General features: G+C 39.9%; 4 protein-coding genes across 11 annotated transcripts; 1 reads left to right on the top strand and 3 right to left on the bottom strand.

Moving 5' to 3' along the window:
* Nucleotides 1-16,226: 16,226 nt before the first annotated feature.
* On the bottom strand, nucleotides 16,227-23,894 carry PDP1 (pyruvate dehydrogenase phosphatase catalytic subunit 1). Of its 2 annotated transcripts, none has more exons than XM_039706030.1 (2): nucleotides 23,738-23,894; nucleotides 16,227-20,202 (listed from the first exon to the last, which is right to left on the bottom strand). In XM_039706030.1, the coding sequence occupies exon 2, from the start codon at nucleotides 20,156-20,158 to the stop codon at nucleotides 18,551-18,553; it is 1,608 nt and encodes a 535-aa protein (XP_039561964.1). In that variant the 5' UTR covers nucleotides 20,159-20,202; nucleotides 23,738-23,894; the 3' UTR covers nucleotides 16,227-18,550. The 2 variants fall into 2 exon arrangements, with proteins under 2 accessions (XP_039561964.1, XP_039561963.1); XM_039706029.1 differs by lacking the exon at nucleotides 23,738-23,894 and adding an exon at nucleotides 23,262-23,667.
* Nucleotides 23,895-48,083: 24,189 nt separating this feature from the next.
* On the bottom strand, nucleotides 48,084-80,773 carry TMEM67 (transmembrane protein 67). The gene is made up of 28 exons (XM_039706296.1): nucleotides 80,623-80,773; nucleotides 78,640-78,728; nucleotides 77,115-77,208; nucleotides 75,510-75,609; nucleotides 74,994-75,063; nucleotides 74,812-74,886; nucleotides 73,547-73,609; nucleotides 71,114-71,268; nucleotides 70,885-70,993; nucleotides 69,180-69,266; nucleotides 67,120-67,185; nucleotides 63,828-63,984; nucleotides 63,341-63,464; nucleotides 62,415-62,520; nucleotides 60,473-60,529; nucleotides 60,279-60,377; nucleotides 59,699-59,797; nucleotides 59,275-59,361; nucleotides 58,452-58,551; nucleotides 58,211-58,350; nucleotides 56,680-56,820; nucleotides 56,149-56,229; nucleotides 54,793-54,909; nucleotides 53,463-53,579; nucleotides 53,276-53,380; nucleotides 52,820-52,922; nucleotides 51,723-51,865; nucleotides 48,084-51,276 (listed from the first exon to the last, which is right to left on the bottom strand). Exons 2-28 carry the CDS (start codon nucleotides 78,694-78,696, stop codon nucleotides 51,196-51,198), a joined length of 2,733 nt encoding a protein of 910 aa, XP_039562230.1. The 5' UTR covers nucleotides 78,697-78,728; nucleotides 80,623-80,773; the 3' UTR covers nucleotides 48,084-51,195.
* Nucleotides 80,774-82,045: 1,272 nt separating this feature from the next.
* On the top strand, nucleotides 82,046-88,200 carry RBM12B (RNA binding motif protein 12B). 4 transcript variants are annotated; one of them, XM_039706021.1, is made up of 3 exons: nucleotides 82,046-82,161; nucleotides 84,941-84,986; nucleotides 85,668-88,200. In XM_039706021.1, exon 3 carries the CDS (start codon nucleotides 85,696-85,698, stop codon nucleotides 87,793-87,795), a length of 2,100 nt encoding a protein of 699 aa, XP_039561955.1. In that variant the 5' UTR covers nucleotides 82,046-82,161; nucleotides 84,941-84,986; nucleotides 85,668-85,695; the 3' UTR covers nucleotides 87,796-88,200. The 4 variants fall into 4 exon arrangements, with proteins under 4 accessions (XP_039561955.1, XP_039561957.1, XP_039561958.1 ...); XM_039706023.1 differs by having other exon boundaries at nucleotides 82,086-82,165; XM_039706024.1 differs by lacking the exon at nucleotides 84,941-84,986 and having other exon boundaries at nucleotides 82,087-82,161.
* Nucleotides 88,012-113,212, bottom strand: CIBAR1 (CBY1 interacting BAR domain containing 1). 4 transcript variants are annotated; one of them, XR_005627164.1, is made up of 11 exons: nucleotides 113,055-113,212; nucleotides 111,012-111,246; nucleotides 108,482-108,550; nucleotides 103,231-103,332; nucleotides 101,312-101,317; nucleotides 99,537-99,641; nucleotides 98,902-99,015; nucleotides 96,851-96,970; nucleotides 92,796-92,897; nucleotides 90,757-92,231; nucleotides 88,012-88,539 (listed from the first exon to the last, which is right to left on the bottom strand). XR_005627164.1 is itself a non-coding variant. In XM_039706025.1 (10 exons), exons 1-10 carry the CDS (start codon nucleotides 113,084-113,086, stop codon nucleotides 92,211-92,213), a joined length of 906 nt encoding a protein of 301 aa, XP_039561959.1. In that variant the 5' UTR covers nucleotides 113,087-113,212; the 3' UTR covers nucleotides 88,570-92,210. The 4 variants fall into 4 exon arrangements, 3 of the variants coding, with proteins under 3 accessions (XP_039561959.1, XP_039561961.1, XP_039561962.1); XM_039706025.1 differs by lacking the exon at nucleotides 88,012-88,539 and having other exon boundaries at nucleotides 88,570-92,231; XM_039706027.1 differs by lacking the exons at nucleotides 88,012-88,539; nucleotides 113,055-113,212 and adding an exon at nucleotides 112,826-112,974 and having other exon boundaries at nucleotides 88,570-92,231.
* Between the last annotated feature and the right edge of the window lie 30,967 nt (nucleotides 113,213-144,179).

Here is a 144,179-nt window from a genome sequence, read left to right as displayed (position 1 = left end):
GAAGGGAAATGGAGAGAAACATGAGTTGTTCTAAGGATTGGGGAGATTTGCCATCCATTTCTAGACCAGAGGAGGGTAACTGAGGGTCCAATAATGGGAGAGAATATGAGGAACATCTAACCATGCAATCAAAAAGTTAAAAATGTGAAAGTACCAACACAGACCCTGATTCCTGAGCAAATAGCTACACCAAAGCATCACATTGTGGCTCAGAAGAGCTGTTGTCATCTTGCCATGGCAGGGCAAGAATTGTCTCAAACTTATTTTTCCCATTGCACTGACAAAACTAGAAACATCTCAGAGGAACTCAGAGAACATGACTTCTCTGTATAATTATATAGACATATAAAGACATCTGAACGGTTTAAAAGCTATAGAAAAACATTTTATTTAGAGACAGGGTAAAATTATGACACCATCAAAATGCCAGGCATTATGGGTCACTGACTTCACCCATGAGTCAAGATCTTATCAGCTATCTTCAGTTGAAAATATATAATTATCTCAACTATGCTTTACCACTGAAAGCCTGCAAAAGAGTAACTTCAGATTGGACCTATAATTTTTCCTTTTGATGATCAAAACACTTGTTTCAATTTGGCTTTAATTTTACTGAAAATTTAAATTTTAAAATGAGTTTTAAAAAAAAATCTAACTGAAAAGTTGAAATAGGATGTTTGAACAACTTCTAGGCATTTAAAAGAGGTTTTAAATTTATTGAAAATGTAATTTTTCAATACAGAGTTTTCCTTTTGATGATCAAAACACTTGTTTCAATTTGGCTTTAATTTTACTGAAACTTAATTTAAATTTTGAAATGCATTTTTAAAAAAAATCTGACTGAAAAGTTGAAGTAGAATATTTGAATAACTTTAGTAATTATAAAAGAGGTTTTAAATTTATTGAAATTGTCATTTTTCAATACAGAGATTGAAAAATTAGCACTTTCTAGTGAAAAATCATTATGCTGGTCAGCTTCTGAGTAACTCTACCACTGTCACATTGTGCCTCTCACTATGAGATGTTGCCAGTAGGACTTGAGGGTAACGGTCCTGCTGATGATTTCAGCCTGTTTAGATAATGAACCCAGGTAAAATCTCTGCCAAAATGACTGGGCAGGCAGCTTTTTCCAAGATGTGTTGGCAACTGGGCAGGACTCCTACCCTACTGTGGCTGACAGGACAGGTGAGTCACCCACTGCACCTCACTGCTCATGCACTGCTGAGCCAGGCAGGCACCAGGACTGCCACGTGCACACCTGGATGTGCCCATTAGGTTCCATCTGAAGATAAAAATTTTTTTTCCAGTGAGAATAATCATTCACTGAACTATGTTCCTGGGGTTGTGGCAGAGTCCCTGTAACTGGAGGTTTTGAAGGGTGATTGAACAGGGTGGTTGCTAATCTCACCTACACTCCCTTTCCCATAAAAGGTTGGACTAGGTGATCTTCTGAGGTCCCTTCCATCCTGGACTGTTCTATGATTCTATGATTTATATGCCCACACGCCCATTAGGATATGAATAATAAGTACAACTTATTCCAGTAAATGTTGGGTCCCTAATTTTTTGTCACTTTTCTATGAAATAGCTCTTCACACAGGAATGAAGAACACTGCTCTCCAAGACTTGAGGTGAGTCCCAGGAGAAATCTGGAAGTGAGAGTTTTACTGAGTTTGGCAGATGAGGGCTGTTCCTCTTGTCCTACCCAGCACAGCTTTCAGATGCTGTCAGGGGATGTGACAAGAGCACTGTGAAAATGATCTAAAGCCCAGAGTACTCCCAGGGTCACGGAGAGTCTGCTCAGTACTCCTGTGTGATGCTGAGAGCCTGTGGGGCAGAGGGGATGTGACAAGAGCACTGTGAAAATGATCTAAAGCCCAGAGTACTCCCAGGGTCACCGAGAGTCTGCTCAGTACTCCTGTGTGGCTGAGAGCCTGTGGGGCAACAGCTCTGTGAGAAAGGAGATGTGAGAGATGTGAGAAAGGATTCATTCTGACTCTGTAAAATAAGCCATTACAGATTCTGTTGGAAGGATGGGCCACATTCACTAAAATGTGAATGATTGTAAATTAATGAAATTCAGTACAATACAAGGCTTCAGAAAATACCAACAAAACACAGTGTCAACACACTGGAATAGGCCAATCCTGGAACAGGCCTTTTAACATTTTAATACTATTATCCTTAAACTTCTGGAAACAAATGATGATTGAAACAATAGGAAAATATTCCTGGTTATTAAATAATGAGGGAATCCTCACTAACAGCATCTGCAGACATCCACTTCAGTAACAATTGATAATGTTTAAGTTTCAAAATAATACCCAGGCTACACTGGTGAACTGACTTCTCTTACTCAGGGTTTGAGCCAAGTTGTGGCACACCAAAGAAGGCTAACAGTAGCTTCAGCAGACAGGTGTGATTCCAGTATAACATCCATTCCAAATGTATAGTTAAAAACAGAAGAAAAGAATTCTTGAGAGGACTCTTGCCTGTATGAGTGATAATTTTAAATTATTAAGGCTATATTGGTGCCACACCAAAGGACTCTCAGGCATATTAGTGTACCAAGCAAATGGGGTTTTTTGAGGTATAAAAATGGCCTGTTTGAAACAAATTTTCTACTTCAAAACTTGCAATTTTCATTTCGGCATATCTTGCATCCTTCTTCTGCTTTTAATTTTTCTCATTGATTATGTTATTCTTTTATTCTTTATTTTGTTTCACTACATTTTTTTGTCCCTTGGAACTGCTTTAACTACAGAGAAAGAAAACATCCTAGCTGCTATATTTATTAGGGTCTCCCCACTATAAATGAAAAATTAATTTAGAATTTGTTTTGAACTTGTAATGTAGCAAGAAGGGTGGAAGAACTAATCAGAACTATCAGACCTGCCAGCCCCTTGTGAAATCTGCTGCATGTCTAAGCTGCTAGGAGGTAGAAAATGAAAATAAAATTAAGAGCCCAGCCATTAGAGGCACAAGCCTTGGTTCCTGTGTCTTTGCAAAATGGCCATATTATATTATATTATATTCAATACTGAGTAATAAGGTTTCCAATAATTCCCTGTAAAAAGATGCTTTTAAACATAACAAAGAGTTCATCTTTTAAAGATCATCCATTTAAGTAACGAGACCACAGGCCAAATAATGGAAGGAGGGACTTGAGAAGACATGGCTGCTGTGCCCTGTGAGGAAAATCTCCGGGCACAAAGTACTCTATTTGCTGCTCTGTGAAATGGAAATATTTGAGAATTCCAGTTGAAACCAAGGAAAATGCCTGGAGACAAAACCCCAACTATTTTTGCACTCTTTGATGTCAGCTGAAAAGCAAAGGCCAAGCAGACTCAATCTGCAAAGCTGAGCTGAATCTGGAGAGAGGCATTCCTGACTCATGAGTCACTTGGCTATGCCAGCCAGGGCACATCCACACTCAGGCTTGCAACAAGCATTGTGGCAGATGTAGGAAATAACAAGCACAATGCTCTTCAGATGGTGATTTCCAGCATGGAGTCACAGGGAGTAAATTCAAACATTGCAAACATTTTTCCAAAATTCAAAGCAGAATGTGAGTGCTCCAACTGCCCCCTGACTTCAGCAGCTCAGCCCTTCCTTCCAGGAGCCAAGGACCTGGAGGGCATGCACACATCATGCAGCTTTTGTTTCAGCAAATGATGGGGGTGTTTTGTTGCCATTGAGAGGCCAAGTTTAGGAGCAGAAGGTTTACAGATACAACACCAAAACAAAGCGCTTCTTACACTGTTGTACCTCTCTGGCCTTACATTTCGTCCCTATCACTATATTAAACAAATTATCTGGTTTTCTTACAGGTGAACCTGATTCCCATAGGGTTCCAAGAGGAGGACTGAGTTTTGCTAACCATATGTAGCAACACAATAATTTCTAGATAGCTCAGTCCAGAAGTCCATTTAGTGCAAAACACTAGGATAATGTGATTTACCAGAGGATCTACCCAGTTATAATAATCTCAATAAATATCCTTTCCAAAGTCAGCTTCTATCACAGGGGAGTAGTATTTCTTTCTAGGCTAAGATCTGGGTTACAGAAGCTCCAACAAATTCTAGCACTAACAGTTCTGTTATGTATAGGACAATGACAGAAATAGTATATCATAAATGTCAGGATCAAGTTCTCATAAAATATAGGACTAATCATAGGGACACAATTAAAGAAAAAAACCCCACCTTGCCATGAAGTGGCTGTTCATCTTCTACATGGTGAGATGGGCAGGCAGGTCATCATTTCCTGCTTAGCCACTCAAATACCAATTTCTCTCCTAAATCAGTCCTGTCAGTTCAAGCATTTTTCAGTTCTTTATCTTGTTAGTTCTTCTGAAACTGTTCAAGCTAATTTCTTCTTCCTTTGAGAAGAATGCATATCGAATTTTAAAAGGTGTCTTTCTTCCAGTCTTTCAAGAAGATAAATTTGCATTAATTACAATACAGTGACATTAGAGTCTTCAGGAAAGGCTTGTTGGGATTATTGACTGGACCAGGAATACAACTGCCAATAAATTCACACATCATATTTATATATTTACTAAATCATTCTTCTCACATTCCATTATCCTCTATCTTCTATACCAGCTCCAAAGCCAACATAATAGTTTTTTGAGAAAGTTACAGGAAATCTAAAGTTTGCAGTCAAAAATAACTTGTCACTAAAACAATGTACTTCCTAGGGTGCTTAAAATAGCTTTCACCTTTAAAGGTATGGAAGTCATTCTAATTTCCAAATGCATTTATAAAATCCTTCAAGTACTTCAGCTGTTTATGATATCATTATCTCTGTGACAATGACACAGACACAAAGATAATGGATTAATTTCTTCTCAACAAGACTGTTGACAGGTTGATGGTAAGAAACCCTTTCTTTTATAGTTCCTACTTTTATTTCCTTTCATGACTGTTCAATGTATGCTTTCCGTATTACAAAAAGCAAACAAATTGGCTTATTTTCTTAAATACCTGTACAGAAAAAGCTTCACCTACCTGTATAGGATTTTATGTCTTCACACAGTAGCATTCATCATAGATAATGATTCAGTCAGATCACTTAGGTTTTTTAATTATTACTTTCTTAGTGTATTTCTATTGTTATAACTCTAATCAAAATAACTTTAATCACAACAGCACTATGTTCATCTTCATGTCCCAAAGACCTACACTGTTACATCCCATGAGAAATTCAAATTACTGGTTTGGTGACTCACCTGGTTGCTCTGGTGGCACTTCAGGACTCAGCAGGGTGAAGCTACAGCATGAGGAAAGGGACATGATGTGTCCCTAGGCTGTGTTCCTGCTGCCAAGGAAGCTCACAGTGGCTGGCAAATGTACAGACAAAGCTGCAGTGCATGGAGCTGCAAAGCCAGCGCTTGTGACTGCTCACACTTCCAGGCACAGATGCACATCTGCTCACAGCTGTACTTTGAAAGACACAGAAATGTCATTGCTTGTGTCTTGTCTAAAGTGAAAATCTGACAAAGAGCCAAGCAAAGGAGGACTGTGGAAGCTATTCCCTGTATTGGATCTTGTCTAATCACCTGCATATCGCTTTCATAGACGTTCTGTAACCAATCCCTGATGCACATGTTTGCTAGAGAATAAAAACAATGCATAGACATACAATTTTGCTTCCTCTTCTTCTTCTAGCTTCGAAGTGAAAAGAAAACAGTATTAAAGTGAAGCAAAGTTGAATGACTGCCTTTTCCTCCCCTCTTTTCCAAGTGAGTGTGGATGTTGCACTTGCCATTTGCCAAAGCTGAGAGCTACACAAACATCCCACCAGGACCAGAATCATCCTTCACTGCTTTTCCTGCCCAGGCAATCTCAATGCTAAGTACAAAGAGAAGTAGTGCTTCCTAAAGACACCATTAAAAAAGCAGTTAGTATAAAAGAAAGGGAGACTTTCCCTCAATGCTAAGTACAAAGAGAAGTAGTGCTTCCTAAAGACACCATTAAAAATCAGTTAGTATAAAAGAAAGGGAGACTTTTTCCCTAATTTCTGTAAAGAATGTCAGTTTCCTTTTAAGAGTTTGCCTTTCACAAATAACCAATTTTAAATTACTGAAAATTCAAAAGGATTATATTGAGAAAATCTCAGTTTTTACTTCAGGTGGACCTAATTTTATTTTGACTTTTCATAACTAGATGGGGAACATATTTTGTGATTGGAAATATAGATAACATAGAACATCAAAGAAAAATTGCATATAAGAGCTATCTATAAATTCTATTATGGTAAAATATTAAATTTTCAAACTTGAATGGACAGTTCAACTTCAACAGGATCCTTCATTTCCACATAATCTTAGGATATGATATTTAAAGGTTGAGAACGCAGCACATTATTCCAGTTTTACTAAGACAATATTTGACTGAAAAATCACCACTAAATAAAACTGCAGGCAGATCAGGTCAGGACCATTTTGCATTAGTTCGGGACAAAGGGAAGTGTTTCCTCTCAGGGTCCTTGCCCTTGCCAAGCCTGACGGTGTTGGCAGCAGAAGCTCCAGTTAAAGTAAAATTAATTTTACATTAGTTGAAGAGTGGTGGTATTTGCTGGTATCACCTTGCAGCTCATAAGCTGCTGCTGTGAATAAAAGACTGGCTGGGCTCCTCCGGAGAGCATCTTCCTCCACACCGCCTTGGCCTGGCTCTGCAGAAACACCTCCAGAGCTGGTAACCATCTCCCAGCCCTCGGGCTGGCACCCGAACCCCGGTGTGAAGGGCTGGCACACGACTGAAAGGCTTTTTGGGTATTAAACTCAATGATTTGCTGTGCCTAAACCCAGGCAGCTGCAGGACCGGCCGGCCTCTGCCCAGCCCTGTGCTACGAACATCACCCACAAGGAGGAGCCCCACTTACAAATAATTCATTTGAGAAAATACCAGAGTTCTGCCTTGCCGTACCCAGGCTAAAGAGATTAGCGAAGAACCACTCACTGATAAAAGAAACAGTGGCGCTCTTTTCAACTAAACTCCCATCAGAAGGAAGATTCGCCAAATAGGGGATGTTTGCCTAATTACATTATCCCAGCTTTTCCCAATTACAAGGAGAACAGATGTTTTGTGACTCCAAAGAGAAGGAACATCAAAGACCAGCTGCCTACAACAAGAGCCTACAAAATATTTTTTTTCCCCTTACACTCGATTAGTTATGATGCCAAGCACGTTTTGCCCAGGCAGGAAAGTGTGATTAAGTGAAACTGCTTCCCTGGGAACTACAGCATGATGGAGAAAGAAACACAGTAAAAGTTAGTAGAAAGATTTACACTATAAAGTTACTGCATGAATGTGCAACAGCAGTTTTCATTTTGAATTTACTGTGCTTATTTCAGAATAACCCACAAAGCTTACTTTAACTGAGCATTGTCTTTGTCAATAGCCCAATTACTATCTTACAGCTACATCAATCTGGAGAAGAGTAAAAAGAGCAAATGTGCAGAGTGGTGCAGTTGTGACTTCCCTTGCTCGATTTGTGTCAATAGCCCAATTACTATCTTACAGCTACATCAATCTGGAGAAGAGTAAGAAGAGTAAATGTACAAACAGTGGTGCAGTTGTGACTTCGCTTGCTCGATTTTCAGGTGTCCTGAGCCTTCTGAAAGCAGTTTGAAGCCAAAAGGGTGCGTGTGCACTCTGAGCCTGCATGGACATGGACTTTTGAAACTAATTCAAAGCCTGAGGTTTGCAAATTAAGTGACTGTGTTTCAAAACTTCATCTTAAGCAACTTGCCTACAGTTACCCAGTCATGCCTGGTAGAATATGGAACAAAATCCATACCGGTCAAAGATCAATAAAATGCTGCCAGATACCTCAAAAGCACAAGCAATGGTTTATCTTGATTTCACTTGAAGAAGAATTTAATTCAAGATTTCTTTCATGTAGGTGGGTTTTAGCTCAGTTTTCAGCTCACTCATTTTAAAAGCAGTGTGGTTCTTCCTTCCTGTTTGTACATTTATTTTACATACTCAGAAGTCACAGTAAGGTAAGCAGTTTCTCTCTTTTTTTATCTGTCTGCTGCTATCTTGATTACTTTTCAGTTTAAGTTGTTGCCTACTTTGCAAAATAAAATCACCTGAGCTGTTAAGATTTCAGAAAAAAAAAATCTCATTAATATTTTTTCCTGCATGATTCAGAAACAAGTACCTTCAACAGATTGTTTTAATAAAATTGATTAAATGCTGTACCTATGCATTCTAACAAAACTCTGTCCTGCTATGATACTGGCTGGAAGGTCAATCCAGAAGGACCCAAGCAATCTGGGGGTTACTGGAGTGAGCAGTTGCTAACAAATATGATTACAGAGCTAATGGGGGCAAAACATTCTGCTGGACTCCACACTTAAAACCACGGAATACAACCAAGGAAGAACTCATCAGGGATGTGAAGGTGGCAGGCAGCTTTTGCTGCAGTGGCCATGAAATGGTGGTGGCTCCCACAAAAAGGAAACAAGGAAAATAGCAGGATCGACCCTGGAGTTCAGGAGAGCAGGTTGTGGCCTCTTCAGGTGTCTACTTGGAGAAATCCTGCGCAGTGCACCCATAGAGAGAAGAGGGGACCAGAAGAGTCAGCTGAGTTTCAAGTATCACCTCCTCCAGCTTCAGAATGATCCATCTCAATTTTCAGGAAATCAGTCAAAGGCAGGAGGCAGCTACAAATATGAGCAAGGAGACTGACAAGGCTCAAATAGAAAAAGGAAGTGTTCTACAAGAGGTAGAAGCAAGGATGGGTAAACTACCAGGAATACAGAAATGCTGTCCAAGCACACAGGGACAGGGTTAGAAAAGGCAAAACCCATCTGGAGCTGAGCCTGGTACAGAATTGTGGACAGCAGCAAAGACATCTACAAGTATACCACCTGCAAAAGCAAGACAAGGGAAAATGTGGGCCTGCTGCCCACAATTTGGGGTAGAGGACAAATGGGGTAGGGGACCTGGTAACACGAAATCTGAGGTACCTGTGTTTACTGGTAACCTCATGCTCTCAAATCCTTGAGAAAGTTTGGAGCAAGAGGAAGAAGTTAAGAAACATTTAATTAAAACAAACATTTAATTAAAAACAAAGGCATATTAAAGTCCATGGGGCCTTATGGGGTGTATCCACGCCTCCTGATAGTGCTGACTGATGGTGTTGAGGCTATTCTCAATTATCTGTGAAAGATTATGGTGATCAGGGAAAGTTCCTCAATTGCAGAAAAAAGTGAATGTCACTCCTGTCTTGAAGTAGGACACACGGAACTACAGGCTCGTCCCCCTTATCTCTGTCCTCTGGAGAGTGATGGAGCAAGCATTCCTGCAGAGCACCTCCAAATAATCGAAGGACAGGGTTACTGGGAGCAGCCAGTGTGGACTTCATAACCACAGAGCCCTGTAATACAGGGCAGGCATTGCTAGCAATGGGCCATAAGCTTTGCACTGAATTCGCAAGGCCTCAGGATAGAGTCTTCCAATTTGCTTTATCCAAATTTCTCTTGACCTCCCTGAAGCCTTACTTAAATTGGTTAGATGCGACAGCAATTTTGCTAACTGACCAGGAAGTTAAACAGGAGAGTTGAGCTGGATGATGCCCAGAGGTTTCTGGCAACCCCCTCTATTCTGTGAAAATAGTCTAATGAAATTAACCTAGAATTTACCTCCCATTTAAGAAATGTACAGAGCATTTTTAAAATTCTTTGACTTAAGACAATTTCAAACCACAATTTCTCCTTATTCTGACCCTCTCTTTTTTGACTCGAGTGAAGGAATGATAAGTAGAGCTGGTGCAACATGTTTGGAAGGAGCTTAGAGATACAGAATGTCTTATTCAAGTTCTTAATTAAAAAAAAAATTGTTTAGTTTAACCGAAATGTTAAGAAAAAAGGTAACTAGCAAATAATGGATATTTCGTATTGCTCTTCACTGCTTCTTTGACAAGTAATTCAGCAAATTCATTGGTTTAAATCCTTGGTATTTAAGCATATGAAAATACACATTTTGACTCCAAGATGTCTTTTGCAGCCATTGTAACTTATGCTGCTTCTTAGTTTTTTCTTACATCTGCAAAGACCTGTTTCTTGAGTAGGTCTATTGATTTTTTTAAAATCAAGAGTAGATCACAACTGGCATCAATTTGCTCAAACATTATCTCTGTCCTTATAATTAACCACCAGCTTTTCATATCTTTACCTTTCTTTCACAAGAAAACCTGGAACTTACAATGGAAATTGTTTGTTCTAGGTGTGTTAGGCTTTTTGTTGGTTTTGTTTTTTCAGCTGGAACAGGATATTTTACTTTATATTTTACAAACTTTCATCCAGACCAATAATGCTATTATTGTCATGGTATATATAGGATTGCACATTAAATTATTAAGCTTAAGATGTGTTTCTTTTTACTTTGGCTTTTGTTTTCCTGTTATGTTTTGCTGTCAGGTGTGGATGTATTACTATCCCTGATAGTCAAATGCTCTAGAATGCAAGTTTTGCTTAGTTCAGCCAATGATTGATCAATTTGCTATTGCAAAGCCAAAATGTATGTTGCAGTTACGTTCCTGGCAGGTCCTGCCCAAACCATCACTAGTGACATTATTCGCTGTTCTACTAAATTCTCACCAGTGGAATGTTCTGGGTACTGAATTTTTTCAGAAGAAGTTTCTGGAAATGAAACACCCCTAAAAGTCCGATTTTTATCCGATAATAAAAATTTTAGTTATCTGCCTATGAAGCTGCCAGGCATCATGTGATGCTCCCAGTTTTGCAAACAATTCAGTCATCTGATTATTTACTCTCCTGCTGGTAGGAGTTGACCCAGTTGTCTCTGATGGACTGGCAGGATCTCCAAACGCCTTGAGGAAATGCTTTCCATTTGAGGAATGCACATGGACACCATTTGCATACTTGCAGCACTGTCCTTGGGGGAGGGTGATTTAAGATAGACAAAATGAACTCTCTGTCTTCAGGATAGCAGCATTCGCTTGAGGTATGGAGAACAAGAAAAACCTGTTGAACAAGGGAATGCCACAATCATTAGCATTCATTTGGGCAGAAACTGGTGGAATGCAGGAGAGCAAAACTTTTGGTTTGGCATTTTAACAACTGTGAGCTGTGTATGTAGTTGCTTTTCACTACATTCTAAGCCAAACTTAACTTTTCATGGTCTACAAAGACAGCCCCAGGACTCAAAAACCTCGGAAAAAAAACCACACAGGCATCATTCAAATTAGAATGACTGAAAAAGAGTGACAGAAAAAAAATGAAGTGACAAGTTCTCCTCAGCTTCGATTTTTTTTCCTGTACTTAGTTTTTTCTGACCTTTTCTTTCATCCTCACTCATACCATTCTTTCTGTCTCCTGTACTGAGGTGCCATTGCAATGTAAAAATCAGGAAAGCACTATTTTGTAATGTGCACTGCCCTTGTATTTTAAAATTCCCTGCACCCATACATTTGACTGGGTCTCTGTTTTCATATTTGCACAGAAGCAGTAAACATTTAAAATTAAAACAACAGCAGCGGTTCTTTGTTCAGCTTTTGTTGATTTTTGTTTGTTTTGTTTTTTGGCCTGACTGGGTCTCTGTTTTCATATTTGCACAGAAGCAGTAAACATTTAAACATTAAAACAACAGCAGCTGTTCTTTGTTCAGCTTTTGTTGGTTTTTGTTTGTTTTATTTTGTTTTTTGGCCTTTTTTTGTTTGTTTTTTGGGGTATTTTTTTGTTTTGATCTTCAGCTTAGACATTCAGTCATTTCTGATCTCTTGATCTGCTGTTTGTTTTCCTGAGCAGGACCATTTCATCAAGCATAACTGATGCAAGACCTTTCTCTTCGTAGCCATCTCTAACATCATTGTGGTTTACTTTTGCAATTATTTTATGACACACACCTACATTTTCTTTCAGGTGTACAATTTCACCTTTAAAGACACATTATATAACAGGTTTTTTCTCCCTCGCATTTTCCTACTTTATCCTGAATATTTTTTTAGGCTTCACACTCTTGTATTTGTGTACTTTTGAAACACTCCACATTTCGTTGCTTATCTGAATCTGTCTCCTAAATTCCTATTCCCATTTTGGTCACTGCTTCACAGCTTTTTATGTCTCTTCATTCGCTAGACAGAGCTTGTGTCACTTTTTTTCTTTTCGCACTCTTCCTGCAGGTACCCTGGGAACACTTGATCTCATATCAAAGGGACTTTTATGATTCTCTGACTTCAGAACTGAGCTTTTAATATCACTGCTGTGATATGCTTCAAATGCTCCTGTAAGCTGCAGCACTGAGAAATAAGACCCATAACACTCCAATATTTCTGTTTTAATAGAGGTTAGCAAATACAGCAGACATCAGAGTTGTCTTTTACCAATTTAGTCATGATATGACTGAATATCACTGTCTGGACCCTTGCCACAGCTCAGGCAATTTTAATTCCCAAAATTTTGTATAATACAGTGGCTTTAAAATGCAGTACACCAGCTTAAATGCTTGCCATCTACCAACCTGGAGAGCCTATGTTATTTTTGGCCCCTAATCTTGTATGACCTTTTCATCGCCTTTTGCTGTCAGTTGGGATTTTCACAACAGCTCCTCCCATATTCTTCACTAAGTAGTAGGAGTAGAGAGGAGTCTTAGCTGTAAGAAGTGTCTCATACACATTGATTCCATAGAATATAGATTGTTTTCAACTGTTTGAACGTGATTTGGCATGAAGTTATATAAACATGGCCCAAATGTAAAAAATCCCCAAATACTAAAAATACAAAGTGCCTGTCAAAAATCTACATGAATTTTATGCTTATCTTTCTGACATTAAGCTAGACAGCTTCTCAGACTCTTTAGTGTCAGTGTCTGCTAAGCAGTGAATGATACTTTAGTGCTCATTTCCAGATCAGCCTCAGAAGACAGACACAGGACTGCCTTGCATTGCCACACTACAGTGCTGCCAAGCCACATGCTGGAAGACATTTCTGCCTTCTGTACTATCAGCTCTAAGTTCAGGATCTGTTTTTTCCTTAATTATTAATATTTCAGCCTTTTACAAGCTGGACTATTTTTGATAAAAAGACATTGTCTCCTCAGTTTTGAGTATTTTACTTCTTTTTCATATAAAGGGGGACTATGTAAAGACCTGGATCATCTTTTCTGTAGAGATGGTCTGAGGATTGAGCTTTGTAAAAGGAGGACTAGAAGAACATAGGTTCCTCTGATCTGGAAGCTTTACAGAGTCCTACTCAAGCAAGCAAGAATGAGTGCTGAACACTGTTCCAAGTGCAGGCTTCAGAGGTTATGCCAAGGAAATTGTATATTGCTCACTTAATTGTTGAACACTGGCAGGACTCTGGAGCAGGGGAGATAAAGAGTCCTTGGTGTAACAGCAACACCTCACAGTGCACAGCAGTGACATCCTACACACCATCTGTGTAGGTCAACACAAAAAATGACACTGGAGCTTGAGCTGCACTTCCACATACTTAACAATCAGAGCAAGAACAAGCTCTTAGAAAATCCTGAAGTAATTATGCAAAAGTGGCAGATGCAAAAACTTCAGGACTACCGTACCTTTGAGGACCTAGGAAAAACGTTTAAGATTTGCCTCCAGAAAACACCTAAATGGACCTACCTACGTGTGGACAAGGTGACTAAGCTTCTGTTGGGCTCAGTGGAATTGAATGTAGGCATGGTGTGGGCTGAATTGCTACTGAGACCCCACAGCATGTGTTGAACACAGCTCCACCACCTCTAACAGGGCCTTCAACGCTCATGATGCAGCACACATACAGAAGTACCCAAGTCAGGCGCCTTAAGAAAAAGCTGGTAAGGAATCCATCCATAAGCAACAGTACTTGTACATACACAGGAATACACCAAGTTTTGCAGGGACATTTGAGCTACTGTCAGAGTGGCAGCATGCTGTACAAATGAATACACTTTGCTTTTTTTAGCAGGAGTAATAAATCCCTATTAAACACTGCTGTGCTATGGCTAAGTCTCCTGTACAGCAGCCAGGTTTTGTTAAGATTTACTTTTTGCCCCTGTAGAAGAAACTGCTACCAGGGAAGGAACATTCATTCCTCTCCCAGCTGCCTAAACCTGGGAACACTAATTTATTAGCTATTTAAATCACCTTGCACAAAATGCTGGAAAATATTCCTGTTATTAGCCCAGCAGTTGCACTACCACAGTGGGCAAAGCAGTACTAGGGATGAGCAACAGGAAAGGTTACAGAATTAATGACTATAGACTATACAGCAATTTTAACAGACTCATTTCATTAATACAGAGCTTTTGAATGAAACTATGCTTAATGCATGGCAGTGTGTCAGCTCATGGGTGCTTTTCTGTTAACATCAATGATTTCCCTATTTATTGGGCTTTTCTGCCTTGCAGCCTCATGCGACATGAACATGAGCCAATTAGCCAGTGCTAACTGAATTATTTTTGAATTAAGATGTGAGGCAATACATTAAAGGCTACCCTAAGTACACATTTTGGATATTAAAACAGACCAGTTTGTTCATGATGCTGTAAAATAGTTTGGTATGCACAAGTTTTATTAAAGAGGATTTTCTATTAGGAAATCTAATAGAAAGTCTATAATGGAAGCACAATTTTTCCTATTCAGATAAAGACTCACCATGAGGATAGTGAACAGCCTGCTGCATAAAACATCCCCTAAAACCTGTAAGACTGATTACTTACTTATCCAGACTAGGAGCCAGAACAGATACATACTTTGCAGGGGTTTTTTTTGTTTTGTTTTTTTTTTCTTCAACACAGAAAGAGACTATATAGAAAGAACAATCCTAAAAACAACCTTGTACTAGGTGGTCCTTATTTTTTCAGCTAGAGAACTTTCAGTCTACTGCTTTTATTTGTTAAGTTCTAAAAAAACCAAAAATCTATTCTTTTTAATTGCCACAAACAAAACAAAGCACCTGCTTATCATGGTATATACTGAATTGTGCCTGTATTTTCTTATGTTTAAATTTCATGTAATCCTGGAAAGTGTCATGACTGATTAGGTGGGTCATCTCCAAGAAATGCAGTTTCAGAAGACTTGCACACTGATCAATACATGAGATAAGTTGCTTGGGGTTTTTCAACCCCTCAGACCTGGCAGAACAGATAGGAACAGATGCATCTCAGAATGCTTTTCATTTTGCCACACAATGCTCCTGCCAGCCTATACTTACTTTGTGATCCAAAGTCAGATTATCCTTTCCCCCTACCCAGAAATTTATAATTAATACTCACAAGCAGCAAATAAAACAGCAGGTGTAACCAGCATTGCAACAACAGGCTTATCTATTGCATTGCAAGTACAACCACCCCCAGCATGTCAGTGGCTTGAGCAATAATGAAACCTGTCAAGGAAGTTTTTGAATACAGATCTATGTAAGCTTCAATTAGAAACAACACCCTTTGTACAACTGACATGGGTTGTGCTTCAGCATTCAAATGGATGGGATGCAAATACAATGCACATACCACAGAACACAAGGAAACAGAATTAACAGAGCCTTAAGCTGGAAGTACAGATAACATATCTCCCACTCCTCTCTTATATGGTATTACTGTTGAACTGATACAAAACTAGAACAGTTTTGAAGATTAAGGTAAATCTTGTGTTGACTGTCATGATTCAGCCATCCTCCATGGTTGAACCACATATCTGCAGCTGTGGAATCCTTATTTGAAGAAGTAATCCCAGCATGACCCTTACAAGCACAATATCTGTACTTTCCACAACGCAACAATTCTGGAAGACAAGGCATATGTGTCCTCAGCCTGTGGCACAAGAGCTGTTTCTGTTTAGCTAACCAGCAGCTCATTCTTGCCCCAATTTAATCTGCACATACTTTAGACTGCTTATGAAATGCTGTATTGCTTGATGCACAGTACAGTACTGAGCTTTAAGATTCCAAATGCTGCTGCTTCCTCAGCAGCACTGCCCCTGAGGGTATTCATGAGGTGCTGGGAGCTGAGACACACAGCCATACTGATGGAAGGAGCTGAGCATTGCTGCCTGGGGGAGGCAGCAGCAGCATGCCTGATGCAGGGTGACATTGAGCCTCACAGTGGCATTGAAGTGCTCTGAAGTTCAATTCTCTGTTTCCATTTATACTTTGCTTTCCTTGGCCAACTGAGTATTCATAACAGGGATCACACTGAAGAACAAAGTCCTAGTAGAACAGATATCACATTCCACATCAACTCAATACACAGGGATTTCTGCATAATTGATCATTTTATTGGAATCTGTTAAAAGATGTTTGTTCAGATCACCTGTTCAGCAGGCAGTTATGCTGCTTCTGTTTACTGCATACATACTGAGCAAGTCTCCAAGCAATACATAAATATTGTCTGACCCCATACTTAAGTATCTTTACTACAAAAAGCAGCTTCTCCTCAATAAAAGTTGTATCCATGGGACCAATGTGCATTTCTTCTAGCTATGACTTGTACCAAATCCATATCAACAATCGTAGGTTAAATACATCAATGCATGTTAATAGAGCTTTAACAGTAAAAAAAAAAAAGTAAGAAAGTTAAATACTGCAACAGCTGAGATACATACTGCATTTGAATGATAGAACATAGTCTATTGACCTAGTTAATGACACAGTCACCAAAACACAACATACAGAAGCAATGTCAACTGCCAGTACTTGTCTAAGCATTTCAGAGTTTCCCTTTTCCCTTCAAATAAAGAAGGGTTGTGTACATCTCAAATGTGAACTTAGGCATCATTAACCTTACAGCAATATCGATGCTGATAATTAAGGTCAGGTAGAGACATACTAAAGCTGCAGGCCACTGAGTACACACAGCATTTGTGAGTTTGAGGAGCCAATGTTTACTATAGCACAGGTTCATTGTCCAAACTAAGTGCACCCTATGGACAGTACAGTAGCATTAATTGGCAAGACATATTTAGTACAAAATGCCACTTTAGAAACTTAGCATATTTCAGTTAAGTGTTGATTTAACTAGCTATGATGACGGCTAGCAAGGTATTTTAACTGAAACACCTTGGTAAAGTGAAATAAGCTGACCTATCATTGTTCTCTAGAACTCAGGAATAAAGTTAGATGTGTTCTCTCAGTCATCAAGGACTAGTATTTCAGCAGGCATTTCAGGTTTTAACCTAAGGGCAGGTTAAATAAGTCTGTACACAATGCAACATACCTCAAATAGATGCAATTATGACCAATTAGCTGTCAGTCTCTACTTTTACCATTACAAGCCCAACAATTTTGGCACACAAGTACAGCCAATCTTAAGTCCAAATTCAACCATTCCAAGTCAGAGAGACCCATTTCAGAGACTGCTCTGCAACACTATTCTGGACTGCAAAAACATGCATACACCAGCTGCCCAGAAACACAGAACTAAAAGAAGTTGCTAGAACTAGCCACTGAACATACACATGCATGCCAGTCAGCTTCCCAATTAAAATGCTATTTACAAGCCATACTTCAAATTTTTTGTAATTTGTAGTTTTTCACCCAACTTATACATATGAGTTCAAGTGAAGGACATGTATTGTGACCTTTTGAAATATCCAAAGTGAAAATGAGTGCAAGTTACAAAGCTACATAAGAGGTTAGCAATGATTTCCTGATCTTTTCAGGTGAAAAATTATTTAGTAGACAAGCAATCCCAGGGAGAGGTGGAGTCCGTGAAGAACATAACCTTTAGGAAAGCAAACACAGCCTTAACCAACATACTGACTTTTCAAAAAGTCTGAAAAGTTTCTTCATACCGAGAACTGAAGTCCTCCATGAAGTTATCTGCTATCTTGCTGCATGCTGTAATGTGTTATTGCCCTAGAAGTTGTGCAGAAAACCACAGCCAAGTACTAATGCACAAGAAATTTAGAAATTACCGTGCATAAGATATGATTAAACTGTAGCAGAATCTCAGGTATTGATTATGGCTTAGACCTGCCTTGAAAGTCAACACTTAGACAAATATCCTCACGTGAATGACATTGTCCATATGAAAGTGAGACAACTTTGTTACACTGAAGACTTACTTGGTTCAAGTGACCTTCTGCTTAGAAGAAAACAATAGACAATATATTCACAGATAACCATTACAAGAATTAGCCCTGTAAAAAATTCAACAATACTTTTTACTTATCTTTTCCTTAAGTGTATATATTTGCAGATATTTTATAAGCAAGCTGGTTCTTGAACAGACAGATCTTTGATAGTTATTTCTTTATCCTACTTCCTCCCTCATCCAAATTTGACAAATTCAAGACACTGTTTTAGCAGCATGCATGAAATCAATAGTGCAAAGTTGTAATAAAAATCTCTTTTCCCAAGATAGGACATCCTCTTCAAGTTTTGTATTGGGTCAATAGCACTTCCCATGTTTTTATATCTCTAGGGAAAGGCAGGAACAATAGATATGCTGAATCTAACAAATGAAAATTGTTTGCCAAAGGCTTTTTAAAATTATATTTTTGGGTGGATTTTTTTTTTTAATTTGCTGCTCATACTGGCCCTTATTACAACTTCAGTAACTAGTTCACTGCACTAAATTCACAATTCCTCATTTTGATATGCACCTATAACATGTGAATTGAACTGCACCACAATAATTGTAATGTCATCTCTATACATTCGAGCCAGCTCTTCTGGAAGACTAAGCATCTTGGACAGTCGCTCATGATCCACAGTCCCAAACTCATTGTTACCCACAGCATGACGTATCAGGTGAGTTGCTGCATTCTGATCTTCGAATACTGAAGAGATTCTTGCTCTCCTTTCTGTTAACAGACCATGCATCTGTCCCAAAGTTACCTTATAGCCACCAACAGCTATTGGCTGTTGGTGGTGAACACCAGTGAGATACTCCCCCACAATTCTAGCCACATCTTGCCTGTGCATGGTCTCCCACAGCCCATCCGTGGCCAAAACCAGGAATTTATCCTGTGGCCGTAACCTGTGATGTATGACTTCTGGCTCAGCTGTGAGGTATGGGGGAGTGTAATAGTTTGGAGGAATAAACTTTGTATATTCATTGTCATTCAGCTGATCTGGGCCTGATTCCACTACTCTCTTCTGCAGTTCAATACTCCATTTAAACTTCACATCACCAAAAGCTCTGAAAGGCATCAAGAGACCCAAGAGACGATCTTGTTTCACAAGACTTTTCTCTTCAGACTTTGGATGCTCCATTTTCACACGTTCCACTTCATGTTCATTCTGTGCGTTGTGGTCATAGGACAAATTAACTGCAGACCAAGATCCATCTTCTTCCTGAACGCCGAGCATTGCTCTGCTGTCACCTGTGTTAGCAACGTGCAAGTCGACACCATCCACGTGGGCTACACAGGCAGTTGAGCCAGAAAATGCTACTCGCAGTACTAGGTAGTTGAGAAAAGAATTTGGATCTCCTACTTGAGCTTCCAAAGAAATATCATTATCAAGCCTCTTAAAGGCATTAATTAAAGCTTCTCTCACATCAGTAGTCTCTCCACTGTTGAGATCAATCAGCTCCTGCCAGTAAGTTCTTAGGCTGTTGAAGTAAAGCTTGGAAGCCTCTTTGCTAAAATAATCGTTGGGATGCTTGTGCCACTGTAAAATGGGCAAAAGAGCTCTGCCATTCTCCACAGCATTTTCTATTTCAAGTAAAGTTTCATGAGGTAACAAAGAGACAGCAATGTAGTAAAACAGTCTTTCACTGACAGCTTGAGCACAAGCACAGCCTGCATGGCCATCAAACACACCCAGAAGCATCCCTCTTGTCTGTAAACAAGTGGCAGCACTCCTCCGGTCCTCTATCGGAGCATTAGCAGGCAACTGGTTGCTGTCGAAGCCAAGAACAGAACTTACATTTTTACCATCAAATTCTGGGACTTTGAAACTGTATTCATTTGCCTTCAGGATGCTGTTGACCTGTGGAGGGGTGAGGTAAAACCTCTGTGGCGTAGAAGCATAATCCCTTGCGTGAATAAAGTGATTAAAGTGCTCCTTTGGCCTGTAAAGTGCTGCAAATTTCTTCTGTGGTGCATATCTGAAGTGACTGTGAGCAAAATGAGATGACAAACAACACAGATGTTTATGGTGGCAGTAGCACGCAGTACTGCCTATCCTGCTAATCTCACAGTTACGGATCAATGGGAACAGATGAGCTGGTGCTGGCATGGCATCAGACAACAATGGCAGCCTGGAGCTTCGGACTGGAATTGCTGAAAGACAAGAGAACAACTATGCTTAGCGGGACAGCTAAGAGATTTTTTTCTCCCCAGAATTCTGTGTTAAGATGTTTACAGCTCCTAACCAAGTTGTTTATTATGTGGCATTCATAGCTTCAAAGACCTTGATAAAGAAAGGCACTGCAAGGTGCTCGTTTACAGACACTACCTAGGGCTGTAACAAAAAAACTAAACCATACTTCACCACAGGTATTTTAGCTCTTATACCCACTCAGGAGGCAGGCAGGAAGTGAAAGCATCACCCAGACAGTCAATGAACCTTCAAACAACTCAGCACAATAGTTAGCACGGAGCACTCTACAGAATTGCCACAGGACTATCACAGCTATTTGCTTTCCTGGTGATTTCACAGCTGACAGAGACAGATGTGGCACACAAGGAAGAAAACTCTTTCTGTATGGCTGAAGAAGAGAAAGCACCCAACAGGCAGACTTAAGAAACAACTGAGATGACATACAATGGAGATTGTTTAGACAGCAGAAGCAAGAAGTAGGTGATAGAACTGATTTTCTTGATGCAATCAGAAGTCAGTAGCAGGTTTTGCTTCTTTCCCCCCCTTTCACATGTAAAACTTCAAACTTGTGTTACATATACAAAACAGCCACAGCAATCTATGCAGCAATTTTCTAGTTTAACATGCACGTACAAGAGGTAGAAAGGAAATACAGCTTTCCAGTAGGTATTCCACCCCAGTACATTTTAAGATTATAAAACACCTTGAAAAGCTACTCAATTGAAGGCCTATATGCAAATTGTTTGCTTCCATGACTGGAACAGAACCTTGCACAATACTCTACAGCTAGTTCATTGTTAAGATAAACCACCAGTATCTGAACATATATTCCACTGCTACTTGCCACACCTAAAAGCTTTCCTTATTTTTCACTTCCCTGAAGAAAGAGTATGCTAGCATACTCTTTCTTGTCTCCATCTACATACCAAATCACAACATTAGTGAGAGTGCCTCTCAAAAGCCTTATTCACTGTGCCTCATTATCAGGAAGTCTTTTACAATGTAATACTTGAGAGACAACTCCAGCGTGGAGATGGAGTTGAACTGTGCCTTGTGTGAAGAACACACATTTAAGGCAAATTCAATTTTCTCTTTTATGATCAAGTTTCATCACAAAAGCTTTTTCTCAGAAGAGGCCATTAGAAGGCTTACTGCAGTCATAAGCACTAATCTATTAGCACAGCTAGATGTCACATTGTTTTACTGAAGAAATGGATATTGCTGTGTAATGCAAGGTGCTTCAGTCTGTAAATGGATTTTTTTTTTAGCCAAGCAGGCATACCAGTACTTCAGAGGAGACCCAACCCCAATAAAATATGCAACAAGCCCCAACAGTCTAAAGGATCAAGCAATATAGGACAAAATTAATTTTGCAATTTCTGTAGGCTTTCTATAGCTTCAGCCATGATTCTGATCACCTGGGCCAGCTGAGAAATGTCTGGAAACATAGGAAGCTTCACCCCATTCTCCTTGTTTCAAGAAAGGGAAGCAAGCCATATTTTCCTCCAAGCTTACTTGCTCTTTTTAAATAAACCAGAGTAGAGCCCGTTTCTCTGTTACAAGGCATCTAAGTGCTGAAAACAGAGCACAATTCATGTTCCTGTCACTCCACTGATTCCCCAGTACTAACGAGTGACTGCTGTACATCCACAAAAACTCTCCTGAGTCTCCCACTGACATCTGAAGATTGAAGTTTTCTGTTGTGCAGGTACCAGGAAGAGCTCAGGCTGCAGTCCAGACGCCCAGGAGCAGTGAATTGGCTGAAGCTTCCAGATGCATACTGAATTTGTGGTAGCCATTTGCTTCTCCAGTCGAGGCTTCACATGCACACAGCATGACAGCAATAGTCTGCACAGCAATAGTCTGCAACTCCAAATATAGATTTTAAATTCTATTCACTGCCTTCTAATTATATAGGAGCTATTTTGGTAACACTTATGTATATTTCTTCACGTGACATTTTAAAGCAACAATTTTGCTTCAGGTTCTATGGATGTGCCTGGCCTACAGCAGCACCTCAGCCTCAGCACTGCTCTCCCATCAGACTCCACCTGGATCAAGCTGTCCTCACTGCTCAGCATTTAAGTTCAGTGCTGACCCACAGTGGTGCCTCAACCGCTCAGTTTTTCTGCTTCATGATGAAGCAAAAATACAAATGCATTGCTGCTGTAACAGTTCTGCAGTGCAATCAGAGGATATTTTTCTGATTTTTAATCATTGTCTTACCAAATGAAATCCAAGAGGAAGTAGTAAGAAGTTGGCCTCACATTTTCCATGGCTCATATCATTTACAGTAGGTCTATGCCAGCTTAAGAGATCACTCTGTTTCACATACCAGCTTCAATAATTCCAAGTTGACTAAGTAAATGCCTAATTCCAAGTGTCCAAACCTGAACTGAAATTAAAGTCTCTCCCACTTACCCTTACAACACAGCTGCCCCAAACATTCCAGCTACCCTTTAAATAATTAAGATCCCAAGATCACCATGGCTGATCAAAAGACAGCAGAGAGGAAAAAGAAGTCATACAGTTCAATCAAGATTTGTCAAGATATTACAATCAATCCAGTGTAAATACCTCTCCAAGCCCAGAGCAGGGTACAAGCACTATTTTTCAAGCTGTAAATACAATATAACCAATAACAAGTCAGATGGTCACCTTAAGGGGTTTTGTAGTGGTACAGTAAAAAAACAGAAAAATGGTCCACCTTTCTTCAATAAAGGCTCATTATAGCCATACTGTTAGGGCTATTGGCACTGCACAGACAGGCTCCTCCAAAACACTGTGCCAAAGACACCCATGGTTCAGGTAAAAACACTCAGGTGCCTCTCCTACACCTGACAGACCTGAATGAGCCAGCTGGAGAAGACGGGGAGGAGGAATAAGAAGCATTCAACACAGGCAGCACCGTTAATCCTTCCCTCCGGCAATAGTCCTCAGATACAGCCCAGCCTGGCAGCCCCTTCCCCGGGTCCCATCCGACCCCCGAGCCCGTCGCTCCGCGAAGGGAGATACATACCGATCCGCCTGGGCCCAGGACACACACACATTCTCCTGTCACAACATGAAGCCGCCAACATCCACAAAGCAGAAGCCCGGGGGGCGGGGGGAGAAGCAAGGCAGAGAGTTTGTTAGAGAAGACGTAGAGCTCCGGCACGGAGGTGGGACGGCAGACAGGAGGAGACAAGCACACACAGCCCTTCTGCGGGCGCACGGCGCCGCTGCTGCCGCTCTCCCAGCGATGGGACCGAGGCAGCTCCGCAGGGGCCGCCCGAACCCGCGGCCCGGGCACCGAGCCCCGCCGGCCCCGCTCTCCCTTCCGGCAGGGCGACGGGCAGGGCCCGCTGTGGCTGCGCGCCGCCGCGGCGGAGACCGCTGTCCGCTCAGGCGCTGCGCGGCCCCGTCATGGCCGCCCCTCCCCAGCCGCCCGCACTTACCCTTCACGACCACCTCCTCCTCCTCCTCCTCCTCCCTCCGCCCGTCCCGGGCACAGACCTGGGCCTTTCCCGGGCGGCTCAGGGAGACGGGTGGAAGGACCGTGCGGCACAGGAAGGGAAGCGGGTGGAAGGACAGGACCGCGCCGCCCCGAACGCGCCCGCCGCCCCCAAACCCCCCGACAGCCGCCGCCTCACGCCCGCCGCCGCCGCGCCTTTATAAAGGGCCCTGCGGCGCGCGGCGCGCTGCCCATTGGCTGCCGAGGAGGGCAAGGCGGGCACGTGACGCGGAGGCTGAGGGAGCGCGCGAGGGGTGGAGGAGAAGGAGGGGGCGGTGCGTGCGCGCGCACCGCGCAGGGGCGGGAGGGCGGCGGCGCGCGCGGTGTCCGGGCCCCGCCCCCGGGGCCCGTGAGGGCGGGGAGCGCGCGCGGGGCGCTCGGGGAGCGGGAGCGGGAGCGGGAACGGCGATGGCGATGGAAACGGGGCGGTTTGCCCTGGAATGTCCCGGAAGTGCCTTTAACAAGTATGAGGCACGTTAGCTCAGCAAGAGACCGCTAAAGTCCGTCCCCTAAGCCGGGGACCTCTCTGCCCTGGGAAAGCCCCTCACACTCCTTTGGTCAGAGGTCAGTCACACAACTTCTGACTGTTGTGGAGACCCAGTACGGGAAAATGTGTGCATTTTGTAGCGTGTATTGCCATTTACTCTGAATTCCTTTTAAAGAGTGGTGCTTTTTGGGGTTTGTTCCCCCCTTGAAATGTTCGAGTTGACTTGCAGTCACAAAGCTCGGTAACTCCGCAAGACACCACTGAAGCTTGTACTGAAACATGGGGGGCTATGTTTGGGTTTGTGGGATCTTTTTCTTTATTTTTTTTCCTTTTCGTTTTTTTTTTGTTTTTGTTTTGTTTGGGTTTTTTTTGTTGTTGTTGTTGTTTTTTGTTTTTTTGGGGGGGGGGGGTTGTTTTTTGGTTTTTGTTTGTTTGTTTAATTAATTTGCCCCGTGATGGTTTGTCCTCTCCAGAATCCCTCGGGGCCGAGCAGCTGCCGTGCAATGACGAAGGGCCCTCTCTGCCCTGGCAGCGCCACATTGCTGCCCTCACTACCAGCGAGGAATGGTTTGAGGGCAGTGGCTACGAAGAAGGAGGAGCCCTTCCCCAGAAGGGCGACATGTGTGTTCCTGCTGGTGCAGCAGCAGCCTCCCCTCCCTCCTTTCCCTCCCCTCTCTTAGTTACTGTCCTGTCCCTGTTCCACATCTCTAGGGCAACCTTCAATTTTGCATGTTCTTCTGAGGTACTCTGATCCAGGCTTACTCTTCATGTACATTTCTGAATATGGAAAGTATCTAAGTTCCACAGTATTTTGATTTCTTTGATTATCTCTCTGTTTACAGATGCCTGTGCTCTCATGCCTTACTATTTTTCAGGGTGCCTGGGATGCCCACTTTGCTGTGTGTTGTTGGCAGCAGATGTTACCAAGCCTTGGGGTGTTGCAATTAGCATTCCCTCAGCAGCTGAAATAAAACATACATTTTTGACTATACTTAGGTTTCTACTCAGTTGGTAGGATATGAACAGCTGTGCACCAAAACCATGAGAAGAAACAAAGGAAAATCTGCACTTAGTGCCCAGAAGACTCAAGAGCTCTGCTTGAAATGTAAGAGTATGGAAAGTACTGCCCTGTGACCCTCTGTGTGAAAACCAGCTAGAAAGATAAAATGAAGGCATCCTTAGAAATACAAGTCTTTCATGGTAGTAGTTGAAAACACAGAGTATTAGAATTTTAATTTACTGGTGTTCTGGGTGACTTTTGAGACATGGTATGCCATTCTGGATAAACATTCTTCTCTTTGAGGCTTATTTTAAAAGTGAAAAAAAAAGGTATCTGACAGACACCATTACACATTGAAAACTTCATTAAACAGCATGAAAACCAAATTATTTGTATTCCTTTTTAATGACAGCATATGGCTAAAAATAGATTGCCAGCATGTGCTGAAATAACAACCATTTACATAATTTTCTACTTGCAGCAAGAGTGACTGTAAGGCCCCCAAGTTTAGAAATTTTCTTGCAGACTGTGTAAAGGTGCACTACCAAGCCACCTTCTTAGCTTGGCAGAAGGAAGGAGGCTGTGGGAAGACAGACCTCTCTCTGCCTGGGTGAGTTTGAGTCACTGTTCTAGGAGCAGATACACAGAAATGGATTGGGACCAAGTCACCACCGACCACCCAATACTCCTCTAAGTGAGGAGCTTGTAGAGTGGCTCATGTATGACTTTCACAGAGAATGTTGCTGTCTAGAGTTGCCTACCTAGAAAAAAAAATCCAGAAAATAGTTAGTATTTAGCACTTTTGGTCTTCAGAACATCTTGTGCTCATTAGTTCAATTCTCTGTAATTTGCTGTGAAATTGAAAGGTTAGTGATAAACAGCTCCCTGTTTATTGATTTAATTATCCTTTTTTTCCTGATTTAAGGCCAGGAGAGGAGCTGCTTTTAGTGCTGGTCTTGGAATCTGTAGCTCCCTGTCTCACAGTATCCTATTGGTATATCTGAACATTAGACAAAATTTGAATTTTAAAATAATGAGTGAGAAAAGATATGTGGTCTTAGCAGCCACATATAAATCCCACCAATTAGAGATAAAATGCTCAAATTTGGCTGGCATTTTGCTCCATGAGCTAATGTGAGTTTGCTGGTGTGCTGCCAGAAGTTGGATGTTGCAATTTAACTGGAAAGTTAGATTTTCCTTCTCTTCATCATGCTGCTGCCAAGACTTTTTTGTGCAACTTTGAGCAACTTTGAGTCCATTTTTGCTGATTCTAAAGAACAAAAAATATTCTAATGAATAAAAACATATTGTTCCACATTTAACATTTTACACCAGAGAGTGATGGAAAAGCAATTATTACTTGTAACTACTTCAAGGTATGCAAAGTCTCCCTGTTTCCCTGGATGAAAGAATTATCAACAGAGTGTAACAAGAGACATCAGTTCTTGTTTTAATGTGCCTGTCGCCAGCAGTGGCTAATTCTGCACTGCAGAACCAACAGGCAGCTATGCATTACCACTGCAGCTAAAGTGCTGCAGTACTTACCCTAATGCACTTTTCCAGAGAAACCCATTTCCAGAGAAACCCCTTTCCAGAAACTCTTACAGATCGTCAAAATCCATTTTCGTTTGAAATCAAGTGTTTGCAATAACCTTCTAGTTTAAATAGGTTCTTGTGCCTGATGTATAAATATTTTATTGATTCATTTTTATTGACTCATTTTTACTGAAAGCCAGTTCAGGAGCACAGGATAATATTTCACCTGTTTTTATATCCCTTGACTGCTTATGACACCCTTGCACACAATGTTACAGAAATGCCCTGTTGCTCCTGTGCTTGTTGAAAAGAGCAGTTGCTCATAAAACCTGTCTTAAAACTGAGTGCACGGATCAAACACTTCCACTTGGCAGGCTGCCATACCGACCTGGAGCAGGAAAAAAGGGCAGAAGAATCATGTAAGTTTTGGGAGCAGAAAGAAAAGCCTAACAAGGGAGAAAATAAGGGAGACAAAAAAGCCAGGTATGGAATAAACAAGAAGGAATGGACAGGACTGAACTGTGTTCTTTCCTGTCCTGACAGCATTACAGAAGCAATGACAGCAATCTAAGTTTGCCGTTCCACAGAGCAGCAATTTATTTTTAGCAGAAATCAGGAGCATTATGTGGCAAAAATGAATGTGTTAGCAGAGCCCAGAGCAGATGGAGTACCTGCAGACAGCGGTGGCCGTGCTCTTCAGGCTGCTTCAAAGGGAGAGGCTGGTTGTACGTGCAAGTGTTCAGTGCCCTCGCAGGGAGTGGCTGCCGTGGGTGGTGCATCTGTCCTGCCTCAGCACGGCTGGGTTCCTGAGGACAGCCAACGTTTCTGGAGTTTTACAATGAGCCCTGCAAAAGGTGATTTTTAAAGAGCGTTTCAGAGTATCAACTTCAGAGTAAGCCAGCAGCACTGAGCCACATGATTGCTCTCTTCCCTGCCCTTTCTAAAGGCAATCCAATGGCGAATCACAGACGATTGCTTTCAATGGGTATTTTGCTGTCACTGTGGGATTCATGGATAGTTTAATTTATTTTGTCTCCTCTGGAGGCCCTTTGTATCTTAACTCTTAATTCCTTTCTGAATTGAAGCAATGGGTCTGACTCATTGAGCAGTTCAGATCCAACTTCCTAGACTCAGAGTGTAATTGAGGTCAGACAGGACCTGCTGAAAGCAGGGCCACCTTCAAAGCTAGATCAGGTTGTTCAGGGACTTGGTCAGTCCTGTTTTGGACATCTTTGAGGACTGAGGTTCTTCAGTCTGCCTGGGCCCCAGCTCCAGTACTTCACCACTTACATTTTGAAGATTTTTAATTTTTAGTTAATCAGAATCTTCCATGTTAAGCTTGTATCTGTTGCCTCTTGCCCCTCAGGACTTGTTTGTACCATCCTATATTTTGATTCCCATCTCATTAGCAGAGAATTAAATGCATTTTTTTCATTTTGTAGTAGTTGTGCACTAGTTTGCACTCTTCACCTGTGCTGGTTTTTCAGAATCTGGTGTCCATTTTGGGGAATACAGCATTCTGACAGCTTGATGAAGTGAAGGAAATTCTGTAGAAAAATAATTTTTTGGCCAGCTTCAAGAATCCTAGTTAGGACATTCTCAGTGTCTGACTATGAGGAAGTAGTTTCAGGATATCATGAAGTTTGACCCACCAATTACTGTGTTTCTGAAGGGTCTGATCCCTTTTCCAGCTGTAGTTCATCATGTGCATTTTTCATATTTCTTTGTTACAGTCATTTTCAAAAGTAACTACATTTGCAGTTATAATGGCTGTCATGCAAATGATTCAATAGACTTCAGGGGAAATAGTGAAGATTAAAATTGGGAGGGGAATCTGCTCGCATTTTTCCATGCAGAGAATACTTATACTTTTCAACAGATGAAATATTGTTTCCCTAATGCTGCTGGAACAATGATATCCTGGGTTCATTTTATCGGATATAATGCCCTGAAATAAAAGATTGCTCAGATGCTGGTAATTGAATACAGCCTTTTGTCTTTACTTGAGGTCACTGGAGTCAAGAGATGGAAGCTGATGGTTGGTCTGTAGAAACAGCTGGCTTGATTTGAGATCTTTCTATGCAAATGTGAATGTTAAATTAGTAATTTCTCCAGCAACCAATGCCAACTACTAGAAGTATGGGTGTTATTGTCTTAGTATGAGGGGGTACTTTGAAGTGAAAAGTAGTTATGGAAGATATAATTAGAAATTTCAATTTAGAACCAAGAGTAGTCTCTGAACCAATTTCTTAGGTGTCTTGGGGCCCAGGGTTAGATCACTTGTAACAAGGAAGTTTAGAAAGAATACTGAAGCAACCTCCTTCTCATTCCTCTTTGTCTTTCTCAGTTTATCCTTACCTAAATGCTGGGAAAATAAGACCTTGTACCCCTTGGGGTTTGTATTTGACCAAAAAAATAAGCATTTGTGGGGTTTTTTTTCTGTAGAAAAAGGATGAGTTAGTTAGGTTACTGGTTTCCTTAGCTAATAAATAGACTTATTATCTCAAGTGACCCCATCTACAAAAATATTTACCATTTGCTTTATACTATATGTTTAATTTATATTTTTAACAACAAACCAAACATGTGTTTGTTCTAACCTCTTCCCTTCCCTGACTAGATCCTGTATTCTGTTCTTCCAGGCAGGTGTCTCAGGCAGAAGGTTACAGAGTCTCATTTGCTGCCTCTGAGCCAGGAGTGGTGGATTCCTGTGTGAGTGACCAGTCCTCACTGCACGGTAAGGCATTGCCCTCACCTCAGCTGACCTGCAGCCAGACAGTAACAGGACTCCCTGGAAAAAGAGGCAGTGTGGAATGAATGTGACAATTGTACCAGCCTGTTACAGTTAAAAGCTTTAGCCATTAGGCTGTTATATGGTAAGATAGGAACAGGCAGAAGGAGCAACACTGTGTCTTACAAGTGGATCTGGAGCTTTGTTTATGGTATTCAGGAACTGCAGGCAGCCAATTCCCTTTGAGAGATCCTAGCCATTTCAGCAGAGCAAAGCTGTGCTCCTGTGCCAGGCTTTTAATCAAAAGAGAAGGCCTGACTGTGATCATTTCCAGCAGGCCTGCTTTAGGGGTGCCTTTCTTCTCCTGAGGAATTTTTATAAGGTCATTTAGAGATCCCCATTCTAATTTTGCCCTGCATTGGCACTGGGGTGCTTCCCTTGAATCTGGATTCCAGCCCAGGGCTGGATTTAGCTTGCAAGTCTGAATAACCTGCATATTCAGTTGCACAGGTCAATGATGCCCCTGTGGCAGAGGCCAGGGAGGTGGTGCAAGATCACAAGTTCCCCCAGAGATGGGCTGTACCTCTGAGGAACCTCCATGAAGATCTAGGAGCATTGGGAGGGCACTCAGGAAGCACAAGATGACTGCTACCCTGCTGCTTCTCTGGAGCTCAGGACGCATGTTTCCTGCAAACCTTTGGGGCTTACAAGTTAGCAGTGCATGCAACTTATTCCTTCCTCATGGTCATTGTACTCACTGTGTTTCAAATGCCCTGGAACAAGTCCAGATTGCAAGCTAAGTGTTTTAGAGCAGTATTTTAAGAAGAAGGATTATTTTTTCTATTAGTGTTGACTTTAAACACTGGAGAAAACACCAGCTACATGAGGCTGTTTCTTTGAAACTTCTTTGAACTTTGGATGCATCTCTGCAGCCTGCAGCCTTGTGTAACTGCAGAGGTTTGTTCAATTTGTCTGGATGTTATATAAGCTGTCTTTTATTTTCCTTTTGCTTGTGATCATGTTATGTAGGCTGCCTTCTTAAATTTCAGGAACCCTAAGGCAGCCTGAGTCATATGTATGAGGCTCTTTTTTGCACTGTTGTGTAAGGTAGTGAATTGCAAAGGTCATGGGAATGAGTTATTTAAAAACTGAAACATGCTGGGCTCTATCCAGCTCAGAATAGATGAGCCCAGAAAGGCATTTGCGTTTTAAATTACAGTTTGGGTTATCAAGGACTGATTCACCTAACTCACTATTTCAGTTTCCTTAGCAAACTGCTGGAGCACACAATATTTTTGTTTCTTTTAAATGTGTTGCTGATATAACCATGCATTCCCATGAGACAATGAATAAAATATTTACTTTCAATACTAGAAAACAAATGCATTCACAAATATTGTCATCATAGGCACAATCTTCACACTCATTCATTTTTGGTGCTCACAGCAATTAATCTCCCTTACCATTTGATCCCAATGGAAGATTCATGTTCAAAGTGAACAGAGGGCTTTGATCTACCCAGTGAACAACTGGATTGTGATGTGCCACTGTGCCCTTGTGTAAACTGGCTCACTCATAGCAATGCCATGCAGGTTAAAGGTACAAGAACAGATAACCCTGGAGTCTCTAGGGCAGATCACTCTGTTTCTGTTCACTCTGTCTACTGTCGGTCTAAGCCATCCAACTGTACCCTCATTTATAGAAAGACCTTTCTTGCTTCCTATTTCATGTCCCCTCTGAGGCACTCCAAGTCACCACCCATAAAAAAGTGTATCCAGCCATACTTTAACGTGAAAGTGCTCTGAACTCTCCCAAAAGCACTTTTCAACTTGGATAATTTCACAGCGTAGTTCAGGGCATGACTCCACCAACTGCTCAGCACACAGAGAAGGGCAGGCAGCAGTCTCTGGCAGCAGGGAAGGGCATTGCAGCGGGCCAGGGGAGCAGGAGGGAATACAAACCCACACCCTGGGAGTGATTTTTGTTCTCTCCATCAGCCTGTAGAGCTATCCCAGCATCATTTTGGCCATTTGCAAAATTCATGTGTGCAATTGTAATTTACTTCCCTTTTCATGCACCAAAATGTAATCAACTTGTGATCAACTCTTGATGAAAATAGTAAGAAAAAGTTATGTGCTGAGAGAAAAAGTACATTAAATTGGTTTGGCATGAGGAAGCAGTTAAATTACTCTGGTTACTGAAACCCAAACCAGTACAACCCCCCTCCCCCAAATACTGCACCAATATAGCAAAATTAAGTAATAGCATGTCCCCATATAGGCTTGCAATGCAGTGTACTGGTAAATGATACAGACAGAAACTGGTTTACCCAGGAATTGTGGAGTCATACATGTGCATGTAGGAGAGGGGGAAAAAAAACAATTAAGAAAAAGGGCTAGAAATGCAAAGAGCACACTAAACTGAGTTCAGGGACATGATACTGAAGGGAAGGAGAACACTGGGGCAAAGGACTTCCTGGAAAGGGCTTGAATGTAAACACAGGTGAGCTCTTGCTGTTTGCCCGCATTTTGCTGTGTTCAGAAAAACAAGAACTTTTTAAATACAGAAATTGTACATGTGAGTCTATTGCATTATACCCAGCATCATTACTCAAGGTGATTGCTACGAACAGGTAAAAGAAAAGCTGGAATAAGGGAGGACAGGGTCTATGAAGTGTGAGGGTTTAAAGATGTTAACAAAAACAACATTCCAATTATTTTCCCGTATTCAAGTAATTCTGGTTTGTATTTGCATATATCAGTGGGTAAAATATGAGTCACAGGGTGGGGTTTTTTTCTTGCATGTTACTAATGGACACCTTGCCCTGAGTCAAAAAGCAGTGCCTTAGGTTAATCCAGGAAACACTTCTTGAATCTGCCATCATGTGAAGACTGGAAACAAGCTCACTTTCTCCAGAAAAGAGCTATAAAACCAAGCAAGAGAAATTGCAAACAGAAAGTCTGTTCACTTGTCTAACACTGCTCTTAACCTCTTGGACTATCTTGGGTCGAGCAGCTGGAAGACAGCATGTTCTGTGGGCAGACAGCTCCTGGCAGGCAGTCAGTACAGCTGCGAACACCACACTCTGTGCCAAACATGAGTCTGTAATTTCTCTCCAATGGTCAGCTTTTTGAGGATAGCATTTAGTCATTTCCTGGGAAGACAAAGGGTGCCCATCAGAGCTAATGATACTTGCTCATGTGCTGCCATGTGGGAGGTGGCTATAAAGCACACTTGGAAAATGAGCACAACTGATTCAAAATCACAGCAACGGTGTTGATGCAGGAATTTGCTGCCAGGCAGTTCTCAGAATCCCTGCACCCTTTGTCAGACAAGGAGGCATTCTCTTCTGACTTACTTTTCTCAGCCATCTGAATAGGAGAGCAAATGCGCCTCAGGAGAAATAAGAAGTGTGTTAGTTTTCATTAACTTTTAATTTGAAGTCTGCATAACTGAATGAAACCACTGTAGTAATCTGGAAAGGGTATCTGAAAGCCCTGTTGAATCAGAGATAATTCCTCCCTTCTCTCTGAAAAGTACATATTTAAAAGGTGCTTTGTTTGGAGGCACAGTATCCCTGCCAGTATTTGCAAAGAACTCAAACAGTGGGAGCAGCTCTAGAAAGTCATTTCAGGCTGCTGCAGCATTCCCAGGGCTGTAGTAAAGGTCAGTGTGTGTGTGTCCTTCAGCCATGTGGAGTTTTGATTAGCAAATCTGCGTCGTTGACAACTCTGGACTGTTTCCAGACAGCGAAAATCAGGGCTCCCACATGTACAAGAAGTGCACTCCCTGTGCCCAGCTTGTGCTCAAAGGCATGGGACTTGCTGCACAGTGTTCAGCCTGTAACACATACTGCAGCAAGGCTCACAGCCAAACATTCCAATCATGTCATAAAGAAAAGTTTTAAAATGTTGCTTTGCTGATAGGTCTTTCTTTAAAAAAAAAAAAAAATTTAAAAAATGTTTCAAAGAAAGCTTAAGGGGAAAGGGACTATAGCATAACTGAGTCTCTTCCCACACTGTACCATTTTCCATAGTTGTTCCTTACGGCCATCTTTACAGCACTCACAGTGCAGACCATCATGTTTTCATGATTTCTTGCAATTGTAATTCTGCCAGTGCCTTGCCACCTGTACCTTTTGTTTTGTTACTGTGGCCAAACCTGTTTGGTCTTGCTACCAAGGCCAAATCAGATGTAGTGTGATATTGGGAAGCCAGATGTCCCTGACCCTGCTGGGTTTCAGTGATAACTCTTGCCAGAAATGTGCCCATCCCTGTGAACTAGAAATGCCTTCTTTGTTGCATCCAAGCACCACTAACCAAACTTGTGTGACCATGGATCAGCTTAAGTGTTTGTCAAACACATGTATGGTGCAGTTGCTCTACATGATGCACTGATATAGTGAACATTAAAATAAATACACCATTCAGAGCATTCTCTGGCTTCTCTTGGATATCAATAAATAGCAAGCAAAGGATTGTTCACTGGCTGTCTCAAACCAAACACCTCTATTAAGAAAGGTTTGTTTGAAAATTATTCTTTTTCATCCTTTTGCTTTATCTTCTGTCAGTTACCAGAAGAATACAGAGAATACAGAAAAATGCTGTATGAAGCAGAGATAAGCAGGCTTGTACCACATACCAGGGAGCAGCTGGTGAGTGAGGCACTCCCTGACAGCGCAGAACATCAGGGGAGCTGGATGTGGAGAGGAAATGGGCTATATTGATCCATTTCTTCTGTTTTGTTTTGTTTTCTATTAATACCACACTACTCCTTTATTTGAGCTTACATATGGGGAGCACTGGGAACTGTGACAATGCAGCAAGCTGAGGCTGCTGATGCCACTGAAGGTGGGAGGGGAAAACACACATATAAGTGAGAGAAGAATTTGGCCCAGTGTCCCTTTTTGACTTTATATAACCCAGGAAAAGTAAAATACTGTTGCTGACAGTACCAGCTTTTGACAGTAATTGCATAGTAACAGGACTTTGTATTAGAATTTATGTTAATACTTAATTTTGTAGGTTTTTTCTTTTTGCCTGTTCTCTTTAAATGTATCTCCCTTAATGCTCGGCTACTCTGAAAAACCAAGTCCCTGTAGTCAACATGAACAGGCAATGAAGACATAATGTCAAATGATTTCTTCAAATACAAATTTCTTATAAAGTTTTGGTTTTTTGCTTTTTGGTGTTTTTTTTTTAAGTTCGTGTCTTTGTAATGTTTGTAAGCTGGTGAGGTAGTGATTTATTCAAGCTTGCTAAGTGCGCTATTGTTCTACAGTCTCAGTTAAATACTGTGAATGAAGATTGCCATAGTTACAGCTGAGTTCAGAAACTGGCACTATTGTATTGTAATTCTGGTTTCTTACCTTGCCTCTCTTGCTCTGGTACAGTGAGAGACACATTTCCATCTCTGTAATTAATTGTGGTGTGAAAGATCCTGCACATTTATTAAGTTCTGTTTTGTCGGGCCAGGGTTTTTTGAGCCTTTAGAAGAGAACTTAATACATCCAAGAATAGCTTGGCTATTACCTTTGGAGGCAAATAATGAGCAGGATGGCTTTTGCTGCGGTGTTGGAAACAAAACTGTTTAATAAAAGGAAAAACAATAAACAGAAAATCCGATCTAGGTACAGAGGTCTGCTCTTGGTAAAACACCTTCACAAAAGCCTCGTGACTTCTTTTGTCTTCTCTTTTTCTACCTGATGGCCCAGGCGGGATCTTTTGGCTCTCATCCAATTAGGTGACCCCGAGGTTTTACTGAAGTCTCTGGGGTCCTATAAGGTGTCTTTTCACCTGATCGTTGGGAGAAACTTCTGGGCCTCCTTCCTTTTTTGGAGGACAAAGGCTAGTTTGTCCCTCTCTCATTGGGGGCATCCCCCTACACTCCTTCACACATTCATTTAAAAGTTCTTGAGAAAATGTGAGATGAGGGACATTTTCCATTTGTTTTTGTTTGTCTTGTTTTCCCCAAAACCAGTGAGCGACATGAATGCCTTCTGTGCATATCTTCAGCCTAGTCCTTAAAATTCAGTTTGGCATTTTAATTCATTGCAAAAATATACACCACCAAGTAAACAGGTACACCAGCAGCTTCCTTTCATATAGGATGCATTCCCCGTAAAGACCTGCTGTATGTTGGCATTTATTTTGACAAAAAACAGAAATCCCAACATGACTGCAGCTGGCAGGTCTTAACACTGACTTCTGCGTGGTTTGGATAGGTCTCAGGATGGTGGCTGGTAAGCAGGAATTGTCAAGGACTTCATGTAATATCCTCTGAAAATCAAATGCCTTCTCCCCTAGCTGAGGAACAACAGGGTATGTCTTACTGTCAGAACAACTTGTCTGCATGAGCTGCTTTCCAACACATCAGAAATGACACATGAATAATTGGCAGTGATTCAGGCGTTTTGTCGGCTCCGGAGTCATTACAAGGCAGGCTGGGAGCTGGGTCGCACCGCCCTGCAGGTGAGTTCGCCAGAGCTGGCACATCTGGCTCTGCCGGTGCTCGCCGGAGACAGCGACGCGTCCCCTGCCCACGGCGGGGGGGGACAGCGACACAGCAGCGACAGTGCATCCTCACCTGCAGCCCAGCCCCCTTCCTTGTGCGGGCTGCCATGCTTCACAGACCCTTTGCCAGGAAAATACAACTTCCAAAGCTGGAAATTGATGACTATTCTCTTTTTTTTGCCATTTATTTTTTTTTTCTTTCTCTTTTTTTTTTCCTTTTTTTTTCTTTTTTTCCCCCTGCGTTGTGTGCTGCTGGTTCAGTGAATTGATTCTGCCCATAGAGCAGGCGGGGGGGGGTGGCTGGGCTGGGGCGAGGGGAGCCATTGACCTGGGTCGAAGCAAAGGGGAGCAAGGAAAGCAGGTCTGCGTGTCCTCTTGGCTCTTTTCCATCATCCAGCTGTGCCTTTTGAGCTTAAAAGTATATGTTATCATAGGATTTGTTAAACAATCAGCATTTCCTCTTTAATACAGTAGTGAGACTAGGTATGCTTTATTCTCCCGAGATGGTGGGTGGGAGGGAACACTCACAGTACAAGATGGGGTAGGGCCAACTTTTGTCCCGTGAATATTTTCCTGTAATTTTTCCCCAGACAGGATTATGCATGTATGTGCCTTACAGTCAGGATCGCCATGTAATTTGGCACAAGCCACCACGAACTGACATGAACAGAGCTTTGTTTTGAATATTTGATACAATACTGGTAGAACTTTAAGGAAAAACAGCATTCACCATGCTTTCCTATTGTAATTGAGCTCTCTGAAGTTATATGCCCAGCTCATCTGCATAGTGGACATAATGAAATATGCATTTCATACCCATAGTGAAATAAATCTTCAGTTTGCTTGCCACCTGTGATTGTGATGCCACATGCTTGGCTGAGCACTGCTCCTGATGGATCACTGTGCAAGGATGCCTTACACTGGGGGCTGAGCTCCTTGGTGAGTCACTGCAGTAGAATGCACGGTGGAAAAGGCTCATTTCCACAGCTACTCAGAGGTAAAATATTTCTGGATTCATGCCTGGTTTGTGCTAGGAATATTAAGGATGGTTTTGTTTTTCTGATAAAGTTCCATTAAGAGAGTGAGTGGTATTGCTCCAGTTAGCACTGAATTCTCTCAAACTGCAGCTGAGTTTTCCATTCCAAAACAGTTATGTGGCTGTGTCTGAAACATGCCTTGAAACAGTATGGTTGGTTTCTGGTGTTGAACACACAGGACTGCATTTACTCTCTTTCATCTTTGCTTTATCTTTAGTCCCCAATGGCAAACTAGCATTGAGCCCTCATCTGAAACATGGACTGTAGCAAATTATAATTTTTCAAGCTTTGATGCAGTAATTAGAAGACGAAAAATCATGTGTTGTTTTTTTTTAAGCTCTGTTGAAATGATCATAGTTCTTCAAAATTATGAGTAGAATTAAAGCTGTGGTTTTAATCAAAGACAAAGCACTGGAAGGAGTGCCCAAATATTCGTGTGGTGGAAATCTGGTGAGGCCCAGAGTGAAGTAGTGCTGGAGATGGAGGTCAGTCAGTAAAGGCATGTTCTGTGCACAGGTCTTTGTGCAGGGTTTTGATCAGCTCTCATGACAACTGGATGTGAGTGACTGAGTGCAGAACTTGCTCTGCCAGCAGCAAACACAGCAAAAGCAGACAACCAAAGAGAAAGTGGTGAAGGACTGAGCAGTCTTTTGTCTCTGAACTCAGTAAACCTATGCCATCTGGATGGGGAAAGGACAGGCCAGTCCTCAAATCAAAGTGTTTGTCTCTCCACTTATTGAATCCTAAACTCTTCTTAACATTTTATTTTTTGCATTTGTTCTGTTTCTAAGGGGATGGCCACCTGGTTTCAGAGGGCAGCACTGTCATCTGAGCTGCCTGTGGTTCTGATGTTTTTTGACCATAAAAAGCACCATGCTGAGCACGATGAGGATTTCTGCTTGTTTCTGCTGAAGATACAATACTACAACCTTGAGGCAGGTGCTTTTAATGCACAAGGTGATCTGGTAATCAAGTAATTGTAAGAAAAATAGAGTGATGCATAAGACCATGATTTATTTGACATCAGAATATTTGACATTATTTCATAATCTCTGCTGTAGGCACAAAGCCTTGGTGGTGACAATGGGAAAACCTCTTCTCTCCCCATTATCCTTCCTCATGTTCTCTTCTCTTGTTGTTCCCTATGTCACTCACTGCTTTTACTTCCCTCAAGCAAAAGAAATGGGATGTATTTAGTGCCTTTCCTCAAAATCTTGTGGAACTATGGGACACCTTCTCTGCTCTCAGCTTGGGTCTCACACCCTTTGCAGCTGGTGCTTCTTTATGCCCACCAGGACCATGTGAGGCTGAACCAGAGCTCTGGAAGAATGTGTGGATATCTGATATGGTTGTTAATGAGTTCAGGCTGGTCCTTGTAACTAAGCAGATGGTTAGCCACAGGTACCAATCCAGAAACAGCAATGGAAGCGCTTCAAGTCGTGAGGGAGGTTTTAAGTGTGTGCCTTGTGCCTTTGGGGTGTGGGAAGTGTGTCTCAGAGCTAGGCACCTGCCTAGCTCTGAGAGACAAAATGCCCTGAATGTCAACTTTAGTGTGAGCCCTGGGGACCAGTTTTCTCTGAGCAGAGCATTGGAAAGGCATCCAAACAGCTCTGCATGGGTAAGACAGTGAGGACTGTGGACTTGTCACCTTGCATGAAAAGCCCTTGGACTGCACAGAGTAGCCTTTGCTCCCTCCAGCAGCATTAAATGACCCACCCAAGTGGACATCCAGTCTCACCCTGGTGGTGGAAGGAAACATTATCCAGAAGAGACTATTATAGCAGAGCAGTGCATCCCTTATTTGCCCTATCTCTGGATCTCATACAGGCCATTTCACTCTGTCATACATAAAGGAAGCAACACCTGTTATTAAAACACCTTGGAAATCATTGGCAAATAGCCCTTATAAACATCAAACAGAGGGGAGATAAGCACTTGGATAACACAACAATTGTGTGCCCTCAATACCATGAAGGCAGCCCTGAGGGAAATGTATTTTCCCATAAGAAATATTCAGGAAAACCTGCAGATACCACAAGAAGTGAGAGGAAAGGATGGAGACTTAGAAAGCACAAGCATTCTCCTTTCTCAGGGGTGGGAGGACGGTGGTGGGTCTGTTCCTCACAGACAACAAAGGAAAAGTTCAATTTCAAAATGAAGTTTTGATAGTATGAAACCTGAATGGAGACCCTGGGGTTTTAATTGGTTCGGGGTTTGGTGTTCCTATAAACTTCCTTTAGTCCAGGAATTTCATTCTGTGTTATCCAAGTCTTTGTCAATGTGTCCAGGCTTCTTGTTCCCTGAGCATTGGAACCTTTATGACCTTGGTGGGATAGGATGTCCTCCAGGATGCCAGGTTCTATCCTGTTCTGAAGGAACCTATAAGCCCTATTTGTGCTAGGCCTTTCCAGTCTTCTCATCCCTGGAAAATAAAAAGTCTGAAATATTAGCAGCCCTGTGAAGCTGTGGATGTGTAAGTCCTTGGCAACTGTGCAGCTCAAGAAATCTGAAAGGAATGAGGCAGGTCCTGAAAAGAATCTGTTTCTTTTTTTTTTCCCCAGAAGTTTATTAGAAACTGCTCTGCTAGCAACTGTGCAGCTCAAGAAATCTGAAAGGAATGAGGCAGGTCCTGAAAAGAATCTGTTTCTTTTTTTCCCAGAAAATTTATTAGAAACTACTCTGCTGGTTCAAAGCCTGCTGAATTTGATGAACTGGCATTTTCTGATAAAAACCTGTTGTTTTGACAAAATTTCCCGCCAGATGTAGGGCATCCATTATTCCCTGGTGGAGCAGCAGTGACCAGTGGGAGACAGGCCAGCACACTCTGAGCCACCCTGTCCAGGGAGCACAGCCCTGCTCCTTCTGTGCCTGGCCGGGTCCCCGGGCTGCCTTCACGCCAGGCCGGCAGCAGGGAGAGAGGAGCAGCATTACAGGCAGCCCTGGGCAGCAGCACAGAGAGAGGAGCAGCGTTACAAGCAGCCCTGGGCAGCAGCACAGGGAGAGGAGCAGCGTTACAGGCAGCCCTGGGCAGCAGCACAGAGAGAGGAGCAGCCTTACAGGCAGCCCTGGGCAGCAGCACAGGGAGAGAGGAGCAGCGTTACAGGCAGCCCAGGGCAGCAGCAGGGATAGAGGAGCAGCGTTACAGGCAGCCCAGGGCAGCACAGGGATAGAGGAGCAGCGTTACAGGCAGCCCTGGGCAGCAGCAGGGATAGAGGAGCAGCGTTACAGGCAGCCCAGGGCAGCACAGGGATAGAGGAGCAGTGTTACAGGCAGGCAGGTCACTCACATCCCTGCAGCCAGTGCCTGGAAGGGCCTGGCCCTCCCCTCCTTTCTCTGTTGACGAAATGTGGCTACCAGAGCTCTGTCTCTCCAGAGCGGTTTCTAATTTGTTTATTCATGTTGACAAAAGCCCATTTTTACTTCTGTCAGCAGAGGTGATGTGGCTGTAAATGAACAGGCTGCTCTGTGTCCCTCATTATCACCAAAATTGCCAGCTAAGCACTAACTTCTGGACCCTCTGTGGCTGAAACACAGAGCAGAGCAGCAAAACAAGTGGTGTATTTACATTTCACTGTGCTGGGGGTGAGAAAAAAATGTACTTTTAACCCCTGAATTGACTGAGTTCATGACCAGGGAATGTACGTGTATGCAGGTGCCCATAGTTTCATGGAAATGTATTTCTGATCATAATTGATCTAAAATAACTGGGGATTTGGTAAGGTGTAGCTATTTTGCCTCAATTCACACTTCCTGAATAAAAGCCATAAGATATGGATGGGGATGACAACAAGCTGATAACCCTGAAGTGGGTTGCATGTTGCTTCATATAACAGTATATATAACATATACATAAAAGAATGTTAACTCAGATTATTGTAGGCACAACTTTACAATATGACCATTAACTTGAGATAATTACAGGGAGATTGTTTTAATTAAGACTATACTTTCACATTTGTGCCTCTCCCTTACTGAGATCCTATTCCTATGCTGTTTTGATACATTTTATGCTTTTGTTGGGCACTTAAACAACTGGACTGGTTCAGTGGGGAGATTCTCACAAGCAGAAGTGGAAGTCTGTTCCTTTGGCTTTGGTCCCGTGGCAGCCAGCAGAAAGAGAGTCTGACACACAGCCTTTGCATGGGTGGTCAGGGGAAGTCACAGTTTTCTTCACTTTGAGGAGGCCTCAGCATTGAAACCCTGCTGGCAGCACTGGGATCGCTGTTGGGAAGGCAGTGTTTAGGCTAGAACTTGTCCTTGTACAAGAGCAGGCTGCACAGAGCGGGCCTGAGCCAGGGACATCCAAGTGTTTGGCAGATATTTGATGGCAAAGAGGTCATACAATATTTTGCAAAGTATTTGGGAGTATTCTGGAGTGTTTCAATCACCATTCTCTGTGGGCATCCCCAACATAAATTAAATTGCCACATCAAACGTTCGGTATTCAACCCAGGTATTTTTGAAAACAATCAGCTAATTTCATCAAAAGGCATTTCTCCTATGTTCCCAGATGTTTTTACCTTCTTTGGCTCAGTTCTCTCTATCCCAGGAAACAAAATAATGTTCTGTATTGTTCCTGGATGAAGAATTTCCCTGGCCCAAGTGTGGTCCTGTAGTTCCTTTCTGTCCAAGAAAAAGCTGGGCTTTGTCTGGCCAGACTTCTGCCAGCAATTGAGTGTAGGTGGACAGGATGGTGGGAGCAGAGCTGCCCGGTGGTCAGCCCTGGCCGTGAAGAGACTGCAAGGGGGTGGCACTGCCTGCTGTGCGACACAAGGGCAGGGACACTGGAGTGTTGCAGGGTGGTGGCAGTCAGAGATGTGGTGTTTGGAATAGGCAGGTGCATAAGGTGAGGAAGTGCCCTTAGAGAGGATGAACGAGTGGATTTTTGAGCTGAGAAGGGAACTGGAGTTTGGGGCGACAGCCAAGCAACTCCCGGCAACGTGTCCGGGACCAGCGCGACATCTGCTCCTTGTCCCTGGGCCAGCTGCCGGAGCCTCTGCGGCTCCTCGTTCGCAGCTGCGAGGAGTTCCTGCCGGGCAGAGCTGGGCTGGGGCAGAGCGGCTGCTCCGCAGGGCCCTGGGCCCCAAGGCGGCGCTGCCCGGCCAGAAGGCGCCCGGGGCGGCGGGGGAGGCGGGGGCTGCGGCTGCGCTGCGAGCGGCAGCTGCGGAGGGAGGGGTGCCAGGAAACGCCCTTCCTCCTTCAGCCTCCGCGGCTTGCACAAGCGTGCCTTTTGTCCCGCAGCTTACGCGCTCCCAAAGGTGGCCCTGCACACATCACCCTTTCAGCTCTCTTCCGCGTTTTTGGAGTGCAGCCCCCTCACCGAGGAGCCAGCCCAACCCCAGCAGGGCTCCAGCATTGGCAGAGCCTTCCAAAATCACTGCTGTGAAGCTGCATCTCATTTAAACCTGCACGCTCAGGTAGAGGCAGAAGGGGAATTACCAGCTGCTTTAATTTGTGCCTTTCCAGAACCCTCCTTTTTTTCCTATGGTGGGCCAGTGCAGCCTTCCAGCAGAACTAATGAGCACAGATGGCTGCCTGGGGAGTGCTAACCCCTGCCACTGCCCCCAGAAAGAACCTTCACTGAGTGGCCTCCTTTTCTCTCCAGGTTGTGAAAGGATTTTAAACTTTTCCAACAGGTTACCATCAAGACAATATTCTTAAATCAGCACTGCTCTGGGACTGAGCAAACAAGAAGGAGGTTGTCTGAAACATTTCTATTCCAGGTTTGACTTGAGTAAAACCTTTCTATGTGTGTGTAAACCCAGAGGAAAATTGTGTTTAACAGTGTAGTTTGTTGGGAGCATGAATACCTTCTCCTGCTCCTAAAAATAATTATCTTGGGAGCAAACTGTGCAAGAGCTTGTGCTATGACACAGCAAGGGTGATCCGGCCACCAGTGGAATTTCAGCATGTGCTTGGTGGGGTTCTTTGGAAAAAACATTTCCAGATAAAGCAAATGGGAAGGACCCTTTCCTTTAGCTAAATCACTCCTTGGCAACAAAGGAGACATAGACCTGCAGCATCCCCAGAGTTTGGACAGGGATATGACCTTTGGAGCATTTTATCATTGCTTACAGCCCTCCTTTAAACTCTGAAGCAATGACTTGGGGCCAGGAAGGTCACTGGTCCCTACCGACTCTTGGGGTAATGCTTACAAACACGTGGGGGCCACGTACCTTTAACCTGCCAGCGTGGCCACCCTGCTGGGAACCATCGGGTTTGCTTGCAGAGGTGGTTTGCAGGAAGAAAGTGCACTCTGAGGTTACCCAGACCCTACAAGACGTTGCTCTCCCCACCTTGCTGGTGGCTCCAGTCCTCCCACAAAGGTTAATTTGGTGCATATAGCCTTCTGTACCATGGATCTCCTGTGCCTTTGTCATCTGGAAAAGCTGGAAGATGGCAATTTCCTGGACTGTAGGCACTTTTCTCAAGAAATGCCTTTTTCATGTATTTGCTGGGACAAGGGAATCTGGCAATTCTTGGCTAAGGTCTGAATACATAACCATACGAGAAGGTGTCATCACTGGTGATTGTCTCTGCTGCCCTGGCTCAGGCCCCTCACTGTAGTCCCAGCTCAGCCCTGCTGGGTGCTTGGGTGTGCGGGTTGCCAGCAGCCAGGGATGGGGCGGTGCTGTGTGCTCAGCATTCACGTTTACTGCACGCTCTCCTTGTGGCAAAGGGGCTGCAGAGGAAGAGAACACAGGAACGGGCTGCCTTGTTCTTGTGCAGTGCCAAAAACAGCTGAAAGAGCTCATGGTCCTGGGCTGGTGCTGTGCTTTGCTCTCATGTCTCTGGGCAAAACTGAGGCCTGCTGCCCCAGGCACCTGTGCCCAGGCCTGGCTCTTCCACTTTTTCCTCCTCTCACCTGTGCCACCAGCATCATCCTGGCCCTGCAGGACAGCAGACCCTGCCAGGGTTCCTTTCTCACCAACAGCCCTCTGAGCCACTTGCCCAGCTAGATCCATTTCAGTGCCACTGCACAGGTAATATCAGGGGCTGAGGCTGAACCCAGCTGTGAGCTGGGTTCTAGAGGTGTTTATTTCCAAGCACAAGCATCTTGCAGGTGTCTATGATGCCATCCTTGAGCCGAGAGACTGACGAGAGGTATGAAGAGCAGCCAGGCTTTTACTCTCCTGCATACACACAGGCAGACAATGTGAAAACATCCTCCTCCTCTAATTATATACTGTGGCTTCCAGTACAGCTTTTATAACCATGGATGGCATGGCAATCACTGGGGGGCGGTGAAACTTTTTAATTCTCTATATTTTGCCCTTACTTACTGCATCTATTTCAAGCTCTCCCAGGTAAAGCAGGAGGCAGAAGTCATTCCCCAGAGCAGATAAACTCCTTTCTGTTCTCCCATCTAGATACATTTAAATGTCTACTACTTAATTGCATTAAGAATCCCAGCCCTTCCCTGGCAATGGTTGCTGGGAAGGCAGCGGTTCCCTTGATGACAAGGGATGGGGAATCAGTGTGACTGTGCCAGCGGAACTAAGAGCCCTGAGTGGCCACCAAAGGAGGTTCCATAACCTCATGGTCTCTTCTGGCTTCATGTCTGCTGAGCATGGGCAATGAATATTATTATTACAAAGAAGTGTGTCATCAAACCATTTCTCTGCATTTATTCAGGCTGTCAGAAATAAAGCACTGGAGAGCAATGCTAGCTCTACACAGCTAGAGAGATTGAGGAAATTGTGGTTTGCTTACAGCATTTGGGGTGAGGAAGCAGAACTTCCTCACTGAAAGCAGACAACCTTTCCTTACAACCTGTGTAACAGGGGTGGCACAGTTGCACAGCTGCAAACCAGACAGCATTGCTGTGGGATCCTGCTCTTCCTGCTGACAGACCAGATGGTCCTGATCCACAGGTCTCAGACCCAGCACTTTCCCTCACCATGCTCACAAATCCCTGAGAGCCATCACAGCATCTGCAGCCTTCAGAGGAATTCAGTTGTGTTCCCTTCCAAAGAGCACAGTGCTGGGGTTTCTGCAGATGCAATGACAGGGTGTCACCTAAGAGAAATTATATGCAGTAAGATCAGTGTTAGCCACTGCTGAGCTGCAGCTGCCTGTGCAAGCCAGGCAGCCATATTCTCTCTGTCTCTCTCTGTCTCTCTCTCTCTTTTTTTTTTTTTTTTTTTTTAACTGTAACCATGTCTACACAGATGAATTTGTCAGGCTTTGCCTCCATCCTTATGAGAAGGTGTACCTCCCTGTCCCTGTGGATTTAGGATGATGTGGGGAGAACCCAGTGTCTCATCAAGTTCTCCACTGAGCTTTTGGTTGCCTCAAATTTTGGGTCATAATACTCATTGCATTGTAATTGTAAAAAAAAGAAAACATTGCAAATAGGAAATGCAGCTTTTTCCTTTCCTATCTCAAACTGTTGAAAAAACAGAAACTAGTTTCTGACTGTATGTTTTTAGGAGAAATGAACACCTGAGGGGTCCCTTTCCTGGCGTCATTGCTGCTCTGACCTTCCAGGATAGTCCAATAAATACCAAGCTTTCAGCACAGCTGTTATTAAACACAAAGATTTCAGCTTAACTCCTGCAGTCCCCTAGCCAATGTTTCTGGGGCTTGGCTCTCTGCAGGTCCAGGTGAGCCTGAAAAGGAGAAGGGTGGGGCAGCAGCCTGGGGATGTGCCCCAAAGCCAGTGCCAGATCCATCCTCCAAGAGGCTGCGGAGGAGGGATGCTGCCCCAACAGCTCCATGGAGTGTGCAGAGAATTCAGGGGGAAGTGCAGCACGTGAAAGTGTGAAATTTATTCATCCCAGGTTGGCTGCCAGTGGCAGGGCATGGATGGGAAGGGGAATCAGGCTCTGGGAGGTACTGAGCTGTTTGCTTGCGAGGTCACTCGGTGCAGCTCTTGTCCCAGAGATCAGGCAAAGCCAAAAGCAAATAACACAATTCAGCATTTGCAGGAAGAACTGGAGACTTATTTCTTGTATGATTTGAAGGGGATTATTTTCCTGCAGCTGCAAACCAGGTTGAGAAGATTATGGTGACCATGGGGTTACAGGTAATTTTATCCATTCCTGTTTCCTCCATACTGCATGGACCTTTCTGCTACCCTGACACACAGACCTGTAAAATGCAAATTTGATAATTCCATAATAAAAGGCACTTATATAAAAAAACCCCAACCACTGAAATAAACCATCTAGATCTGTCTCAATTGCTGCATGTTTTCTAGGAATAACTGCTTTAGTGCTATGGCAAGTACATTTCCTTCTCTCTGCTCAGATTCAGCCTCTGGTTTGATTCCAGGAACACCACAGGTTGTGAGGAGATTGACAGGTGTGGGCTCAGCTTTCACAGATTAACAAAAGAACAATTCTGAACATTCAAAGGGAAGTTCTCCATGTCAGCTAATCCAGTGCTGCCTCCTGACCTCTGCAGAGCTGTTCCACAGATGAGCTTTGAACATCAAACATTCCCTCATTAGCCCCAAGGGCTGCCTCACCTCTCCCGCTCCCAGGCTTGGAGCGACTCCTGCTGTGACTGAAGTCACAGGGAAAACCAAAGGGGTGACAAGTCTCAAGTAGCATCAGTAGGTCGGTAAAGCAGCTGGAACAGAGTGGGATACAGCTGGCCAGGCCTTGAGACCATCACAGCTCACTGAAGCTCTACCAAGGTAAAATGTAACTCAGCTTGCAGAGAGGCAAATGCATCTCCCATGGAATTCCCTGGGGATTGTCCCACAGGCTCTAGGATCCCTAGCCCAACCTGTGTGTGTTCTGGGATGGTGATGGTATATAGGCAATAGAAGAAGCAAAGCTGGAGGAAGCCAGTGCGGAGGGAGGAAGGAAGGAAGGAAGGAAGGAAGGAAGGAAGGAAGGAAGGAAGGAAGGAAGGAAGGAAGGGTGTGTTCTGGGATGGAGATGGTATATAGGCAATAGAAGAAGCAAAGCTGGAGGAAGCCAGTGCTCAAAGATCAGGGTTTTTTTGAGGCCTCTTGGTTTTATTCCTTCTTTTATATATACATGGAAGTTAGGACTTCACACTTTTAAACTGACTTTTAAGGTTATGTTTGGATTTTCATTCTTCTCACCAAAGAACCTGTGCTGCAACCCTGAGGCACACCTTGGCACACAGTGCTGCTCAGCTTGGCAGCATTCTCCTGCTGAGGTCACCTCTCTCCTCCTTTGCCCAGGGAAGTGGAGAAAGGCAGCATCTGCCCCGGCAGAGCCTGGCTGCCAGACCTGCAGGAAGAGAGGGGCAGGATCTTCCTCTCAGCTGACAGTGATGAGGTGATAGAGGCAGTGGCTTGGGGCACAGGGGAGTTGAACAGTGCTTTTAATTAGTGAAAAGGTAAGGAGAAATGGGCATGATACTGGGTAGAGAAAAAAAGTTAGGGCAAAGTAGGTAGTGTTGAGGGAGACCAGTTTTGAGAGGTTAGGTAGTTACCTCCTTCCACCATCCATTTACTTGTGATTTTCTTAGAAGTGTGTCACAGTCTCACTGTCCCTTTCATGCACTGCTCAAACACTCCTGCTGAGCCTGAAGACAAACCAACACCCCTGGAGCTGGCTTGGCTGGCATCACGGTGCTGCAGCAGCTGATGGAAGGGTGGAAGCTGAGCACGCTGCCAGCACCACTTCTCACCTCTGGTAGGGTTTACCTCAGTCACACACCCACCCCTACCATTCAAATGAATGTTGTAGTAAAATGGCAAGTCCATGCCAGTAAATGAAACCTGTAAATGTTAACATATTTTTGAAGTTACTATTCTTTGTCTGTACATGCAAATTTTAATTATTGAAATAACTTGTTTGGTATCTAACTTGGCAAAAAACAACCATCTCATCTATTACTTTTGGCTATACAAAACTATTTGTTTTGGATACTAACTAAACTAACTCCATTGTTGCACGGACTGCAAAACCCCTTTCTCACACTTGTTCTGACAGAGCTTCTCTGGACTGCAGAGCCAGCAGCAGCCTCTGGCCCTAATCTCATGTGCATGGAAGAAGAAACGTTGTAGCTTTGGGTCAACTCAATTAACAAGCGGAAAAAAACCTCTCTCAAATCTTTGACATTTTTTTATTGCTGAGAGAAACAGACAGGAGAGACTGAAATGCCAGGTGGGCAAACAGAACATTTAGAAACCTGAAAGACACTCATCACATGAACAATACATCGTAGATCCATATTAATGTTAAAAAAATAAAAACCATTAAGCTGGAAGTACAAGTACAACCATTTCTTGAACAAATACCAAGTTTGATATTTCCTGAACAAATATCAAGGAGTAGGTGAACAAAGCTCAGCCAACCTGTTCCAAGTGTTCACTGGACAGCAACAGTGAAGAAAAGCTTCTTCAAATTCCTGGAGCTTTTGACTCCTGTAATTATTTCCTAAATCATGTAGAGTGCCTATGCTAGGAAAATTAACGTTTTAGACAAATGATCTGGAAAAATAAAGCAGAACAGAGTAGTGTGTACACTGAGGAGAAAGAGAGGGCCAAGTGACTGAACTGTTTTGACAGGATGTTTTTAGATTAATTTATCATTTATCTGTTAAGAAGAGTTGCTTTTAGCAGTAGTTCTTGCAAAATGCAAGGCCATTAAAGCTTTCACGTGCCCTACTGTGCAGCAGATAATTAAAGGCATAGCATAATTAAAGCAAACTCAAAGCAGGAGTTTTGTATGAGACATGTACCTGGTTAGCACAAGCATTGAGAACAGGGTACAGAGTGAGAGCCCCCATGCTGAAACGTCTCCATTTCTGCAGGTATTGAACTGATGAAAACTGAATTAATTGAAACCACACACCTACAGATGGCACAACCACATCTTCGTTCTGCTTTCAGACATTCTCTGCTTCACCCAAGTCTAGTTCGTTTAATTACTCTGACTGGAGTTGGTCATGAATCTGACCACTCTGGAGAAGGTATGGTTGAGGTGTGGTACTCGAAACACTTCATGATCATGAACACATCACCAGAATTCAGAGAGAACAAGCCTGTGCCTGTGACCACTGACAGCGATGTGCCGTTCTATTCACAGTTCTCCTGGCCTAAAGATCAGTATTAGGGCACTGCACCAGGGTCACCCTCGCTCTTTAATGGACCACAGCAACTCCCTACACCCCTTTAGTCACATCTGTTAGCTTGAGGTCACATGACAAAACTTTTATTTCCTCTCATAAACTGACTTTGCAGGGCCTTGTAAGGACTTAAGTTTAGTTAAGCTATGCAAAGATATCCACCAAAGAAATACATGGGCACCAGCTGAGGCTAACTTTGTCTTGTGAATGTCCTTTGTCAGATGGCTCCTTAGCTTAATTTACAATTTCAGCTCTCAGTAGATCACTGACAAGAAACCTCACAACTAATGTAGTCATACAGTCATGGTTCCCAGTGGAAATATGATTTTTGGCTGTTTAAACGGATCCAAAACCTAATAGACACTTTAATTACTACATTCACCAGAAATGCAACAATCTTAATTTTATTACCCTGAACACTTCATTCTATTAGAAACCACATTTTCTGAGGCATAGTGTGTACCAACAAACTAAGAATTGTGTCCATAAGTAGAGAGAAGCAAGGAAAGCATGAAATGGAACTGCCCATGCTAAACTGCACATTAATAAATGGATGTCCCACTGCAAATCAGCTTTTCAGTTATCTCTCTGAGCACAGCCTTACTGGCAGGCACGTTCTATCACTCAGTACAACTACACTGGAGTAGCAAGAGACACAGGCTTTGCAACACCAAAAGCAAATGCAGTGGAGCAATAGTGACTGTGAGATTTACATCCATGTTACTCTCAGTTTGGTGTGATATGACATGGTACCAACATGAGAACATGGTCCTCTTTATGAAGCCAAAAACCACCTGAAATGCAATGCTGCTTCAACTCAGATAAGCATATCTGCACAGGAAATCTGCAAAGTTCAACCAGTCATGTCCTCAGTCTGTTTCAGAATAAACATGAGATGATGGTGACTGATAATATTTTTCTGGTGTTTTTGCTCCTGTAAGTCCCTTGTTGAGTCATCTAAAGACAAGTAACAGCTATAAATCCAGCAAACACTATTCATGTTTAACTATTTACTGAAAAAACATTAAGTATAAAAAGATAGGGAGACTTTTTAGTGACAAAAATGGGAGGTAGGCACCTCAGTTTAAGGTGATTTGAAGGCCATTCACAATCTCCCTTGGCACTTGAGTAATTATTAATCTTTCTAAATTCCAAAAATATGATGACAGTAAAATTATTATGTCTCTGTTATATATAAAGATAATAAAATCAGAAAATTAAGAGACCATGAGCACTTGTGAAAACAATTCTAAAAAGATTTTTAAAAATTGCTTCCATTTCACTTGTGTGGAAAAACTGAACGGAATAATTACTGTTGTTTCTCTGAACATCTAGCACCACAAGACAGAAGATCAAGAACAAATCCCAAATGCTGATGGCCATCGCCTCTGCTCTATCATAGCCTCTTTTTCTACATCATTGTAACACAACTGTACCTCAAATACATGTTTGGGATGTCATGTGTAGGCCACACCCAAGAAAAACAATTATAAACTCCAAGAGAAGAGACATAATTATACAATACTGTATGACAAAAGACAGAAACCTAAAAAATTTCAAGTGGAAGTTGCTGCAAATAAGTGATATTTAAAAATTCCTCCTGAAATACTAACTTAATTCAAAACAAATCTTGTGCTGTGTAAAATTTGACATATATTTGCTATACATTACACCTCAAAATAACTTTAACAAAAGAACAAAGATTTAAGGTATTTTCAGAGAATTTCAGAGTTGGCAACCTCTCCTGTCCATCAGATGCTCAATTTGTTGCCTCAAAGTCAGTGGTCCATATCTTATCAAAAGCCATAAAATAATTTTTGTCTTATTCTAATAATAACAACAGTAAGTTTACTTCTGTCTTATTTGCATGTACCTTTCTTTTTAAAGACTCATGGCTTAGTGTTCACAAATTAAAAATGAAAACCCTATAAATACAGAAAAATAAAGCTTAATAGCACAAAATATAAAAAAAGACAAGTTTCAAACCCATTACATTGTTATTGTTGAAAAGTGCACTACAATTAATCTGCAGGTCAGAGACGCTTTGATCATGTTCGTATTTTCCATTATTAAATCCTTAACAGTTTTTCATCTTCTCAATTAAATGAGAAATCTTTGATCCACCAAGGTTTTGGATGCCAAATTCTTCTGCCCAAGTGTACTACGAATAAACCTAAATATCTAAGAACATTTTGGAAAACATGTATTAATGAAAAAATACTTACACTAGTATGTTTCAGTATCTAACATAAATGGTAACTTCAGATCATCTTTAAATTGTAAATAATATGAATTAGGTGCTTAATTTCCTTTAGTATTTTTAAAACATTTCCCACTACCTTTCCACCCTAAATTATGATAGAATGATGTGAGATTAATTTTAACAGATATTCTTGTTTTTTGTTGAAAATTATTTGTAACCTCTTCATTCAGGATCACCATGTGAACAAAATGAATTTCTCACAAATCTATTTGACAAAATAAATAAAAAACTGATTTCCTAAGGTCTCAGTATAATCTCTCCCTGCTCACTGTTAACTCACTGCATTTATTATCTAGTTAACTATTTAAACTGCCATACTGACTCCCATTTAAAAATATTACTTTGTTCTTAAACTGAAATTTACCTCTTGTTGCAAGTATGTTAGAATAGCTGCTAAAACAAAACTTTGGGAAGCTAAATCCACAACCGAGAAAAACAGGATATCAAAGATGAGCAGTGTTGTTTCATTGCCATAATAGAGAACATCAGTGAAAGAGTGTCCTTCATCTATGGAAAGAGAACATAAAAAAAAAATAAATTAGTATTTCTGTGAGTTGCAAGTTTGTGCAATTCATCAGTCCATGCTAAGGATGACATTCTATGGCAACAAGAGATAGTCCTGTCATTCTATTGAAAAATAATACAAACTTTTCACTTATAAAATGGCATCATACTGATGAACACGATAGGTAAAACCCATGTGTCAAACACAATTCTATTTACTCCTGAAATTGCAATCAGATTACTTTAAAAAGTTGTTTTAAATCAAGAAGCAGATATGGGTTCCTTGTCACTGAAATTTTTAGTAGCCGTTAGCTCTGGCCCCAACTCAACAAAATCATAAAAACATTTGCTAAATGGCTTATTTAGGAGGAGGTTCAGAGCTTTGCATTATTTTTGTTTAATGGTTCTGCAGAAAATGGGTATTTTAAGGTGAAAGTAACTTCTTCACAGCCAAAGTACTCTAGTCCATTTATCTACCTCTTTATTTTATTAAAAAATACCACTTCTATGAGAGAAAAGAATATACGAACAATTAAAGAAAACATATGCTTTTCCCTTTTCCTACTTTTTCAAAAAAGTCCAATACAAGTTTGATTGGAAACAGTGTATTTTTATTATAAATTGTGTATTTCAGTGACATGAAATCCTGATTTATATCTAAACTTCTGGGACCATAGCAGTCTAGATTATCAGTGTATTTCTATCAACGCTTATGATTATGAATTTCATGAACATGTGCACCACATCTGTCACTTTCAGCTGCCTTAAATAAAAAACATCACAGTCAAATAACAAATTATAAACAGGATGTCTATAGTTTCTAAAGAACTTCTTTTAAATATCTCCCTCACAAGTAGTCATTCAGTGATCTCTCCTGCTCTGAAGTCCATTTTAGATTGTAAATCTACACAGAAACCAGGATACTTAAAATAGTACAAATACCACACATCTTTTTACCATTATAAAAAATACTTTTCTCTATTGGTTCCATGAACTCCATGCCAAGAATTCGTTCAAGCAGCAACTTATCTTTGACAATATAATCCATTTCTTTATGAACCTGTAAGAAAAAGAAAAACAACACTTCTTGTTTTATGATTTCAAAGCTGCTACAAAGTGAAGTACAACTACTTAGACCTTTATGAATGAAACAAAACCCACTGGTCTATTCCAAGACAAAAATAAGTACATAACAAAAAGGATTTGTCATTTTCAAGTGCCGTCTGCACTGCTGGACAGCACTCCAATTGTTTTTTGTTTTTGAATGAAGTACTGTTCTGGATGCCATAAAATCTTTAGCAACAAATCTTAAAGCACATATGCTTAAAGAGCAATTACTGTCCTTTAGATTTACAATTTCTAGTCTGTACCTTAAGTATATTTTCCATAATATAGTAATGTCAATATACACACGTGATCAATAAAAGAACTGAGAAATTTGTTCATGGCATTGTAGGCCCTTGTGCTTTGTTCAAAAGTATTTGCAGATGAGTCCAAAAGCCTGGCAGGACCACGTTTCTGAAATACAACAAGACCAAGACTTTAACAGAGAAATTTCATATTTTAAATAACATTTAAAGAATACCAATATGTCACTTACTCTTGTTAAAGTTTCATGAATCCAGTCATAGTTTAGTCGCATTTTTCTTGAAATGGAAATCTGAAATGTCTGGCCATCTGTGTTTGGTAACAAACCTCTCTGACTACACAGATTTTCCTATACAATTAAAGCAATTGTAAATTAGCATTATTAATGTCATTCACAGACTCAAAAAAAGACAAAAGCTTTTCATTTCCTCTCTTTCATGTATAAATAATAGTTAATATCTCTAAATATTTGAAATCACTGCACTCTTGCTCTACTGCAGCAAGATTTCCTTAGGACATGAAATCCTGACCCCTGCTGTCACAACATCATATTTCTCTTTTCGCCTTTTCATTACCTTCTAATAATACGTATTCTGATATTTATTCTGAAGATCTTTCTTTTAGGTCTATCATTTCTTCTATACTTGTCTCACTTTTTTTTGTTTCTTTGTTTGGATTCCTGACTTTTTCCATGTCTTCTTCAGATCACATTTAATAAATCTCAGAAATCTTCCTTAATATAGTTTGACATCTTCATGGGGAAAACCCCCTGCTTTTCCAAAGAATTATATTAAAATAATCAATTAGGAAAAAAAAATTGTAGGAATACCTAAGTCAAAGACATTATTAATAAGATTCCTCTGTATTTCAGAGTTTGAGGTTTAATTTTCACATGGTTATGTTTTTTTCTGACCACTTAGCATTGAAATAGCAATATCCTTATTTAAGGTACTTTCACACTTGTCCCTAAAAAGATACAAGATGAAATTTAATGCAGTCCTTGATCTTGTATGAGACATTTTATATTTGCCTGATCTTGTGGTGAAGATACAACATATGACAAGTTCACAAAAATACTTATGCAAATTAATTTCTGTAAAGAATGGGTTGTATCACCGTAGTAGAAGAGATGGAATAAAGGAATTGATTGGCAGATTACAAGTTTCTGTATTAGTGTTTCAGATCTGTATCTTTACAAAAGCTTTTTGGTATGCACCTTTTTGGATGTGGCTGTGACCTTATGAAAAGGTCCTTAAATATTGAAATGATGACCTTAAATATTGAAAAGAAGGTTCTTAACTACATGAAAAAAACTTTTAGAGAAACAGGAATTTTATATCCTTGAAATGTGAAGAAGTAACAAGATGAAATAGTGAAGGGGAAAAAAAGATGAAGAGCTAGTTGAAAGAACTACTGAGTCATATATTTACATACTAACAGCTGCTATCTTTAAGTAACATGGTTCAGTGTAGTCCACAACTGCAGATCCATAATGCAGAGGTGTGTGGTTTTTATATAAAATAAATAATTGAGCAGATATAAACTTGAATACTTTTACTTACTGCTTCTCTCTTCAGGTTCATATTCATTTCTTCCATATTGGTATCTGCATGTCCATGCACTGAGCGACCATGGATATAATGACCAAAGCAGTTGTGTGACAAGAGAAACACTGAAATCTAAGAGATGGGGGAAGAGAGAACACTTTAATCAACAATTACAATTTTATTTTTGATCTTCTGAGTTCATAGTGAAGACCAGTTAAACCAGCCAGTCCTGCTACAAATACAAAGTAGGCAGGTACTGAAAAAAATATGGAAGAAAAATATTTAGCAACTCTTTTATTAATTAGTTTTATCTATATGTAACTAGAAACACATACCAGCTTCAAGTTTAGTTATTCAACAGCAGGGATCTGCTGCTGCTTAATTCCATTGAGCCAACAAGTTAAAGCTATTAGATTTTTTTTTTATTATTCAAAGGTTATTTCAGGGATCTGCTGCTGCTTAATTCCATTGAGCCAACAAGTTAAAGCTTTTAGATTTTTCTTATTATTCAAAGGTTATTTCTGTGCTGTGTAATACATGTGCATGATTCCAGCTGAACTCCTAAAAGACTGTATTTAACAGAACTTCATTCAGTATGACACAATGCTTATATATCACATAAACTCCAATGAATTCTTTTCTACAATCTGGGTACTGCATAGGTGTTTCACAGAAGAGGAATAACCATGGCTGGAAAGATTGATAAAAGAGGTAAATCAGTATTTTTAAGAAGTTCTGGACAAATGAGGTAATCCAGTCTGTTCTGACTGCACTCTTCTTTGGTTAAAAGGGAATTCCTGCAGTATAAAGCTTCAAAACCCATATGTAAAGCAGAGAAAGTTCAGATATGAGTAAGAGAAAATGCATGCAAAAGGTGATAACTGTTAAGAAGGACAAAATGAAATTCAGCAGTTGAGGGACAAGTACAAGATAGGAGCAAAGCTTGGACATATATGTATTAAATAAAACCAAGACAATTTGCAAGTCAAAAGGACTAAAACACAAACCAGCATGCAGAATGGCAGTAAATAGTTTGACACCTAATTTATGTTACAATTTGTTATTTTTGAATTCTGTATCAGCACATGTAACCAATTTAAACTAAAAAAAGAAAAACAACCAAAAAACCTAAAAACCAGATGTTTAAAAGAATGTATTGATACCTATGCTTCTGAAATAATTTTCCAATTAAAGTTTAACTGAAATCTTGCAGAGTTCATCAATAAAATGAGCTGAAGTTCACCAATAAAATCAGCTTTGGCTGTTAGCTAGTAATCTAAATTAAATGAATTAACATTATTTAATATTGTTAAAACTATCTTATGTACTATTCTATTTAAAATGCCCCAAATGAGACACAAAAATACTTACATTGCTCACACAACACAAATCAACAAATTGGCCTATCTTATCTTCAACAAATCTTTCATAAATCACAGCAAAAAATATAACCTGAAATAAATCAACAAAATTTTCTTTCATTAGTTCATCAGATTTGATGTTATTAAGCAATTAATTTCACCACTTAACACCCACAAACAACAGACTTCTGTAGTGGCCACCATTGCATTGGACTTAATGAAAAGGGATTGACATACTACTTCCTTTAAGAAGTAAAGTTGTAGTAAGAACCTGCTTTTTATTTTGAACTTGTTAGATGCTTCAAAGTTGTTTAAAATAAAACAAAGTGAGAGGATTGAAAATCTGATCCAAAGCTAGATGTCTCATATCTCAGAAGATTCATTTTGAGTCCCAAAGGTGTACTATGCTAAAACAACTAAACATAACAGTTAAGAACACGCCCCATGCTATGATAAGCAGTTTGGACAGTCTAGAGACTTATTCTAGCTTCCAAGAACCAGCCTGAAAATGATAATTCAGGATGTCATGTGTTTCACATACTTGTAGGATGGCAATGGCTACCCAGAGTGCAGCAGACACCCCAAATCTTAAAATGCGGCTCCAAGGAGCTACATAGCTCTCACTGCTTCTTGTAAGACTGGAAGACGCATCCATTAAAGCCAGGTTTGAAAATCCCACCACCTGAAGAGATAAGAAGGTCAATATAACAACAGGTGAGAATGAATAGTATTAATTAGGATCCTGCTGTTTACATCATAACAGGAAGTAAGAAAAAATAATGAAAAATGGAACTGGGGATAGTAGCCTATGACACTATGTAGCCTAGCTCACTATGACAGAGCTCAATTGTGTGATCCAAAAGTCAATACTGGGTTCTACTAAGAAACTCCAAAAGATTCAACTGCTGTATTGCATAGGGATATAACTTCTGCCAAATTTCAGCTCTTTGGTACTATATATTCCAGTGTTAAAGCAATTTTTCATGTGCTTTGTAACTCTTACAAGACTGATTTATTTTGTTTTTATTGTATAGAAGTATATTTTCCTCCACCACCTGTATGGTTGAATATATTTTAAACAAAAAAATATAGAAAAAGTTCCAAAATAAAAAAGATGAGAGGAATACTATGTGTTGAAATATTTAAGAGGTGAAAAATTAGTGAAAATCTTTCATAACAGAAGTTGCACCAAAATATACTTGTGGTGGGTTGACCTCATATCTAGTGCTTTTGACTTGGGAGGAGAGACACCCACCTCACTGCACCTTCCTTTCAGGTAGCTGCAGAGTGCAGTAAGAATAGGTGCTCTCTTTTCTCCCTCTCTTGTAACATTCCACCTAAGCTGGTCCTGGCCAAAATGCTCACATAATGAATAAAGAAAGTTTCAGGACTTTCATTATTTAGTTTAAAGGAAAACTTTTAAAAGGACTATAAAATTGAATAAAAGCGTTAAAATATGTATAAGAACCTCACAAAAACAACTATATGCTACACATTTTAATAGTACTTCTCAAGATAGAAAAAATTACTAAAATACAAAAGAAACAAGCCCAAACACTTTTCAAAAGGCCAGTTTCTCACATATCCTGAAGCTGTAACTGAAGGCATACTACCAACAGGAACAAAACTGGCATATTTTATTTCCTGCATAATAAAAAGGTGCTGCAGCAAATTAGCAGGAAGGAAGCTCAGTTCAGACAAATATTAAATCAGAAATAAAGCTATAGACTGTGGCAGGAGGGTGCTAGTAGGCAAACAAAGAATCGAGGGTGTACACAGATTTATCAGTCTCTTAAGCCCTTTAAGGTAACTCATTACCTTAAAAAAGCCCCAAACAAATCTAACAAAGGTCTCTAAGGTAATTAATGGTTGGGATTTTTTTAAGTCTTCATTAATTAAATATTGCAATGACCTATACATACATATAAACTAAAAAAAAAAAGCATTAACATAATTACTAAGTTACATGATTGCAAGTAAATTTAAAGGTGATTCATTATTACCACACAGAATGTAAGAATTAAACATTAGACCCTTACATTGTGAATTATAAATGATAATAGTAAAGTTACCTCCAGAAAAAAAAGAACTGCAAGCACTTGAAAGAGAGGATTTATTTTCCTCACTGTCTGAATTTCATTCCACTCATTTGCTATAAAGTATGTCCTCCATATGCTCACAGGTGCAGCAGCACTTTTAGTAACACCTTCACCTAAAAAGAGTATATACAGTAAAGCTCTAAAATTTAATATCTGAGAATAATATCTGAATTTCACCAAAGCTGCTTATACAAACAAGCATAGTTGGAATTACCTTCAACTGCTTTAAGAACTTTGCCCTTAGGTCTTTCCCAGTCAATAAAGAAAATATCAATAGCAAGTTGTGAAACCAGCAAGTGTAAAAACTGCAGAGCCTAAGAAAGAAAAATAAGGACAGAAACAGCATATACACAAAGGTGGAGGAATAGTTATTGTGTGGATTATTCATTCAACATAACAAGCAATATCTTGATTATACATGAGACTGCAGCTTTATTACCAACTTTTGATAATATTTTGTTTGTTTAAATCTTGGAATAATGTTAAGTCCAAAATTATGAAGAAAATACAGCAAAGTAACAATTAAAACAACCCTGACTATTTCTGCATAACATACTAACCTGGACTACGAACTCCAATTCAGTATATTACCCACAACTGATACAATATTTGTATGTGCCATGAAGACAAAGCAGTGATCTTAGAATTCTACATGTTTGAATGTAATTATATGGATCTGTCTTCTTCCTAATCAGGAACTCACAGCACTTACATTCTGCTTTAAATGAGAGTACTTGCTTTCTTGATGTGATGCTATTTTATTTGGGTTTCTTTATACCTTTATCCTTGAAAGAATGATTTTTCAGTCTTTCTTTTGTGACCTTCTTGAGACATTTATTTTCCTATAAAGACTCCACAAAATAAATTTCTATGGAAAAATGACTTAATTCTCAGAAGAACATAACTATTAGGACATAACATCCACACACTAATAACTAATAACTGTACAAGATATTTAAAAACAAGCCTACTGAAAATAGGATACATACATAGAAGCATGCTGACATGTATTTTATGGTGAGGAAAAAATTATTTACCTTTAAACTAAATGCACATGCTATGTATGTTACAAAATCTTCTTCTTGAGATGGAAGAGGTAAAAGAACAGATACAAACTGCTGAGCCTATAATTAAAAAGTTACATTGAAACAGCACACATGGCATACATGACAACAATTAAAAACACTTAAGTGCGAATAAACTTTTCCAGAAAAAGATCAATGAATGTGTAAAATATTTTAAGTAACTATTAAGCAGACGGCAAGTAAAACAAATCCTAAGGAAAAGAAACAGGTGAACACAAAATTTAAGCACACAAACCAGAATGTTATATAGAACTTGCCTTAATAGTCTGACAAGAAAAGAAAAAAAAAAAAGAAGAAAAAAGAAAATTAATGTCCATGTAAAAATGTATTTAATATTACTAGGTTTTCATACATCCAAGCCTGGAAGAACACTTACTTTGAAGAATACAAGCCAATAAATCCCTGTGCCCACTGTGATGATAAAGAAAACGTTGGCAAGGTCTCCAGCATAGAACAGTAAGAACTTGAAAACTGTCTGCAATTATAAAAACATGCTGTAGACATCTATAAAACTAATTAAATAATGCAAATGTTCATAATGCATTCATATAAAATGTAATGTGGCTCACATACATTTTCTAGTACTGAAAAGTAGCCCTGAACAAAAGCTTTCCACTGTGGTTATATATTTATGGTATTTTCACTAGCTGAAACTCCTACATGCTGGTTGTTGTTCAAGGAAGAATTTGAAAACCAAGTCCATTCAACTGATCAGAATAACCCTGTAAATACCTTTATTTTTAGAGCAGCATTTCCTGAATGACAATATCAGAATCAAAAAGAATGCAAAACAACTACTTCCTCAAGTGAGCCTAACTCCGGGGCACAGTTCTGTGCAGCTAGAAATTGTTTCAGTTACCGTAAGAAAACAAATTGTTATATCACAGGGAATGACAGCAAAGGTGCCCTTAAAGAGAGGAAGAGATATCCCGTTTCAGTTTGGCAGCTGTTCAAACCTGCAAGTCAATTATAGAGCTTCCTGTCCGCCTCTTCCAGCCTGCAGTCTTGAGAAGAGACCATAACACTGCCAGTCCACCCAACACACCCAGTGCGATCTGAAAATAACAAAAAATGGTTTGCAGATATTTTTAAAACACAAAATATAGAAGTAAATCCTTATATCAAAAAATTTAAGGGAATTACAACTTACATCAGTCTGAATCTGAGCCTCTCTCTGATTCATCTCATAGCTGACTGCGAAAGAAACCTGAATATTAAATTACAAAAAGTAAATATGCATAGTGATTCTGAAGTGCTACAACCATTACAGACAGTGGTAACTTTCAGTTTTAATTGGTGGGAATTCCCACCTTGGGCTACTATACAAGTACCACATACATCTTTTTTTACTGCATATGACCTGGTGTGCTGTTGCCAGGCTCAGTACCAGCATGCACTGTGCAACTCTTATTGCAGATTTTACCAGCAGTAATGCTGAGGATGGGTGCCTGCCATCTGCAAGTTACCAACTATATCTATTTGTAGTTCTTTCAAATGTGCATAATTTTTTTCCTCCTGAAAAGAGCCACTGAATGTTTGATACTCTCCCTTTTATCACTGATTAAATGTAACCTTGATGTAATTAGACCAACATGCAAAATCATGGTAAGCTTGCACAGCTCAGATACTAGGGGTTTTTTTTTAAGTTTGAATGAAATAAAAATTGTCATGCAGCATCAAAGTTGTTCCCTCTAGCTTAAATTTAACCTAAGACCTCTTTTGACTTTGGTCTGAAAAATTTGTACATGGAAGAGAAAATCTTTGTCTTGGTTTTGTAATATTCTGGCCTGAGTCTTTGTCACTGTACAGCCAAAATTAACACAAGCATAATAATAAATAGTATTTCTAATTAAGTTTAAAAGAAGCATCACCCCTGCCCCCAAAACCTGTCCCTCCTTCCCAGCATCTTGTGTTCCCCAAACATTTGTTCCTTCTATCACTGCACTTGGACTTAAGTCTAAATAGCCTCAGTTGCTACAAGCTCAGTGCTTACAAAAACTGAAAACAAAATTCAATGTATCTTTTTAGTTGCATTAAATTTGTTAAATGCAGCAAGACATCCAAAATTGGCAATTCTCAAATAGATCTCACAGATCTAGATGCAAGGATGAAACAATATGACAGAAAATTGAGGAACTGAAAACAATTGTTCCTACCATCAGTATTTGAATTAATTACTTTCTAGATACAGTGCTGTTCCAGCAGTTAAATAAAGACATCACTTATGCAGAAAAAAATGTCCTGATTTTTCTATCTTTCTAATTTTCTTGCTTTCATAAAACTAATACAGAACTCAAGAAATGCTTCTAGCATCACAAATTTCTTCTAGCCAGATGTCTATTTGTACTAGAAGTCTGAACAGCTGAAGGCTGACAAGCAGAAAATGCTAATATTATTTTTTTTTTGTTCTACCATCCTAAGATCAGCTAGAAGTCTGAACAGTTGAAGGCTGACAAGCAGAAAATGCTAATATTTTTTTTTTTGTTCTACCATCCTGAGATCAATATTTTTACTTTTTAAAGCAGTGTGATCTAACATAACAACCAGAGAGAAGAATGGAACATCTGCTGCCCATGAAGGCAGGCAAAAGGGCAAGTAGGAAATGTCCCTTCTGCATCTGCTACAGCAGAATTTGGTGTTTTTCAGTACAGAAAGATGAAACACTAAAGGATGTTTTAAATAAATTACCAATATTTTAATTTAAACTACAGGTGATCTGAAATGTTTGTGTCATAACAACCTCCTCTAAAGGCATTGTTCTAAATAAAAATACTAATTCCTTGCATAAATTGCTTGCAGTGCTGCACAGAGTCCCTTATCTGTTATTTTAAGTGTGTATAATTTTATTTGAACTGTAGCCTAATTTAGCATTATAAAACCAATTTCAAATTCCAAGTGTTTTAAGCTAAAAGAACGAAAGATAAACTGAAAAGAGAACACTTTTAACTGATTTGTTTTAAGAGGTTTTAGTGAAAAATTGGAACTTTAAAACTGATCAGAACTAGAAACTGCTTATATTTTTATAACTCACTACCATAAACCGGAATTCCAACAGAACTAAAAGTATAATTAAGGTGGCACAAAGATCTCACCATCACACTCTGGGTTTCAGGGTTTTGTATAAGCACATCTGTGTAAGCAACAGTAATTAGAGGAGGGTAGATGGTTCCTCTCTGTGTATGGGACACCAGTTGGATACTGCAGAAATAGAGAGTATGATTATTAATAAAAAAACCAACTGGATGAGCACTTGGGAAGCAATCATTGAAACTTAAAAGAAAATACTAAATGAACAGAACAACCTGATCAATAAAATGTGAATTTCTAACTCAATAACATGGCACTTCACATTTTAAATATACAACTGGAGTGTACAAAGACATGTACAGAAATATATTTAAAAAGTCATAGGAAGGATTGTTTACTTGTAAGAAAATACCTGAATCAATCTTCACCTGTCTGCATCTTACAGGAGGACATCACATAAAGAAGGAGAAAAAATGCTTCTTCCAAACTGTATTCCAGCTAAGATCAGCAATCAAAACAGGCAGTCTCACAATTTTAGTTAATGACTACAAGCCTATTCTGGATTGTATAACAGAATAGGCAATGGAAAAAAATACTGTAAAAAAGAGTATGGAGTATGAAATAAAATCCTTCTATAGTCAGCAACACACACACTGAAAAAGAAATAACAGAGGAGTCTTTTGGTCTTTCCAGACAACACTTGCTTCTAAGAGGTGACTGAATACCTGCTAACTTGCATTATGCAAACATGGTCTGATCCTTGTACCTGGAAGGGAATCATGGTGATTTTAATGCCCACAAGTCAAGGTTGTTTTCTTTCACTCATCAGAACAACCTATGGAAATTCATTCCATTCCCAAATATGCAATGGAAAAAGCAGCACATGTTACATATTAGAAAATACATAACAAAACAACTTTAAGACAATAAAATGCAGACTGTACAACACTGGCTTTATTTCTATGTACTATATATTATATGAGTTAATCACCTTATTGTTATTTTGCTAGCAATCCGAATTACCCTTGGTGGTTTTCCCAAGTCATTCTCTTTTCCACTAAGTGCATCCACCAAAAAAAATCGACGAGTCAAAAGCCAGTTGTTCATATTACTGCCTAGGAAAAAACATGACAGTTTCACACACACATTATTCAACACACAAAAAGAATTAAATGTGTTAGAAACAACACATATAATTGTATAATACATAATAATTACTGAGGATATAAAATTGTATATTTTCAGCTTATACAAATATATAATGAGATGAGATTTTATTTGTGCATATTACTGACTGGAATGCTTGCACTTAAACTATCAGAACTTGCCCAAAATACTACATTTTTTAAATGGAAACATGTTATGGTGTGTTGTGGTATCTTTAAACACAACACAGTAAGAGAAGTTAACATAGATTATTTCTATTTGAAGTGTTCAGATTGTTTAAATTCATAGAAACGTTACTATCACCATCTTACCTTGATTAACAAACTTTTCATTGTATTGAAGATTCAAATTTAAAACTGGCACGGCCCAAAGATGTTGCTGTCCATTGCCACCATTATATTCAAGGAACAGGTCATAAAAAACTGGATTAGCAAAATCCAACAAAATCTTAGAAACTGAAATTTTGCACTACAAGAAAAAAAAAAGTGAAAATTAAAAGATCACTTTAACCATTTAGTTAGTTTGTCAAGCTGTGGATTCCCTCCCTACAAAATTATTGTGGAATCTGTCCCACTTCTTCACAAAAGAAAGAATCACAGACTCATCAAGGTCCTGCGTGAGCCTCCATTTCTCCAGGCTAAACCCTCATCTCCCTCAACTGCTCCTTATAGAACTTGTGCTCCAGACCCTTCACCAGCTCTGTTGCCCCTCTCTCCATGCTCCAGCACCTCAATTTCCTTTTTAACTGAGGGGCCCAAAACTGGACACATGTGCTCCAGACCCTTCACCAGCTCTGTTGCCCCTCTCTCCATGCTCCAGCACCTCAATTTCCTTTTTAAGTGGGGGGCCCAAAACTGGACACATCACTCATGGTTTGGCCTCACCAGTGCCAAGTATAGAGGGCAATCACTGCCCTAATCCTGCTGGCCACACAATCCTGGTACAGGCCAGGATGCCATTGGCCTTCTTGCACACCTGGGCACATGCTGGCTCATGTCTGAGCAGCTGCATGACCAGCAATCCCAGGTGAGGGCAATCACTGCCCTAATCCTGCTGGCCACACAATCCTGGTACAGGCCAGGATGCCATTGGCCTTCTTGCACACCTGGGCACACGCTGGCCCATGTCTGAGCAGCTGCTGTTGACCAGCAATCCCAGGTCTTCTGCTAGGCAGCTTTCCAGCCACTCTTCCCCACGTCTGAGCGCTGCATGAGGTGGTTGTGACCCAAGTGCAGGACCTGGCACTTGGCCTTGTTACCTCACACCACTGGCCTCAGCCCATCAATCTGGCCTGTCCAGATCCCTCCAGAGCCGGCCCGCCCTCCAGCAGATCAACACTCCCACCCAGTCTGGTGTCAGCTGCAAACTTGCTGAGGGGTGCTCTTGATCCCCTTGCTGAGATGATTGATGAAGGTGTTGAACAGGACCAGGACAGTACTGAGCCCTGGAGACACCAGCAGTGACCAGCTGGATTTAGTTGCACCCACCACTCTCTGGGCCAGATATTCAGCCACTTTTTTACCCCATGAAGAGTGCACCTGTCCAAGGCATGAGCTGAGAGTTTCTTGAGAATGCTGCAGGAAATGGTGCCAAATGCTTTACTGAAGATAGACAAGGTATTCCAGCTATCTGCAAGCAACTACAAACTACTAATGATTTTATGCAAACTTCTTGGAAATGACTGCAATTAACTACAATGGCTAATGTAGAGAATGAAGCTCTTAAAATTTTTCAACAGATTTGGAAAACAGCACCTAGCAAACCTCACAGACATAAAATTTGAAACAGCATAAACATTAAAGTCAAGAAACATAAATGCTGAAGTAATGAAATCTGGTTCTGAGCCCACCAGTACAAGAGAGAAATTAGACTACTTGATACAGTCCAGCACAGGCCACTGTGGTGAGGCAGAGACTGCAGCATCTCTGCTACAAAGAAGAGCTGAGACTCTTTTGCCTGGAGGTAAGGCGGCTCAGGGGATCTTATCAATGTGTATGAATATTGTACAAGGGAGGGTGTATGAGACAGAGGCAGGCTCTTTTCAGCAGTGCCCAGTGACAAGACCAGAGGCAATGGGCATAAACCAAAACAGGAGGCTCCCTCTGAGCATCAGAAGACAGGGTTTCACTAACACAGGTTGCCCAGGGCGGCTGTGGAGTCCCACTCCCTGAAGATAAAAACCCATGTGGATATGGTCCTTGGCAACCTGCCCTACATGGCCATGCCTGTCTTGTGGACAAGACAGCCTCCTGAGGTCCCTGACTACCTCAACCACTCTGTGATTGTGTGAAGAAGTTCAATGTGAAAGCAGGTAACTTTTTGCAATTGTGAACAACCATGAATTTTAAATACTCGTATAATTTGTATAATTTGTCAACCATGTTTTCTCCAAAGCCACATGTTAAAAAAAAAAAAAGTAATGCATACAATGGACAAAAATGCTATTAAAAATACTCAGTAAGTTACCAATGTATCTATTCAAACCCAACAATATTAACTGTTATTAATACAGGTAACACAGAATCAATATCAAATACTCAAGATTTTAAAAAAAGCCCCATACTCAACTAGTTCAATGATCCTAAATATAATATGTTTTCATTCTGTCTAAAATACTGAAATATGGATTAAACAACATTAAATAATATTAAATATATTGTTAAATATCTTGAGAAATAAACATATTTAACAAAGATTTGTCAGTGTTATTTGGTTAACACTTTATATTTCCCACAGTAAGCTTTAACAGCTATTGCTTTCCAAGACTTTCACACCACCTAAATAGCAGCCAGAGTTTTGTATTTTCACACTTCAACACATAAAGTGGGGAATGGTCTTCAATGTTCGATGAGTTAATAAACAATATTAATATATAGTATGAGGTGCTGTGCACATATAGGGAGTTTTACAAAGAAGTTTCTTTCTCCACTCCATTGCCAAATAGATTACCACCTTCCCATCTAACATATTAAATTACAAAAATTAATGATGCTTTATCACTGGCAGAACCATTTCTACAGCTCACATAATTTAGTGTTCTATTCCCTCTTCCTTCCCTGGTGTTTAGTAAAGTGTGAAAACCCCAACAGTGTTTTTTCATAGTTAAGACAGCTAAAGAATCTCTTTCCTCTGATGAGTCATCCGTTCAATTAAAATACATTTTCAATCTCTTCACAGAATTCACTAAAATCAGGGCATACTATAAAGAGTAAATGGGAACAATGTTCAGGCATGGCATGACTGGATTTGCCTTCTTTCCATATGAAAACTGGCCAAAGATGGTGGTAGGAAAATTAAGAGATATGATACAAAGCGTACAGCTGTCATAATTCAGGCACTGTGTTCTTCCACTGCAAAGTCAGCAACCTAACAAATACAAATGCCAGTTTAATTTATTGTGATTATGCTATGTAGTAAACAAGTTTCGTGACGTTGTTAAATAATTTAAAAAACCCCACACTAATTTCATTCAATTTCCCAAGAAAGAACTCTGTTTCCAGCTTATGCCTAAACTCCAAAGGTTCTTCAATATGCACTGAGTAACTAATGACATATAAGGCAGCTTAATTCAAAATTGAAAATAGCATTTTATATCTTACTTACACTTTGTTGGTAAGTTGTTCCAAAAACATAAGCTGCGTTCAATTTAGTTTGGGTATCAGGACAAAGCTGAAAAAAACATAGTTATAATTAGGTTAATTCAGAGGTATCATCTTCTCATGTGAAAAATATTTACAAGCACTTATGTATTAAGAGTTCTCACAAAAGATACTTTTTTATTTTTTAATAACGGAAGGATTTATTTTGGGGTAAACACAATTATTTATTTCACTAACATTGATGTGCTTAAAATGCTGGTTAAATGCTTGCATAGTATTTTTCAGTTCCATCACTGAAATCTGTGGACAGCAGCATCCAAACAGGCAAGAATAATCTTTCTGTGGACTGAATGTTCAGTGTACTGTATTGCCTCAAGCTCAATCAGAGGCTTCTGCTAAATTCAAGAATCCCATAAGAAAAGAAGTCCACATTCATACAACCTTGTTTCTCTCAAGCTGGCATTCTCAGAGAATCAAAGTTATAACAAGTAATAGATTTCAAATTTTTTTTAATACAACACTTATATTTTCAACAAAGAACAGCAGATTCAGCTGAATCCAGAAAAAAATGGTCCAAACTCTAATGTGGAGGCCAGAGCCATTTTCCTAAAATGAGAATGAAGCCTAAATTTGCATAAAACACAATTCTATTAGTTGAAACTGAAATTCTGGGAATTGCTACAATTATGCATTGAGACCACTTTAGCACTGTGATGTCTTATCATCATGCACAATCTATTACATTAAAGGAGGCTTTGAATGGAAAAGCTATTCCTTTCCCATTGGGTCTTGATAGCTGTTAAAAGCTTTGCCCTAGAAAATAAATGTGCCTCAATAAACTTAAACTTTGATATCAGAATATATAATTTTCTATACAGAGTACCTGTCTTAGTAACCTGTTCTCTTAAACACTAGTTTGTTTTCCTTAAAACTGGAGACACAGACACAAGATGGCTCATCCTGAGGCAGTAACAAAATAAATCCTGAATGTCAGCTGCTCTTCTATAGACACTGAAATGTTTGAAGTGATGTGCTCCAACAGAAAAGGAACCAACAATTCCCAATTGTTCTTGCTAGTGCTCCTATTGTTGTCTGTCTAGGGAAATAGTGAGTGCCTAGATCACCATTCGACTGCTAAACAAATTCTATTCTGTAACATGCTGCAGCTGCTCATTGTTCTCTCTGATAGACTAATTACTACTGCACTTTCTAATTGCTGCTTACTTGCATTTTTCACAGCCTAACTACACAGTGTGGTACTGCTGAAGTAGAATGTCTGTGTCCCTGAAATCTGAGGGTGCAGTGGCCAAGGGTACTTCCAGCCAGTACTCCCCCTTTCTATGTAAAGTCTCCCACCACGTGTTTATAACTTTCTGTTATGAAAAAGGCACATGCTGGTCATAGTGTACATTTTATACTTAAAACTCAAAGAAATAAGCAAGCAAAAAAATCCCAAGACAATGCAAAGAAAATGGTGCAGATCAGCTTTCCTACCTCCCCTGACAGTGACATAACCACTGATTTGACTGTCACCCCCATGATGTGTGCAAATAGCTGACAGCATCTAACGGGGACATACTCACAGCATCATCTAGAAACACATTAACCACTGATTTGACTGTCACCCCCATGATGTGTGCAAATAGCTGACAGCATCTAATGGGGACATACAGCATCATCTAGAAACACACGTGGATACTAAAGAGCTAAAGAATACACTTTTCTCAAGAAGAAAAAGAGGTTTAATAAGAAACCACACACAAGCAACTATGCTGAATGGAAGACAGAGATAGCTGGCTCTAAATGATTAACACTATTTTTCAGAGCTTTCCAATATGCCAAATTTATACTGGTCCAAAGGACGAAGGCAGTATTGATGAATTTATACTTCTGATCTTGTAGAGATCATTGTGACCAAGAATAAAGAGATGTTTTCCCTAACCTAGTGCTACAGTTATGAACCATCATTAGTGTAATAACCAAACTCTTGGCTTTTGTCTTAATTTGGCTAAAGGCACTCAGAACATTGTGTTATCAAGAGAAGATAACTATAATCAAACATACCTGTAAGAGACCTCCTTCCAAACTTTGCCACTTAAGAAAGTTTCCTGCTGCATCAAATGAGGCTGCAATAAATTTCAGCTTTACATCCTGTTGATGAAAAAAAGATAGAAACTAATGAAGCTGCCCTGAAGTGGACATACACATTTTAGAGACTGCTGTCTAATTGTTTGATGTTTCCTAAAACTTTCAGCACGATCCTTAATTTTTTTGCCCTTTTGATTTTGTTTTTAATTTTGGGTTTGGTAGTTTACTTTTTTATAAAAACATACCTTTCTTCTACAGCTTCAATGGTGACATGGAAAAAATTCCAAAGGACCTTCTACATAGGTAGATACTCCCTAACCTAATCAGGAATCTATGCAGATTTCTAACGTATACAATGCTGGAATCTAGAGGGCTTCCAGGGAGGAACAAGTACTTTAGTTATCAAAACAACTGCTACATTGCAACATGGTTTATTTTAAAACATAGCCTTGTAGAATATGGCTGAAAAAGGCATAATAATTTTATTTTTGAGTCAATAAGAAAACTAGATAAATCTGGCAGTATAACTGCCAAACAGGTTATCACAAGTACTATTTTCTGTGATTAGCTGAACTTGAATAACCTATTTCAGTTATTTTATTTTACAATTAACTTGAAAAAATAAATCACTTCACTGTTTGATTTACTATCTGATTTCTTCATAAAAATGTGCCAATTAACAAACTACTTAAGCAGCTCATCCCTTCCAGGGATGGATATCTGGCTTTGTTAACATTATTTTGCTCACCTCTTTTTTTTCCCATAATTCACTGCAGTAAGAGGAAAAGGCTGGAATAATACACTGAATCCACCTCCGATAAAATCAGCTTGTAGAGATTTGTAACAGAAATATTACAAATAAATTGAGTAGGAGGAGAAATGCGTGTGTAAGCATCAAAAAAGTGTTAAAAAAGTGTTAAACACCACATAACAGTGATGGAGAACACTGTTCTCAGCTACAGAGCTGATAAATGGGTTGTGATAAAACCTGGAACAGACAACTTGTCAGCAAAAGACCCAGCACTCTGGTACACCAGGAAGGTGGCAGTAAAGATACAGCATATGACATTTACCTCTCTTTTTCACATGAGCTCACCATGGAATCTGACAAAAGGATGTACGTATTTTTAAAAAAGTCAAAGATCAACTCTGCTTCAGATTTATGAACCCGCTTTTTCACATGAGCTCACCATGGAATCTGACAAAAGGATATACATATTTAAAAAAAAAGTCAAAGAGCAACTCTGCCTCAGATTTATGAAGATGGAAGTAAACAAGACTCTGAAGCAAAAGACTGTCAAAACAACTATGAACTCCTAAGGTAACTAAAAGGTTTGTCTAATTACTCGTTTACCACTGCCAATCCAGACCCTTGGGGACACAATGAACACTTAAAAGCTGGCATCCTTTGTTCATTGTGGCCTGGTCAGAGCACACAGGCAAGTACACCTTGGCCTTATGAGAATGTGGGTATGAGAGTGTAAGCAAAGGAAGAGCCCAGACATTATTTTAGGTAAACATCACCTCCCCCACTTCCATAAGGTCTCACACTGAGTTTTGTTACACTAACTGCCTAAAATTCACCTTTACTACAGTCACATCTATAATAAATCTAAACATTTTATGTGATTATGTCCTCCTCCTAATGGATGCTTCCCTATATCTACCACCCAACACCTACCTTATCTGTTCCCTTAAAAGTGAAGGTTGTAGGAAAATGATTTTTCTCAAGCACTTGGGATGCTAATCCTGGTTGGTCACCATAATACAGCCATGGAAGATTATGCCTCCTGAAAAGAATTACAATGTTTTCTCTGAAGAAACATAGTATTTTTCATCAAAGAACATGTAGAATAATAATTTCCATACAAAGCTACAAGAGACCAAAAGTTATGGAAAAGGCAACTTACCAGTAGGGTATTGAATGAATGATGCCTACCCTTGCTGTACTGACAAAAATATACTGAAACAAACCACAGGCATCAGTACTTGAAGAACTCAATGAGTTCATGTTCATCACACACATATTTCCAAGAGCTTGGCATGCTGTCAGATTAGAGTACACCTGCAGTGGAGAAACACAAGAACACAGAAAAAAAGTACTTAATTACCCCTCCCTTTTGTAAGACAGTCATAAAGTTATTTTTAAGAAGCCACTCCTAAACCTTTGTGTTCACTTGAAAGTAATTTAATTTTGTCAACACCTACTATTTTCTTCCATGCATTCAGGTACAATATTTTTATAGATCTGCAGATGGCAGCATGAAATCAATACTCTCACTTTTTCAGCTTATTTTAGTTGCATCTGCTAGATGGTAACAAGTGACAAAAATGTCAAAACCTGCACTTAGAAAACAAAGTAAGAATCAAAATGTTTAATACCACTTAGACTATATGGCAAAGACTACTCTTTCAAAGACCTCAGACTGACAACTACAGATGCATGTAGTGTATTTTACATACATCTCAGTTTCATGCACCTTGTTTAATTTTGGTAAACGCACCAGTGCCAAGTGGTAAGCAGAGGTGACACCTGGCACCTGTGGGCAGGGGTCATTGCACTGGTATTAACTTGCCACCTCCTTATCCCCATTTGTGTGGGTCAGACCAGCAGCTGCTCATCTCATGCAGGCAGCACCTCTGAATGGCTGAGCAGGGTGAGGCAGACAAACAGGATGAACTGATGTCAGTGATAAAGAATGGGACCAGTGGGAGAATACATCTCACAGCTGTGTGTATGAGATGGTGACAGGAGCAGCTGCAAAGGTGATCTGGGGAAATTCTGAACAAAAGTCTGCTGAAATACTGACTGAGAGAACACCTGCCAGCCTGGGAACATGACCTGGAAGTCTGAAATATCCTTGAGAAGTGCAGCTGGGTACCTGAACTTCAGAGACCTCCTGAGATACCATCAATAAGCACAAATCCAAGGAATTGTAACAGCAACCTATCATCTGGAAAGATGAAAAGGAGTCTAGACGAGGGCTAGAGTTTAGAAGAGGGAAAACATTCTAAAAGAGTAGGAATAGGCAACTGCTATTGATGGTTGTACATTACAAAGTAGAAAAACAGTCTGGAAAAAACAGACTAGCCTGAGATATAAAATGTTGTCATTTATTGGCTGCTCCAGGTGGTGCTGCCCCTACATCACCTCATGTGTCTCTGATATAAAAATTACTTTTTACCCAAAATGGAGAGTGAATCTGTCCCTGCCTCTCATATCTCTCTCTCTCAATTTCTACACACAGAGGAGGTTCACTACACCAACTTTTCTATGAGCTCTCCTAGGCGAGGTACCAGACTGTGGCTAGGGATGCCTGACTGCCTCCAGATTCTGCAATGTTGATGATCATCTTTGAAGTGAAACTTCATCTGTCATCAGTTTTGAGGCCCCACTCCTGGGAGTGGTTTCTTGAGTACTGTACTGGTACTGTTTGGAATAATACACACACATATGGCTAATTCATCATAAGCAACTTCGCTGCTTTTCCTAGTGACCATTTTGTAGCAGGCTGTAATATTGAAATGTAGGCCTGCTGCTACTATTGACTGCTGCTACCACTGGAGTACATATATACACTTGCTTTACTAATCATAACTATGCTCACTTTACCAGTAATAACTTGCAGTAATCTCTAATAAAAAAATGTAGGAAATAAGACTCGATGTGCTCATGCATTACGGAATCCTGCAAATCCTTAGTGTGACCTTTAGAGACTTCTTACCCAGGTAATCCTTTGGGGTGTGACAGATAGTAGAACCTGAGAAGCTAATATCTGATCTTCAGGAGAGCAATACAGAAGGAAAGTGAGAATGTTTGATAACAGAGTTGGTAAAAGGGAGGCAGAGGCACATGCCCTTCACAACTGTCTGTGACTGTTGCTGTAGCCACTCTTTCACTCATGGTTACTGTCACCAAGAGCAACATAATGGTAAATAACACTTGCATACAGAAAGCAAAGCAAAGCTAAAGAGGGTGGTTCCATGGTTATGAATAACTGAAAATCAACTAAGAGGTAAAGAGCAGGTGCCAGTACATACCGGATATGCTCATTAATATCCAAATATATGGATATTAGGTCACACACTACCGAATATTGAAGGATTTTTTTCTTTAACACCATTCATCGTGTGGAAATTCCAACACTATAAACTTGCATTAACATTGACTAGTCCTCAATATTTCTATGCATTCTGTATATATAGTTATTTCTTTTCTAGTCTCATCTCAAAATAAAATTATTTAAAAATAAGCAAGGTAAGTTCCACATATAAAAGTGACATGCTTTTATAGAGTACCATTCTGTATAAAAAAGCAAACTGCAAACATTTATGAAACTCACCCAACAGGAAAAGGCCGAGGACTGAAGGTTTTTCAGAAACCATGCTGATGGCAGTGTTATACCCTGTAAATAAGGAATAAATAAGGAACTTTTTCACTCTCTTTCTTCACAACTCCTACATAACGTAACAGTCTGGAAAACTATGTCAGCTATAAGATGCTACTTATTTTTTCTAAGACTGTTCTGTCATTTGCAAATATCTCAGTCTAACAATATCAGTTCAAAACTTAACCATAATGCAATAATTTCTTTCACTTTGCTAAATTAGACAAAGTATACAGGAAAAGAGCTGAAATATTTAAGCTTTGAACATGGATTTTGTGATGCAGAAGTTTTCTTTACCACATAAGGGAAGTACTAACAATTTCAAGGGTAAGATGTTGACTTGATGAAAAATCTAACTCAGGACCAAATTTGCCAAATTAATTAGTGCCTTCTTTTTATAATCACTACATTGGGACTACACATAGCCTTTATACATACTGTAAACAATTGAAAAGACATATTTTCGATAAAATATTACTTAGAAGATGGCATTTTCAGGAAGCAAATGAATGTTTGACGTCCGAAAAACTGAAGACTGCTTTTCACTTTCTTTCAAGTGGTAGCTTTTAACATCAACTCATTTAGGAGCAAAAACATTTCTTAGCCACACAGCGTATTGTGAATTCAGAACTACTTGGAAAATGGTTCTAACTTTGATCAGATTGCACAGTTAATGAAAGTTCATTAGCCAAAACAATGAAAAGCTTCAAGCTTGTCACTAGACCATATTTTCATTCATTAACCAATTCAAGGAGTTCAGCAATTTCATAGACAATCTGAAGCTTTATAGGTGCCCATTTTCTTCTGTAAGCTCTAAGATCAAGCAGTAAACCCAAGCCTTGTATTTTTTTCACATGTTTTACACAAATACAAATTTTATATAGTAAAAAAGTCCAGAGGCACTCATGGACTCTTCAGCATGTTTTTGTGATACAAGAGTAAGCTTTAAATGCACACAATTAATACAAAAGATCACGTGCTACTAGTTTTGATACTAAAGTCATGTAAATGACTTCCTTTTTTCAGTTTCCAAAAAGGCAAGAATTTTTAAAAGCTTGCTCCATTATAACAATGCTTGCTTAGTGTCCATACCTGCACTCTATCTTGATGCAAATGACCTTGCCATCACTGGGATCAGACAAAAAAAAAGGGAATTTGAAATATTTACTAAAAGTAAGTAATGAGAAAGCTTAAAAGTGTTTTAGAATAAATACACTTACCAGCTGTGCAAAACGAACAGCTGCAACTCCCTTTGGGGGTAAGCCCTCACGAGCCAAGAAACACAACCCCCCAGTCTGAAAGAAATAAAAGAATAAAAAAAATATTAATAAGATATTGATACACTTGTGAAAATAACTTTTCTTTTTCTGAACTTCAATACAATAACCATTCTTCTACTTACTAGAATGTTTGGGCTGTTGCAGTCACAAGACTTGCTTACTTGGATAAATGTCTTTTCACATCTTACACACCTGTGGATCACAAACATGAAGAATGCACGTAAAATGTAATTAAGTATGATATTTAGTCCTCAGAGAAAGCTGATTACATAGCACGCCCAGGAACAGCATCAGCAACTTCACTAGTTTGAACTGAAATTCAAAAGTGATTACTGATTTGTTTCTACTATCAGTGAAATAGAAAATAAATCAAATAATAGTTTATCAGAGTAAGAATTCTCTTCTGCTTCCAACCCAAAGCCTGCTTTTTAGTCACACTAAAGCAAGACAAAAAAACCAAGCTGCTGGCCATATAAGGACTTCAGTGAGCTCAAAACAGGCTGGATTTGATACAGAGTTTCAAATTCCCAGCCTTCAAAACTGTGATCCCAAAGACACAGCCTGTTCCTCAGGAATATTCCATTTAAACCAGCATGACATGTTCAAATTTATCATCAAAAAAGGCAAAGAGCACCCACCTGCTCCCTGATGCATCTGGGGCAGAGAAGGACTGCTCACTTCCATTACAATGCATGCACAAGGCTTCATCAAGCAGAACACCATCGACGCTTCTTTCCACTAAGCAAAAGAAAAGCAAATCTGATAAAACTGCCTGATGCAGTGCCACACAGCACAAGATAAATGAGAAAAAACGCAGCATCTGGGCAGATCTAAAATAAATCCAAAGAGTTTATTTTGAAAAAATCAAGAGCACAACATGCAAATAACATCCACTACAAATGCACATTCATGCATGTATGTATGTGTGTACTGCTTACAGCTGTGCACATGCTGTGCACATTTGAATGTGAAATGCAACATTTCATGTCTAATTCATGTATGTATGTGTGTACTGCTTACAGCTGTGCACATGCTGTGCACATTTAGTTTTAAATGTGAAATGCAACATTTCATGTCTAATGTGGCTGTTCCTCTGTTATTTATTCTGAATAAGATTCAAACAAAGGCCTCACTGCAAAGCAAAAATTCAAAACAACAAGTTTGCAAATTACTGGGGAAAAAAATTACATTTAATCTGAAATGATTCACGGAAATGTCACAATTTCCAAGTTTCAAAACTGCATATTCCGCCAACTATATCATCTGGCAAGAGATTTCAAACCTAAGTATTAAAAAATCCAAAGAGAATAAAAAAATACAGTACTAATGTTCTTCCTGCATGTCAAATTACAGAATCAGCTTTTACCATAAAGGCCTGGAATGTATTTTTTAACTCTGACAAAGTTTAAGGGAGAAGACTGGCATTCAGTGTTTTCCAGATTCCTAGGAAGATTTGAAATTATTGAGCTGAAAAACAGTGATTCTCCAATATACTCTGTTAGAAATATAACCAAAGTGGACATTTGTAATACTTATTCAGAAAATTACAGGCATTCCATGTCTCTGTAAATAAGGAAAACTAGAAGTCCCAAGAGCTTTTATGTTTTACACCACTGATGAAAACTGTACTTTGCACTTATGTTTCTACCACACAAAATAAGCAAAAATCCATTTAACTTAAAACACTAAATTTAACACTATTTTTCTATCTACTGAAAATCATCTGCAACTACTAGAGAGCATCAAGTAAGAAGCACAGGTATAGGGAAGCACATCTCAGAAAGTCACAGGTACAAGTGTCTCAGGGAGGCATGAAATCCACTGACAATAATGCACAGCCATTTGCTTGATTTGCTCAGCCTGTTCTCTTCCACCTACTCATGCAGGTATAATTCCTTTACTGCTCTTTATACTTCAAAACATTGTAATGTTTTTATAGTCTATATTGACATTGTTTTTATTGCAACTTTAGTTACTCCATCCATTGCCAAAGAGCTTGAAGGAAATGATACACCAGTATTCATTTATAGAACGTTTGCATAATAGTTTTTATTGCAATGAGCAATGGTACAGATTTATCCGTTGTCTTTCACGACAATTAAGATCAAGATCAATGTTGAATTTTTACATTAGATAAGAAAACATGCAACATTTTCTTTCTTACTGAACAGAAGAGCATATCTTAGTAAACTCAAATACCTAAACCAAGTGTTATCATCTCATAATTGGCATAGGTTTTTTACCTAGTATTTCATTACTGGGGCATTTGCAATTTCCTTTTGAAGTCAGGCCTTTGGGGCAAGTAATACAATTCCATCCATCTTGAGTAACTCCACTCTAAAATAAAATATAAAATTATTATAATTTTCAAAAGTATAGAGATCACCCAGTATCTGTGAAGAATGCCTTATCCAGCCTTTAGTTACTAGAAAATATGTTCAGATAAAACATTGATAACATTCATTAAGCTTGTAAAGATAAAAAAGGCTAAAAAATCTGGCAAAGGTAATTTCTAGCAGACACACAAAAAAGTTAAGCTCTTCCAAACCTGTCAGCTTATATCCTTCAGGAAAAATGAAAAGTATAATGTTTAAAAAGAGGTACATTGAATAAACATAATAATGCATAGACAGACATTTTGCATATAAATTGAATATTGAAAATGCATATAAATACACAGAAGTAATGGAAATGGAAGAGTTCTAAGTGAAGCAGCTTTTATAATTGTTTGGAATTTTGTACCTACCCAGACAGTTCACATCTACACTATTTTACACTATGAAGTAAATGCATTACAGATAAAAACCACTGAGGAAGTTGAAGGATGAACTCTCATCCTCAAGTGCTACTGATGTTACTGCCTTGTCCACTATGATCATTTTACCTTTGCAAAAGACTTGGCAGTAGATCAAAGGCCAATGCCACCATTGCAGGAAAGAGGAAAAACCAGCAAAAGATCACAACATGAAAGGGTATGTGCCAAAGTCTCTGTCTAACATGGCAAAAAGATGGAAAGAAAAGGGAAATTACCCACTAAGCCCATTAGCCACTGAACACCTAACTCAGGCAAGTAAGCTGCTCTCCTGAGAGTTTTTCTATAGCTATTGAAGAGAAAGAAGTATTCAGGAAGGCTTCACAATCAAAAGTTGATTGGATGGAAAAATACATTTTTTGCTTGCTACAGTGGGAAAAATCTGGTTTAGCCTGGTGTCTCTGGATCAATGCTGAGATTCTGACACAAAATTGTAACTTAATTTGTCAAGGAAGGTCAGAAGAACTGATCAAACTATAATTATAAATAAAGTAACGTAGTAGGACCAGCTCATTTTGAAGCAAGAAGATGAAATATTGTGGATTTTGAAGATACAGTCTAAATATTACAATAATAGTATTTACATAAATAATCAGTTAAGATATCTGTGACCTGAAAAGCATCTTCAGCGTTGTACAGAGTTGTGCTTTCTGGACAAGGACAAAGCAGAGAAGATAAGGAGTGGAAGGAACTTAAACACTTAAAAAAATCTTATTTTGTCTGTGGGGTCAAATTTGTAATGAAAAAGCAAAATCATAGAAATAGACAACTCTAAATTGGAAGAAAATACTGCATATAAACTTGGTCTTAGAAATTCCTAATCAAAGACTATTACAAAAAAAATTAAATTAATGAAAACTAACTTGCAGTCAGGATAAAATTTAAAATTGAAAAACCCATAATGGTTATGATTAGTATTCTATTATTATGGCAAACATGAAACATTAAATACTTACCATATTTTCTGGGCATTTTTCACACGTAACAGAGAACCCATCATTACTAGAAACCATCCTGTATCCTGGCTCACATTCACAGGAACTACCTGAAGAAAAAAAACCAAATGCACTTTTAATCTACATAGAACTGACTGATTGTAACAGAATACTAGGAACAATTACTATTGTTCTCAAGAGATCAAAATGGATTATTAGATAGACACAAAACATAAAACACTTGAGTGAGATGTGAATGAAATTCATGCTTTTTAAAAAATGCCCATGTTACAGTTTGCACACAGATGTCTTAGGAGAATGTTACAAGGCTGACTGATCCACCAGGGTGGAACAGGGACCCAGAGCATGTATTTTGTGGGGTTTTTAATGAAACCAAATTTTACCAGTTGGTCTGTAATAGATATAATCTCTCCATCTAAATCTTGCCACAGCCTTTCCTCTCTACAACACCAGCATTATATGTTTGTATACAGGTCTTATTTTTTCAATCTGAAGTCAGTCCTAAAACCAAAATGTGTTCCTATTAAAAGGTTTTTCAAAATATAACTGTTGTATGAAAAGCTGTTTTAAACTCAAGGCTTTTAAAACTGTGCATGGGGATCAAGGTTTATATTGAATGGTTTTCAGTGAGTGAACACAACATACTTTTAACACTTTGTATGAAATTAAACACTATTTTCATGGCATAGGATAATGCCCACCTGCTAGCGCTCAACAACTATTTCTTTAGAAACTGTTCCTGTCTCAGTGTCATGAATTTCTCTCTCTACTTTTAAAGACATACCACAAACTGAAACTGATTATATCTACTAATAAACTGTTTTTATCATTTAAGCTTACTGACCTGTGCAGGCAAAAATAATGCCAAATTCTGTGGTAAGTTTTATAACTTTAAATGAGACCAGCCGTACAGAAACGTTTGTCAAAGTGATCAAACATTTCTACTTGATTCTAAAGAAGAAAAAGCCCAATTGATTAGATCAATGAAAAGTTTGAGTTGTGACACTCACAGTGACAATATCTAGATTTTTAGGCATGCCACCCTAAAGCAGAATCCAGGCTGATGAGCTAGCCAAGGAATGTAAGGGCAATGACAACTGGAATTCAGCCAAGATGCAAACAGCACTGAGCAGTACCTGCCTACACTGCTCCAGTCAGATCTGCAGGAAAAAATAAACCCTTGACCTCCCCTTGGAATTTTCCTCTCCTTGAAGCCCTTTATTTAGAGGAAGATTCAGCCTAAAAAGGAGCTATGGATCTAGACACCCACATTATCAGGAGATCTGAAAACAAATGGTGTATTTTTTGCAATAAGTGAACTGTGGGATTGGTCTTTAGGGCAGCATGGTGGTGGTGGAGAAGGTGTGGACAGAGCCCTCCACCTCACTGCTTCCCACCGCAGTACCAGCTCCGGAGAGAGATGTTCCTGGGTCTTAGTCTCAAATCACACACACCAGGGAACTCCCACTCTTGTTGCACTGTGTATTTTATGAAAGATGAACCCTCTAATGCCTCTTTATGCCCTAGAGAAAGCAGCCTGCGATCTGTGTTTTCCATTTAGTCTGTCAGGCTGTGCTGTATCTGCTGCCAGCTCCCGTGTGGGACCTGGACGAGCACGGGCACAGCCTGAGGATCTGGCACTTGGCATCCCAGACGTTCAGCTCTGACTAGGAGTTTCTAGTTACAGAAGTGCTCGAGAAGGTAAATTCAGGGTCCTGTAGAATTTTACAGGTGAAAATGCAGATACAATATAATGCTTGAGGTAAAAAAGGTTACAGGAAAAGGCTGAACGTCATTTCTCTGAGCAGTATCTCAGATACATCAGAGCTGTGCTGGGGCCCCTCAGGTCTTGGCGGGATGCTGGCCCTGCCGCGGCTCTCCCAGAGCCGTGCCAGGCTGTGGCTGTTTTGCCCGAGCCCCGCCTGCGCAGCTCCCGCGGATTCAGCGCGGAGCCGCCCGAGCCCCGCCTCCCGCATGGCTCACCGCCGGCGCTCTGCCGCTGGTGGGCCCCGCAGGGCGCGCAGGCCAGGCGGGAGCTGTCGAAGTAGAGGTCGGGGCCGCAGTCGGCGGGGCGCTGGAGCGGCAGGGAGAAGCCGCGGGCGCGGGGCAGCGCCGCCGACAGCGCCACGAGCAGCGCGGCAACAGCTGGAAAGGACCACAGCGGGTCACCTGGTGCAACCTCCCTGCTCACACAGCACCATCCCAGAGCCCATGGCACAGCACTGCGACCAGAGAGTTCTTGAATATCTCCAGTGAGACTCCACAGCCTCTCTGAGCAGCCTGTTCCAGGGCACCTGCACAGTAAAGATCTTCATGCTCAGGTGCAATTTTCTGTCCATGTTTCTGCCTGTTGCCTTTTGTCTCATTCCCTCAGGTGTTACGAAAACTTTGCAAGACGCTCTGTCCTGGATTTTAGTTATTTCTCATTGTCCCTCTCCTGCGTGCTAATTGCCTATTATGATTTTCTACATTAGCATGTTTTATTTCTCATTGGATTTATGTGGTTGGCTCAACAACTATTAAAAGGTTGAGTTTATGTTTTCAAGTCGAATTACCTGCCTCCAGGCTCACGTTCATGTAAATTCAACCGTGTAAAGATGTAACTTTTTACCGGTGTGCTTGATTTGTGGAAACCTCCACCCTCGCACCCCGCACAGAATAAACAATGTCTTTTTTTCTAAACAAGACTCTATCTGTGTTGAGAGAGCTCCTAAAGCCGGCAACATTGCTAGGTGAATCTACTATAATAGTACAGGCGGTTTTTTTCCTGCCTAAAATGGAGCAGAGAAGTACTGGACAATGGATTAAAAGACAGGGGAAAACACGTAAGGTCAGGGAAGGCAGGTAGGATAAACGTTAGGATATATATATCTCGCTTGCACAACCGAAGTACTTCCTCTTTGCCCTTCCCTTTACTTAATTTTGAACCCTTCCTTCTTCTCACATAAGCCGTGCCAGGTTTATGGGACACGCAGCGGGGAGCGGCGCCTGAGGCTGAGCAAGAGCACGGCAGCGACGGCACCGAGCCTGAGCACAGCCCATCAGCACACAGCCACAGCCACAGCCACAGTCACACCGCTCTGTCCCCGCACAGCCCATCAGCACACAGCCACAGCCACAGTCACACCGCTCTGTCCCTGCACAGCCCAGCAGCACACAGTCACACCGCTCTGTCCCCGCACAGCCCAGCAGCACACAGTCACACCGCTCTGTCCCTGCACAGCCCAGCAGCACACAGTCACACCGATCTGTCCCCGCACAGCTCCCTCAGGTCGCCTCAGACGGGAACTACGCACGCGCACTGACTGCGGCGAGGCTTTCACCCGCGCGCCGACGGGGCGCGCGGTCTGCGCACGCGCACTGCAGCGGAGGGGGCGGAGTCGCCCCGCCCGGAGGGTGCGCGCGCAGGTCGGCGCTCGCGCAGCGCAGCTTCCCCTCAGCGTTGGGGGGGGGCAGTGGAGGCGGCGCCATCTTGGCGGAGCCGTGCCGGGAGCTGCGGCGCTCGTCCGAGCGGCGTGTCCGGTGGGTGCGTGGATGGATGGCGTGAGGGACACGGCACGCCTCTCCGGGGTGCGGCGTGTGGCCGAGGGCGGCGCGGAGCCGGCCGGTTCTCGGTTACCCGACCCTCGCGGAACCGCTGCGCGGCCGCTCCGTGTGCCCCGGCCTTCTCGTATCCCTGGGCTTCCCACCCCACTTCCCCGCTCCCGGTGCTTCCCTCAGCTCTGTCCCGGTGTCGGGAAGCAGACGGGCTTCTCGGTGGGGGCGCAGCAGCGGCGGCCTCCCCTCGCCCCGGCCCCTGGCCCTGCCCTGCCCGCGGCGGGTCTGCAGCAGCGCTGGGGCCGGCGGGGCGACGTGCGACATTCCCGTGCTCCGGGAAGCGGTTCCGTGCTACATTCGACCATGTAGCGGGCCCAGCTGCAGAGCTCACTCGTTTTCCTTCAGCACTGTGCAAACTGCTATTCGCAGCAGCCTGCTTCCTCTGTTAAGGCTTATTTTTATTCTATACTGGTTCAGTTTCGTAGACGGGGTGTTTCTGTGGGTGTTCTTTCTAGCTTGCAGTCTGTCTAATCTTTCAGTGTTATGATAAAAATCCTAGTCTAGTGCAGACTTAGTTTCCTACCGCGTTTACAAGCTGTGGATTATTTTAATGGCTTTAATGTTTGGAATTTCCTGAGACTGGAAGAATAGGTATTGTACTGTTTTCTAGCCAGTTTTGCTCATATATAAACATAAAATTGTACACTTCTGTGCTTTTAAGCTGTGGCATGAAGTTGTTTATTCTCCAAATCCTTGCTCTCTGAAGTCCTTGTTCAGTTAATGAATTGCTCTTACTTTTCATGACAAGTCAACTCTTTTTGGTTATGCACTTTAAATTTGGACGGCTTGTCTGTGCTTTCTACCCACGTGTGATGGTTTACTATACAGTAAGAGCTGTTATTTGAACTTGCATTTGTTTATGGACTTCTTAGAGACCCTGTTATGTTCTGGAACCACTGGTCTGGTTTTCACCACTGAAGGTTGTGTATTGTATCCCTGGTGCATCCTGGAGAACTTGCTGTTTACCACCGAAGAATTATGGAGGAGAGCTGTTGTGAATGATGTTTAAAAATTGGGATAAAAGAGCGGAGTTGTGAATCCAGAAGTACTACAGATTAAATACATCATGAAGTAGCAGGGCAGCGGATTTGCTTTTTCAAGACATGAAGGTGCTGTATGAAAATTCTGCCCTTGAACTCTCCATGCTTTTTGGCACTGTCATTGCATCTGTTGAGAAGACACGTTGTAAAGTGTTCTGGGTCTGGCTGGGATGGAGTTAACGTTCTTCACAGCAGCCCATACAGTTGAGTTTGGATTTGTGGCTAAAAGAATGTTGACAACACATCGGTGTTTTGGCTGTGGCCGAACAGCACTTGCACAGTATCAAGGCTTTGTCAATTTTCCCTACTCTGTTCCTACAGTGAGTGTGCTCAGAGTAGGTGAGAAGCTGGGAGGGAACATGGCTGGGACAGCTGACCCAAACTCACCAAAGGAAGGGATATTCTCTGACATGTAACATCATGCTGGGCAACAAAGACTGAGGTAGAGGAAGAAGTACTTTAATGGTTTTGGTTTCTTTGGGAGGACTTTTTCTTGGTTCCCAAGGCAGTTGTTATTTGGAAGGCTGGACATCAGTCAGCCTGTGGGAGGTGGTGAGTGATTTCCTTTGTTTTGTGTTTTTCTTTCAGTGATGAAACTGTCTTTGTCTTGACCCACAAGTTTTCTTGACTTTGTTTTTTCCCACTGATGGGGACGAGGAGTGCACAATCAGCTGTGTGGGTGCCTGGCTGCTGCCTGGGGTCGACTCACCACAAAAGTACAGAGAACAGATGGTCTTTAGTGAAGTTTCTAAATGGGCAGTTGTTTTCTGTGTGTTGTGCTTGTGGAGTACTGGTGCAGAAGTGACATGGACTCCGTTGGTGACAGAATTTGGGCTTTGCTCTTGTTCAAGTGGAGTGACAGTAATGGTTATTGGTAGGTAACTCGTCATCAGGATCTAGTGCTTTACAGAGCAAGGGTTGTTGAAGGAGTGTTTGCAAATGCTTGGAGCATTGGGCTGTTGTGTTTGTTTTAAAGGGATGCCGTCATTTGCTACAGAGGCTTGTGTTTGTTCTGAGAATATTGTGTGATGTTAGAAAATGTTGAAAATCAGGGTGTGTTAAGTCAGTGTATTCAAGGTTTTCTTGTTCTTACGTTTGAAAGGTAGGAGAGTAAGGATTTAGGGAAAATGCTGAAGTTGGCTTTGTAAATTCAGGTACTTTCTGAGGTTTCTTCGTGTTGGATATTTTTGCTCTTTGATGATGGGCTTCACTGTGTATGTTAAGTGCAGTGTGCTGGATTGGTGAGTAGCCTACTCGTGTGAAGTTTGAAACCAGGTGGATTTCAGAAGAATGGACATTGTGTAATCCTGAGATGGACCTAAGCACCTTTCAAGAACTCAGCTGAGAACTGTTCCCTCGATACACTGTCAGTCTGTTTCATTGCATCAGTTCAGTGTGGCACAATCGCTGACCAAGTAATCTCATCGTATTTTCATCATTTCCAGAAGTCAACTTAAATTTTGAATTTCTTTTGCTTCTAAAATGGAAACAGAAAGATGCAGTGCATGGCATCTTGGAACATGGAAGGAGTTCTTCGCGTGGGTTCATAACATGCTTGGCTTTAGTATTAGCCACTGCTATGGATGGGCTGCAGCAGTGTAGCACAGTGTGTAAAGCAAAGTACAGGTATCAGACATTAATTATGTTTCATTTTCTTTCCACAGTTAAGTTGATTTTACAGAATTTATCAGGTCTCCAAAGCAGAAACAGGTAAGCTGTCAAAAGCTTAACACTTCTCACTGAGTATTGTGACAAGATCATACACAGCCTTTTTTCCTCACAGACTTGTGGCTGGCAACTAGGATATGCTTGTGGCCACTGCAGTTAATACTCTGACTACACCAAAGAGGCAACATTTTTGAATGCTGAGAAAACATACATTATTGAACAGAACTGATCACTGGGTAGAGCAACTTGTCAGAGCAGTAAAGTCATCACTGTTTGTGAGTTACTTCATTTTCCAGTGGCATAGTTATTCTTTTTCCTTTCTCCTTTTATCAGTTAGTGTCCTGTTCAAAAGTAAACCGGATTTTTTTTGTTCCTTAGGAGTGGGCAGAGGTCTCTGGCACATAGTAACTATGCCGTGAAAGACTTGAGGTGCTCTGTAGGTATTGTGGATGGTGAGGAGTGACTTAGGTGGATTTGTTGCCCTTAGGGTAGGGAATATTGATAGATTTGTGCACGAGTGCCGGTGGAGTAGCTAATTGTTCTGACTAATCAACATTCAGTGAATTGTTTTAATCTTGTCTCGTGAACTTGTGGGTTTTTTGATACCTTCTCTCTTGATGAGACAAGGGCATTCATTAAAAAGGCTCTAGCTTCTTAAGTGATAAGATACTGTAATAGCTGAGTACTAAAGACGTGCTATCATGTGTACCTTTTTGTCTGCAGGTGATTTTTGCTGTGGGTTGAGCTCAGCATGGCTGTAGTCATCCGTTTACAGGGGCTTCCTGTTGTTGCGGGTCCTCCAGATATTCGTCGTTTCTTCTTGGGATTGAATATTCCCGATGGAGGTGTGCATATTATTGGAGGAGAGATTGGGGAGGCTTTTATTATATTTGCAACAGATGAAGATGCACGGCGTGCCATGAGCTGTTCGGGAGGGTTTATCAAGGACTCGCGCATAGAGCTCTTTCTCAGCAGCAAGGCAGAGATGCAGAGTACCATAGAAATGAGCCGGAAGCGATTTGACCGTGGGGGACGAGAAACTATGTCTGGCTCTAGAAGAACAGGTACTAATGGTTCTAGTACATCAAGTGTTGGAGATATACCACATTTAGTTACAGCTTCTCCAAAAGGAATAAGAAAACCTAGTTATGGGCCACCTAATCGCCTGGAGGCTGGTTTCCACACCAACGGCACAAGATATGGTGATGTGGGTATGCCTAAGTCAAACTACCAGTTAAGAAAGGATTCCCACCCGTTTAACCTGGATGATCGTTACTTATTTCTTCGTGGTATACCTTACTCTGCAACAGAAGTTGAAGTACGTGCTTTCCTTTCGGGGATACGCGTGGATGGAGTGATTCTGATAAAGCACCGCAATGGTTTAAACAATGGTGATTGCTTGGTAAAATGTGCTACACCTGGTGATGCCTTAGAAGGACTTAAACGCCATAGACAATACATGGGTCAGAGGTTCATAGAAATTAGTCCCACTACAGAGGAACGGTGGATTGAATGCGGTGGGCGGATAGACATGCCAGATGAAATGGATCACTTTTTGTGTGAAGACCATTCTCCAAGAAGTTCAGGCTACATGCATTCAAGGAAGCATTCTCGTTCAAGATCACCGAGGAGACAAAGAACACATTCTCGCTCATCTCCTGGCCAGGAATATTACATACACTTAAGAAATCTATCTTTTAATGTGGAAAAGAGAGATTTGAGAGATTTTTTTCCTGAACTGGATATACACAGCAAACAGATCAAGATTCTAACAGATAAGCATCAGAAAAGGACTAGAGATGCTTTTGTGGTGTTAAGGAGTGAGAGAGAATATCAGGCTGCTTTGGAATGTCATAGAAAGGTTCTTCTCAATCGTCCTGTGTACATTTTTCCAATTTCAAGAAAGTCAATGTTGAAAATAATTGACTCTTGTGAGAGGAAAAGATCACCGGACAGAGATCATTTTGGACAGGCCATATCAGAAAAAAGTTACCGGGAAGGTCATTCCAGCCCTAAGAATTGTGTTTATGTAAGGAATTTTCCATTTGATGTGTCAAAAATTGAAGTCCAGAAGTTCTTCTCAAGATTTGATATTGATGAAGATGATATTTACTTGCTCTATGATGAAAAAGGAGTGGGACTGGGAGAAGCACTAGTGAAGTTTAAATCCGAAGAACAAGCTATGAAAGCAGAAAATTTAAACCGTCAGACATTTTTGGGAACAGAAGTCTTAATAAGACTTATATCTCAAGATCAGATGCAGAAGTTTGGTGTCGCTGCATCATTATCTGCACCAAATGAAATGCGTGGTCATTCACATCCGTATGACAGAGGTGACCTCTCCCGTCCAGTTGGTTCACCATCTGGGCCACCACAAGGGCCACCCACGCATTCTTTTGGTCCCCCTGGGAACTTCAGGCATCATTCTGAATTTAGACATCCCCCTGAGGAGTTCATGTGCCCTCCTAAGGATTTTAGGGGTCCACCACCCCTCATGGATTTTGGTGGTGACAGTGAACCTTTTGGCAGAATGGAGTTTGGGAATAATAAAATGGGAAATTTTCCTGAAGGAAGATTTATGCCAGATCCAAATTTCAGTGGCGGTTCTGAACGTGTTGTTCCTATTCTGTTGAAAAATTTACCTTTTAAAGCTACTCCTAATGAGATTCTGGATTTTTTCTATGGTTATAGAGTGATACCAGAGTCAGTTTCTGTGCAGTATAATGAACAAGGATTACCTTCTGGTGATGCCATTGTTGCTATGACAAACTATGAGGAAGCTATGGCTGCTATTAATGAACTGAATGATAGGCCCATTGGTCCACGGAAAGTTAAGTTAAGTTTGCTGTAAAGGAGGAAAAGATGCTCTAATAACACATTCTAGGTTTGACAGTATTGACAGTTACTTTAACTTTTAATTACTGGAAGATGCAAAACAAAGTTTCCATCAACGGTTGTAAATAATACCCAGTTCAGTTGTTTAGCTCTTGGTTGAAATACCTGTAGGACATTGAATGTCATACATCAAGGTATAAAAGGATGGAGTTGTAATGCTTTGGGTTTTTTTTTGTTTTTTTTTTTAAGATTAATTCCAGTCTTATGTGTTTGCATCAAATAAAAACGTAAGTGCTGGCTGACCAGCACAAACAGTTAGCTGACCACACAAACGGTTCAAATAGAAGATTTTCAGTGCTACCTGCATTAGTAAATGACACTTCTTACTGAGGTTAGCTTAATAAAATTTTGAAATTACTGATTTTTTTTTTGTTTCCTTTTGTGTAACCTTTTCAGGTTTTATTCGGTTTCATATGTTTGCAGGCATTCCTGTTGAAGAGCTGCTGTTCTCATTAGCTGGCTTTGCAACTTTTTTAAAATAAAAAGGAAATTGCCATTTAAATGTGTGTCTTATCTTTAAAACTTGTATAGTTAATGATCTCAATTATTATGCTCTGCAGATATGGGACTTGGTGAGAAAGATGCTGGCTGCTTCATCTGGAAAGAGTGAACTGGTAGTTTGTCAACACAGCAAAGGATGGGTAGCTGACAGAGATTGCAGGGGCTGTGTTCATCACTTAGGCTTTTTTCTCACTAGTACCTTGAGGCAGAAAATCAGTGCGACAGAGATTGCAGGGGCTGTGTTCATCACTTAGGCTTTTTTCTCACTGTAGTACCTTGAGGCAGAAAATCAATGTTGGAATTAGATCAAGAATTCTGACTTCAGTGGTTTTGTTTTATCTTCACATGCTGCGTAATATGAATACTAACTGGCTAATGTTGCCTGGATGCATTCCAGGTCAATCTGTGATTAGTTTTAACTAACATCTGTCACTGGCAACCAAGCTGACAACTGTTATTTTCTTACGTAATAAAAGAAATGCTTATGTCAGCATTTATAACTTGTTGTTTTCATCGGTTTGTTACCAGCATGTTTAAATTTTAGGAAGAAATAAAAGCTTGGAAAAGCTGTGTCTTCAAAATTAAGGCTTAGTAGGAAGCTTCTACTGTGTGGGCAAGGACTTTTATTGACATTACAACTGTGCAATACAGTATCTGTAGTACTAAAGGATTAAGTCTCAGTCCCCTCAAACTGAGACAAGAAAGTTGCACCCTGGCAGTGAAAACTTCTAATCTGTGCTAATCTGTGCTTGTTCAATAACCAGAATTCCTAAATTCATGGAGTAGGGAAGTCTCTATTCCAGTTCCCTCCTCTGAGCAAGTTTTGGCTCAAATGGGCTACTCAAGGCCTTGTCTATTGCCTCTGTTACAGCTTTAAGGACAGAGCTGTCCCAGCAGCCCTTCTGCTGAATGGTCCCACCTCACTGGTGGTCAAACCTTTATTACTTTATGTGAAGTCATCATTGTGGTTGCAGAACTTCCATGCCAACTGTTTGGTACAAGAAACCAAAAAGAATGAAATTTTTTGTTCTGTAATATTTAAAAGGTTAGTGTAGCTTTATTCTTCTGCACATTATTCTGTGTTTTAAGTACCAAGAAAAAAGCTTTTTGAATGTAATGCAAGGTTTGTTATATACAGATTCTTCTGAGCAAAGAAATGTAATGGCCAGGTTTTCAAATCTGAAAACATACTGATTTTTGTTTTCTGGTAGGAATTAGCTTCAGAATCCTTCTCTGAACTTAGAAGGAATTAAAGCCCAACAATTTTGTGCTTTATTTAACAGCTACTTTAAAAGAGATCAAGGAGCCAGAAGATGTTGCAGGAAAAATAAAGACATGAGAATTCTCAAAATAAACTTCCCTGACCATCATGTTGAAAACTTCATTGGGACTATTTTTATAAGCTAGTGTCTTTCCTACTAAGCTGTGTTGAAAATGTGAATACAACTAACTTCTCCAGTTAATCAGTTTTAGATGATTTGTTGATTTTAAAGTGCTTTTTGTTATTACCCAGTAGATTTCAAACTTGAAGGTTGGAAAGGTAAGAGAGTCTAGTAGGTTGCTTTGCCAGTAAAGTGTGAGATTATGTTTTAGAACAAGAAAATTATCTGTTTTCAGAAAAGGTTAGGAGTGATTGCAGATAAGATACCATTAGTTTTTCAGATGGTAAACTTCCCCCCCCCCCCAGTGAACATATAAAAAGTATTATAAAGCTTATAATGGCAGAGGTCATAATTAAGGCATTACAAAATGGGTCTTTTGTTTGCCCTGCAGCTGATTTGTATTTAATTTAAAGCAAGATTAGAGTTTATGACTACTTTAGGTTAATCTGAAGTGTCTGATTGATAGACAAAAAAAAAGAAAATTACTTTTTCACAGTCTGCATTTCCAAGTATGTACAGATGCACCAAAGCATAGGAAACTGGGAAGGGATGCCAGTACATCAGTTAAATAATAAGGTTCACAGGACAGCTGGTGCTTCGTTTATAGCTGTTATCTAGTTGGTGTTTTGGGTCTGTGTGTGTCTGTCAGCCTCTGTTCCCCCTGCCTCTCCAGACTGGGCATGATATTCTGATTCTGCCTCAATAGATGGTACACGTGCATGGTGTGATGGCAGCATTGCCTGATAACTGGGTGTTATAACATCAGATGTTTAGTGGTTTGGAGGCACTGTATTTCCAGTACCAAGGACAAGTCAGAGACTGCCTATAATTACATGGCTTGAAGTCCTGTGCTTCCTTTTTAAGTACCATCCATATCATAAGGAGTAACAAATGCTGCAGTTGGTGATGCTTATAGAAAACATGGGAAATTTCCTTCATTATGTCTTCTCTGAAATTGCTTTTGCTACCACTGTCCAAAATTTCTGGTGTAAAACAGTTTCAAAAGTCAAAAACTAGAAATAGTGATCACTTACGAAAGCAGCTTGAGGCATTTAGGGCAGGTCTAACAAAACAGTCTGAGACCCTTAATCCCTAAGGAATGTGCCAGTGTGTTCAGCAGAGAGGTAACACAGTCTAGGCAAGAATGGATCCAAGTCAGCATCATCTAGGTGCCAGTAATAAAAAATACAAATGAGTGAATGGAGTAACTGCAAGTCAGTCTTAAAGTATGCACTCGTACCATGAGAAAATTCTTTGCATAAAATCTAAAAAAGCATCTTTATGTAATATTTAATTCTTTACTAACATCCTAAATGGTTGTTCTGGCTTGTGCTTTTGGTGAAGTATTTAGTCAGGGTCTTTTCATCTGTAGTTTTGAGGTCACAATTTCTGTGCATCATGCAAAGTTAAGACATCACACATGCAGGATAAAGTTGCTCAGCACTGTACTTTTCTGGAAGTTTTTCTGTGATTCCTGGAGTTGACTTTCTTTTGTGATGCAGGGAGAATGAATTTTATGCTTGTGAACTGCATAATCTTTTAGAGGGCAATTAATCTAAACAAAACTGCCTTTTTTTCAGAATTGCTTTCTCAAGGCATAGTACACAAATATTTGCTGTTTGTATCTGTGTATATTATAGGAAAACCTGGAATTGTTACGAAGTTAGCCATCTGTTTTGGAGATGGACTACTTTGTTGTGTATGAAATAGTAAAGTGGTGATCACCAGAATTCTGATGTGATATTACTATTTATTGAAGTGCCTTAGTTGCTGAAATAGATGGGAATTAATATGTAGACAGTTTTAAAAGTTTTGCTCATTGGTGTTTACTCCTTGCCAGGAGTAATTCAATGTCAATGGTATGTAATGCTGGTGTAAAATTATTTTTTGGGTTTAAAATAACCCTATACTGTGAACTTGTAATTTATTTTCATCTCATTTATTTTTGGCAAAACCTGTTTTTTCACATGTCAAAACAGGTATGCATTGCATACTTTGCATCAGTGGACAAAAGTAGTATCAATATTATAAATGCACTTCCTGCTTTTTTTTCCTGTAACTGAAAGGGAGATTTTGTTATAACTCAAAATTGTTTTCCCAGTCACAAGTTTAAATTCTTCTGCATTTGTTCTTTAGCAGATACTAAAGCTGGAGGTGAACAGTGTGGTAGTAACTTTCTGGCAGACAAACATGCACTGTTAAAAAATGAATACATGTAACCTCTATCTCCAAACAGGATAAGAAGTTACACTCAAAATGTGTAATTTCTTGTATGTTTGATTCAGTAACTGAATAATGTAGCTAAACATGTGAAATTTGAACTATGTATAGCATGTCAATTAATATAATAAACATCATCTACATAAAATATCCACTAGTTTGATCATGAAGGCACTTTTATTTAAAAGCAAAGCAGCATTGAAAATAAGATACTGGGCCAGGTCCTTATGTGTGACTGTTCATTCTCTATGTGTAAAGGAATCAAAAGTCATCTGAACCTGGTGAAAGCCTGAGAAAAATGAAAAAAAAAAAGTACACCTCACCATGCCTTCTGCCATCCAGAGTGGATAGCAAAATGGAATCTTAACAGGTTGTTGCTGCAAACAGGTTCTTAATTACCACAGTTACTTTTACTTTAAAACAGTTACAGCTGGAGTACTTAAAAAATTCAAGAGGTGTATAGCCAGAGAGGTAATATATTGGCAAAGTAACAAGAAAACAATGTTCATAACTGCTTGAAAGCTTAGTGCAGTTTTTTGACACTGTTCATCATGTAAGTTTAAGCAAATGTGATTACAATATAACATCTATGCAAGTATAATACAGGCATCTATTTAAATATTTAATTTTCTAGCTACTGAAATTGCCTACTTTCAATGGATTGTGTTCCATCCTTTGAAAGCGGTCATTTATTGTCTGGCACTCTAAAATCAGTGCTGATTCTTGCTCCTGCTGGAATTCTAAATATGCACCCCCGTGAAATATTAGATCCAACATACAAAAGCCTTTAGGTAAAGGGGTTTTTTCCCCCCTTAATAAAAAACCCCCTCTTAGAGCAGTTTTGTTATCTCACTTCCTTAGTAGCATCAAATTCATCCTCCTCATCATCCTCTTCATCATCTTCATCTTCCTCCTCGTCCTCTTCTTCATCTTTTCTTAGCATTCTGCGGGAGATCTGATAAAACAAAAATCCAACCAAAGGGTATCAACTGTTTGTTTTCTGCAAACAAAAAATAATTCTCCATTGGTATTTTCAGCCTAAATGCAGGGTCTTCCTTTGGGGGTAGGGGGTAAGCTGTTTATTTATTAACTCTTCATAACATGCACACCAATGGAAAGATACATGACACAGAATAAAAATATAATGATTTTTAAAAGCAAAAAAAAATCCATGTAGTCCTTCAGAATTATAGGATAGGTAAAATGGTATTTTTTACCAAATTCATGCTAAAAATAAGATGCAAATCAGTTTTTTCTTGGGTTGGCTGCTGGAGCAGCAGGCTGAAGAGGAGTATTAGGGCCTAATCTTACCTTGAAGACATCAGACCTTGTCAGTTAAAAGCTCAAAGCGATGCTGCTTAAGCTTTTTACCTTTTTTTCCCCAATAATTAATTACACAAACTGAAGAGTCTTGAATCATAGACAAACTTCTTTCCCTGCCCATCAGAGCTTGCCTTTAGAGTAACTTCTTTTTTTGGTTCATCAAACATTAAAGACAAGTGTCAGCTGCCAGGCTTTCATCTCATTTGACAGATTCTGCAGCCTCTACTTTTTTTTAATGAGAGCTCAATCTAATTCCTGTTTAAGATAGATTCTTCCCAGACAATGCAACATTTACAATTTAAAGAAGGATACATGTATTTTTTTCCTTTCCCTGTAAGAAAGAGAACATTGAAGACACTTATCCAAGTCATCTGGAATGCTTTTGAAAAATTTCAGGTTCAGTAGTTCTCTAAGGGCATGTGCAGCTCTAATTTTTGTTATATTTTCTGTGTCTTCTCACATACAGTGATATAATAAAAACTTCTGTACTGAAGACAGAGCTTGCTTTTTCTTTTAAGCAGCCCCCTATTTTAAAGGTCCTTAAATGCTGATTATTAAATTGACTTCTGACATGTTATAATTCATACAGCCATGTATGTAATGTAAGATTTTGTGTGTGCATAAAGCAAACTGTAGTCATTGAACTTCTGAAAGAAGAAAAATCTTTAAGTCTTGTTCATGCTCACCAAGTACATAATTTAGCTTGAAGCAAAATAGTTGCTTACAAATTCCTGAACACAACAGAAAATGGAGTTAATCATTGGGCAAAGCTGGGTTAACTTGAGTTGAAATGTCTAAAGCAGCAATCTCTCATTCCATGAAAGAAAAAAAAGACAATAGCAGTTATTTGTAACTGGAGTTTAAGGAATGCTGCAGATTGAGCCTGTTAAGGAGAAATTAATTTCACTGGGACAGACTAATTTTTTAAGTTTTTTCCTAGTTCAGCATCTGAAATTCTTCAGTAGAACTTGTATCAGAGAAATTAATTTCACTGGGACAGACTAATTTTTTAAGTTTTTTCCTAGTTCAGAGCATCTGAAATTCTTCAGCAGAACTTGCATCGTATTTCTGAAGAAAAGCTCCCCCCTCCCTTTCCTGAAATAAGAACAATTTTGGCTTTATGGCTTTTTTCTGCTCACTACTCAAATAACTCTGACCATGCAGCAATTAACTAAATAGTATATTAAATGTTATCACTGCTGGTGGTAAGATGGCTATCCCTAAGAACCAAAGTGGATCAGGGAAGGAAGGTGAGAAAATAAATTATGCAATTTAAAGCCAAGTTATTATGCCAAAGAACTAAAATGTACCAGTATAAAAATTTAATTTTTCATAACTTAATGCAAAAAAAGAAAAATATGACAATTTTTTGACCATAAATAATTTTACGTAAAAATTAATGAGTTGCATGGAGGTCATGACAGTCCTTGTTTAAGCAGTTCAGCTCCACCTTTCACTGTAGATGCTACTTCAGAAACATGGCAATTCTCTCCACATCTTAGTGCTGGATCATTTGGATGCAGTCATTTTCAATAGTGGTTAAAATGATACTTTGCTGTCCTACAGAGTGTCAGTACAGAAGTTGGTTATATTTAATGGATGTAGGTAAAACTTGTGTAGTTGAATTTGATTTAAAATATCTGGAAAAGGTCATTCTGTTTTGCTATAGTTCCAAAATATAAGCTATACCAACCTGAATTGGTAAACCAAAACATTGAGGATAAACTGCCAAGTGAAGTGTCGTAAAATGAAGGACATAGCTCTCTGTGAGAAAATTAATCAAGATCAAGGAGTACTTTAGATTTTTAACATACAAATAATATAGAAACTTAGTCCACAGAGGCAGAAATAAATTCAAGGATGGTATGTGTTAAATCCTCTGAAAAGACCTGAATTGTGTTACTGGAACATTTTATTTCATCTGGTATGCAGTGACTGCCCACGCTGTCCCCCATGTACAGCCTAGTGTTGTGTGTCTGTCCTCCCCTGCCCCACAGACTTGGACTGTGTGATTCTGTGAACTGCTTCCCACATCATTTATACTGCTTTATACTGGAAATAGAAAAGTACTACATTACAGACAGTAAAGGACTACTGTGCAGCAGGACATGTGTCAAAAATTTCAGAGTGAAAGATCCACAGAAAAGATAAAACAAGTCACCTGCAGGTTTTTCTGAATACAGCATTTTTTTTCTCAAGAGCTGTTTGGTGGTTCCAAAGATTAGAGCCCTTAGTGTAATTCAGCACCATGCTATTTACAGAATCAGAAAGGGCTGCCCTTTCTTCACTGCCCTATGGTGACTGCATTAGTAGGGTGTTCCAGCCCTTTTTTCTGCCATGTGATCCTCCTCTGCAGACACACTGCAGCCAAGTAAGATGACCTTATTTTGAACTGCATTGCAGTTTTCCTCTAGGTCTAGATGACTTCCTGTTCTTTTCAGGCAAGTTAGAGGTTATAAGAACACTAACACCCAAAGTTAGAATTAAGAGCAGTCTAGGAAATGAGAAAGGTTGGTTAGTCAAAATGGAGTTGCACTCTACCTCTGGGAGAAATCACAGTGTACATAATCTCAGTTTTCTTGTTTTGTGTTTTTTTCTCTCACATTTTCTGAAGTGAATATGCTTGTGAATTCACACCCTGAAGTGAATTCAAGCTTTGGAATCTTGAATATGAAATTTGCTTGAGTGATAGAGGACTGGCAAATTCTCAGTGAAGGTAGTACTTCATGCACTGAATCACTAGGTTGTATCTCTTCAGATGACACAATTCGTGCTTTCAACAGAACAGCTCAACTGTAGTAATTGATGCTGTTCTGTATTGAGAGCAGAGAAGGTGTAAAGTGTGTACAAAGTCAAGAAAAGTATTCCTCACTACAATATCAATGCATGATTCTATTCAAAGAAGAAAGGTAAGATACATGCATTTTAAATGTGGCTTTGTCTTTAACTGAAACACTGGTAAGAATCATTGTAGTTACAGGATTTCAGTTGCAATGAATTAAAAATAATTTAGCCATTTTGCAATGTCTGCAAGTTTACTGCTGTAAACAAGTGGCAAAGATATTTGCAAGGTAGCTGGTCCAAAAAGAGTGGCAGTGTCTTCAACTGTTTCACTCTTTTTTATCATTCTTTTCCTCACCTGCTGTGAATTTTCAGAGAATAAATGAAGAAGTCTGTAGGTCATGAGTTTGCTCTGCTGCTAGAAGGTATCACTAGTCTGGATTAGGATCTGGTAGAGAGGTCACACTTTAGAATCTGAATACTAAGAATATGCAAGTATTCTAAGAATGTCGCTGCTCTTTCAAATAAGCTCCTAGATCTCTTCTCTGCAAGATGCCACAGTTGTTGATGGAAGACAAAGTATTGCTGGAAATGGCATTTGTCAAAAGTAAGCAACACAGCTTTAAAAGCTGAGGTTTTTTTCCCTTCATTCATAAAGCTGCATTATCAAGAGCCTATTATGATACTGATGCCATTGAAAGTTTCTTTACATTTCTGATGGTCCTGAATTCAAAGACAGTGGATCCATGTGCATTAGCTAAGTAGAGCTTTAATATAGTGCTTTAGTATGTAATTTTTTCTTACCTGTGCTGTTCTCAGTGAAGATTTTGAGGAGCCAGTTCTTTGCAAGGGGGACTTGGAATTTGCACGAACTATGTCTAAGCGAGACTGATAGTCTGGAGGATAAAGTGAGCTCCGAAAAACCTAATCAAATGGAGAAAGCTGTGACTTAGATGCTTGCAAGCTAAGAATCACCAAGACTGAAGCTTGCAGAAATGCAGCATTGGAGAATGAAACTTGATCTAGAGATGTGCATCAACTGTAGTTTGGACTGATCACTTTTAGCTGAAACAATGTCCTTGCTTAACCTGAGGCACATCAACATACTTATGTGGTCAAGGTAAACATTCTTCAGAGCTTTGGGGGCATTTACACAGGGAAAACTGCAATGGTTTCCCACCAACATATGTAGCTGAGTTTCAGGCTAAGATAGAAGTGTGAACCCCAGCAACTCCTTCAGGCTCTCCATTTCTTGCAGAGATGAACTCAACCCCTTCACAAGCAAATCCCTGCTGTCTGATACAACTGCATCAGAAAAATGTTATTTGAACTGTACAGAAAATGTACAACTCAAGAAAAATTTGGGAAGCCTCTTAGAATACAGGGGAGACCATGACATCCATTATATTTTCAAGTTATTTCAATACCAATACAGCTATTTGTGCAAGACTTTAAGTCAAGAAGATGGTATATTATGGTCAGTATTTTTAGGAAAAGTAAGTAATTGTCCAATTAACAGAAAATTTAAAATAAGATTCAAAATTTTGTTGTGAAAGACAAAGGACTGACTTTAAGGAGATTTCTGAATTGGTGCCATGTGCCATTATAATTGTGAAACTAAAATAGTACAAAATTGCCATGGCATAGTTTAAATGAAGTAAAATTACCAAGAAGTCTCAAATATGACTCACTGAAGACTCATGGTTTTTTAAGTCTTGCACTAACTTGGTTCTGAGCCATTTCAGAATATAGACAGAATAAAATTATGACTGGTGGGATTTACAAAAAAAGACTGAAAATGATCCAACTTTTTTGACAAACCAAACATACATACACAACACACACTTCCATGATATTAAGTTTAAAGACCCAACATCCAGAAGAACTGCAAGAATGAATAAAGGACTGAAAAGCCTATCTTGGGAAAGAGAGACCATAATTCAGAAAGAAAAGAAAGGGTGACTTGAAGCTGGTTACTGCCACAAGGCAAAAACCCCAATGTAGTAAATAACAAATGTCTCTTAATTCTGTAACAGCCTAATAAAAAAAAATGATTAAAAGATGAAAACAAACAAACAAAATTCAGGTTAGAGGGAGATCTTTAATGTAGTAGTTAGTCTTTACAACATCTTATCACAGCAGTATAAAATTTTTTCTACATTAATCTTTAGAGCAAGACACTGCAGAAGACACTTTAAAAACTGTTTTATGTTTAGCTGAGATTAGACTGGCAGGTAATTTTGTGAGTCTCTTTTCTGTGTTTTGTGGGAAAGATTAGATTGCCACTGCAGTTGCTGTCTGTGTTCTCTGAGATTACAAACCTGCATGCTCTTGCTGAAGAAGTGCAAAAAAAAAAGCTTGGTATATGTGAGTTTCTTCTGGGAACCTGAAATATTTGTTGCATTTTTTGCCTAATAAAAAAAAATGATTAAAAGATGAAAACAAACAAACAAAATTCAGGTTAGAGGGAGATCTTTAATGTAGTAGTTAGTCTTTACAACATCTTATCACAGCAGTATAAAATTTTTTCTACATTAATCTTTAGAGCAAGACACTGCAGAAGACACTTTAAAAACTGTTTTATGTTTAGCTGAGATTAGACTGGCAGGTAATTTTGTGAGTCTCTTTTCTGTGTTTTGTGGGAAAGATTAGATTGCCACTGCAGTTGCTCTCTCTGTTCTCTGAGATTACAAACCTGCATGCTCTTGCTGAAGAAGTGCAAAAAAAAAAGCTTGGTATATGTGAGTTTCCTGAAATATTTGTTGCATTTCTCTGTGTGGGACATGTGTAGCCCAATTGTGGAAACTGTTTTTATATAGGAAGTAAACAGAAAAGCAAATTTCAATCACTCTTACCTCCAAATCTTCATTTTCATCAATATTTTGGATATTCTGATAGGCAGCTGTATATATCTCTAAAGCTTTCCCATGGAACAACATTTCAATAGTTATAAATTCAGAAAATATATTCTGAAAGCAAATGAAAAGAAAGGTTTTCTTAATGCAGTATATTTTCACTTCAAAAAATTACTGTACTCTGTATTTGGTATTTATATGATATAAGTAACTGCATGATACTTAGTACTTTTAAATAGTCAGATTGGATGAATCTAAATTAATTTTAGACATGAAACATAAATTCTGGCTGGGCTATCACTTATGCAGTTATTATTTAATAATAAATTCTAAATAAATACTTCAAAAGCAAAGAGAAAATGTATTAGGAATAACATGTCTTACTGAAAAGCCATTTGATAATCTCCAATATGTATTCCTAAGATATTTCCAGTCAGAAGTTTTGATACTTTTATAGCAGGTTGAGGACAAGTTATCTGTAGATTCTATATCTATAATTTACAAATCTGTGAAATATTAATGAATACCATGAGATTTGCATTTCAGTGAATACTAGAATGTTGCTAATCTTGCCCCTGACTAATTTTATTATAGTATTAATCTTATTATGTAAGATGAAATGTGAGCACACATACTTTGATGTCCCTTATCTTCTGTTTCTCAAAATTATCAATGGTTTCCTCTAAGTGCCGAGTTGTTCGAGTCGCATCCAGTGACGCTCTATGCAGTTCATTTTCAGCCTGGTAAAGTAACACAAAGGTGAAATTAGTCTTGCATTTGATACAAAGCTATTTGCTGTAATTGCCATGATTTAAGTCTGAGTTTGCAAAACAATACATATGTGTGTTACAATATTTTAAATCTGTAGCTTAATGAACATATAAAGATGCCTTGGCTAGTGGCCAGTTGTAGCTTAATGAACATATAAAGATGCCTTCTACACTGTTGTGACTTTGATGTGAACCATGAAGAATGACCAGCTGCAGCCAGTCAGGAAAGTCCCTCTGCCTTGATTCATTTTCTGTAATGATCATGGGATAGTTTTACTGAGCCAGTCCTGACATCCCACTGACAACACAGTGACTGGGTTTAGGTACTTAACCCAGCACAGGCCATAGTGGTGGGTGAGCAGGAAAGGTCACCCCTTATTTTCTACTGCAGATCAATCTGCTGGGTCCAGAAAGTTTCTTTTCACTGTAGTGTGCTGAACATTATCTCAGTAAATTTTTACAAATTATTTAAATAAGCAATTATAGCAGCAGCTAGAACTAATGTACTTACCCTGTAAATATCTCAATCTTGCAGGCTAGAGTTACTGTAATTTTTAGATTTAAATGCATTTCAGGTATTTTATGTTTTTAATATTTTTGCATTATTAAAATATATTATTAAAAACATTTTCAGCAGGGCACTGGGAAGGGGACACATCAACCAATTCCTAACACATAAATACACATAAATACACATATCTGTTATACAAAAAGCATTTTAGATAGCTACTTTAATTAGATAGAATTATGAACTTTATAGAAAGATCACTACCATTTCAGGAAAGATATTGAAAATATTCTGATTAAGTCAAGTCTGAGAACTGTGTACTATTACAGTTTCACAATGTACAGCTGTAAGAGCTTGCACTTGAAATCTACAAGATTTGGGTCTAAACTTCTGTTATTTTCCATACATTATTGGTCAAATGTCACACACTAGTGATACTTAGAGGCTCAGTCAGTAAGTATCTTCACAAATCTATTTTGTCATTAGATTTGAAAGTAGTACATGGATCAAATACTGTATCCTATGATCAAGTTGTAAGGTTCTTCCCATTTCTACAAAACTGCAACTTGAGAGCATTTTTTTTTAATGGAAAAAGACAACACAGGTCCAGTTCCTGTGATCTAGCTTTTAGTGTTACATATATAGAAACCTAAGGAATAAGGCATGCTCTGTTCACTTCTTTGACTGTAATCTGCTAACCTTATTTTACAGGATTAGCAATTTGAAACAATCTCCTTTCAAAAACAGCCTGACATCATAGACACAACCCTGCCATTATGGGGCAAACAAAATTGATAATGATCTTTAGTAGTACATAAAGTCATATGTTCATCTCTCTTGATTTTGCCCAAACCACAGGAGGGAAGAAAAGACATTTTGTGTATTTTCAATTACTTCAATCAGTCACTCTGCAAGTGAGGCAGCTATTATGCATATGCAGCCCTTATGCATACAAATACAGTATGTCATTTCTATGATAATCAAATACACCTCCTCAATACATCTTAGATTGGACATAATTTGTCACATATGCTTTGGGAGAGGAATTCTGGTTGTTTTAGAGTGAAGTGTCTCAAGTCACAGAGCCCGCATAGTTTGAACAACAGCAGTTTGGCATCTTCTGAACACTCACCTGTGACTGGAAATATTAGTAAAGGAAAAAAATGGCAATGTAACAAGCAATATTCTACTTTCAATATACTGTGAACTATTTACCTTAATTATTTCAAAGCATCTATGTATTTAGTGCTATTATGTTGTCTGAAGCCTCTGGCTGTAAGATGTAAAGTTTGGTAGAGCTTTGCTAAGAATTCAACTATCCAGGCCAAAACATTTCAGTATAGCTGTCTGTTTTGGACTGAGGGCTTGGTTATTTATTTTTAAAATAATAAAAAGCAGGCAGCCTACAGTTTAGCAGACTTCTTCAGGGAAAAAAAAAATCTATTTTTATTTACAGAAGTGTATTTCTAAAAATCTGGTAATGTTTTCCTTTCAAAGCTGTGCTAACACATCATTTGTAAGATGCAAGTGAGTACAGATTCTTTGCTATCTGTGGCCAAAGTTATTCACTGCTGCAACATCACAGTTGCTCAAGAATAAGAGAACCCCTGCAGGAGCCCAGCTGCTTTGCTCTAATGTGGTAAAGCCTGTCTCAGACCTGAAAGCTGACCTACACACATCCTGAAAAGCAAATGAACACATTCCTGCTCCTAATACCTTTTTATGTGTTTTAAGTGTCAATCTGACCTTTTAAAGTGTCAATCACTTTAAAATGCTAACAGGCAGCATTTGGTGCTTTTGCCATGTGCAGAATCAGACTGTACTGAGATTTTGTAACTCTTGAGGCAAAGCTTTAAGTGTAGAAAACAGGTGTTACAAGAAGCTAAGTCACAGAAGAGTATTTGGGAGAAGCTTAGAAAAGAAACAAGAAGAAGTGAACTAGGTGCCAGTGACATATCCATGAAATGAAATGAAACGGGAATTAGCTCAAGGGAGAAAAATGGGACCAGTCTCCCTTTGGGAAATAAAAACAGCTTATTGTTATAATTTACTGCCTTAATTCCAACAAAAGAGAACTTTGCAACACAGCTCAAATTCTAATCCTGTGGCTGACAAACATCTGTCTTTATTACACATAGAATTCTAATTAGTCATGAACTGATTTAGCTGATTTGATTAATATTAAATGGAAATTCTCTGGCAAATTCAAAAATAAAATGTAATTCTCCTGTGTTCAGTTTGACCAACGCAGACATTTTCACTCTTTCTACAGTCTTATGCCCCAATCACTACAAAGATCCTGAAGATTCTAAAACAGAGTTGATAAAATCCAACCATGAATAGGACTGCTTAACTCCCAAGTCCAACACTAAAATGTAATAAAAAGTAAACAGCACATCATGAACCTAGATCCTGTACCATAATACATAACCATAAAGGGACTGAAGTAGGATGGCCTTGATCCCATTTATTTTGGCATTCCCTAGATTATGACTGCTTCAAAATTTGAAACTTCTGTAAGATTTTAATGGAAATTCTAATTCAGTTTGATGGAGGCTTAATTTTTCCCACTGTGATACAGAATAGTATACTGGGGAGGGTGACTGGTCTTTGGAAATGAAGAGCAGTCTAGCTGAACATTCTACTAGCAGAATAACAACTTATCCTTTCATACAGCTGGAGGAAACTTATATCCCATCTAGGTACCAGGAAGCACAATATAACCAAAATGGCAGGTAGAAAAACAATAACTCCACAGCAATAAAAAATAGACTGTGTGATTACACTTACTTTCAAAAACTTCCAAATTCCTGGATGTAATCTATGCCTACCTCTCTTGCATAAACATATCAAATAATTCATAGTTTCTTTTCAATTCAAAAGTGATTAACTACTGCTCTGTAGCAACTGTAATTAAGTTTAAGAAAAGATTCAGCATTGGAAACAGTTCCTCTAAGGAGCATTATTGTTATTACTACTTCCTAAACATAACAGTTTAATTCCCAAGAAATTGTAAAAATCTTTCTCCTAGTGACTAGAATCGCAGGATACGATAACGTGCAGATCTGACGGATTCCGCTGACGTGTCTTTTCCAGCTGAGATAATTGCTTGGCTTCTCGGTTCTTGGCTGTTAAAGTTGCTCTAAGATCATCCTGGAAATAAATGTTATAGACATGTTTGAAATACATCTCAGGTAATACAAAATATGCTCTCCTTCATACATGCATTGCCTAGAAAACATGGACAAAACTTCTGCTTCAAATAAAAACAGATTTTAGTGATCTGTCAATTGATCCTATGAAAGAGAAGTCAGTGGGGACTGAGAGAGTTTAGCACCTTGTGCAACTCCCTATAGCACATGTTATGATTGAAAATGTGGGGAAGGAAAGAAAAAGATATTCACAGCTTTATATGAAAAGTATAGCAGATGGTCACAAGCTGAGATCCCCAGAGTGCTAAGAAGGCAGAATAATTTCTGACTTAGCAATAAAATAAAACAAAATGTTGTACTTAGAAATAAAAAGCAGCATCAAATAAAGGGGCATCATTAAAAAAAAAAAAAAAAAAGCAGGCAGCAGTCAGTACCAAGGAGAAGTTATGAAGAAAATATAACTGCTGTCACCTGTCCACTGCCACCTGCTGTCACTGCTGACAGTGGAGCTGCTGAAGGGGCTGGAGCAGAAGTCTGATGAGGAGTGGCTGAGGGAGCTGGGAGTGTTTAGCCTGGAGAAGGCTCAGGGGGAACCTTACTGCTCTCTACAGCTCCCTGAAAGGAGGCTGTAGCCAGGTGTGGGTCAGTCTCTTCTCCCAGGCAAGCAGTGACAGGATGAGGACATAATAAGCTGCACCAGGGGAAGTTTAAATGAAACATTAAGTAATTTTTTTCCACAGGAAGGGTGGTCAGGCATTGGAATAACCTGCCCAGGGAAATGATGGAATCACCACTCTGGAAGTGTTCAAAAAAGGTGTAAATTTGGCACTCGGGGACAGTTTCCAGGTGAACATGGTGGTGCTGGGCTAATGGTTGGACTCAATGATCACAGAAGTCTTTTTCAACCTAAACAATTCTGTGCCACAGGGTACCATAGGAACTGTATGGCTGAAAGGGTTAAAGTGCATATTTTTATATATATATGCATTTAATAAAGTGTTTAAAACCATTTGAAACAAAATACATCCAAGTAATGATGGAGCTGAAGATAAAACTCAATTGATCTAGAAAGGGCAGAAACTGTTGACAACTGTTTCTGCTCCATTTCCAAAAGAGAAGTAGTATGTACTTCTAGGAAGACCTGTAACAATTTAAGAATGTTCATCTACCAGTTTTCTCAATTTTTTTCATGTTATAAAACTGTTTTGCAAACTGTTTGACATTACTGGAATGTAGGATTATCAGTCAAGTATTTATCATTCCACTGATGCTGGTGTGGAGAAGGTCACTCATTTTGATGGTTCCAGTTTAAAGGAGCAGTAGTTTAGAACAAGCAGAAATACAGTCTGAAGTCTAACAAAATCTGAGGTAGGATTGGGCATGCATTTCAAATGACCTTTTACTCCAAAATACCACTTCCACTTTTATTTGCCACTCCAGAAAGGAGTTAAAGCTATTAGAAGCTATCATATTGGGAAATTGTCTGTGCTCCTTCCTTGGATTTCACAATTTTAATGCTTGTATGTTGCCATGGCAGAAGGATATGCAACTAAGAGTATGTCTTTCAGTAAGTTTTGTGATCCTGTGACCAGATCACTACTCAGTGACAAGCACAAGATTGCCAAGTTTCACAGGGCTGTGTGTTCCTTCAATAACGAGGCTGCACATGAGGACAGGGTCAAAACATCCAGTTTCTTCCTTGTTTCTATCCTTACTATCTGTATATCCTTGTATATAACTGTCATTTTGCTTCATCTCCAGGGACACAGAGCTGGCTTCTGATAATAAAAACTACTTCATCTTCAGCCCATCAGTGCAGGTTTTACTGCTGTTCTTTCAGAATTTACACAACCTCTAAGGTCAAAGTATACTGAAAAGGCCTTTTGCTTTTATGAGAACCATGTGGCTACAAGAAAAGCAATGATAGAAGTTTTTAAATTGTTTTTCCAGTTTTAAATTTTAAAGGTAGAGAAAGAGAAAAGAACATATTTGTTTTGAAACAACAAAGTTTTCCATCTAATGGTCACAGCTGCATGGTTAGTGCTATTTAATGACTGAGTCCCATTAATAGCACTGACCTTCTAGGCCAATTTAAAACAGTCAATCAGATTTAACACTGTGGCTTGAAAGGGTGCTGACTTTCACACAAAGTGTACCTGAGGATGCAAAGTTCTAGTTACCATTATTAAATTCAGTACTTTCTTTCTAGCATGTAGTGACTTTGGAAATACCTACAGGGACTGAACTGTTCTCTCCTCTACCTCTGTTTTCTGTAGCAGCAGCCACCACCAAACATACTTCTCTCCTAGCTGAAGTGTGACAAAGAATTAGTGCTACCATGGTCGTAGTGGTGAAGCTCTGTACAAGTTTTGGATGTACAAAAGTAGGGCACAGTTACATACATACTTTGTCCAAGAGAAGGGTGCAGAAAAAAACCCAATAAAAATATTAAAAAGCTGGGGAAAATGTAATTTATGGTGAAAGAATCAAGGTGTACATTACCTAAGAGGAAAAAAAAAGAAAAATTTGTTTTACTAGCATCTAAATACCTTCATCCAGAAAAAAACCCACAGCATTACAGAGCTCTTTCATCTCAGTGGAGCATGTAACAAGAACCAAAGATTAGGTGAAGTCTTTCAATTAAAACAAAACACCACTAACATCAACTAACCACTAACTACCACCAACAGTCATACATTCACCTCCAGTGTCTTTAGACCAAGCTTTGATGTGTTTTTGGAAAATATGCTTTAGTTACACTCTAAAAGTGGAATGGAATAGGCAATGAGATAAAAGGTACAATGAATATAAAATTATTCACAGTCCCTCTAGGTTTTAACTATGAATTCAAGTCACACATAAGAACTCTGGTCACCCATCTATTTTCAAATCATACAGAAGTACAGCTATAGTTCATCCACCAGACAATGAGCTGGCAGAGCCTCATCACTGTACTGTTACCTGCTTCAGTCACTGAAGTTATTAAAGCAAATCAATCCTTTCTTCTGCACGTGGATCACTTTGGTTTTATGATGTCCTGTTTTACATGAAGGAAAGGAACCAGGAACAGAGTTGCCAAAAAGCAGAAAAGTGAAGATTGATATATAGAACAATGAAACAGAAAGAAATCCTCATATCCTACATTTAAGCTGTGTTACAGGACAAGAATATTGTTTTAGCTTCCACTGAAGCTATTCAGCAATGTAAACCAGAACAAGTGAATCAAACAATTTTACTGCATTAACAGACAAAGGACAACACTACTCTGATAGACCTGAGCCTCTTTAGTGCATTTAGTAGCACAGAAATTGATGTCTTACAACACAGAAAAAGCAAGTTGTTTTTAGATAAAACACAGAAACAGTGCTGTGTACTTTCTGGAACAGATCCAGTAAGTAAGCAGCAGCGAGAACATCCCCTTTAGAGAAAGAAGCTGTAATGACATACTCTGCCTGATTCTACTTAGTCAGCTAATGTAGTCACAGCTAAAGCAGTCCTAGAGGTAGCAGCTTGTGCTAGATTTACAGGAGTGACCAAATTTCCTTTGTCACTAAATATGTCCCAGTGATTACAGACGATAACTGAAGACCAGGTAGTTGAAGTTTTAACCAAGGTTTATGGTCAACGTGCAATGGGAAAAAAATAACCATTTAATCTAAATCTTTAGTGAACTCTGTCTTAGTTCAAAGGTAAACTGGAAAAATAATTGACCTCATCTACGGTTTAAAAATGCTCTTGTACTCTTCACTGTAGCTAAAACACACATTATGAAACACTTTCTGACATTCTGAAAGGCAAAGACCACAGGAAATTCAATTCACTGTTGCAAGCAATGACTTGGTTTCAGTTGCTTCTGTCCTCAGTATTACTGGCTATCAGTGGCAGTGCACCTCAAGACAGTCTCTTCAATGCTTTGGAAGCCCCAGGCATTGCTGAAATGCTTTGTGTTTCTTCAGCAACCCTACTGCCACAAACACATGAAACTTGTCCACCCCCAGCATTTATACCCTACAAAGTACTCAGTTCCAGATCTCACAAACTTGTGACCATTAAGATACCAGGTTTTAGGCACTACAGTCTATAGCTCTGCTAAGGACTACTGTGGGCAGTCCTACTCAAGTGTAGGATGCATTTCCTTCACAATCGTTTCTCTAACCACCAAGTGAGGTAACTGTGCAGTAAGTCACAAACAGTACTTGGTTCTTCACCGTATGGAAAAAAAAAAACCACAAAAAACCCCACAGGACAACTGCTTGCTTGAGATGCAGTGCCACAATCTATTCAAATTAATCATGATGAATACACTACAAGATTTTTGTTTTGGTATTTTTGTAAAATACCATCAGATAATAATAATAATTAAAGCTTTTGATTTATGTAGATTATGGTACACACATATACATCAATTACAGATTTGAGTTTGCAGGATTAAGGTATTCTCTGTAAAAGATACAAGTATTATGAAGATCTACTTTTCGTATCGGCTTATTAACAATTCCTTAATCAAGCTTATCTTTCCTGGAGGAAAGAAACTTACAGGTATTTTAAGGGAATATTTCAAACCTCTCTAAACATTGTTTTGAAAAATAGTGAATGATGAGACCTAAGATTTTTGTGTATCCTCAGGTCATTACAATGACTTAACAGAGAGGGATTTAGGCACTACCTACTTATGAACTTCAAATGTGTTTTCCAAGTTATGAACTTTAATGTAGAACATAATTCTGAGTTAGAAAAGCTGTTAAAGGCAGCATATTGATGACTAAGTGCCAAAGCAGTAATAATAATAATAATACTAGTAATAATAATATCATCACCATCATAATCAAAATCACACAATAATAAATGACATTATTTACAAATAAAAAGTCCTGAATTTACACTATTTACACTATCTAGGAAATGTCATACTAATGCCTTTTCTAAGCATTTGTTTGTGCTTGAAGAGACTGAATATCCTTGTCTTCATATCAAAGCTCTTTCCTCCACCATATATATAGCTTCATTTTAGATGTCCAACTATATAATTAAGTTAAACTGCTTACTGAAGTATGAAAAATCAGAACCATTTTCTCCATAAACAAAAAGTTTTCAACTGAGAGGCCAGGACACGGAAATGTACCTTGTGAGAAAACACATGTTTAACCTACCCTTTTAAGTTTCACTATGGTCCCATAACATTTCAGAGGTTCGACAACCTTGGCTTCCAGCCTGTCAACCTACAAAAAGAAATCACAAGGTTGCTAAAATCATCCATATCCACGGTGTGCAGAAATAGGAAACAATTATTTTAATGGTGACTCATCTTATTACAAATTAAATCCATATATGCTGAAAAAAATATTAAGATAAGGGTTTTAAAAATTTTGTAAAAGCTACAGTCAAGTACATTAACCAAGAAGGAATTTGTTTTCTGAAGAGCTCAAACTGATTTCTAGTGGAATTCCTTTTTTCTTAATTACATTGGGATAAATGAAAATGCTCATGGAAAATCATGAATACATCAAACTGAATACTAAATATATCCAGCATTGCCTCTTGGAGTTCTGTAGCTTTCTATCTAAAGATCAGTGTATTTGCTCTACACTTACTGATAAGGTTACATACTAAGCAATCTTTGCTATCAAATACACTGTGCAAAATGGAACTCTTCTTAAAAATGATGGAAACAGCATCACTGGTACTGAGTGCACTACAAATACCAATAACAGGGTATGTAAAATGCACAAATGCTCTCACAGATGAGTGGTTCTGAATTTTTGTTTCAGTTCTCCTCATCAGAAAAACAGCTACATATGGTCAGACAGGCAATAGGATAAGACCTGCTTGTCAAATCTGACAAAACTGTCTGAGTGGCTCCAGCATAATCTGCCAATGACTTATGGACCATGAGTGAGTCCTGTGGCCCATTGCTGCTACATCCAGATTAGGACAAGGTTAATACCTCTGCTGGGAAGGGACAGTTCCCCCTATATTGGTAGTCACCAGTCAGCCAAAATCTATGTCAGCTGAGCAAACATTACTCCTTGATACCATCTACCACTGCGCTGTCAAACAATTTCACTTAACTGCCAATAGAATAGAAAGGAATAGGCCAGTAAGGCTCTAAACAACAGTTATTGCAGAAGAACCAAATAGCCTGGCCACCTTACTTACTTACCCTACCACGTGTTGTGGTACCTCACACCTCACTATTTATATATCCAGCACTGCAGCTAAAGACCAGAAATTGATAATCCTTATAAGCTAATTTTTTCTTGCCCTCTCTGTCAGCATACAGGGAAACTGTTAACTGACTTGATGCCCAGAAGAAACAAAGCTGAGATAATATATTTTGTTTTCAGGAGCAAAGGAGAACTTGATTTAAAGACTAAAAGCTACTATTTTCCTTTGCTGCTTCTGCCTTTTTTCTTTCACAGGGCAATGTTGGTTTACAGACAGCCATGGCAGGAGGATGTAGGCCAAACATCAATTTTTTAAAACACATTTAAAATCAACAAAAGCAAAACTCAAGTTGTTACATATGTACCTCAAAATTACAGGTTCACAGTTTAATGATGAAAACAGAGAGATCATGCAGTCTGAGTTCACATTCACCTTTGGCCACAATATAAATGTAATAGCAGAGGATAATTTGCTATTACATCAATTGAAGCATAAGGACCTACATGGGGCTCAGCTGGAGCTAGACATATAAGAGCTTATGGAAAAATAAAAATCACACACACCCTAAGGTTTCTTATTACTTCTTAAAAATCCCTCCCTAAACAGACTGTTAAAGATCCACAATATTCCTTGCATTTCAAATGCTCTGCTTCCTATATTAAGTACTTTTAAAAGGTTTTCTTTTTCCACTTTGTTATTATGAAAAGGTGACTTGCAGTGCTCTCCAAAATAAAAAAGTCCTATCTGAAGACATAAAGAATGTCAACTACTTCAGTCTCTTTTTAAAATTATAGTGGATCTCAGCTGTTCAAAACTATAAAGGGGAATTTTCTATGTTCTACTTAAAGAATAGATACATACTCCAAAAACTTGTTTGAGTACTGGTCATTCATGTGAATGAATTTTTTTAATCTCAGTATTTGGAATTCTGTATGTTACAGTTTGACTGGCACCACACATAAATGTGCAAGTGGAATAAAGACCTTTCTTTGCACTCTCACTCATCTAGCAGAAATGTGACTATATAGTCACATATGGTCCAAATCAAGTTTGTACTTTTAATGCTGAACTACAAACTTATGAAATCTACAGTGGTCCCTGACAATACCCCTTCAATACTATTTCTGATAATGCTCAGCAAAAGGAAAATGACTGATTTTGCCTCAGCTGCTGCTAGACAACTCAAGTCAACAACCAAAAAAGAACACTTTATTAACCATAAATCATAATCTAACACCAATAAAAAAAACCTTGCTCTTTCTCAAATACTTCAAGTGTTCATATGGATAGTTTTCCTGACTTCAACAGTACTAATTTTAGGCAGTTTTCCCTGAAGTGATTAGGAGTGTAAATGATGAATGCTTTGGCAGCCTACCCTGCTCAGACATTAATATATAGACATGTTTTCTCCTGTTTCTCTTCTGATTGCAGAGTATATGATTTCCTTTTTAATCACAGATAAGTAACTGAAAAGTTCAGATGGCAAACACAACATGTACAGCTTTAATTTTGTACCTCTGCCTGGCGATAATCTTGAAGTCTGGAGAATTCATCTGCAAAGTTTTTCAGTCCAACTTTCAAGTTTGGTGTCTCTGTAGCTGCATATGCATATATTTCATTTACCAGAAGATCTGCTTTGTCTCGTAGTCTGGCAGTTTTACGTACATATCCAGCAAATATTTGGCACAATTCACCGAAATGTTTTTCCACATTTGAAACAGCATCTTGCATTTGTCTAGTCTGATTGTCCCTAGATACCAAAGAAAAATAAGTGAAAAATAAGAAAGGCAGAAATGTTTACAACACATATAGAAGAAAAACTATATAATTATACTATTAATAATTTAGATATCTCATCTCAGTGCAAAGCAGAAATTTATTCTGAAAAAGAGAATGTTGTAACTGATGTAATATGTGCTTATTTATGAATGAATAACAAACAAACAAAAAAGCAAATTTACACTTAAAGATCCAATAGACGAAAACCAAATCGCAAAAATCTGCTTGGAAGTTCTCCTCTTGCATTTAAGCAAAAGCTCAATATTACTAAATGGCATGAGTTACTAACACAGTGGTAACTCCTACAGTCTCAAACAAGACTTCTGCAAGACCACCTTCCTGCTGCAGCCTGCAATCTAAGCAGGCAAGGCAGTGGCTGGAGAAATTAGGCAGTAGAGGACAAACTGCTAAAGGTATTAAATGTTCTTTAAATTGCAAACAATCATTAAACTGCACTACAGAGTATAAATACCACCAATAATTAAAGAAGAAAGGTGAATGGACATAAGAGATGAAAACCGTAATACCACTGAAAGAACATCCATCACACTAATAAACAGCTTTCTTTCAAACTATATAAATCTAATTAATTTATTTCATCGAATGCCTGTATGTTTCATTATTAATGAATTAGATAAGTCATTCCAGTATCTCACAGATTTCACTTCGTATTTTGCTTTCCTATTCCTATATTATTTGATGGTCATGTGAACTCATGCCCATTGTTGATCTGAGTGAACCAGCTGTAAGACAGTTCAGCTAACAGTGCCTGCCAGATTCTGGGTCCTCAGAAGTCTCCATGATCCAACAGAAGGTTATTGATGTCAAGTGATGAATTTTCTGCAAGACAATTCACTCCTACCACTATCTTGGCACAGGACAGAAACAAAAACTTCCTTCATATCCGTAAGGTATCCCAATACTGCTGACCAATACTGAAATGCTGACTTTGTATCAGGATATATGATGATGAGAAAAACTGGAAGAAATGTGGTACTTTGAGACTAAACAACAATACAATCAATTCAAATGAGAAACACCTTTACTTCAGGAAAGGTATTTCATGCCAAAGTTCTGCCTTAGGAAAAACCCAGTTGGGTTGCTTCACAGCAAGCTGTTCAAAACAGATTCCGTTAAGGTTAAAAAAAACCCAAGGAAGTTATGCAGTCCTCCAGGACATGCTGGAGCACAGAACCACTTGAATAGGGACAGTTTCACCTGGTGGGTGAGTAGGCAAGTAAGAATTTCATTAAGTACTAATAAAGCTCTTTTTCAAAATTATATTACCTGACAAGATCTTCAGGAAAAGGTATATATTTCCTATTTTCTTGAAAGATCATATCAAAAAGTGTTTCCCTCCAGGAGGAAGACGTAATCACCCACTTTACAATTCAGATCTTACAGTACATTCATGCAACTAGTATTTCATTTTGGGACGCAAAACACTACGTGTTCTTATATGGGGATGTAAAAGTTTTCATTCCCCCCCTAATTATCGCGACCGCTTAGAACTCTCCACAGAATTATTCGCGAGAGGTCCAAATAAATACCGGCAGCACGTCTTTACTCCATCTCTGCACAGCACACTAGGCCTGGAAAAGTTTTGCGGCCTTTACCGGAGGAAGGCAGCGGCGGCCCCATCTCCCGAGGAGGCAGACGCGCCGGGAAGGAGCGGGCCCGCATCGCTCCCCGACCCCCGCGCCCTCCCGGCCGCGCTGCGGGCAGCGGGGCCTCCTCCCCCGCAGCAGCCCGGGGCTCCCGGCCCCCGCGGCCCCGTACCTGGCGTCCAGCCCGCGGCCCAGCAGCATCATGGTGGCGATTGCGGCGGCGGCCGGCGGGAAGCAGGGAAGCAGGGAAGGAGGGCGGCGCTCCGCGTGCGCTCCGTTTCCATGGACACCCGGCCCGGCCCGCCCCTCGGCCTGCGGGACGGGCCGCGGCAGCTCCGCGGCCGGCAGGCGCTGTGGGGCGAGCGCAGCCCCCGAAAGGCGGAGTCTGGGCGGTGCGAAAGGAGCGCTGAGATCAGCGAGTCCAACCTGCGACCGAGCACCGAACACATGGCTCTGAGTGCCGCGTCTGGTCTTAAACACCTCCAGGGACGGTGACTGCACCACCTCCCTGGGCAGCCTGTTCCAGGGCCTAATCACCCCTTCTGTGAAGAAATTCCTCCTTATGTCCAACATAAACCTCCCCTGTGCAGCTTAAGACTATGTCTTCTTGTGCTATCAGTTGTTACCCGGTAGAAGAGGCCGACCTTTTCCTGGCTGCAGCCGCCTTTCAGGGAGCTGTCCAGAGCGATAAGGTCCCCGTGAGCTCCATTTCTCCAGGATAAACGCCTCCAGCTCCCTCAGCCTCTCCCCACTGGACCTGTGCTCCACACCCTTCCCCAGCTCTGTTGCCCTTCTCTGGACACGCTCCAACCCCTCAATGGCCTTCTTGTACTGAGGGTCCCAGAACTGGACACAGCACTCAAGATGTGGCCTCACCAGCGCAGAGTCCCGGGGGACAATCTGTGCCCTGGTCACACTATTTCTGAAACAGGCCAGGATGGTGTGGCCTCACCAGCGCAGAGTCCCGGGGGACAATCCGTGCCCTGGTCCTGCTGGCCACACTATTTCTGAAACAGGCCAGGATGCCATTTGCCTTCTTGCCCACCTGGGCACACCCTGGCTCATGTTCAGCCACTGGCAACCAGCCCCCAGGTCCATTCCCAGGGGGCAGCTTTTCAGCCCCTCTTCCCCCAGCCTGTAGCACTGCAGGGCGGGTCCATTCCCAGGGGGCAGCTTTTCAGCCCCTCTTCCCCCAGCCTGCAGCACTGCAGGGCATTGTTGTGACCCAGGTACAGGACCTGCCATTTTGCCTTGTTGAACCTCATACAGGCAGTTTTGGCCTTGTCGAACCTCATACAGGCAGTTTTGGCCCATTGATCCAGTCTGTCCAGGTCCCTCTGCATCCCATTCTTTCAACACTCCTGCCCGAGTTGCTGTCATCTGCAAATTTATTAAGGGTGCATTTATTAAGGACCCTCATCCAGGTCATCATTAAAGATGCTGACTAGGACTGGGACCAACACTGATCCCTGGGTGACACAAGCAGTGACTCGTGCTCCCCACACATGAGCCCACCCAAAGGCAGGGGCAGGGTCTGTTCAAGGACAAGCGCAGTGTCAAGGCCTGGGCTGGTACAGGAGCAGACAGCCAGAAAGCTCAAGCCTCTCCCATTACCCCAAAAAAACCAAAACAACCAACCAATCAACAAACCAACCAACCAACCAAAAAAAACCCCACCAAAACCAAACAACAACAACAACAAAACAAAACAAAAAAAACCAAACCACCCCCAAAAAAACCAAAACAAATTTCAAAAAGGCCAACTTGTCTTCACCTAAGGGAGAGCTGTTGAGGTTGGACAGCCATGGGAAAATCCCATGGAGCACTAGAAAAGATCTTTAAAAAAAGTAGAACAAGACAAAACCAAATGGAACCGAAAACATAAAAAAACCCCTAACTCCCTCTCTGTAGTGGTAACGTATTGGGAATGTGGCTTCAGGATTGTGTGGCCATGATCCTGTCAGAGTCCCTGCACATACTGTCTGAGATTAATGCAGAAAAGAGTCTTAAAGCAGGAGAGTGGCAATTGTGCTGTGTCCAACAGAAACCCCTCTGATTTGGTTACAGTGGTCCATGAGAGCTAAGGACTCGGACAACTGGCAGCATGCTGGCACAGAGGTGCATGGCAACAACTTCATGCAGATAGCAAACTTTAATTTCCAACTAAAATCAATGGCCAAAAGTAATGAACAAGGTGCTTCTATGAGATGCTTCTATGGCATTTAGCAGGTTACAGGTTTGGTGTTGGGATTATGTTACTGCACAAAATTGTACATGTGCATACACAGACATACATACACACACAAAGAGGCCTCTCACTCAAGGGTACCCAGGAGATCTAAGGGTCAAAGGATCATTCAGGCATATCCAGTCCAAAAATAGTCACTGCTATGGGAGAGAGTGGTCAAGGGCACTCAGACCAGGGAAGTCTCCTTGGATGGAGAAATGGTGCAGAAATGTCTCTGCCTTGTTGGCTGGGGACCCTGTCTGTGGACCAAGGGGTTCTGCCTCTTCCCAATCCCACCTTGGGTCCTGAAATGTTGGTTGTCCCCATGTGTCAGCCAGGGAGAAGGTGAGTGCTACTACCACACATGTATGAAAAAAACTTTATAGGCTTGCATGACCATGTGAATAGAAACTGATTTAGTTAAAATTTGGTTTTTAACTTTTCATCTTGGTTTTTCTCTTGAAAGTAGATAATTCAGATCACTTCAATGAAAACTTTAATTCACATAAAGCAAAATATTGAGGATTAATATTTGAGGATTAAATCCTCAAATAATGAGGATTTAATTAGTGCTTTGGACCAACTTAAGCTAAACAAAATTTTGCCAATTTTTCTTAAGGCAAGTTTGTGGAACCAGTGGTAAAACTCACTCCAAAGGTTTGCAGCCTTTAAGGACTTGGTAGGCTAATATCTCTAAATGGAAGATGTCTTTCAGAGGATATAAGGGTGAGATCACAGCTGTTACCTGGAAGTCTGACTTTCTCAACTGCAGGCCTGAGAGGAGAGGCTTCAATGTTTATTGTTGAATCTATCACTATTAATAATCTAATAAATCAGCTAAATGACGTACCAAATAATAATATCATTATTATTACTGTGCAATCCTGTAGTTCCACACACTGCAGCAAGATCCGAGTTTATCACTTTTGGATCTTATTCATTACACACAACTACCACTGAATTACAACTCTCTCACCCCTCTCTTGACTGTGCCACACTGCTTGTTATTAAGGTCCAGTACAATCCATCTCTGGATGGATTTTTTGAGGAAGATTTTTCCCCAAATTCTCCTTCAGTTATGTAGTTTCTGCTGTCTGCATGTTGTTTATATGGCACACTTTCTGAGACATACTATTACATTTTATTCCTTCCTTCACATAACTCCATTTACATCTAAGCACTTTATCCTATATGCAGACAATTGACATATCAGAGCAAGGCTTATCCTCTTAATTTACTTTTTTTCTCACTATTTTTGTGCTCAGAAGGCATCCTGCTCTCAAGTGCTTGATTACAAGTCATTGCCCTTGAGATGTTCTTTGGACAATCTCCTGGTCTTCTGAGGTAGTCTTGTCTTTTCACAAGGATCTGTACTCCAGCAGAACCTCCCACTCACAAATTTTAAGAGCTCTGAAAGTTGAAAACATCTAGTCTATTACTTAGGGCATGTTTGGACTTCATCACCCAGGAATGGTCAAGCAAAGCAAGTTCCAGAATGCCGAGAAATTCTTAATAAATAGCAGAATGGTGCTATATGAGGTACTATACAAACAGTAAAAAGAAGTACAACTCTATTTGCTTCAAATTATGGGTCAATGAGAAACAGAAACTGCCACTTAATGAGAGGCTAAAAGACTGAAAATAAGGAAAAGTTACTTTTGGTTAAAGTTCAAGAAGTACTTGTCATTGGAGTAAGACATGAAAGAGGAATCACAGCTCATCTTCAGTTATTGCAAACAAATTCTGCTTCAGTCCTGAATCATAGTACTTGGCATAGACATTAAAAAACTTAATTTATATATGCTGATTTCACACATGGTTTGACTTAGTAGTTCTTAATATGATGCTGTAGATAGTCCTGGAATATATGGCCCACCAGCTCCAGCTGCACATAGAAAGTTGAAAATAATGTCATGAGGGCCTGTTGAAATTTTGAGTCATCAGAGTGTACAAGAACACAAGCTGCATAAATCATGGAGTGGAAAAATATTTTTGTACGATGATTTAGAAATAATTACGGAGAATTATGTTGAAAGTAATGCCAAATTTCCTGCTCATTACCTCTAAGTAAGTTTCCAGAATAACATACTAAAGATGATGACATCTTATAAATGACAAATTCTGCAGATAAGAAAGCTCTGAAATATCCAGTTGACAGTGTTTTCCAATATTCCTCCAGAGGATAAGCAACAGACTCCTCCTGACTTAAATCAGCTTGAGTAAATTCTCTGTACTGGTTTATTGAACAACAGTATGTAACTCCAGCAGTTCAGCAGCAGTGAAGAATTGCCTGTCATTACTGCATAGAAAAAACAGGCTATGCATAAGTCTGTGGAAACTTCAGAAACATTCACTGGGATAGAATTTCTTCCATCATATTTAGGGAATGCCTTAGCCATTACTAAGGTAAAGCCATATTTCTGGTTTGGAATTTAATCAGTGAAAGCCGTACTTCTGGTTTGGAATTTAGTCAATGAGTGTGTTCTAGATTTATGTAAAATAACAACAGAATGTTCAGTCAACTTTTGTTTTGGCTAACTGATGTTGATTTATATGTTATAGTAATTACAGAGTGATCCATACAGGTCCAGAGGTTCATCTGTGCACTGTGGTTGATTAAGTCTGTATGTATTGATGAGCTGCCTATATATTCATGTTACTACTTCTTTTCTCAGAGTGTGTTCATAAATTTAAAATATTTTTTTGCAATCTTTAAACTTTTTATATAACATTCCATTTTTCTGTTCACCTATGCTATCAATTCTTATTATATGTAATGAAAATGTAATGAACCACTATAGACCTTGAATATCAAACAACATTATTTTTAGCAGAGGAGTTTAGCTCCTAGTGGATTTGGCATTATATGGATTTAATAATTTCAAGGGTTTTCTCCTGTAACCATTTTCCTCTTTGTGCTATTTGACTTCTTTGGGCCTGCAGCTCCCTTACTTAATGCAGGAACTAGAGCACCTTTTATTCCTAGCTCTGTGTTTTCTCAGGAACAAGAGGCAGCTTTTGGGAAGCATACTTCTCTGATGCACAAGCTTCCAATACCAAGTTTCAGATATCTTAATTAAATATCAGTTAGTTTGTTAGAGAAAAAGTTGTCAACATAATTAGAAAAGCAGTAAAACATTGTTTCCTCAGGCTAATACCCGCAGGCCGGTATAACCTTCTGTCATCCATTTTGTCAGTGCTGGTGAAAGCATAGCAACCTCTTGATGATTTATGCATTTGCCTGTTGTTTTCTTACTTCTGCAATAGAGCTTTAGCTGCTGTCAGAGGCAGGATGCTGGGCTAGCAGGGTCTTTGTTCAGTGCAGGCACTCATGTTTTGAAGGTGTTATTTTTATATAAACAAAGAGGAGTCCTTTTGTTTACTTGAGTTCCTTGTTTACTTCTGTGTAAGTATTTCTGCTCCTGTGCTTCTCTTTATGCAAACTAAGTTCAAAGGTGAAATGCAAAATATGTCTGGAACATGCTGCTCTACAAGTTTTTTTTTGTGTCTCACTTTCAGTGATTTGTCAGGCACTAAGGTTTTGTTCTGTGTTATTGCCACTTTTTTCTACCATGTAAACTTTCAGACTTGTTTCTCCCAAAGTCTTAATTATGTAGTAGGATCCTGAGTCCTTGGCTTGCTTCCCCAGCCTGACTAATTCACATTGTTTCTAGTTTATCATTAAGATTTACTGCTCTAATATGGACAGATGAAGATGTTCTTTGTTGACACTGGTTTATGATGTTTGATACTCCGTTTCAGGTAATCATAGTTGTTGTGATGCAGACCATGGTCTCAGTAGTGTTTGGTGAATGCTGATTCATATTCCAGGGAAGGAATTGGAAATCATCTGTTTCTTGGATTTACTGTCTATGTGATTCTGAGTGTTCTTATTCATTAGTATCAGTAAATGGTGCTCTGATTTTCGTTAGTTGCACTGTGGAAATCCAAGATTAGGCTGTCAGAATGCTTCACCTGAAGACTGCTCATGGTTCCTGAGGTGTGTGGGCACATTGTGAACATTGCTGAAGACAAAGAGCCTGTGCCAATCTACTGTTCATGGAAAGACAGGGCAGAGGAGACTTTTGGAAAGAGACTATTGCTACACATCTCCATGGAAATCTTTAGTAAAAAGCAAAGTATTTATTTGAACTTAGTGTATAGATGGTGAGGAAAAGCAGTTTTGGATAGCAGGTCTGTTACTCTTTCTGCAGTAGTGTCTCTCCTTTCTCCAGTGGCAGGAGCACTGTCACAGCCTGCTCAGCTTGCCAGGGCTCTGATTGATGAAGGTGGGCAGTGGAGCCAGGCTGCTTTGCCATTCCCCTCAGGCTAGTGCCAGAAGCAATCTAATCTGCCTTTTGTTTTCAGATAACTGTGTTAATAAGCACATTAATTAAACAGACACTGTTATTATTAACACAGTACATAATTTTAATTAGTAAATAGTTTATTTTCCAGACATACTTTATTATTGAAATGAGTGTGAGTCAACAGGAACAAGCAAGTCAGAGTTACTCACTTTTGATTTGGTATTTATTAAACTACAAAACTGGTGGCAAGTTACTTGGCTGCCTGAAAAGTAAAGCAGAGAGTACAGAGTTCTTTGCCCCATTCAGCAGGCAGGGAATTTCTCCTAGGTCCTTCACAACTGAAGTGAGTGAGATTGGAAGAGTGATTATATGGATGGAGCTCATGTATTTGAACCCGGAATCTCCAACGTGTACCAGGTGCAATGGCTTTGATGGAAGGTTCTTCATGTCTTCTGTGCAGACTTATGCTGTTAGTCGTGGCAGAATTCCTGAAGGATGTCTATAATACTCTCCAATAATGAGATCATAGACAGGGCGTGTTTCTAAATTGCTTCTCACATAAGAAGCTTCTTCCCAGAAATCCCAACAAGTGGCAGGGGTTGTCTTACACCCTTGCTGTAACTCCTGGCTCAGTAGCGGTAGAGGCTGCCCACCCTTGTGCTGTGTGTCTGGATGGATCCCGTGGGCCACTTGCAGAGCCACTGTGGCTGGAGTAATGCAAAGGCATGAAATAGCCCACATGAGTGCTCTTATGGCATGGAACTGAGGCTGTGTATGTCCTGAGATGTGGTTTATGAGATATTTGCGAACCATGCTGCAATAATGTTGAAGGATGGTGGAGAACGCAGGGAGTTAATTGCAGAGCAAATGGGCATGGCAAACCTAGAGCAGTTTCAGCTGACTGGCTTTTGTGATCATTCCCTGGAGGAAATGATTCCCAGCACTGTGCTTATACTTTGTCTGAGAGAGAACAATTTGCAACTGACAAAAATAGGGTAGTGATAAGACAATTAAGCAATGCTAGGATTTGTCTCATGGTGCTATGACATTTAACAGTAACAAAGAACCATATACCCAAAGAATCAGTTGCACATAGAGTCTCTTCCAGGTACACCTGTTCTCTGCAGGTCTGAACTGCAGATCTGGTCTTTTGATCAACCTTGAATTTGCTCTCAGAAGATTATAAGTATTTTATAAGATTTCAAAAGGAAGTTGGTATTGGTTTCATTTAAGTCTGTGACAGTTCTGTCATTAGCAGTAGGAATAAAATTTTTTTCTTCGAAAATTCTTTTCCTCTTTTTGCAGTAGCAATATTCTATTCCTGGCAAATGCCTGTACCAGAAATATTTTCTGCAACAGAAGTGTTAGCCTAGAGTGAGGCCATGCTGAAGACACTGGTATGTGATAACAGCTACCACTTGGTGGCATCCGCACCATACTTTATTTAGCTGAAAACTCCACAGCCAGAATCTGAGAAAATTTAGGGAGTACCTGGCTTGACATTCACTCCTTAAGAGTGTTTAAAATACTTAACCTTACACTGGTCAGGGTCTGACATGCATGACCCACTTTTTGCTTGTATTTTAGTGTGGGAGTATGCACATTTATTGTCTTTGCAGTTGAGTCAAATAACCAAAGTGATTAAACTCTATCTCACTGCTCTTCTTTGGAAGACTGTTCAACTATTTTTTATTCACAGGAAACATGCTTAAGCTCTTGGATCCTTGGTTTTGACCTTGCTGCTTAACTTACCTGTTTAAAACAATGTTTGATTTTAGACAAGTCATTTAGAAGCAAAAATAGCATAGATCTGGTTAAGGGGAGAGTGTACTTAGAAAGACTTCTTGAATCTTGGTTTTACACTTCAAAGGAAAAATATTCAGACTCATTCTGGAAAGCGTGAAACATTGGCATTACTAAAGAATGTTTATTAGCAGATATAAGCAACTACAGATTCACTTTACCTAGACTTTTATATTTCAATAAGACACCAGAAATATATTTCACCTGCCAAAATCTTAATTTGAAGGTCTTTGTCTGTCTCTGAAATAGCGTGTAGAACAACAGTCGCATTCAGTTTGAATCTTACGAATACCTAACTTCAGTTTTAAAGTTGCAAGCCAGTCCTGCTTGTATTTGTTGTCAAAGTACTGAGAAGAGAAGCAAACACAGGGTAAATGGTTGGACTTGACTGGTTGGAAAAGTGTTTTCCAATGTAAACAGTTTGGTGATTCTAAGACAATTTTTTTTAAATGGCTGCTGATTATAAATTGATTTTTGTTTAGTTAGTGCATATATCCTTTAAGTGGGCAATTTTTCTGATAGTCAGGTGTAAGGAGAATCAAGAAGTTTTCAGCTATTCAAGACTTGGTCTGCAACTCCTTTGTGACTTCAGGGAATACAGTATAGCAATAAGCATGGTGTGAGATATAAATTAATGGCATTTGGCTGTTTGTGAACTGGTACTAGAACAATATTTCTACTTTTACATTTTTCACACATAATATCCACTTGTGATGGAAGTGGAAGTAATAAATAAATTAATAAATAAAAATCTAAGAAAAGTGTATATTTGTAACTTGTAATCTAATTGCATTACACAATTGTAATTTAATGGTATCTTGACATTTGAGTGCTATTCATTATTTGCTTTCATGCTTAGGTTCTTTAACCTCTTGGAGTTGAAGTTAGAAGGTTTGCGGGTTATCTGTCTTTTTTTAAAATTTAAAATAAATGTCATTCCTAATTTTCATTCATTGGGGAGTTTGTGGTAATCAGGCACTTCCCAGTGTTTTTTAGCTTTTTTTTCCCCATACTAATAAAACCAAAATAAAATTGAAAAAATTTCTATACACTTGATAAACGATCATTATTAATAGGTGAGATTACTACTACTTTTGGAGGCAAGAAAAGATTTAACTATCAGTTGAAACTCACAGAATTATTTTGTAGTTCTTTCATCCTAACCTGATGAATCTCTCATTTCTCTCAGTGTCCTGTGTAAGTGTGGTGAGGGCTGGGCTTTAAATAAAGCACTCATGATTCTATTCTGTTAATTTTCAGTTTTATTAAGCAGAATAAAGCAATAATCTGAATTAATTTCTTCTTGGAAGTTTGATAATCTCAGGAGCAATACGTGACACTGTTCCATGTTTCAAACAGAATAACCAGTGATGTTATCAAATAACTGAATTTGAGAACACTTCAAAATTCTCAGTACCTCCTAGTTCCTCACATCCCTCTAGTCCTTTGACATTGCTCATCATTGTTGTTAGGTGCATTTTTAAAATTACAGCAAAGCCTGTATTGAAGTAAACTAAAGTGTAGGTGTCAGTCTGCTTCTAGAGGGCAGCAAATGACTGTGTTTTAGCCACAAGAGAAACAAAAAGTCACATACAGTTCTGCCAGCAAAACCAAAGGCACCATCCAGCATCTTGCAGTCAATAGGAAGACTTCCTGCTGTCTTTGTAGGGTGAGGCCCCTGGTGCTTTCCTTGCTTTATCCCCACCCCCACTTTTTCAGTGGATAAATAGTGTGCATGAAATGCATTGGATCCCTGTTATCACTTGTAAGTTTTTCAAACTATGAACTATGGATGCAAACATTATGGTTTTTATTAACATTCTAAGGCTACAGATCATCGGGTATAAAAAGTGCATGACACAAATGTAATAGCATTTATATAAATATGAGCTCATTGGGGTTTTTTATCTATTTTGTTTTGTGGTATTTAAAGGAATGTGAATGAATTCTTTGCTCTGTCCACACATGGTAGAGAACAGTGGGGGAGTGACCTTTCTTTTGGAAAAAAAAAAACCATCACTGGTAAATTCACAAGTGTTGCTTAATACAATCAAAAGAAAGAAATAAATACTGTAAGTAACCAAAAGATTTATTTTAAATGCATTTCACTTTTATTTACCTAGGTCTACATAGCATAGTTTTTTCTATAGCCCTCCTTATCACTGCCCTGGTATGTTCACAAAAGCTTATACCAATGTAGTGTAATCTAAATGGTGATGAATTGACTAAACATCTCATAACTACTATATTTTTCTCAGTCAGTGATCTATCTGCACAGAAGCTCTAGCCCCCAGGATCCCTTCCTCTTAATTTTTTTTTTCTTTTCCCCCAGAAAAAATACACAGTTCCTTTTCAAAATTTCATTAGTTGAATTTGTGCAGAGCTAGAAGAATGGGAACAGGTCAGATAGCAGCTTCTTTAGAGAGCCTGTTTTGACTCTTTATCTCTTTGGCTCTTTGCTTAGAATGAGCTGAAGTTTTGCACTCCCCATACCTAGGGGACAACCTGGCTCCAGATATATAAGCTGATGAAATTGTTGGGCTTCTCTAAGGTGTGATTTACTCCTCATAGCTACCTGTGAATGTAGAAGACTGAAGGCAGCCACAGTCCAGTACATTCTGCTAATGCAAACTCGGTGTTGTTGGCTGGGAACATGGGTTGTATATCCTCTAGCCTAGAGGGCATTTTTACCAAGTATCAAATATCAGAAATAGCAGTGTAACAGAATCAGGTTCTGGCTGTCATCATTTCAGTGCTGTGCAGGTCAAGAAAGGGGATTGTTCCAGTAGATATGGAGAAACTCTCTTTCAGCTGGGAAACCTCCCAGAGCATTAGTGGATGACTCTGGTTGAGGGAGAACCACCGTGGATTGTGTTTGCTCCATTCTTGCTGCTGGTGACCTTTCTGGGGAGAGTTGGTTCCCTCAAGGGTGCTCAGAGGCCAGGGCTGTGGCAGGAGGATGCATGTGGTAAAACTCTTCTCTTCTGGAGTCCAATGAAGCCTGCAGCTGTTGTTTTTTGTCTCAGAGACAATTCTTAGTTTTTTCACTAATGAATGATTCTGGTGGCAATCCTGGTGCAAAACAGGTCTCTTTTCAGTTGCATTTTAAAATGTTGCACCCGAACTGCCTTTTCCAGGTCTGCATTAGTTTTTGCTCTGTTTCTAGTGCTGGTCCTGGATATCTGTGTCTGAAACCATTTACAGTCCTGATTCAATTTTCTAATAGAAAAATCTAAAAAGTGACTCACACCAGAGTTTCGATTTTTCTTTTCAATGGTTATGAATAAAACATAGCATAAAGGAAAAAAAGCTTTTGTTGTCTACTTCTGAGGGTACAAAGGAAACATAGAATATTCTGTGTGACTTGGTGCCTGAAAAAATCACAGCAAGGCTTCTAGAAAAGTCAAGAGGTGAAATACTTTAGCTAGATATGATATCTTTGAGATGCCTCAAACAGGGCACTGTAGAATTTTACACCCATAAAAAGAGAGGGTTTGTTCTCCAAAGTTTAGGTTTAGTTTTTGGCAGTTTGCATATCTAGAAATGATGATGTTAGCAGGCACATACTTGTTTCTCAGAATAGAATAGCTATTCATTACTCATTGCTGAAATACTTGCACAGATACTGGCCCACAGCATACTGTAGTTTAGGCTACTAAGTGTATGACTTCTTGCCTGCTGACTTCTCCAGCATATGGTACTTTATTTTGTTTGCCACAGAAATGCTCTATAGCCTTGCAGTAGCTTTGAGTGTGGTTCATGGCTTTCAACTTTAATTATGCTTAATAACATAATACATATACAGCAAATAACATTTCCCTTATTTAAAGTGTGGTTCTACTCTGAAATGTGATGATTTAAAGATAATTCAACAAATAAGTTCCTTGTGCTAGTCAAATCATAACTTACTACTAAGCCTAATAAATTTCCATATCTGCCTTTCCCTTATGTGGTGGGTTGATGCTGGCCAGACTCCAGGCACCCACCAAAGCCTCTCTATCCCTCCCCTCCACAGCTGGACAGGGGAGAAAAAATATAATGAAGGATTCATGAGCTGAGATAAGAACTGGAAGAGATCACTCACCAAATACCAGCATAGGCAAAACAGGCTTGAATTAGAGATATTAACTGAATTTATTACTAAAAAAATCAGAGAAGCATAATGGGAAGTAAAATAAGACCTTAAAAACACCTTCTCCTCATCTCCTCTCTCTTTACCAGCTCTGTCTCCTCCCCACAGCAATGCAGGGAGAAAGGGAATGGGGCTCATGGTCAGTTCATCACCTGTGGTTTCTCATGCTACTCAGGTAAAGGAGCAGTTTCCCTGCTCTACTGTGGGGTCCCTCCCATGGAGACCGTTCTCCATGAAGTTCTCTGATGTGGCTCCAACAACAGGTCTCTTCAAGCTGCTGAAATGCGAGTCCATTCCATGGGCAGCAGTCCCCCTCAGACTGCTGCGGTGTGGGTCACTCTCCCACGGGGTGCAGTCCTTCAAGGACAGGCTGCTTCAGTGTAGGCTTCTCTCTCCACACTCCCACAGGGTCACAGCCTCCTCCAGGCTTCCACCCTCTCTGGTGTGGGTCTTCTCCATGGATTGCAGGTGGATGTCTGCACCTGCATGGACCTGCATGGGCTGCAGGGCACAGCTTCACCATGGTCTTCCCCATGGGATGCAGGGGAATCCCAGCTCCAGTGCCTGGAGGATCTCCTTCCCCTCCGTCTTCACTGACCTTGGTGTCTGCAGAGTTGTTCCTCTCGTGCGTTCTCATCCTGCTCTTCTCTGGTCTCAGTTACAACTGCGCAATAACTTGGGGATTTTTCCTTCTTAAACATGTTATTGCAGAGGTGTTACCACCATTTCTAATTGGCCCAGCCTTGGCCAGTGGCACATCTTTGGAGCTACCAGGGATTGGCTCTGGACAAAGAGGAAGCAGCTTCTCACAGAAGTGTCCTCTGTAGGTCCCTGGCTACCAAATCTTGGCCATGCAAACCAAATACACCACAGCTGGGTAGAGCCAGCAGAGTCAATGCCCATGCTGGTACTCTACCCTTCAATCTTCATGCAGAAATGCTGCTGGTGTGTTCAACGGTGAGTCTACTGCTCTGTGGCAGCTCTGTGAACTATTCCCTTATTATTAATATACCCTTTAGGATCTCTGCCTCCACCCAGCTGAGTTTTTTATACAGTTATTATTGGTTAAGCTATCAGAAAAGTCTTGAATAGACTTCAGTAAATGACTTAATCTTTTGTTCACATTTCAGCAAGGACATCAATGAGAATCAATAAAAATAATTTAAAAATCTGCAGATTGCTGTCACTTTTCTTTCTCATGCTGTAGAGAGATGATTATGCTGAGGTAGGGTTTTTGTTTTGTTTTGCTTTCTTTCATTTATACTAGAGGATTTTGTTGTCAGCCCTTTTAAACTAGCCGTGCTTTCATTTTGATACAGAAGAAGACAAGTAAGCCATCTTGACAGGCACGAGCTCAAACACAAAGTGATCAGGAAGTTAAGGACTCAGATAACAAAAGAAAAGTTGAGACTTAGCTTAGAGCTGTCAATACCTTCTTAGTATATATCTTACCCTATATCAGGGCATAAATATGCTGTGGGCACAAGAGACAGCAGGGCTGTGTGCTGCCCTTGGAGCTGGAGGTGCAGAGAGGGGTGGGGAGGTTGGTGCTGGCTCTGAGAGCCGTGCAGGCACAGTGTGTGCTGGCTAAAGGCTGATGGATGTGAGCTGGTGTCTCTGCACAGCAGAGAGCTGTGCACAGGGCAGCTCACCTGGAGATCCCTGCAACAGGCTCCATTCTTTGCACATGAGATGGCTTAATTTTCCTGCAGAGAAATGGTTATGAACCATTCCCAGATTTTTGCACAAAACTGACAAAAAGCAGGAATTTGGTCCTTTTACTTTAATAAGCATGACCACCTTTACAAGCCAATAAAAAACTCCAAACCACCTCAGACTGGCAGCAGTGAAATAAGCAAAATAAGCCTTTGTTGCTGCTTTGAATTTCCTAAAAAATCCATCCAATATCTCACTGTGGAGGCAGTCTGTACAGTAACATGAACTGCAATAAACTCATCCCAGTACATGCTGAAGTTTCACGTACACACACACACACACACATAAAAGTAAACCCTTGAACTTAATTTAAACAAAAAGTAATTGAAAATGGAGATTTTTTTCTTAATTACATTGAAAATAATTTTATTTTAAATGGTCTACCAGTTTTCATTTCAAATTCTCCTAGAGATGGTGATATTGGATGAAGAATTAATGCTACACTTTTTCTACAGCTTTCTCAGTATAACAGTCTCTGGTTTGTTATATGAGTAGGTAAAAGTTGATTTGAAAACTAGCACTAAGCAGGGCAATTGTTGCTTAGACTTTATTTCAGAGATCAAGGCAGCCCAAGGAAACTAAATCTTTTGGCAAAACCTAAACTCAAAGCTAAGAAGAAAATGCCATAGCCTAAAAATAATTACATAATTTCATACCAAGATTTTCCTGGTAACTCTAGTCAAGGTTGCAATAAAATTCACACAGAAAAAAGCTAAATCATTGATCATTTTTGTGTTTTAAAAAATTGCATTAACCCTGGCATCTCTGAAGTTTTAAAGTTAGATCAGGCGCTGGCACTCAAGAGTATCCCTGGAAAGGTGTGCTAATGGCTTTGTGAATAGGGATATTCTCTGCAGAGGTTCATCTAGTGCTTGCCACAAGGCTTGGAAATGTAGTGCCAGGGGCTGTTTTGACTGGGCCTGGCCACCCCGAGGTCATGATCTTCCCGTGGAGTTTGCCATCCTGGCTGCACAGCTGCCAGCTAGGGAGCACTTTGGCAAGTCACTTTCTTGCTGTGATACCGAATGTTCAACCCTTAACACGTTCCAGGTGGGGAGGAGAAATGGGATGCCTGGTTCAGTGAAGACAATAATGGAATGTGCGTCTTCTGACCTGCTGCAGCTTATGCAGAAATTTTGCAGTTAATCATAGTAGATTGCCAGATACAAGGCAAAAGCGGGTCTGAAAAGTTTCAGCATGGCTTTAAATAAAACATGCAGAAATTTTTTCTAACATCTATAAAAATAAAATTCCTTTAGGGTGAACAAAAAATGAACAATAGAATTTATGCTCATCTACAAAGCTTGAGTAATGACAATGACAAATTAGTGTTGTTTTCTAAGGTTCTGTTTGATAAAATGACAGAAGATATTGCGTCTTTTAACAATATATTATATCATTTTTTCATTTGAGAAAATGAAGACCTTTGAAATGGACATGTGTTTATTTTGGACTCAAATAATGGAAATATTAAAATATTTCCTATAATTGTTTTTAGCTACACAGTTTGAATCAGAATCATCCACCATATGCATGATTATTTTCAAGACATTAATAATACCCCATTACAAGTGTCTCCAGCTCTAAGAGACTCCAGCTTTGAACTTTGATAATACATCATCATGATATTGTATCATTTGTAACAGATAATGCTGAAGGAGAGTGTATACAACAATGAAAAATGGAAAAGTTATTTGTTTTCAACTAATTGTACAGTTCCTGTCCTACATAATACATGAATAAATGTAATAGCTATGTTATTATTTCTTCTTGAGGTTGTGTGTAGACTCTGCATCCTGTCTGTCAAAGAGTTTAAAAATTACAAGGGAGATTTAATGTTGTCAGCCTTGAAGATGAGAAAATAATGAAGCATGTACCCACAAGGTGGTTAATTCTATATTATTCATTTGAAAGAAACTTAAAATGTTCTTTATCTCATATAAATTACTGTTAGGTATGAACTGCACAACTGCAATTTTATATTCTACCAGGAAAATGAAAATATAGAAAACATGGAGATATTTCCAGTGACAGTTTACAATGTGCTAGAAGATTTCTATGGATACACTTCTAAAATTAAAACAGTTTGGGTTTGTGTGTGCTGAAGCTTATAACATAATTTGTTAATTGAATGGTGAGTTACCACAAAAAGCTTGTGACAAATTTTGGCCATAGGCATTTGTACATAAAGCATGCTTCATGGAAAAAGAGGAGAAAAATGGCAAATGATGGTGAAAAAAAATGCTGGTAATTTAGTAAATTAGAAGCATGGTTGGAAAACTAGCATGTCTGAGGGATTCTGTTGAGTCTTTGGTCTTGTTTCGGAAGTTAGAAAGTCCCTTCTTATCTCTGGTATGGCAGCAGGAGGATACATACCTGGTGCAAACATACTTGGGAGAGTTTGCAAAAATTTGCTGAAGACTGATTGTGCTAAAGGTGAACTTAAATTTATTTTGGTTTTATATGCAAAGAGGTCTAATAAATTATCAGAAAACCAAACCAGAGTGAACTGTGTTACAAATGTTAAATATAATTTAAATAATGACATTTTATCATTTATTGTTAATTTAACCTTTTATTTAATAGTAATAGGAATGCATACTTAACAGGAAAGTGAATTATATGCTAAAAACCCCTGTATTTTTATAATATTTTCTTTAAAATGAAGTATTATTCCTTATATTTTAAAAGAGCTAATACTGGTTTAATCGATTGGGTGGGCTTTTTTCACATCTCTTTTCACAAGTTCTTATTTTTCGTTCTAAAAGTTCAATATCTTATTTCAGGGTAACAGCAAATAAAAATAGACAGGACACTTACCTGAATAATTAAATTATAGTAAATTACACTTGTTGCCCTGGTTCTACGCTTCTAGAGAAAATGCAAATAGAACTAAACAGGATTTTATTTTCTGTCAACCTTGTGCTCTCTGAGTAGGAGCTTGATATTTTTACTCAGGTTTTGAATTACACTAACTGCCTGTTTCATCACCTCACTTGGCTTGTTGGGGGGAACACTTTTTAAATTTTATTTTGAAATTGCAGCTATATGATCACTTACAGATAGGTATCTGTCTTTGTGGATGGAAAGCCCCTTCAGTGAGAAGGTTCAATGAAGTGCTTGTGAGTTGGGCTGTAATGGAGCAAGAGGCTTGGATAGGAAAGAGAGGTTTCAGCTGTACGAAGAGCTCTGGAGGCATTGGAGAGTTCCAGTAAGCAGCTTGGTCCTTGGCGAGCCATGTCCTGTGCAAGGCTGGGAAAGTTCCACCGCTTGCCGTTCAGTCAAGGAGTCACCTGATGCTCCTTTTTGTCTTCTGCTCCGTACGCAATCAGTCGCCACCTTTGTGAGAAGGTTCATTCAGCTGTTAGGTGCAAGGCTGCAGCCCCAGCTGGCCAGGGATGCAGCAGGAGAGCTGTGTCCAGCTGTGTCCAGCTGTGTCCAGCAGCTTTGTCCAGCAGCTTGCGGGGGTCCTCTTGGTTCCTTCAAGGCCCCTGGCTAGGCCTCAGAGCGTTGCACTTTCTGAGCATTGGCTTTGTGCTGGGATGATCTTCCAGAGGAGAGGCACACCTGTGAATGTTGTTCTCACTAGTTACAAGTTGTCTGTGCTGGCACAAATTGAAGTCAACACCTCATGGGCTGGCTTTGCATCACCTGGGTGAAGTACAGGGCAGGCATGCTGGGTAGCAAAAGAAGGTTGATGGTTGAAATTACAGCAGAAAGCATGCAGGGAAATAAGAGCTCCTGGGAGCTCTTTTGAAGGCAACAGAGTGAAGGATAACTTTGAAATTGAAAGCTGACATTTTGCTTTTCATTGAGTTTCTGGTGTATCATTGGTGTCAGTCACAGTTTTGTAGCAGTGAGAAGGTGTGACCAGAGACCCCACACTTGAGCTTGTCTTCCTGGAGACTGGACATGCTACTGAGGCACACAGGTCCTCTGAGATGTCTGTAGCAGGCTTTCAAGTTTGCAGGAAACCCCCACAGCTTTTATGAGTTGTAGGTAGAGCAGCAAGCCTGGTTGCTACGAGTGACAGAATCAGGCCTTTATGTGGTTAATAATATGCTCTGTGCAGCTTTAGTAATCATTTGAGAGAAATTTTGGCTTCTTTTGAAAAATCAAAGTGATCATTAACTTACACTGAGCTGACACCAGAAATGAGTCAGAAAGGATCTTGATCTGAAAGCTTCCCTGTAGGGCACATACATGCATCCTCGAGCTTTTCTCTTCTTTCCCTGGGAAGGCTTGCCCTCATCCAGTTCATAACTCTTTGACTTTCTGCCTGATATTGGTAACTTTTGAAAAGTTGCCAAGGGGCAGAATTATCTGATTCACAGGAACATTTGCACGTTCTCCAAAAACCCATTTTATTTCTCAATAAGAAAGATTGTTGTGAAATCTCATAGGAGAGTGATCATCATTTCCTGCTCAGACCATGGGGAAGGAGGCAATTGAAGCACTTAGCCGGTCCATAATCATGATTTGTCATACCGTCCAGAATCTTTTGTTGAAGTGGATGAATGGAGCAATACTGAATAAACAAAAATTTGAGGATAGGGCTATCGAATCTGGATTGATCTATTTATGTTCACACTTCATAGACTTTAGCTGGTATGCTAGGATAATATTTGCTTCCCCACATTTCTGTGGGATGGCTGTATGTAGTAATAACCCAGGCCAAGTGCTGAAAAAATTACGAGGCCATTTTTGCCGAGGAAATTATTTTGCTGCAATGATTGTTAACAAGAAGGAGAGCAAAATGAATCAAATAAATTGCTGGTTTCTCCCATAAATGTCAGAGTGTTACTTCTTCTAACATCAGCAAGAGCTGTAAGGAACAAAAATTACATTTGAAGGCCCTCCTTGGTTTCCAGAATAAAAACTTTGCCCGAGTGAAGGGGTAGTTCACATTTTGTGCTCCTTTCCATATTTGACCTGTGAAATTTTTGAATGAAAAATGAACTTTGCAGGCAATATGAAAATAAATAACAGGAAGTCAGGACTTCACTTTTTATTTTAGTTTGTGAGCTGCCAGAACCAGATCTTTGATGCTTCCTGTGTAAACAGCCTCTCAGCTTCCTGAGAGGGGATAGTCTACAGTTCACAGTCTCATTTCCTCGGAAGGAAGAACCTGAGTTGTATCACCATGTGAGACCTTCTCTCTTCTTGACATCCTGGTTGTCAGCATCTGTGAGCAGATGTCAGAGGCTCTCCCCGGGGTGGGCAGGCTCACTGCTCCTGTCCTTTCACAAGAGGATACTTCCTGACACTGTCTTTCTGCATGTGTGTGCACATGTCTTTTTTCTAAACCCTCTCAAGAGCTATTAAAAAGCAGTTAAACAAAGTTCTCCAGCTGAGACCAAACGGATCTGTTGCTGAATAGCATTCCATAGCATTGCTTCCACACACAGAAAGAGAGGAACAAGTTCAGGGGAGATACAGACAACAGCAATGTTGCAGATTGTATAGCTCTGTAACCCTAAAGCTAAAAAAATCCATCTTGTTTTGAATCTTTTGTATCTTTGTGTAATCTTTGATGGGAGTGTTTTTCTACTCACTATCTAGTTGCTGGGATTTTAGAGGTTTGTTATTTGCTGACACCTCTTTTTGAGACCAGTTCCTCCAGCAGAAACTTGTTTGGCTGCTAAACAACGTATAGTTTTGGTTGTTATGATAAAGGGACAAGGTGCTAGGCTGGAAAAGGTGGTTGCTCTTGGGAACCATTCAAGTAAGTCTGCACGATCTAGGAGAGACTGAGCAATTTTTAATAACTGACTGAACATTAAATCCTCCTGTAGCAACCCACTGCCCTCATTCTTCTGGTTCTGGTCTTCAATTTCTGATGTAAATTTATTCATGGCCATTTGCGTTGGTTTTTTGCTTTGATTTATATAGCTCTTTCTAGCCCTGATGTTGCTCCTTTTATATTCCTAGAGAGAAATTGTATCTCATCTGAGACTTTCTTTTGCTGGGTTAATAACCTGAGTTCTTTGACTCTTCCTCCTCCCTCCAGCCCCACTGCCCACCCCCATCCCCCCCAATCCCCCCCTCAATGATTCTTTGAGATCATTCCAGCATTTTCCCCCTTTTTTCTGGTGGAAATTGGTCACCAGGATGATGAACAGAATTCCAAATTAGAATTTACTGTTGACAGTACTGCCAATGGCAGTAATGACAATCCTCTTTTTGCATTACCCAGTTAATCCTAAATTGCATGATTTGTCATGCCAAAATCACCTCCAGTGCTGATACCTTTGCTTAGGATCAACCATATAATCAGTTAAAAAACCTTTTTGTTTTTTTTTTTAATCTCTGGGTATCGGTAAATCAACTGGTAGCAAAATTTGTTGTTATTAGCCCCAAAGTGCAGTAATTCACATTTAACACTATACCTACTATTCTCATTCCTGCCTATCAGGCCTTCAGGATGCACAAGAGTATTATGGGCACATTATAATAAAATAGAAGACATGCTCATTGTTACGAGAAACCTGTAAACTTATTCCAAACGTGACACTATGTAAGGGTACCCAAATTGAAAGAAGGTAGTCTTACATTAGGTATTAGGAAGAAATTCTTTACTGTGAGGGTGGTGAGGCACTGGAGCAGGTTGCCCAGAGAAGCTGTGGATGCCCCATCCCTGGAGGTGTTCAAGGCCAGGCTGCATGGATCTCTGAGTAACCTGGTCTCGTGGAAGGTGTCCCTGCCCATGGCAGAAGGGTTAGAGCTAGGAGATCTTTAAGGTCCTTTCCAATCCAAACCATCCTATCAATTTATGACTGAGGCTGAGGTAAATGAATGAGCTCTCAGTGTAGCTCAGAAAGACTAATGCATGGCATGATGGGATTAATAATTTTTAATTTCATCACTAAACCAAATAGAATTTCTTATTGATGTGAAGCAGCAAACACGGCTGACAGAATGTTGGAAATCATCAGAAAGGATATCCATAATAAGTCAGGGGATTCTGAATGCCATTTTGGTCTCTGCATATGAAGGACAGTGTGGAGAAGGTACAAAGACCAATAAGGTGATTAAGAGGTTGGAGCAGTTTCCTTATGAGGAGAAACTGTAAAGGCTGATACACTTCATACAGGAGACGGGAAGGTTGGGGTTGCAGTGTGACTAAACTCTTGGAAATTGTGGAGATATTGGATAAGCTGAACACAGAATGGCTTTTTAAAAAAATTTCTTGATATTAGTTATAGAGGGAGCTTGATGAAACCAGTAAGGGACTAGTTTAAACACGAAACAGTACTCTTTTTACTTCAAAGACAGGGAATTACTGGATTTAGCTACTACAGAAGTCTATATACACAGTGTCAGCAGGCTCAAAATGGATTAGTTTGTGGACATCAGGTCTAATTAGATCAAATGACTTAGAGCCATATACACTCAAATTTTGAATAGTTCCAAATACAGAGGATCCATAACTTGTCAGGGCACCCTGGTCCACTGCTTGACCACCCTTGCAGTGAAAGAAATTTTTCTAATCTTTAATAGAAAATTTGCACATTTCAGCTTGTGTCTGTTGTCTCTGCTTGCATCACTGTGCGCCTCTGAGAAGAGAGTGACTCCATCTTCTCAGTACTCTTCCATCAGGTAGTTGAAGACAGCAGTATGATTCTCCACTGAGCCTTCTTCCTGCAGAAGCAGAACAAATTCAGTTTTCTCATCCTGTCTTTGTACCAGCTCCCAGCCATACTTATGGCTCTTGATTGGTCTTCCTGCAGCATGCCCATGTTTTTCTATTGTTTATTTCAAAGAAATGTGTTAAATTTGAAGCTGATAGCTTCAAATTTATTGAACTGATATCTTCCTTTTAAAAACTTTTATAAAACTCATCACAAGGAGTTTTTAAATCTGGAGAGACACTAATATCATACTCATCCCCAGCACTGAAGTATATGACATTTGGTCATATTGCTGATCCTACAATTTGGGTTTTCAACTTGAGAGTGCTATAAACCTCCAAATATTCAAAGTGACATTTGCAAAAATATTCGTCTTCCACCTTCTAGAAATAATATCATAAACATTGTCAAAATTCATTAAGTTTAAAGGGCAGGAAGGTCCAATATCTGCATAAGGGACAGGATGAAAGGCACATACTCCAGAATTTCAATGAGGAATCCCCAGTTGACTTAAGATGGCTGTTCCAGTAATGGTAAAATTCCAGGTGTTATCTGCATCTCTTGTAGAGACTTTCCTCCTTTTACTTCTGAGGTAGAAATGCATTTTGTAGCTTGAACAATGAAGCGAGTGATTCTTCTGGGATTAAGGCTGCAACAATGATGGTGCAGACATCCCACTGAAGAAAAAAACATTTAATTGTTCTATGAAATCTAAGAGCCAAATGTAGTTCCTAAGGTGCATATCTGTATTGTACTTACCTAAAATAATGTAGCATCTTACAGGTTTCCCTCTCTGCAAACCAGCAATAAAAGTCAGATATCTGCTATGTATTGATTTACTCCACTGCTTCTAGACTGAATTGGGTAATAGCTTGCCATTAGCTTGCAGTTCATCATCTTGTGGCATCTAATCAATAGATCAAGTGGTAGCTGCAGTTAATCTTATTTCTACATATCAATGTACAGATCAGCACAGACTTTTGTTTGTTTCTCTTCATCCTCTTCAAGACTGATCCAGGAATTCCCATTCTTGATGGCAGGATGGATCAAAAACCTATTGCATTCCCTCCTTCCCCTTCTGTAATTTCCCCATACCCAGACTTGAGCATCACTATCAAAACTCAAATTTAATCTTAGTCTAAATTTAGACACTCAATCTTCTCTTTCTTCCTCCTTTCCATCTTTAAACATTTCAGGCATGTCATCAGCTCTTTCTGTACGTGATTGGCACTTGGTTTCCTCTGCCCAGCTCTTTCCTGGAGCCCCCTTTCCAGTCCTCTCTCTTGTAGTTTCCCACAAATGTTTACTTGGGCAGTTTTTTTGTCCTTTCTTTCATGAAAATAGCAGGCTTTCTCTTATAATAATTTTTGTTATGTACTGCTTTTTGATGTTCCTAACTTTCTGGTTGAGATACCTGTACAAGACTTAATCCTTAGAATCACAGAATCATAGAATGGTTTGGGTTAGAAGGGACCTTAAAGATCATCTAGTTGCAACCCCCCATGACATGGGCAGGGACACCTTCCTCTAGACCAGGTTTCTCAGAGCCCCCAAAACTGGTCTTCAGCACTTTCAGGGATGGCACATCCACAGCTTCTCTGGTCAGCCTCAGCACACTCACAGTAATGAATTTTCATGGAACAGATCCTATTGGAACCTGTGCTAAGGCACATAGAGAACAGGGAGGTGACTCGAGACATCCAGCAAAGCTTCACCAAGGGCAAGTCCTGCCTGACCAAAGTACTGGCCTTCTGTGATGGGATGTCTGCATCAGTGGACAAGGGGAGGGTTACAGATGTCATTTATCTGGACTTCTGTAAAACCATTGACACAGTCCCCTGCAACATCCTTCTCTCTAAATTGCAGAGGGATGGCTTTGGGGGGTGGACTGTTCGGTGAGTGAGGAAGTGGTCAAAGAGTCACATACAAAGGATAGTGATCAACAGCTCACATTCCAGTGGATATCAGTGACAAGTGGTGACCCTCAGGAGACCACATTAGGAAAAGTGTTATTTAATATCATTATTAATGACATAGATGAAGGGATTGAGTGTAGCCTCAGCAAATTTGCAGACGACACCAAGTTGAGTGGTACAGTTGAAGGAGGGGATGCCATCCAGAGGGACCTGGACAAGCTCAAGAAGTGGGCCTATGGGAACCTCATGAAGTTTAACAAGACTAAGAGCAAGGTTCTGGAGAGGAACAGATGGAGAGCAGCCCTGCTGAGAAGGACTTGGGGTTTCTGGTGGATGAGAGGCTGGATGTACCTGGCAATGTGCTCTTGCAGCTTAGAAAGGTAAGCGTGTCCTGGGCTGCAGCAGAAGAGGAGTGTGCGTGAGGTTGAGGGAGGGGATCCTGCCCCCTCACCTGGAGTGCTGCATCCACCTCTGGAGCACAAGAAAAACACCAGTGTGTTGGAGCAATTCCAGAGGAGGCCACCAAGATGACTGGAGGGATGCAGCACCTCTCCTGTGAGGAAAGGCTGAGAGAATTGGGATATTTCAGCCTGGATAAGTGACAGCTTCAAGTTGACCTGATCCCAGCCTTCTAGTACATGAAGGAAGCCTACAAGAAAGACTGAGAGGGACTATTTACAAGAGCATGTAGTGGTAGGACAAGGGGGAATATCTCATATGGTCCAATAATTTTGTTTATTTTTCTAATGTTGTGTGTAAATGAATTGGTGCGTGTGGTACAGCAGCATCCCTGCAATCACAGTCCCCTGAAGGTTCAGGTCGTGGGTAGCTCTGACTCATGTGTTCTGGCTTTCACTCCAGGGAAAAAAGGCTCCTTCAGGGTGAAGGAACTGGTGTGTGTGCCTGCCTTTTGCCCAAGTCCAAATTTCTGGGCTGCATATTACAGCCCAAGGAGATTGGAAGTGCTCTAAGGTGCCCCAGTTTGGACACAACCTAAAAGCCAAGAACATTCAGAGATTTTGTTATTTTATTTTCATTACTTATCTATATTTGGACTCAATTCAGACAAAAATAGAAAGAAAACACAAGCCTGCATTTGTGGTATTTGCTTTGCAAGTCTCTCCTTTTAATAAAAATACATTCAGATGTATTACACAAAGCAAAGAAATAATGTTCCTGGAAATAACTGTAAGGCCTCTTTTTGAGAATATCAATAAAAATAGAAACAAATTAAAAAACAACAAAGACATATTTGATCTAAATTTGACATTTATGAGCCATTGGCTTCAGATGCAAGTTTGACAGGTCTGTATGGATCCATCAGGAAACAAGCTCCTTCACTCCAGACAAAGAGAGATTTAAAAGTATTATAAGAGAGCGTGTGAGTCACATGAAATGGCACTTAGACCCACAAATGAGTAGTGTGGGCAAATTAACTGAGGACATGTGGCACAAGTTATTAAATGACAGCAACAAAAAAAGAATGAGATGAGAGGGATGCAGTGAAAAGAAGGAACTGAAGAACAATGGTTGTGCTTGCTTTGGATGGGCTGCTAGCTGTGGGAAAAATAATGGATACAGCTGGATAAATTACTGAGTTTTGGATGAATTTTGCAGCTGGGGTGGTGACATAAAGTACCTGTCCTCACAGCTATTTTCCTTCATTTATAACCTGGTCACCCATCCATCTCCAAAATCACTTTATAGTGTACACTTCTGAAATTGTGCCCCTCAAAATTGGGGAAGTCATTGGAACAATAAAGAAAAATATAGAGTTCTTTCAAGAACTAATAGTTTTGTTATCATGTGTGAGTCAGCTTGTGTGGGAGTTGAAGAGCTTTGTAGCACATTTGTTAACTCTGTGCAGCTAGTGAAGTTTAGTGTTTAAATGAATGCCTGTGAAAGTTGTCTCATCCAACTAAATCAATTTATTTTAAGTCTTTGCAACAAATCTGTTTTTACAATCTCTTTGGTATTGGGTTAAATTCCTCAGTGTAAAATGAATTGCATATCAGATTTTGCATATTATGAAAGCTGTACGCACAGTGTTTCCAGGCATGAGAATATTAATTGGTGGAATTTAAAGATGAATACAGATGGCAAGCCTATTAATAAATGATGGGTAGGGAAGTACACACCAATTCTTAGAAAAATATTGTGTGTGGAGTGTATGGTGTAGTTTAAGATAAGCACGATTTTCATCCCTAAAGAATTTTTATATATATTTGCAAATTAGATCTAATATATGTATGTAATAGAAAAGGATAACTCTGCAGCAGGTTGAAATTGCTCACTTTTAGTGAAAAATAGAAATATTCTCATTAAGACAGAATATTTAACAACTGGCAGAGTGAGCATTTCTTGGCTGAGTATAAGGAAAAAAAAATAAACACAGCATCTCTCTGTGCAGTGTAACACTGTGAAGAGGCAGTCCTGTGACATCCAGGTTTGTACTCTCAGAGCTCAGTGGAGATGTGCATGTGCTTTGCAAGGATTTATAGGCTGTGACAGAGAGAGTGCAACATTTTATGAGGATATTGTACATCCAGGTTTGTACTCTCAGAGCTCAGTGGAGATGTGCATGTGCTTTGCAAGGATTTATAGGCTGCAACAAGGATTTATAGAGTGCAACATTTTATGAGGATATTGTGAGTACCAGGACCACTGACCAACCAAATGCTGTTGCTGCAGCCCTGCCTGGTGGTAGCCTTGGTTGTGGTTGGGGTGCATGGGGATGAGAAGCTGATGGAAAAATGGCACTCAGCCAGGCTCTTCACAGTGATGCCAAGCACTAGGACAACAGGCAATGGGAAAAAAATTATGCACAGGAAATTCCACATGAAAATGAGGAAGAACTTTACTGTGCAGGTGACCGAGTACTGGAACAGGTTGCCCAGAGAGGTGGTGAAGTCTCCCTCACTGGAGACGTTCAAGAACCAACTGGGCACAATCCTGCGCCATGTGCTCTGGGATGGCCATGCTTGAGCAGGGAGGTTGGACCAGATGACCCTCTGTGGACCCTTCACATCTGACCATTCTGTGATTTTGTGAAATTTTGGTATTGACCAAAATACCAAAATACTTGAGGGGGAAGGAGATGATGGATAGAAGGAAGGTTGGAGAGAAAACACCCTTCATGCTATGAAATGACAGAAAACCAGATAAATATAAGTTAAATTTATATACTTGATATATACTTCTTGATGTATACTTATTTCATCCTGAATGCCAGTGTGAAAATTTCCCTGTATATTATAAATGTAGAACATTTCTTACAACACTTAAGTTACCAAGATCCCATTGGCATAACTTCAGCCTAAATTTTACTCATTTTCTTCACGGGTTTAAAATCTCTTGATCAAATCCAAATCACCTTTATAAGACTCTGGGATAATCCTTCAGGAATACTTTCAGTAGTTCAGGGCTTTAGTTTGTGCTGCTTTATGATCAGTCTTTTGTATTTCCTGTACCTAATTATGCATTTTAATGAAGCTTGCCTCTATAACTTTCATCTCCCATAGAGATGATAATTTTCACTTAGAATAATTTTAGAATTCTTTCAGATGATTAGTACTCTTTAGAATATATAATTTTTTTACTCTGGCAGTTGGAAAGATCATACTAGTAATTTATGCCTGTTCTAGGCTCAAAACCTTCCTGAGTTTAACGAAGCCAGTTTTAAGTCACACTGTGGAAATCTACCTGCAAATATCCTTTCATATTGGCTGAATCTTGGGTTGCATTGATAGATATCAGCACAAAGAAAGAGATACAACCTGGGTTTAAGTGGATTTGACATAGTACATGTGCGCAGTGATTCCCCTATATTGGTTTGTACATCAGTTTTACTACTGGAATGGCCTTCAGGACCTTCAGCTTTTTCAGTTTGCCATGGAGAAGAAGCTGAGCTTTCAGCAGCAGTAGGTCTGGTTCCTGTGGGATGTCACTCCCCACACTCCCCCCTGCCTAAGGTGGACGGTCCCGCGGCACCAGCGGCCAAAGGTCGGGGCAGCAAGCAGGGGGTGGGGAAGGTGTGGTGGTGGCTGGGTGTGATGGGCTGCTTATTTGCACAGGCACAGAGAAGGCTGGAAATTACTGAGTGAAAACACAGCCAGCTTAAGAAACCTCCCATGAATTTTTGACTTCGAGCTGTCAATGTTTCCAGCTATTTTTAATACTTGCCTTGCGGGCAGAGATAGAAGTATGAGTTTGATAGTGGGCACAGGTGGTGCCATGGCCTAGCCTTTATTGTCCTTGGCCATGGAGGTAGAGGAGGATATTACTACCTGAAGTCCTCTTCAGCTAGGTGGGGAGCTGCAAGTGGGGGTGATTGTAAGAAACATCCCTTAATTGAGACTCTATGTGTTTGTTGGGGAGGGCTGGAACAGCTGGAAGTTTTGACACAGACCCTTTGTAATTCTGCTGGGATCATCATCCCCAAAATGGATTTTCATAATTGGAAGAGTATGAATAACATAAATAAAAGGTGGTTATTTGCCTTGTTTTTCTTCCCTTTTTTTTTTCCCTTGGAGTTTTATACTATAGTTGTGAGCCATCTCTGTTAGTAGTTGGTTTGTAGACTGCTCTAATGAATAATTAATAATTGCTCTTTAATTATTGCTTGAAAAAAACTTATATAATGAAAGTACTGAGGATGTTATTCTTTGTTATTCTTGGGTCTTCTTTTTTTTTTTTTTTTGCATTTTTCTGTGAAGATATCTTTATTTTGCTTGCTTAAGGAAATAAGACAATGTGGTAATGGGAATATACATGTATGTGAATTATGTTTGTGAAGGTGTATGAATATAGCTACCTTAGTGCCTTAATGTTTGTCTGACCAATTTCTACAAAATTTAATGCAAGGATAGAAGTCTTACAGTCACTGTGTTCTTAAACGCTCTGTGAAAAAATAGAAATCCTTGTAGAGGAAAGAAACCCTTTTAAGAACTTTGCCAAAGGGAAGTCTGCTGTTTTTAAAAGACATCAAAGAATCCCAATGGAAGGCTTCCCCCTTGAGATGTAAACCAGCAGGGTGGTTTTGGCTCCACTGCAGAGAAAGCTATTTGTTTACTCTATTTGGATAACTCCTGTCCCTTCTTCAAGTCAGGAGACCATTTTTTAGTTAATTGTAATGTTAACTTAAAGGAGACTTGAGGAATTTTTGTTTTGTTTTGTTTTGAACAATGCAGAAGTCTAAGTATAAATGGCAAATCTGCTTCTTTTCCTTCAAAAGTGTAGCTGAATTAACAGGTGTTGTGTTAATATAATTTATTCTGGAGAAAAAAAACCCAGCCTAATTTGTGTAAATAATAGAGGCGACGTAGTGTTGCTGTCTCCTCTTATCAAAGCAGAGAGAGAATGGATGGAACACAACAGTCAACATTCTCAGTTACCAAAGTGGAAATTCAGTCACTCAGCAGTCATGCTGGGCTACCTGAGAGAAAAATTTCAAATGACAAGAGGAGATCTGAATGTGATCTGACCTGTGGGAACTCCTAAAACCATGTCACTATCTCACTACCCTGAGAGTGGATTATCTCTACAAATCCTTCTACTGCTTACTAATAATGGTAGAGAATGGAGCTATGAAATATGATTGTTTTAGAGAAGACACACCTGAACCATCTTTACCTTAGGTACCATATATATAGGTGCTGTACATAACAACCAGCTGCTGAGAAGTGCCCAGATTCTGACTCAGAGAAATCATCTGATTCACATAAGCTGTTGATTCCTGTTAATGGGGTTCACCCTCTCAGCCCTTCCAGTTAATTTCTAGCACAGCTGTCAATGCAAAAAATATCATGTTGCAGGACTAGGACTAATTTGGGAACTTTTTTATTGCAAAGAAAATTCTCAGAGAAAGTGAAAGCAGCCTGGGACTTACCAAGGTGGATGTATAGTATTTACAGATGGAGGTTGGAATGAAAGGCACAAACAGTTCAACTTATTTAGCAATGTCCCATTAAGTTTTGAACATCTTCAAAGAGGAGGGATCCACAAAACCTTAGGGTCCAGTATTTGACGGCCCTTGTAGTAGAAGAGGTGATCCTAATATTTAATGGGAATTTTGTATGTTCCAACTTGTGTCTTCTGCCTTTGTCACCTGTCTGTTCACCTCTGGGAAGAGAGTTTCTGCATCCCCTTTGTACTCTCCCATCGGGTAGCTGAAGATAGCAGTAAAATGCTGCAGTGTGCCTTTGTCCAGGCAGATTGAAGTCAGGTTTCTCATCCTGTTCTCATTTCTCTTGTGCTCAGCCCTGACCATATTGATTGCCCTTTACTGGCCCTGCTCACTATGTCTGTCCTGTTAGAACAGACTAATGTGTTGGTAGTTCATTGTACTGCTTACCAAAACACAAAAGTCCTTTTTTGGCAAAACTTCAGTTTTTTTACCACTTTCTTTATTTACCCAGACTGTACTATTGCTTATTATTGTTACATCTACATTGCAAGATTTGGCATTTGGCTTCTATGCACTTAATAAGATTCCTGCCATCCCTTTCTCAAAGCCATTGAAGTCTCTGCATAGCAGCTCTACCTGCAGCATATTAACTGCTCCACTCAGTTTGGTCATCTCTGCATTTACTGAGAATCTTCTGGGTCTTTTATGAGTAGTATTGGTCTCAGTTTCTCATCATGACCTGCTTTTCCAGTGACTATCTCACCAACCTGGCCACAGATGACCATGAGAGGAAGACTTTGGTAAAGTCTTGTTGTATAAATTATCCTACTGCTTTCTTCTCACCCATTGTGCCAATCATTTCACCATAGACAGCTATCAGGTTAGGCGGAATTTGCCTTTGGTAAATCCATGCCAACTGTTTCTAATCATGTTCCTTTCTTCCATATTTTTTTAACATGTGTTTACATATTTGAATTGTTTCCTTGTGTTGTCTGGAGTACATACTAATTAAAGTCTCTTTTTTTCCTCCTAATTAAATGGGATATAGTGAATCACTCTATGGAGACATTAGCACAAACAACAAGAAACTTTTAAGTATATCAAGAACAGCAAACCCATAAAGGAAGTGATGGTTTTTGCAAGCTTTTGAAGAATAACAAATGGTTATGACAGATACACAGTCCACCAAAAGCCTGAATAATTTCTTTGAATAGGTCCCCTCTTCAGAAGGTGTCAGGGAATTCATCACGTTGATCTCACTTGTGTCAGGTAAAAATGGAATGATGAGAAGGAACAATTTTTTAAGGGCAATGGCAAAATACCTTCAGGACTCTGGGGGAATACCCAGGAAATGCCAAGACACCCAGTAATGAGGATATGGTTAAAGTTTCCTGCAATAACACATGACCTGGATTGGAACTGCAACTGATTAAAACCACCACACTATGAAAGAGAATGGTAGAAAATCTGGGGATGATCCTAGAAAAGTCAATGAAACTTATAGTACTTAAACTGGATGAAATAGCTAGAAATAGTTATAAAGCATCCAGATGACATGATATGACACAGCATGAATGACAGTTATATAAAGGAAAATAGCCACCATTTGCTTGGATCTTAAAAGGCATTGATATATGTTGAAATACTAAAGAAATAA

Source organism: Passer montanus, unplaced genomic scaffold (genome assembly GCF_014805655.1).
Source record: "Passer montanus isolate IOZ18808 unplaced genomic scaffold, ASM1480565v1 scaffold19, whole genome shotgun sequence".
In the NCBI taxonomy this organism is placed as follows: domain Eukaryota; kingdom Metazoa; phylum Chordata; class Aves; order Passeriformes; family Passeridae; genus Passer; species Passer montanus.
The sequence above is the reverse complement of the archived record's forward strand: the minus strand, read 5'-3'. Positions and strand labels throughout refer to the sequence as shown.

Bases quoted from the DNA above. Each gene is read 5' to 3' on its own strand.
- PDP1 (XM_039706029.1), bottom strand. From the start codon at position 23,322: ATGTTGGCGGCTTCATGTTGTGACAGGAGAATGTGTGTGTGTCCTGGG. The intron at 20,203-23,261 runs GTATGTATCTCC...CTTGTCTTTCAG, and splicing joins TCCTGGGCCCAGGCGGATCG to CAATTCCAGTCCGAAGCTCC.
- TMEM67 (XM_039706296.1), bottom strand. From the start codon at position 78,696: ATGGTTTCTAGTAATGATGGGTTCTCTGTTACGTGTGAAAAATGCCCA. The intron at 62,521-63,340 runs GTGATTAACTCA...CTATTTCTGCAG, and splicing joins GCTAGCAAAATAACAATAAG to TATCCAACTGGTGTCCCATA. The intron at 51,866-52,819 runs GTAAAAAGATGT...CTCTTTCCATAG, and splicing joins GAAAAGTATTTTTTATAATG to ATGAAGGACACTCTTTCACT.
- RBM12B (XM_039706021.1), top strand. From the start codon at position 85,696: ATGGCTGTAGTCATCCGTTTACAGGGGCTTCCTGTTGTTGCGGGTCCT.
- CIBAR1 (XM_039706025.1), bottom strand. From the start codon at position 113,086: ATGATGCTGCTGGGCCGCGGGCTGGACGCCAG. The intron at 99,016-99,536 runs GTATGTGTGCTC...ATTTGCTTTCAG, and splicing joins AGAAGATAAGGGACATCAAA to AATATATTTTCTGAATTTAT. The intron at 92,898-96,850 runs GTAAGAAAAAAT...TTGTTTTATCAG, and splicing joins CTTCACTGAGAACAGCACAG to ATCTCCCGCAGAATGCTAAG.